This window comes from Ambystoma mexicanum, chromosome 7q (assembly GCF_040938575.1).
Source record: "Ambystoma mexicanum isolate Mex_15411 chromosome 7q, UKY_AmexF1_1, whole genome shotgun sequence".
NCBI lineage: Eukaryota > Metazoa > Chordata > Amphibia > Caudata > Ambystomatidae > Ambystoma > Ambystoma mexicanum.
This window is the reverse complement of record NC_090941.1, coordinates 1,154,199,163-1,154,343,341: the sequence shown is the minus strand read 5'-3', so window position 1 is coordinate 1,154,343,341 and position 144,179 is coordinate 1,154,199,163. Positions and strand designations below refer to the sequence as shown.

General features: G+C 46.0%; 1 protein-coding gene across 1 annotated transcript; it reads left to right on the top strand.

Moving 5' to 3' along the window:
- The first annotated feature begins 58,137 nt into the window (after positions 1 to 58,137).
- On the top strand, positions 58,138 to 121,722 carry LOC138528286 (nicotinamide N-methyltransferase-like). Its single transcript, XM_069639747.1, has 3 exons — positions 58,138 to 58,335; positions 103,615 to 103,822; positions 120,938 to 121,722. The coding sequence occupies exons 1-3, from the start codon at positions 58,188 to 58,190 to the stop codon at positions 121,374 to 121,376; spliced, it is 795 nt and encodes a 264-aa protein (XP_069495848.1). The 5' UTR covers positions 58,138 to 58,187; the 3' UTR covers positions 121,377 to 121,722.
- Positions 121,723 to 144,179: the final 22,457 nt, after the last annotated feature.

Here is a 144,179-nt window from a genome sequence, read left to right as displayed (position 1 = left end):
GCTGTCATTAGAGAGGAAGGCTTTGCCTGCTCTTATCAGTTTGCAGGTGTAGGCTGTGGTTGAGACCATGGCGTTTACCTGTTTGTTGAGGGATTGAGTGGCGTCCAAGTAGAACCCCAAAGGTTTTACTTCCTTGGCGACTGTGATCATGTTATTGTCGATATTGAAGGTTGAGTATTTGGAGCGCAGTTTTTTGAGGGACGATGGAGTGCCCAGGATAATGATCTCAGTCTTGTCATCATTCAGTGTGTGGCCATCCATGCCTGGATGATGAGATAAACCTTGTTCACCAAGGCCAAATCCTTTTCATAATCACTAGTAAGAGGTAGGAGGATCTGAGTATCATCAGCATAGTTAGTGTAGGGGATACCCAGATACCCAGATGATCCAGATCATCGAAAAGGGGCTTGGTGAAGATGTTATATAATGTGGGTGAGACACAAGATCCCTGGGGCACACGGCACATGATAGGAATGGGGTTGGCTGCAGCCATAGGGGAGAAAACTCTCATGGTACGATCACTGAGAAATGATTGTATCCATGCTATGGCTTCAGTGGAGAAGTATGCTGCCGTGTCCAGAGGGCTACATAAAACCTGGTGATCAACCAAATCAAAGGTGGCCGATAAATCCAAAACTAGAAGAAGAGCTGAATCTCCCTTATCTCTCAGTTCATCGATTTGGGCCTTTAGATCTTTTAATGCAGTTTCTGTCCTGTGCTGAGGTCTGAAGCCTGATTGCCTAGACCCTAGTAGGGAGTTTGATTCCAGGTGTTTTTGGATTTGTGAGTAAGCCATTTTATCATTTGTGCACTGGGCTTCATCTTTTTCATATTAATCAATCTGTGGAGAGTGAACAATTTTTTTGCACCCAACCAGAGTACACAATTCTGCTGGCTCTTTCAGTCATTTGTGTTAAAAAGCCTAAGCTAACAAGAATGCACCACCGCTCCTTCCACAAATAGTTCCTGAGAGGACTCCTTAGCAATTGCTGATAACAACTGTTCTTGCCAGATAATAACCAAGTCTGATGTCCGAGTTGCTAGGGCGTAGAATTTAGTTTCAGTATAGTCAGACAGATATGTTCCTTACATTTTTGCGATGTCTGCTTGGATAAAGTACAGTGTGATAAGACTATTTAAGACTATTCACTAAGACAATTCAAAGTGTGCCCAGCACAGCACCTATGGCAGTTACAATGTTCCACGCCTAACTAATGCACCTAGCAGAGGTACTTCCCGGCCTATACACCAAAACATGTAAAATAAATTCTCTGCCACTTTTCTGTTCTCGCAGTTATATCAGATTGTGGGCTCTTTGGCTAGACACTAGAAGACTTAGTGCTGCACTAGGGACACACCGAATGTAACACTATGTGTCATGAATAGAATAGGCCTCTCAATAACAGACCATCATGCAGGCTCACACATCCATACATTTAAATGAAGAAAATCTGCTAACAAGGTGATAACATTTCCATTTGCATTGGTTATAGGTAAGAAAACAAAATGTGTTCAAAATAGGAAATGCAACACATTCTAAAATCAATCAGCAATACATACATTCAACCTTGCATGCTGTTATTGCAAAGGAAAAGAACATGCAATTCTACACTACTGCCATTTTTCTTTGGGCACCTGAAACCCTAATTAGCATACATTGATATTGTGTGTAACATGACGACATCCTTAACTGCCACCCTGTTTAGTATTAATAGATTGGGGATGAAATTAGGATACACCCTGGTAAGCACTTTAGTTGGTTTATGAAAGCAAATGCATTTTAGATACAGCCTGTTCTCCCATTTAGCACTTTTCCTCCAGCTAAGGTCGGGTTAGTGTGATATTAGAGATAATGAACTCCCTTGCATAGCAAAACAATTCCCATAATCAATTTGATTTAGGCAACTTCCTTATTCCATGGGTCCCTTGCAGATAGAGAAAGTTACAACTTTTGGGTCAGTTTGATCTGGCCAAATTACCCCGGCAAGAGATTCCAGTTACTTTGGCCCTATAAATACTCACTTGATACAGTTGCGGCCTCAGGCCTTCTGGCCTGCTTGCAGTTTCAGCACTACTCAACAGTAGCTCCCACCATTCGGCTCAGGAATCTACAGGACAATACAGCTGGGAACCATGTTGCATTGCCAACTACCCAGATATTGCCTTCACTCACAGTTCCAATTCAAGGCACAGGCGCGTCTTGGCAAGATGCCTTCATGCTTGAACAGCACAGCCACAAACGTCAGCCCGGCTCTCTCTGTGAAAACCACAGTCTGGACCTTGCTCGAAATCAGGGATTGTTAAATCTCGGCCCAGTTTTCTTAAATCTCAGCCAGGCAATGCCCAGAGCAAGCTCTGTCATGCAGCAAAAAAAAAACTTCAAAAAGCCATGCCTGAGCTCACAGGCAAAAAGCCCAGATCAAAAAGCTCCTCACTAGAAATCCCTGCCTTCCAGCTGACAGCCCATTATAATCCTTTCTTCAGAACCCAGCCCAGCACACATAAATTCTGAGCATTCTTAGCCACCCATCTGCCAATGCCACCTCCATCACTCCAGCCCCTTTTGTCACTCCCAACTTTAACACATGACAGAGCCTTTGAGAACATTACAACTCTTCTGTGGTTCACCTATCTCGTGTAACTCTCCAGCTCATCTCTCTGGTTTATAGCAAGCTGCACCCCTCCCGACCCTTTCTTCCTGCGCTCAGAAGAAAATGAAACATCCAATGCTCTCTTTCTGTGCCTCTAACTGAACAATGCCCATGTTTTTATTTCCCAAGGCCTGTTATCATGTTACACCGTGCATTTCGCCTTGCAAAACAGGCAGTTCACCGTGTCTGCTGAACCGAACGCTCGCAAGCATGGATGTTCTGTCCATACACATGCTGTAATGTTATTACCCTAAATGCTACACATTAGTACTAGTATACTAAATCACATACCCAGCATGTGCTTCAATGTTAGCATCTGTGACACCAGGGGCACACCATCTCTGTTGAAATTAGTGGCACACCATCTCTGTTGAAATTAGTGGCACACCATCTCTGTTGAAATGAATGGCACACCATCTCTGCTGAAATTAGTGGCACTCCATCTCCCTACAGGCCCCATTCATCATAGGGATTGGATTTATATAATTAGAGCATCATTCTATTCTTGTGAACAGGTTTCCTTCTACTACATCACTACTTGCCTTCTTTTAGTTGTCTAAGTTATTGTATGCATTCCTAAAACATATGGTGACTGTATATATGTTTGATAACTGAGTATTGTGTGATGTTCCTACCTGATTCATTGGTTTTTCTAGTGTGTGTTTTTGATCCTATAATATTTTTGTACTTACCTGTCTAAATTGAATTATTGTGTGCTTCACTGTGTGGACGCCTTGTGGACCCCTGAACCCATTCACTTTCCCATGAGACTAAGCCTTGAACACTCTCTGTGCTTACCTTGATTGGGTTTTGCTAACCACTCAGAGTTCCCACGTTCATTATAAATAGAGTGGCCTCCTAAAATCTGTCAACCAGTCCAGATTCTAGAAATCCATTTTAGCACTCATCGTTTTATTCATTTTGTTTTCAGAGTGGCACAAAGCAGTTTTTTTTAAGCAAAGTATTTACCTCAGGAATGGCACTGGTACTTAGGATGTATTTACATAGAGCTTGAATGGTTGCTCCTAATGAACGATGTAGAACTGAGTATCAGAAGAACATCTAAAAAATACTTGGTGTATTGGCCCACGACGCTGTTGGTAAAAGGATGAAACTTACTTATTGAAATGTCTGGCTTTCATGAATATCTGCTCCCACTACAAAGGTCCTGTTTCGAATCCCAATTCTTAGACTATTCAGTCTCATCACATTTAACGACAGCACAGACATTTGAGATTGATTGAAAATAGCCAGCCTTTGAGCATCCAGGGACTGCTCTGTGATGCTACCAATGAACTCTTTCCCGGTCTTAGAGGTCCGGTGACAGTGAACGCCTGATTACAACAGTGACAGAATAGAGATGTGGGATGAAGTATGAAGCTGTCTTGCAGCATCCCAGGGTGGTGAAATGCGGGGAAGGTGCTGCAGATACCGGTCTTTATATTTTATTTATATTTTATTCATTTATATAGCGCTTTCACCAAATCGCTGCACACAATATTTAAACTTTACAATAGGCATGAGCAATGATTTTGAGCATTACACCTTAGTGGACAGAGGAAAGAGGAAAGCTTTTAAGATTCAAATTAAATTTAGAGAAGAAAAGGGAGGATCAGATTTCAATGGGGAGTGAATTGCGTCATGTATTGGTCAGGAGTTTGAAGGACTGGAAGCCTTAAGAGGCAGTGGGTAGTTTGGGTGTTGTGAGGTAGAATTAGCTGTGAGAGTGGAGTCAGCAGGAGGGGACATAAAGAGTGTTAAAAAAACAAGATAGGTGGAGCTAGTCTGAGTCTACTATAGGCAGACGTCAGAAAACTAGACACTGGAAAAACCTGTCCTCTGTGGAAAAAGACTCGGTGCACCTCTTTGCAAGGAATACAAAAGTATTTTGTATGCGAAAAAGAAGAAGGTGATGGAGGATGCCACAGAATCAACTGCCATGGAGCTCTCTGAGTTAGTTCAAAGGATGCAAGTCATTGTAAGGCGAATCATCATCATTTGTGACATACACAGTATACAGTGTTCATCCCCCCACTCATTGGATACCACCTGTATGCATACTACCAGTCCCCTATAGTCCCTGGACCGATTGGCCACATCTAATCTACTCCTTGCCCTCTAACATGTGGTCATCTACTCCATCATCTTGGGTTCCCGCTATATGATTGGCGAGCCTGTGAGAAGGTTGCACTCCCCATGGGCCGAGTCACATGATGTGCACCTGGCCATTAACATGTGCTCAGTGGATACCTTGGATATCAAATTGGCCCTCTGGAATAAAGGAGTGCTTCTCTTGATCCCAGACATAACAGGATGTTTCACTCCTTGCTCCCCACGTGTCAGCTGCCCCTCCCCCCTGAGCTTCTCCTGGGTCTCTCGAGGACCAAACTAATCAGCCAAATCCTGATAGATTTAGGTGTTCTGTTTGTGGGCATCTGGACATTCAAATGGGATGGCCATTATCCTGGGGGTCGCTAGTGCACCAAATCTAACTAGATCTTTGGCAGCTCAAGACCTCTGCCCCGGCTCCTATGGGTCTGTCCTTTTGGATGGACGCACCCTTATCCTTGCTCAGCCATTCACATTCCTTTCTGGTTTGCAATTGTATTTTATGTATCAGGCCTGAAGGCCTCTTTGTTTGGTTTCCCTGCTGGTGCTTGGGGTAGGAGAGTGCCATGCTGTACTACTGCTTCCACCATGGCCTACGGCAGGCTAGGCCTCACTCTAAATATGGCAGTGCTTCAGCAGTTCTCGCGGCAGGGACCAGGGCTGATGTTTACATTATTGTTCATTACATTTCAACTTGTATGCACTACTATCACCCATGCCCTATACCCGTGCCTATCTACCTTCCCACAATTGCTACGGACCGCTGCATATGCTACACCTATTTGCACATTGCACCCCACACTAGCCGTGCATCTTCATTTTCTCAACCTAAATCGTGTGGGTGGGTATGGGAGCTGAATGTGCATCCCAACAATCATTTAAATACAAAGCAAAGAAAAAGGAAAAGTAGACAAGATTCAAAGAATAGTCCAGACAAAGTGTGAAGAGAGGGAGATTTGCATGTATGGAAAGAGAGGCTGCATAGGGTGCAAATGGAAGAGGTAACTATGGAGCGGAGAGGGAGAGATGGTAAGCAGGATGCCCAATGAATGGGCATGAAAAGTAGTCAAGGTGGAAAAGAACCAGTGTACAAATAAGCAGCTTGGTGGCATTGAAAGACAGTAAGGGACGAGCATTGCATATATTGTAAAGTTGATATCATGGACTATATTGGAAATATATGGGTTGGTTAAAGAAAGACACAAGGATTACAGGCAGTGGCAGTAAGATGGAGATTAGATGGGCAGAATGAGATAGACGTGGGCAGGACAGGAATAAGTGTAGGAAGGAATAACAAGAATCTCAATTTTAGAGGGGTTAAAATGTAGGAAATTAACATTCAGCCAATCATGAATTACCGATGGACAAGACAGGAGGAAATGGCAGAATGAAATGAATCTGAGAAAGAAGAGAAGGAAACAAAGATTTGTGAAGCAAGAACGTATGAGGAAAGACCAAAAGAGGAAACAATTGAGGATAGAAGAGAGGTATAGAGTGAAAAGAGTAGACCACCATGAAGCAATATAAAGTGGAAGGCAGTTGGTGAGCAGCTGCAAGTGGATCTAGGTCCCCTGTCATAAGCACCAACCACCCATGAGTTTCGACAATCTCCTTCCCGATGGGGACAAGATCCTCTCCGAACCCAGAACCAACTGTCCTGGTGGGGGTGTAGCCTTGATTTTCCCAGAGTGGATGCCTGCTTCTATCATTCCAATGCAGCACTACTCCTCCTTTGAATGCCTGGTCTGCAGGCTCTCTATCTCTCCTGGCCTCTCTCTCACTGTGGCCACTATCTACGGGCTTCCTGGCCAGGTCGCCCTCTTCCTCTCTGAGTGGGCTGACCTCTCCCCCTCGCTCCTTGCCTCTACCTCTCAACTTCTCCTCCTCGGAGACTTGAACATCCACCTGGATGCTACCAGCCCTTCTTCAGTACTCTTTTGCAACCTCTGTCATTCCCCTCTCTTTCTCTCTCTCTCTCATTCTCTTACTCTCTCTCTCTCTATTCTTCCCTCTGGCCAGACTCACTCTGCAGGGGACACCCTGGATGTTCTGATCTCCTAAGTCCTCCTCTTCTCTAACCCTCTCGCCAATCCTCTCTCTTGGAGTGATCAGTTTCTCCTTTCTTCCCACTTCTCTCTCTTTTCCCCGCAGGTCAAACCGACTCCATCACTGCCACCTACCTTCTCGGTCTTCCAACCCATGAATTATGTGTCAGTTGAGGCTTTTGCTGCTACTTTCTCTCGTCCTCCTGCAACTTTGGCTGACTCACACCCTGACACAGCCCTCTCTAACCTTCATCTCTCTATCTCTGACACTCTGGATGTCCTTGCCCCTGTCATGAGGATCCGCTTGTCTCCAAATCCAAGTGCAACTCTTGGAACCAAGTGTAAGGTGGCAGAGAGGAAGTGGAGGGCATCAGGCGTATCCCCTGACAAACTGGCCTGCTGCCTGCTCCAAAGGCAGACTGACCACAAAAGTGATGGGTGGAAGGTTTCAAATGAATCTAAACCACTGCCAATTGCTCTGGGCCAACCTTCCACACCACCGTTTTTTAGCCCGTCTGCGCCATTGCAAAAGGGGACCAGCCATGTGCAAATCAGTCAGCAGCTGCCGCCACTGAAGGTAGCAGCCCAGCCCGAACTGCTAGGCCAGGTCCCCTCTGCACAGAAAACCAAGCAACCCCAGACATGTTTCGGCCTTGTTGGACCTCCTCAGTGAGGTGCAGCCTGGTTCCCTGTGGCGCAGCGAGCAAGGGACCCACGTTTGGGCATACCCTCTCTCACAAGGAGAAACAAACTGACCACAAAAGTGCTGGGTGGAAGGTTTCGAATGAATCTAAACCACTGGCAATTGCTCTGGGCCAACCTTCCACACCACCATTTTTTAGCCCGTCTGCGCCATTGCAAAAGGGGACCAGCCATGTGCAAATCAGTCAGCAGCTGCCGCCACTGAAGGTAGCAGCCCAGCCCGAACTGCTAGGCCAGGTCCCCTCTGCACAGAAAACCAAGCAACCCCAGACATGTTTCGGCCTTGTTGGACCTCCTCAGTGAGGTGCAGCCTGGTTCCCTGTGGCGCAGCGAGCAAGGGACCCACGTTTGGGCATACCCTCTCTCACAAGGAGAAACAAACTGACCACAAAAGTGATGGGTGGAAGGTTTCGAATGAATCTAAACCACTGGCAATTGCTCTGGGCCAACCTTCCACACCACCGTTTTTTAGCCCGTCTGCGCCATTGCAAAAGGGGACCAGCCATGTGCAAATCAGTCAGCAGCTGCCGCCACCAAAGGTAGCAGCCCAGCCCGAACTGCTAGGCCAGGTCCCCTCTGCACAGAAAACCAAGCAACCCCAGACATGTTTCGGCCTTGTTGGACCTCCTCAGTGAGGTGCAGCCTGGTTCCCTGTGGCGCAGCGAGCAAGGGACCCACGTCTGGGCATACCCTCTCTCACAAGGAGAAACAAACTGACCACAAAAGTGATGGGTGGAAGGTTTCGAATGAATCTAAACCACTGGCAATTGCTCTGGGCCAACCTTCCACACCACCGTTTTTTAGCCCGTCTGCGCCATTGCAAAAGGGGACCAGCCATGTGCAAATCAGTCAGCAGCTGCCGCCACTGAAGGTAGCAGCCCAGCCCGAACTGCTAGGCCAGGTCCCCTCTGCACAGAAAACCAAGCAACCCCAGACATGTTTCAGCCTTGTTGGACCTCCTCAGTGAGGTGCAGCCTGGTTCCCTGTGGCGCAGCGAGCAAGGGACCCACGTCTGGGCATACCCTCTCTCACAAGGAGAAACAAACTGACCACAAAAGTGATGGGTGGAAGGTTTCGAATGAATCTAAACCACTGGCAATTGCTCTGGGCCAACCTTCCACACCACCGTTTTTTAGCCCGTCTGCGCCATTGCAAAAGGGGACCAGCCATGTGCAAATCAGTCAGCAGCTGCCGCCACTGAAGGTAGCAGCCCAGCCCGAACTGCTAGGCCAGGTCCCCTCTGCACAGAAAACCAAGCAACCCCAGACATGTTTCGGCCTTGTTGGACCTCCTCAGTGAGGTGCAGCCTGGTTCCCTGTGGCGCAGCGAGCAAGGGACCCACGTCTGGGCATACCCTCTCTCACAAGGAGAAACAAACTGACCACAAAAGTGATGGGTGGAAGGTTTCGAATGAATCTAAACCACTGGCAATTGCTCTGGGCCAACCTTCCACACCACCGTTTTTTAGCCCGTCTGCGCCATTGCAAAAGGGGACCAGCCATGTGCAAATCAGTCAGCAGCTGCCGCCACTGAAGGTAGCAGCCCAGCCCGAACTGCTAGGCCAGGTCCCCTCTGCACAGAAAACCAAGCAACCCCAGACATGTTTCGGCCTTGTTGGACCTCCTCAGTGAGGTGCAGCCTGGTTCCCTGTGGCGCAGCGAGCAAGGGACCCACGTCTGGGCATACCCTCTCTCACAAGGAGAAACAAACTGACCACAAAAGTGATGGGTGGAAGGTTTCGAATGAATCTAAACCACTGGCAATTGCTCTGGGCCAACCTTCCACACCACCGTTTTTTAGCCCGTCTGCACCATTGCAAAAGGGGACCAGCCATATGCAAATCAGTCAGCAGCTGCTGCCACCGAAGGTAGCAGCCCAGCCCGAACTGCTAGGCCAGGTCCCCTCTGCACAGAAAACCAAGCAACCCCAGACATGTTTCGGCCTTGTTGGACCTCCTCAGTGAGGTGCAGCCTGGTTCCCTGTGGCGCAGCGAGCAAGGGACCCACGTCTGGGCATACCCTCTCTCACAAGGAGAAACAAACTGACCACAAAAGTGATGGGTGGAAGGTTTCGAATGAATCTAAACCACTGGCAATTGCTCTGGGCCAACCTTCCACACCACCATTTTTGTGGCAGTACAGACTCTCTGTCCTCTCTAAGAAAAGAGCCTACATCCAAGCCCGCATCTCTGTGGCATCTAACAACTCGGCCAAACTTTTAAAAATCTGCAAGGAGCTGGCTAATCCTGCTGCAGTGACTACCTTTCCCGTTCCCTCCCAGGCCCTCTGAAAGGCCTTGGCCTCTCATTTCACTACTAAAACTCAGGGCATCCTGTCCACCCTCTCTTCTTCTACCTCCTTTTCCTCCTCCTCTTCCACTCCTGGCCCATCTGAGGCCGTCTCTCCTCCTCCTTTCCCCTGTTCATCCCTGATAATGTTTCTAGACAAGGCCAACTATGAAAGTCTCGTCAAAGCAGGTTCTCCCCTGCTCATCCAGAGCCATCAAGGACCACATAAACACCCTTGCGTCAGCCTTGGCCAATTTCTGCAATCACGCCTTTGCCACTGGTACTTCACCTCCCCCTTAAGCACTCTCTTGTGCACCCCCTTCTAAAGAAGCACTCTGCCGATCCTTCCTCTACTGCTAACTATCGCCCAAACTCCATCAATCCTTTCCTGGGCAAACTCTTGGAAAGACTCTCCATCTCCCAGCTTAATATACGTACTGAATCTGTTGGTTGCCTTCATGGCCACCAGTCTGGCTTCATAGCTGCCAGAAGCACGGAAACTGCTCTCCTGAGCACCCATGAAGACTCATTCTCCAATCCTGACTCTAATCTCCCTTCTGTCCTCATTGTCCTCGATCTATCCTCTGCTTTTGACACGGTCAACCATGCCATCATGCTAGATTGTCTCTGTGACAACCTTGGTATTACTGATCAGGCCCTGGCCTGGTTGACCTCCTTTCTGATGGACCGACCCTCTCATGTCCAACTGGGGTCTTTCCTCTCTTCTATCTCTCTCTCTACTTGTGGTGTTCCCCAGGGGCCTAACCTCTCTCCCTGGCTCTTCAAGCACAACCTGCCCACTGCATCGCTACTTTCTGCTCCAATTTTTAATGTTTTGCAGATGACACACAGCTCTCTTTCAAGCTCCCCTCAGCCATCTCTACTTCTTCTCTCATACCAGACTGTCTGGCCACCATTCAGGAATGGTGTGCCGCCAACGATCTCTGCTTTAATGCCTGTAAGACTGAGATCCTCCTCATTGGGACACCTGCCCCCTCCTTTCCTCTCTCTCTGGCTGCCCACTCTGGGCCCTCTTCCTGCTCCTTCCTGTGAGGCTAAGAACCTTGGTAGTATCTTCGACTCCACCATCTCCTTCTCTTCTCTTCTCTCATCTCTGACATCTCTAAGAAGTCAAACTATCAGCTGCACCTCCTCAGAGGTATTCTTCCTTGCCTCTCCTTCCCCCAGAAGCTCACTGTCTCCAGAGCTCCTGTGATCTCTAGACTGGACTATTGCAACAGCCTCTTTCTAAATCTTCCTGCCTCTGCTCTTCGACCTTTACAACTTATCAAGAACAGGACTATGTGACTTGTCCTTGGCCTCAAGCCCAGAGATCGTATCTCTCCAGCTCTGAAATCTCTTCACAGGCTCCCTGTGGCTGCAAGGATCAAGGTCAAGACTTTCTGCATCGTCCATGAGGCTTTCTGTGGCCTGGGACCACTCTACCTCCAACTTTCTCGTCCAAAACATCTTCCTTCTAAAGTTGTCTGCTCCTCCACCGCCAAATCTCTGAGGTTCAGACGCTTCTCCAAGCAGGGAGTTGGGGGAAGATCTATCTCCTTGGCTGGGGCCTCCCTCTGGAACAGCCTCTCTGCCTCTCTCAAACCTGAGCAGAATCACCTCCGGTACTGGAAGCAACTTAAGACCTTCCTTTTTGCTTCCGCTTTCTCTCTTCCTCTCCCCTGCTGATGCACCTGACTGCTCCGTGCACTGGTCACCTGGTCACCCTCTGAACTCAGGCCCAGGTTCCTGCATGTCCAGTTGCCCTCACACTGCCTCTGGGCTCCCCAGCACTTAAGGGTCTGTATATGCAACCGTACAGTTCCTTCTCTATGCACTTATGAGCCACCTGCTGGCTGCACTTGTGAGTTAACTGCACTTCCCTCCTTCACCTCCCCTCTGGCACTTCTCCCTAGGAAAGGCCTAGTAAGATTGTTATTTTGTCCTCCCTTTGTTTCCCCTCCTTGTCTAGAAACACTTGTGTACAGGCGCATTATAAATGCCACATCATATCATATCATAAGAACATTTATCTGCCCGTGAAATAGAGAAAGAACAATTAGCATTATCGGAACGAAACCAATGAAGAACAGATCCTGAGATGAAAGAGAGTAGAGTGGGGCGATAAACTGTATCAAAAGTGTCAGAGAGGTCCAAAAGAATAAGAATGGAAGAGGTTTAGAGTATGGAGCAGATACAAGGGTACTAGAGATGGCCAGACAAGCCATTTGTGGGGAAAACCAAAATAGGTGAGCTGGAAGAAAGAGGTGATTGAGAAAAGAGGCAGTTACTGAGTAACAACGCTCTCTAAGATCTTAGAGAGAAAAGGAGGATGAGAAATCGGACATAAATTAGCAGAGATAGAAGGAAAAAGGGAGGGTTTCTTTAGCATTGGGAGTATGACCAGATATCTGAAGTCAGTAGGGAAGGGAACTGAGGAGAGATATTGATTTGGGACTGTAATCAGAAAGGGAAGAAGGTGGGGACAGACCTTCAGAAATACTAAGTCAAGGCAAGGGATCAAGAGGGATGGCAGGTGATTTGCACGTGATAGGAAGGAAGCTGTGTCAAAATAAGAGGGGGCGATAAAAGTACAAATAGAGGAGAAAGGCTTAGGTGATGAGGGAGTGGTAGTGAGAGACAGAGGATCTCAAATTCATGATTTTGCTAGTAAAGTAATTTGCAAAATCATAAGAGAAGAACATGGCGATGCATCATGGGTTGGAGGTGTAAGGATATGATTTAGAAGTTGGAATAGACACTGCTACGGAGAGGAAGAATGACTTCAGGAATATACAGTTGGTTTGCAGAAATGCCTGCAAATGACAGGAACAGTGTAGATCAGATAGCTGGATAAGATCGGTGTGTCGGTTCATTTTTTTCCAGTGCCTTTCAGCACACCACAACAGTGGCCAATGCTGGGTTTGACTTTTATGGACTTCATTCATTCATGATACGTCACCCTTTCTCAACTCTCATGCTGGATTTCCTTTGCATCTTGTACTCATGGTGGCCCTCAATCATGCTGTTCCCATCTTCATCTTGTATCTTGGCTTGCAACATTATGTGGTACTACTGACTTCTGCAATTGTATTCACTCTCCCTCTTGCTTCTCCACTCTTTTTGACTGCTAACTCTCTATTCTCCCCTCCTTTCCCTTCTCCTTTTTCTATCTCCTCCCCTTACTTTCTTCTATGCACTTACTCTATCAGAATTGTCCCTGGACCTAGTATGATAGCAACCTCGTCTGTCTCCTCCTCCCTCCCCTTACTGTTTTTTTCCTCCCCACCGCCCCTCCAGCACTATCTGAAATGTCGTCAGGCCGAGTACGATAGTTAATTTCACATCCTTACTGTTCATGGCCTGTAAGAATGTCATTGTTTTCTCCCTTGTTCCCTCCCTTGCCTTGAAGCGCTTTGAAACACATTGTGTATAGGCGCTATATAAATAAACGATCATATCATATCAGTAATGGAGAAGATGCAGTGTAAGTCATGGTTGGTGTGACTTGCAAGAGGGGCGAAAGGGACATGAAAGTAGTAAAGTGTCCATTTTGGAGGTAAGGGCCGAATTGAGAATAGAAACGTTGATTGGAAGAGGATCAGTGTACATCCTTGGCCAGCCAGTATCCCGGGCCAGCCAAGGTTAAAATTGGTCTTAAAGGATAGTTCCGGGACTTTTTTTTTATTGTCCCTACGGGTCGGCCATGTGTTTGTAAGCATAAATCGGTAGATCGTAGGAAACTTTCCTATGGACCTTACCCGACTTTTCGCCCATTATCGCACTCGAAATCAGCCTCCATTTTGTGATAATCCTATCATTTCGCCCCATCGACCTGGCTCACCTGCCTTTGCGGCACTAAATCAAATCCCCCGCCCCTGAAACAGACTTTATCAAAACATTCATATTCCCCGCCTCTATCCGTGACGTGACTGAGCTGCGTAGGCAAACGCGCCCAGGCGTCTTCTACGCGACTCCACACAGACCCCGGAAATCAACACAGATCAGCTCACAATACAGCGCGCCACAATTCGGAATATGAAACTGTACTTTGAAATCAAACCGCAAGATTGTAAATGTGGTAAAGTACATTTATTTGACATCAAATGTTTAGAGAATATTCAGCGATTTGCATTTTTATTTGCTCACGTTCCAAAAAGTTCGTATTGAGGAACGCGATCGTCCTTTGCTGTACACAGGGTCTTAGAGCATCTCACAATACAGCGCCACAATTCGGAATGTGAAACCGTGGTTTAAAAGCAAACGGCAAGATTGTACATTTGGCAAAGTACGTTTATTGGACATCAAATGTTTAGAGAATATTCAGCGATTTGCATTTTTCTTTGCTCTCGATCCAAATTAGTTCGTCTTGAGGGAAGCGATGTTCGTGTGCAGTACACAGGGTGTTGGTTTACGATAAAAATAAGCTCTTCGGTCGCACTGATAATCGCATGGCTGTTCCAACAACGAGGCACTAGGCCACCACAACGGTAGGTATGTTGCATCTAACCGTTAGTACCGCGTAAGGGCATACTTGTACTTGGCGATCGTCCCATAAAATGGTCAGGGTGGTAACGTTGTTCACGCGGAGAAGCAACTGGCGGCTGTAGAAGCCGTCCGCCGGTGTCTGGTACTCGTGACACAGACAGTAGTGAATGATGTACCTAAAAACATAAAAAATGAAATTAGTCTCACCATCAGATCCTTATTAAAATTATTCATTTCATAGCGAGGACAGCGCTACTGGGTGTACACAAGTGTTTAAAGGCGTGGCGAGGCATGGAGGGGGGGGGAGTGGAGTACAAGGTAAGTAGCATAAAATAATAAATAAATAGGGCCAGCTGGTGGCAAGTGCAAGGTAAGTGCAGAACAAGTGCTGGGAAGGGGGGGCTGTAGGATACTGAGACAGTCCCCCAGTGCAGGGGTTGACAGGGAGGCAGTGCAGGTGGAGAGTGGAAGGGCCCAGGACTGAGGTCGCAGACAGTGGACCAGTTGTAGCAGGGGAGAGGGAGAGAGAAAGCAGAAGCAAAGAGGAAGGTTTTGAGGTGCTTCAGTAAAAGCAGATGTTTCTCCTCAAGATAGTGCGCGGTAGAAAACAATATGCCACATAGAACGAACAAGTACAACTGAACCCGTCTTTAAAGCCACTGTATAGTAATGAAATTGCGGTATAAACTCATCAAAAGTTACTTACATTATATTTGCATTTTCCATTGTGTCTCTGTGTAGGGCAGACCCGAAACACCACTCCTTCTTTGCCGACGTTACTTCTTCTAATGAACGTGGCTCATCGTTTCGTTTCTGAAATTTTATTCATTATCTTTTCTTAGTCTTTCAGGATGGTCCCGGCCTGTCAAGGTCAAATCACAATAGAACCTTATATTGGGTCGTGGGCCGTTCCGCCACCCGAGCAAAACATCAAAGCAGCTGACCTTCACTTTGAGCGAGCACACATTTCTAGTTAGCTGCAGTTAGTTTTAGGGACATCTTGTCTGCGTGCCTTTTTTTTTATTGTCCCTATGGGTCGGCCATGTGTTTGTAATACGGAAACATTCTATAATTTTTGTAAAAATGATTTATATTACTGTTTGGTTTAATTGCAATGGGCCTGCAACATGAGGAGACTCGAGAGAACAGACAATCAAATTACAATCATTTAAACCGTGATGTGTATTTCTCAATGAGCTCTGCTTTAGGTGGACATGGAACAGAGGCAATGTTGGGTGGCAATGCAGTTGTCCCCTGCATAGGTTCGTTCACCACTCCATGTATGTGCCTATCGAGGACATCTACGATAAGTCTCTCAATAAACTCATATTGCATATCCTCAAACACTGGTTTGATCACCCATTGTTTACTTCTTTTAGTGAAGGCCTTATTGTAGCGAAGCGTCCCTAAAGTTCCGGTCGTCCTACTTTGTTGACGGCCAACATTATGGTTATGTGCCAAGACCGCTAAAAGAGTCCGATTTATCATGCCTTCCATGCCAAAATGCAATCTTTTGGGCCTGTACTTGAGGCACATATTGTGGAACACCTCCAAATCTCCTGTGTGGCAGAATTCCGTGAGTCCCCTCAAAGCTTTTGTTATAGTTTTATCAAATACAATCTTTTCAATGGCTTTGTGAGTGGGTGATGAAGGAATCAACCACTTCTTCTTCCGTGCCTCCTCTGTGGACAAATGGCCATGTTCACATTTGTGGAAATGTTCATTTGTCGACCATCGATGTACGTTGCTACAGTGCAACATTACTGACCGCCATTTTTCCAGTAGAATTTCCAACGACCCTTCACATGTTTTTGAGCTCCACCAAAGATGGTTGCTGATTGACTTGGACCACTGTGAAATACCTTGCAATTCTTTTTTTTTACCTGCAGCCGACAATTTTTTATTGATTGATTTTGCAAGATGCCAAACGTCAAATTGGTGATTTATATTTTTGTACTCTTCTCTCATTGTCTTGGCAATTGAAACGTGTCTGTCCGTGGCTATCAGGTCGATCACCATTCCCCGCGATTGTAGTTCTTGCAATGATGCTACAAAGCCAACTTTCTCCATGGCCACTGAGGATGTACTTTGTGACACCTGCACGACCACCGAACTCACAATTTTCTTACTTTCCATGTCCTGAAAGTGGTAGGTGCAGTACTTGGCTGAAAATCCTGGGCTGTCGCACTGTCCATCACCGGCTAGCCTGAAGCGTTTGCCCGCGAATGTACTTTCCATTGACATTTTTTCCATTCTCCAAGCTTCGCTGATGGCTGGAAATAGATAATCGGTTTGGTATTTGTAGAACTGACTTTTCGCAATGAAATGGATTCCCACAAACTGAAAGAAATACTGTAACTTTTTAAAACTTGAACCACTAAAAAGTGCGGCCGCTGCACAAAGTAGATTGCCTGCTGGCAGTTGCCCCAGCATGGGTTGTGCAGACCATGCGAACGGATGATATTGTGTACAGGTGGCATGTATTTTAAGGTTAGTGCCTCGAATTGCACGAGTCACATTAATCAATGGCTCCCCACATACTTCCCCACCAACCCAATGCCCACATTTCATCATCATAATAATATCCATCAAACAGCTATCGAATACAATGAATTTGGCCTCTTTCCTTATACTGTCACTCTGCATCCCAGCTGGTTCGGCCTGTAACGTTGAGGACATGTCACTCGCATGAAAGGTACAATCTCTGATATCGTCTTCCGCTATGCTGAGTGATATTGATGGTGTTTCATTGTCGTCCACTTCATTCTCTTCCATTGCAACATCTGTTCCTTGTCCGGAGATGGGAGAAAAAAACAATGTCTTCAACTTTCGCGCGCTCTTATTTTTTGCGGGTGTGGATTCTGTGAATTGATCTCCGACTGCATCCAAACTACCAGGAGGACATTCACTATCAATGGCTGGTGGTGGTATAGCTCCGTTGTCAATCACTTCATATTCTTCCCATTGGCACGATGCATCTCCAGTCTCGAGTCCCTGCCAAAAGGTTTGACAAGCAACATCTCTCGTTCGCTTCACTGTCTGTGTAGATCTAGTTCTTACACCCACTCGCAACTAGAGGACAGATTAGAAAAGGGATGTTCAGTTTAAACACAACTTACAGTATTGAACTATTGACAGTGAAAGACAACATAATATAGTGACCAGGACACTAACCTTCTTTTGCTTTCTTTTCTTTGAAACTTTCTTGCCTCGAACTTCAACATCTGGACGCTGTTGCTCCGACTCGTGTGTGCATGTCTCCACTTCCTCTCGCGCTGCAACGACTATATTTTCATGATAAGCACATCCATCACGCACTGAGGCTCCATCGACTCCCTGAAACATAGAACTTTCATTAGTATGTATAATAATATTGAAAACACAAAGGGCCTCATTAGGACCCAGGCGGAGTGGGTTTCCGCCAGCGCTAATCGCGGCGGACCCGTCCGCCGTACTACGAGTTCCCTTAGCGCCATGGAGGTTTTCTCCGCCTGGTTTTACCAGGCGGAGAAAACCATGGCGCTACGGGACCTCGTTGTTAATTACGCCACCGTATTTTACGGTGGCGTAATTAACTCCTTCCCCACTCCCATTATACCCTATGGGGCAAGAATGGGAATGGGGAAGGGCAGAATGGGGATTGGGGATTTACCGCTCCGCCGAGGTCGGAATGGGGCGGTAAATCCGCCAACCCCCATGGCGCTATCGACGGCTTTCCGCCGTGCTTCGCGGTGCATTTAGCACCGCGAAATCCGCCTGGGTCCTAATGAGGCCCAAAATGTACTTGGGGACCAATACCCATACGTACATCTCAATAGCAAAACACGAATGAACGCATTGTGTAGAACATTCAAACGACAATAGTTCACGCATTGTTGATCTAGTTAGATTGAACTGTCAAGATCCATACCTCGGGCTCCGCATAGACTTCCATTGATGATATTATTGAAGATGACGCTTCAGCAACTCCCTGAAACACAGTAATTGCATTAGTATGGTTTTCTATTTTGTTTAAAAGAACATAAACTTTCTGCAGGCGTCAACGGCTCATCTAAATAGACCTGCACAAATGATCAGTTGTCTAAAATAAATAATGGATATCTAAATATGATTCGATTTGCTCCATCGTTGGAAGTGTCACCACCCAGAGATCTGAATCAACTACTAGGGGTGATGTTCTTGTTGAAGAAGCTCCGTCAGCTCCCTGAAACATAGTACTTGCGTTAATAAAGAAGGAAGTATAGCGGATGTAATCACGTCATTTGATCTCGCATGATTGATCTGTCAGTATCCATACCTCGAAATGCATAAGAACATCAAGGGACGCTGTAACTGCGGTGCACACTTCTGCAAGCTGTTGCGCCGACCCGTAACTGCATGCTCCCCCTTCTTCTTGGACTAATGCTCCATCGACTCCCTGAAACATAGGACTTTCATTAGTAATGAACACAATATTGAAAAAAGAAGACACATAGGAGGGCGACGACAGAAGGACATACCAATGGCTAAAAACGAAAGAAACATTGTGTGTAACAATCACGCTACAAGAATGCAAGATCTGATGATCTCCATCGATGGAACTGTCCGGAAACGTACCTCGAGCATCTGAGTGACATCTACGGTTGTCGTCAATGCGTTGGACTCCTCAGCATCTCCCTGAAAGACAGTACTTGCATTATTTTGGATAACAATAATTATAACTGAAAACAAAGACTAGAGGACGAGTACTGTGGTGTACCATTAGGTAAAATAATTACACGATCAATTAAAACTATTGATTTACATGCCTAAAACAAGTCAGTGTCAGAGTAGCTAAGTAAGATTACCCGATAGGCGCTTGAAGTGGCTGATGACTGCAATAACGACACGGATGGAGAATCTTCCGCCTTCATATTGAGTGGATACATAAATGGGGAAATTATTGTTAGCTAATGCTACACACTACCGCAAGGCCGAGAGACAAATACGTAAACTTGACTCACCAGTGGAGGGATGTGGACGAATAGAGTGGGAATAGCGGTTGAGAGCAATTTTCGCCTCGCTCGCGGTGTTTTCTTCTTTATTAGCAATGATGTGGAGTACATGTCTGGGCTAAAGTGCCTGCTGCAGATGCGGTATCGATCACCCCTCTTGTCCGCAAAGACTTCTAGGACTCTACTTTCTAGCTCAGAGGCTGGATATCCGCAATATCGGACCCATTCTCTTATCTGATCTATTGTCTTAGGGAAAACATGCATTATAGTATCTTCAGATTTGTTATGGGTCTTCGAAGGGCAACCGCCAATGGAACAGGCAGGCATTATGGAAAGTTCTGAAAAGTAAAGATCAACAATTCTCTATGAATACCAATGTGTTAAAACATTAAATGACACATAAAAGGTTCAATGCAAGGTCCGTTTTGGTTCTTGGAACTATACACGTTATTCACATGCGGATAAGTATTTCAATAACTTTCAAAAAATAGAAAAAGTAATTTGACTAAACTCAGAACATGTGACTAGTTCCTTGCATGTACTGTCGTGAACGAAAAGAAAACATGGATGCAATTTGATGACTACTAGCAAATAGATATAAATTAAAAAATTGGACGCAAAATGATTATGGTACATGGACTTACCTTGACGAACAAACAGTTAGATGCAGGGATCAGAGTAGTTTCTTGTCGTAGAACAGGGAGCAGTTCACAGGTTGCAAACTGACGAGTTTGCTCAAAGTGGTCACGGAAGTTCACAGAGACGAAGAGCAGATAACCAGCACCTTCACGGGTTGACTAGCAAAGCGCAAAGAAGTTCTCATTAGAAATATGAAGTGGGTTATAAAGAATTCGAAACAGGGGTGTGTTTGTGAATGAATGACGTGTATATGTCGTGGCATTATGCGGATTGCAGGGGGGCGTCCAGCGTGAGGGGGGATGCTTGGCAGGAGACACGGGGTCTGGAGGTAGACATGGGAACAACAACCCATGCTCTATAGACCACTTTAAAGTGTACATGGTCTTTGGCACCTCTTGGCCTTTATCGCTCCCTGACAGCTCCACTTGCCAGCAGCGCAAGTACCCTGGTGCGAACTGCCTTTGATAGGGCGGGGGGTGGATCGGGGCGGTGGTCGTGCAGACAAGACACAGGAAGACTTGTGAATGGAGACACACTTATGTGGATTGCAGGGGGGCGTCCATCGTGAGGGGGATGCTTGGCAGGAGACACGGGGTCTGGAGGTAGACATGGGAACAACAACCCATGCTCTATAGACCACTTTGAAGTGTACATGGTCTTTGGCACCTCTTGGCCTTTATCGCTCCCTGACAGCTCCACTTGCCAGCAGCGCAAGTACCCTGGTGCGAACTGCCTTTGATAGGGCGGGGGGTGGATCGGGGCGGTGGTCGTGCAGACAAGACACAGGAAGACTTGTGAATGGAGACACACTTATGTGGATTGCAGGGGGGCGTCCATCGTGAGGGGGATGCTTGGCAGGAGACACGGGGTCTGGAGGTAGACATGGGAACAACAACCCATGCTCTATAGACCACTTTGAAGTGTACATGGTCTTTGGCACCTCTTGGCCTTTATCGCTCCCTGACAGCTCCACTTGCCAGCAGCGCAAGTACCCCGGTGCGAACTGCCTTTGATAGGGCGGGGGGTGGATTGGGGCGGTGGTCGTGCAGACAAGACCCGTTTGCCGCAGGGCCTCACCAAGGAGAGGCCATCTAACTGAATGTAAGAGGATGGCTGCAGGATCTACTACATGGAAGGCAGGGGGGTGAGTTTATAAATACCTCACCCTCCCAGGAGAATATATGGCGGTCATCTCTGTACCCGGTGCCCAAAAAGAGGATTTATTATGATCAACCATATTTATTATTTACCTATAACCATGTTTTGTATCAATAAAATCCAACAGCTTTTTATTGCCAACGCTTGATGCCAACCCACAAAATAATATATGTATGACTGCTGCATATATGGGTTCAACGGTTATGTGGATTGAAGGTGTGCGGCCAGCGTGAGGGAGGATGCTGGCCGGAGACATGTGGTGTGACAAGACAAGGCACTGGAAGGCTATTCAACGGAGACACACTAGATTCATTTAAAAAATCAAAACAACCATTGTTAAAATATATGTTGGGCTTTATTTTAGATTTTAATTAAACATAAATAATAAACATTACACATTGTAAAGTTGAGGTTGCAGCACATCGAGGGAAAATCCGCGGTATTGTCCACTGTCACTGGGGAAATGTTGTCTAATGGCAAGTACCGCACAGGCAGGTATTACTCTCCGAACGCGGTGTCCGAGCCTCCCGTGAAGCCACCAAGTGAAGCAACGATAGGCCACCAGCCTGTACCACCTGTGAAAAAAAAAGATGCAAACTGTATTAAACTGACCAAACTTTCTTATCAATGTCGATTCAGGTAACACATGTCATTTTTCTTAGAAAAAAATTATATCTAGAAAATGCACTATATGGAACCAATTTACATGCGTTCGAATGATATGTAAATGTAATTTTATATGTGGGAGACGACCATGAAATAGTGGTGGCATCACTGACATCACAAACAGAGTATACTTACTCGTTACTCGGATTACGCGGACGAACAGTGCCACGAAGTTCGTGCATAAGCACCATCATCATCCTCAACACTGTCCGTGAGAGGCAGGCTTCCCTGAACTCTGGCAGCTCGGTGATGCATTGCGGACTTTGCTCGCCTTCCTGCAGACTTTGCTCGCTTTCCGAAATGTAGGCCAAGCACCCGGAATTTTCACGGCAGCAGCAGTTCTCCTCCTCAGTTGGCATTAGCTCGCACCGATTGCACGTGCACCAGGTGGAGACGCCGTCCATGCGACATGGTCCAGGCTCTTCATCCGTTGACTGGTCCTCCCAACTGCCGTCCGAATCCCCATCGTTTTCGCGTGCTTGCCTTTCCAGTAGTTCCTCCTCGGTGTACTCGGGCTCGTACATATACGGCATTATTGTGGCCATTGTGCGGTAAAGATAGTAAAATAATTTACAGAGATGGTACAGGTGTTCACACGGGCTACAAGCGGCGAAGGTAGCTGACCAGAGCACTGAAACGAGTCACAGAATACTCAAAGTAACACAGAGAGAGGAATGGAATCGAAAATCTGCTGCTGTATGTTGTGAAACGGTCTGTTTATACTTATTGGGGAAAGAGGCGTCCTGCCATTTCCATGGCAACACGTCAATAGCTGAGGCGCAGCGATTGTTGACACGAGACGTGCTTGAAATGGGCAGTACGCGTCTGCTGATGTCAGGCTCAGGGGCGGGGGATTTGATTTAGTGCCGCAAAGGCAGGTGAGCCAGGTCGATGGGGCGAAATGATAGGATTATCACAAAATGGAGGCTGATTTCGAGTGCGATAATGGGCGAAAAGTCGGGTAAGGTCCATAGGAAAGTTTCCTACGATCTACCGATTTATGCTTACAAACACATGGCCGACCCGTAGGGACAATAAAAAAAAAGTCCCGGAACTATCCTTTAAATTGGAGCATTAAGCCAAGCAGCAAATAAATGCTATGTTCAATAACCCTTTTTAGCAGTATGCAGCTACAGAGCGATCCTTTGCACCCACTTTCTCATGTTTCAAGTTCATATGGTTGCCTTAATTGTCTACTTGCCCCACAACACACGCTGGGCTAGATTCTTCTGCAGGGCAGATCATTGCCAGAATAAGGGTGTAGAGATCTGGACTGGAATGCATTTTTTATTATTTGTTGGAGACACTAATATTTGCCCCATTCTAGCAGTTGTTCATGCTTTTATGTGTAATTTGTGCAATTGTCTGAACAAAAACAATTCTGATTGCTAACTATAACCAATCTCTGTGTCAGTTATTTTCTCAGCATGTATTTTATAAGTTGATGTCTATGTCATAATTTCTTGCTACGCTATAACAGTTAGGGGATGCATTTTATTAAATTAACAGGGTTTCCCGTAGTGCCTCGAATCCTCAAGCAGAGGCACCTGCATTCTTCCGGTAATTGATGAAGATAAATGTATTATTGAAATCTAATATGTGAATCTACTGTCAAGGGGATTCCGGGCAGGACTCAGGGAAAGGACCACTATCCCCTGTAGTCACACAGGCCAGCACTGTAAGCACCCACATCGCTGTATTGAATTGTCCAGATTTAGGCTAAACCTACATTTCATGATAAATAATCTGTGTGGTCATTGGCTCACACTCTTTGCTGTCCAACATTCCCCTAAACATAGAGTGACCGACTGGAGGAACGGCTGGACCAGCGAGCTATGCCCACAGATATTTTAACTCAACTCCAAACTAGTTCTTATTTCAAAATTACCCAGCAAAGCAAACAGCAATGGGAACAAAATGTCATCTTGTGTATCAGAATCTTTTTGAAAAACAACAAAAATAATCCCTTTATCAGCTGCTGCATAAGACCACTAAGTTGTCACACATCATTATCAGGCAGAGTGATTTGCTTAGGATGGGTGTGAGGTCAAGCCATAGCATTTGCAACGCTGTATTGTTATGAGTGAATGTGTAATAATTATGATTGGTTATTTATATATATATATATATATACCCAGAGGCCTCTAAGCAGATGTTGGTCCGCATCTTGAGCGTCGCCCCGGAGGTATCCTCTGAAACTCATTGGTCTGAATCAATCTCTATGATATATGTACTATCACATGTCGCCTGTCCTCTCATATATCTTTTAGGCATTTAACTGAAGATAATGTCTAGACTGCAAAGACGTCTCCTGAGAGAAGCAGATTAAAACTGCATGTTTAAATATGCAAATCAGTTGCCATAAAATAAGCACCAATCGGCATTGGCGGCACCTCAGGACAAAATGAGTCCTCGTGTTTATGGGTCTCCATGTTTGATCAAACAGAGCAAAGAAAAGCACCAAAGTGTAAACATTATGAACTGAAAGCCCAGCACATGATGGGGGGAGGAGATATGGCTGAAAGCCCAGCACATGATGGGGGGAGGAGATATGGCTGAAACCCCGGCACATGATGGGAGGAGGAGATACCTCTGAAACCCCAGCACATGATGGGGGGAGGAGATATGGCTGAAAGCCCGGCACATGATGGAGGGAGGAGATACGGCTGAAACCCCAGCATATGATGGGGAGGAGATATGGCTGAAAGCCCAGCACATGATGGGGAGGAGATATGGCTGAAAGCCCAGCACATGATGGAGGGAGGTGATATGGCTGAAACCCCAGCATATGATGGAGGGAGGAGATACGGCTGAAACCCCAGCATATGATGGGGGAGGAGATATGGCTGAAATCCCAGCACATGATGGAGGGAGGAGATACGCCTGAAACCCCAGCATATGATGGGGGGAGGACATATGGCTGAAAGCCCAGCACATGATGGGGGGAGGAGATATGGCTGAAACCCCAGCATATGATGGGGGAGGAGATATGGCTGAAAGCCCAGCACATGATGGGGGGAGGAGATATGGCTGAAATCCCAGCACAAGATGGAGGGAGGAGATACGTCTGAAAGCCCAGCACATGATGGGAGGAGGAGATATGGCTGAAAGCCAAGCACATGATGGGGGAGGAGATATGGCTGAAAGCCCAGCACATGATGGGGGGAGGAGATATGGCTGAAAGCCCAGCACATGATGGAGGGAGGAGATACCCCTGAAAGCCCAGCACATGATGGGGGGAGGAGATATGGCTGAAAGCCCAGCACATGATGGGGGAGGAGATACGGCTGAAAGCCCAGCACATGATGGGGGAGTAGATATGACTGAAAGCCCAGCACATGATGGGGGGAGGATATATGACTGAAAGCCCAGCACATGATGGGGGAGGAGATATGACTGAAAGCCCAGCACATGATGGGAGGAGGAGATATGACTGAAAGCCCAGCACATGATGGGGGGAGGAGATATGGCTGAAAGCCCCGCACATGAAGGGGGGAGGAGATATGGCTAAAAGCCCAGCACATGATGGGGGGAGGAGATATGACTGAAAGCCCATCACATGATGGGGGGAGGAGATATGGCTGAAAGCCCAGCACATGATGGGGGAGGAGATACGCCTGAAATCCCAGCACATGATGGGGGAGGAGAAATGACTGAAAGCCCAGCACATGATGGGGGGAGGAAGTATGGCTGAAAGCCCAGCACATGATGGGGGGAGGAGAAATGGTACATAGATTTCAAGCCACTTGATCAGTTCCTGATTCAGTTGCTTTGAGCATTTTTTTACTTACAGGGAGGAGAGGCAGACTAAAGAGAGAAGTCCAATAAGTGAGCATGGCATCATGTTCAGCCAAGTGCATGCTGTATGAGAACCATTATAAAACAGAGCACACTCTTCCAACATATTACCATGAAGACTATGACTTTCTGGAAGATACCCAGAGGCAGATATTGACTCAGCTGTTCAGGTTCTTCTCTTCAGGTAAGTGCAGCCCAGTTTTGTATTTTTCGCTGTTTGATTATTTATGCTTGCTGCAGAGACATTTACATTTCTGTGCCTAGACAGAGAGAGAAGCTAGTAAGATCTACCCAGGCTGCTGAGTTAACAAGTGGTTTGCAGGTTGTAAGTACTGAACACTCAAGCAGCAGTCTACGAGTTTCAATAGCTTGTTGATTTTCAGCGATCCTATTCATTAGTTCATTTTAGTTATCTTGACATCAAGTTTCCAAAATGACATGAGAACGTTTAGAGGGAGCCGTGCCCTCCACATCCTTAATAATTGTAAATGGCTCCCTAGAACTAGATTTTGCATTAAGGATTCTCTGATTGAAGGTGGTCTTTTTTCAGCGAGAATAGCTTGCTTTTAGTCCTTCACGGCTTGGGGATGGGGGGAGGAGATATGGCTGAAAGCCCAGCACATGATGGGGGGAGGAGATACGGCTGAAAGCCCAGCACATGATGGGGGAGTAGATATGACTGAAAGCCCAGCACATGATGGGGGGAGGATATATGACTGAAAGCCCAGCACATGATGGGGGAGGAGATATGACTGAAAGCCCAGCACATGATGGGAGGAGGAGATATGACTGAAAGCCCAGCACATGATGGGGGGAGGAGATATGGCTGAAAGCCCCGCACATGAAGGGGGGAGGAGATATGGCTAAAAGCCCAGCACATGATGGGGGGAGGAGATATGACTGAAAGCCCATCACATGATGGGGGGAGGAGATATGGCTGAAAGCCCAGCACATGATGGGGGAGGAGATACGCCTGAAATCCCAGCACATGATGGGGGAGGAGAAATGACTGAAAGCCCAGCACATGATGGGGGGAGGAAGTATGGCTGAAAGCCCAGCACATGATGGGGGGAGGAGAAATGGTACATAGATTTCAAGCCACTTGATCAGTTCCTGATTCAGTTGCTTTGAGCATTTTTTTACTTACAGGGAGGAGAGGCAGACTAAAGAGAGAAGTCCAATAAGTGAGCATGGCATCATGTTCAGCCAAGTGCATGCTGTATGAGAACCATTATAAAACAGAGCACACTCTTCCAACATATTACCATGAAGACTATGACTTTCTGGAAGATACCCAGAGGCAGATATTGACTCAGCTGTTCAGGTTCTTCTCTTCAGGTAAGTGCAGCCCAGTTTTGTATTTTTCGCTGTTTGATTATTTATGCTTGCTGCAGAGACATTTACATTTCTGTGCCTAGACAGAGAGAGAAGCTAGTAAGATCTACCCAGGCTGCTGAGTTAACAAGTGGTTTGCAGGTTGTAAGTACTGAACACTCAAGCAGCAGTCTACGAGTTTCAATAGCTTGTTGATTTTCAGCGATCCTATTCATTAGTTCATTTTAGTTATCTTGACATCAAGTTTCCAAAATGACATGAGAACGTTTAGAGGGAGCCGTGCCCTCCACATCCTTAATAATTGTAAATGGCTCCCTAGAACTAGATTTTGCATTAAGGATTCTCTGATTGAAGGTGGTCTTTTTTCAGCGAGAATAGCTTGCTTTTAGTCCTTCACGGCTTGTCTGTAAGCTAGCAGTAGCTCACACTAGGATTCATATTTATTTATTTATTTATTTGTTTGCATTTTTGAAGCGTTCACACTGCGTGGCGGCATCGAGGCGCTGTTACAGGATATGTCTTAGTACGTGCTTAATACCAGAGGTTTCGAAGCTCAGACCCGGGGATCGCACCTGTGTTGCTTCGTGTCGTCTTGTTTCCAAGGCAAGCACGTTGCCGCTGAGCTATCCTACCGGACAGGTTCTTTCCGCCTGTCTCTTTACTTTCCAGAGTCCAACGATGCCATCATTAAACCTGGTATTTTTGCTAGTCTCTGGTTTGATAGTTTTCACTGTGACCAGGGTGAGCTGGGCTTGTTGAATGTGTTCTGTGATATTTTCACATTGGAACTTGACCGCATTTCTGTGAGGACTCCTGTAACTAAGGGGGCAATGGAATGCGAGGTCAGCTTCTTCAAGTTCCTAACTTTCTTCTGCATTCTTGGGTTCAAGTTGATGTGAGTAAAAGCTCCTGGTATCATGAACTCAAAGTTAACAGAAAAATAGTCTGAACAGAGGCAATTGTCAACAGATCGTGTAGAGATGTTAGGATAGTTAAACAATACCCAGTCTAAAATATTTCTACTAACGTGAGTAGCAGCATTAAAATGCTGTTGAAGCCTGTGTTAGAGTCAGATTTGTTGTAAATACAAAGACTAAATTCACCTAATACTAACAAATAAGATTTCACATTGTCCATAAGAGCAGCAAAGGTGGCTCTTCAAAATAAGGCATTCATGTGGGGATCTATATATGACTGGAATGCTGATAGATGTGGTAGGATTCACATTGTCCATAAGAGCAGCAAAGGTTGCTCTTCATAATGAGGCATTCATGTGGGGGTCTATATATGGCTGGAATGCTGATAGATGGGGCAGGATTCACATTGTCCTTAGGAGCAGCAAAGGTTGCTCTTCATAATGAGGCATTCGTGTGGGGATCTATATATGACTGGAATGCTGATAGATGTGGTAGGATTCACATTGTCCATAAGAGCAGCAAAGGTTGCTCTTCATAATGAGGCATTCATGTGGGGGTCTATATATGGCTGGAATGCTGATAGATGGGGCAGGATTCACATTGTCCTTAGGAGCAGCAAAGGTTGCTCTTCATAATGAGGCATTCATGTGGGGGTCTATATTTGACTGGAATGCTGATAGATGAGGTAGGATTCACATTGTCCTTAGGAGCAGCAAAGGTTGCTCTTCATAATGAGGCATTCATGTGGGGGTCTATATATGGCTGGAATGCTGATAGATGTGGTAGGATTCACATTGTCCTTAGGAGCAGCAAAGGTTGCTCTTCATAATGAGGCATTCATGTGGGGGTCTATATATGACTGGAATGCTGATAGATGTGGTAGGATTCACATTGTCCTTAGGAGCAGCAAGGGTTGATCTTCATAATGAGGCATTCATGTGGGGGTCTATATATGACTGGAATGCTGATAGATGTGGTAGGATTCACATTGACCTTAGGAGCAGCAAAGGTTGCTCTTCATAATAAGGCATTCATATGGTGGTGTAAATATGACTGGAATGCTGATAGATGTGGTAGGATTCACATTGTCCTTAGGAGCAGCAAGGGTTGATCTTCATAATGAGGCATTCATGTGGGGGTCTATATATGACTGGAATGCTGATAGATGTGGTAGGATTCACATTGTCCTTAGGAGCAGCAAAGGTTGCTCTTCATAATAAGGCATTCATATGGTGGTGTAAATATGACTGGAATGCTGATAGATGTGGTAGCATTCACATTGAGTTTGACCAATAATGCCTCACAATTATCAATAAACAAGATTTTAGAGAGGTGTATTTTCAGTGAGTCTCTGAAAATGAAAGCCACACTGCTACTTCTGGAAAGAGCCTGATTGGCCCTGAGGATAGTGTAGCCAACTGGTGTGATAAGCGAGGCAGCATGGGATTTAGAGTTGGCAAGCCAAGTCTCAGTTAGCGACAGACAATCAAGATCTAGTTCAGAAATAAAATCTGCTATTTCTACTGCGTGTGATAGTAGTGATCAGAGGTTTAACAAGGACATTTTTAATATGTGGTTCTCTGTAGTTATAAGTGCAGGAGTTTTTTCAGTTACTGGTGCAGTGTTTAGAGTATTACTACCATGGGAAAAGCTGGAAGAGCGTGTAGTGGCAAATACAGACAAAAACAGTGGCAGCCATGCCGGCCTCGAGAGGAAGGACACCTTTCTCAGAAACCGGAGTATCATCCGCTGAGCGGCAAGAGGCGAATTATTCAATTAAAAAAACAACTTCTGTTCCTGTTTGTTTTGGTCCAGCAAATTATTGGCCGTAGTCTGAGAAGGAACATTGGTTATATTTAAATAAACTCTAAAAAGACGCAACTGATCCCATTCCACTGTAGCTTTTAGGAATTCGAATCAATGGACAAGCTTGGAGCCATGTTAAACCATGCAGCCTATGTGGGCCTATGCGAAATTGACAAGTAAGTCACACAAGACAATATAACAGGGCTGGCAAAAAATAGCAAGGTGTGAGAGTAACAGTGAAAAATTACCTGAGATCCCTGTCAGCTGTGACAGCCGCAACATGTCCCAGACACAACCAGCAACAACAAGTGCGTCTAACGAGCACGCTGGCGCTAACACGCCTGATAGGCACTTACATCTGCTTTCTGAAGCATAGCCTCCCAGGAGATCAAGTTCCTAATTTGTATATATTTAAAATAAAATCAGTGAAAACCAAGGTAAAGAGGCAATACGCATGCAGGTTGCCACAAACAAATTTGAACACTCTTAAATGACTACAAGAAATAAAAGCAAGTAAAACAATGTTTAAAATATTAAAATACAAACCAGCACAGTACTAATCCTAGTTGGCAAATAGGACACCTCCATCACCTCCAGCAACAGTCAGTCCACCTTAAGATACCTCCATCACCTCCAGAAACAGACAGTGGGCCTCATTACGACTCAGGCGGTAAGGGGTTTACGCCGGCGTAAACAGCGCCGACCCTTACCGCCTGAGTACGAGCTCCCTTAGCGCCATGGAGGTTTTAACACCTGCTTTTAGCAGGTGTTAAAATCCATGGCGCTAAGGGACCATGGAGTTAATTACGCCACCGTAATTTACGGTGGCGTAATTAACGCCTTCCCTACTCCCATTATGCCCTATGGGGCAAAAATGGGAATGGGGAAGGGTAAATGGGGATTGGGGACTTACCGCCCCGCCAACCTCGGAATGGGGCGGTAAGTCCACCAACCACCATGGCGTAAACGTAGTTTACGCCATGGTGGTAAAGTCACGGCCCAGGCGGTAACTTACCGCCTGGGTCGTAATGAGGCCCAGTGTGCCTAACGAACAGTGGGGGGGGAGTTATTTTCAGATATGTATGCAAGCAGGCAGAGCTTTTGCAGCAACATGTGTTTCCTACCAAAGTTGACACAATGGACATTGAAGGCACATACACCAAGTGGAAACGTCTTCCATTCTAATTGGATCAGGATCTTTTAAACTTCAGCACTGCTCTCAGTCATTACAACATTTTGTTGCTTTCTTTCCCTCACAAGGATTTCCTCATCCATGTAATCTGGTTCACAAATGATCCCCTGAATAGTGCCATGATGTTTGGGAATTGTAAATGGTGAAAACAAACTGTGGAAATAATTATCTAGGGCAGAATTGATACTTTATCCAGTATTTAAAATTGCAGTGTGAAACCTAAGCCTTTTTCCCCACTTCAGGAATCTCAATCTCAAGGTGTGTTTTCTCCTGTTTTTAAATTTGCATTGTGAAAGTATTTAAATTGCACTGTGAAAGTATTTAAAATTGTATTTTAAACCTAGGCCTTTTTCCCCACTTCAGAACTCTCATACTTAGGTGTGTTTTTTTACCTGTTTTTCACCTGTTTCACCGTTCTGCGAGTGCTCCTAGCAAAGCACTCATCTAGCAAACCTTTCTACCACTATCTAAGCACCTGTCGTCTTGTCCAATTGTCAACTTATCTCATCTCTCTCTCTAGTCTGCTTGCACCCTGTCCTGTGTCCTTCCCTAGTCCTCTCCCCCTACACTTGCCACTCCCTTCCTCTTCTCTCCTCTCCTCTCCCTACCTACTCTATGGTGCCCTCTGTCTCTCCTATCTTTTCTAACTGCTTCTCTATCCACTATTCTGCTCTCCTTACTAAATCTGGTAGGAAGAAGTTTAAAAAGACCATCCTGGTCTCCAACCCAAGCCTCCCTATCGCTGATACCTATACCAGTGCCTCCTCCAGGCAAACTTTCATCGACATCCTCTTTGTGGTTCCCTCACCGGACCTATGGACTCTACATATGGTCTCTGTGCTCTCTCCCTTCTCCTCCTCTCCCATTAATGTTGGCATCTGGTGGGAGGCCTTCTTTGCCTCCTTCCACTCTTCTAAGGTCATCATTAATGTTTACTTGAATGGTACTGTCTTGGTCCCAGGCCCTCAAGCCAACCTTCTCCTCTTTGATAGATGCTTCCCGTGGCTCATTCATTTCCTTTCTTCTCCTGCTGTCCACTTTCCACCTCCACGGCTTCCTTGTCTACACTGCTGTCTCCCCCTTGCCTACCTTGCCCTCTCCTCCTTCCTCTTCTGCCCCCCTCGGCTGCTTCTACACCTCTGCAGGGCGTACCTCTGATTTGAACCTCTCCCCAGAAGTTTTTCAAGGACGACAACCTTCGCCATATTGCCACTCTAAACTTGCGCTCAGTTGTCAAACACTCCTCTGACATCTGGTGCATCCTAGAGGAACTTGACCTTGATGTCCTCGGTCTCACCGACACATGGTTCACGGCCAGCTCTGTCACAAGCTTTCACACTCTCCTCCCTGATGGCTACTCTGCGCCCAGATCCAACCGTTCTGGGGGGGTGTAGCCCTGATCTTCCCTGAGTGGATTCCTGCCTCTGTCATTCCTATACAGGCCTACTCCTCTTTCAAATGTCTCTTTTGCAGGCTCTCTCTCTCTTTCTCTCCTGGCCATTCCCTCACTGTGGCTACCATCTATCAGCCACCTGGTCAGATCTTTTCCTTCCTCTCCTCTTCGGACCTCTCCTCTTCCCTCTTCCCTCAACCACTCAACTCCTCCTTCTTGGAGACTTTAACAACCACCTGGATGCTTCCTGTCCTTCTGGACTCCTTTGTGACCTCTGCGACTCTCTCTCACTCCCTATTCTCCCCTCTGGCCCGACCCACTCCGCAGGGCACACTCTGGATGTTCTGATCTCTTCAGACCTTCCCCTTTCGATCCCTCTCACCACTCCTCTCTCCTGGAGTGATTACTTTCTCCTTTCCTCCCAGCTAACCCTCTCTACCCCTCAGGCCAAGCCAACTCCATCACTGACACCCACCTTCTCGGTCATCCGACCCATGAAGCGTGTGTCAGTTGAGGCTTTCGCTGCCACTTTATCACTCCCTCCTTCCCCCTTGGCTGACTTACAACTTGACACAGCCCTTTCCATGCTCCACTCTGCTATATCTGATACTCTCGATGTTCTTGCCCCTGTCATGGGGATCTGCTTGAAGCCCAAAGCCAAGTGAAACTCTTGGTATGACTCAGACCTTGTCACCCTTAAACTCAAGTGCAGGGTGGCTGAAAGGAAATGACATGCTTCCGGTACATCCGCTGACAAACTGGCCTGCCGCCTGCTCCAAAGGCAATAACGGCTCTCTGTACGCACCAAGAAGAGAGCCCACATCCAAGCCTGCGTCTACGCAGCATCTAACAACTCAGCCAAACTCTTTAAAATCTGCAGTCTCTACCTCTCGTGTCCCCTCCCAGGCTCTCTGCGCAGCCCTGGCTTCTCATTTCATCTCTAAAACTCTGGACATCCTGTCCTCTCTCTCTTCCTCTCCCCCTCCTCCCTCTACTCCCTACTCTTCCTCTGGCCCTACTTTGGCCACCTCTCCTCCATCCTTCTCTGCCTTTCCTCTGTTCTCCTCAGACAAGGTTTCTAGAAAAGTCTGATCTATGAAAGTCTCGTCAAAACAGGTTCACTCCTGTTCCTCCAAAACCATCAAGGACCACATTGACACTCTGGCTCCTGCTCCGGCTGATTTCTGCAACCACTCCTTCGCCACTGGAGTCTTCCCCTGCCCCCTGAAGCACTCCCTTGTGCACCCTCTTTGTAAGAAACCCTCTGCCGACCCTTACTGCCCGGCAAACATCACCCAATCTCCATCACTCCTTTCCTAGGCAAACTCCTGGAAAAGCTGGCCATCTTCCAGCTTAATCTCCACTCTGAATCTGTTGGTTGTCTCCATGATAATGAGTCTGGCTTCAGAGCTGCAAGAAGCAAGGAAACAGCTATCCTGAACATCTGTGAAGACCTACTCTCCAACCTTGATTCCAACACCCCCAGTGTCCTCAACTTACTTGATCTCTCTTCTGCTTTTGACAGGGTCACCCATGCCATCCTGCTGAACTGTCTCTGTGATAACCTGGATATCACCGATCAGGACCTGGCTTGGCTGACCTCCTTCCTCTCCGATCGACCCTCCCAGTTCCTTTATCTCTATCTTTACCTGTAGTGCTCCCCAGGGGTCTAACCTCTCTCCCTGGTTGTTCAACCAATAGCTGGCACTTCTTGCCCACCGCATTGCCGCTCTCTGGTTCAACGTTCAGTGCTATGCAGATGACACTCAACTCATTTGCAGGCTCCCTTCTGCCAACTCTTCTCCTTCTTTCATCTCTGACTGTCTGTCCACCATCCAGGAGTGGTATGCCGCTAATGATCTCTGCCTTAATGCCAGTAAGACTGAGATTCTCCTCATCGGCACACCTGCTCCATCTTTTCCTGTCATTCTCTGGTCGGCCTCTCTTGGCCCCCTTACTGCTCCCACCTATGAGGCTAAAAACCTCAGGGTCATCTTCGACTCCACCCTTTCCTACTCTCCTCATATCTCTGACGCCCTTTAAGAAGTCACACTACCAGCTGTACCTTTCAGTGGTATTCTTCCTTTCCTTTCCTTCCCCCAGAAGCTCATTGTCTCCAGAGCTATGGTTCTCTCTAGGCTGGACTACTGCAACAGCCTCTTTCTAAATCTTCCTGCCTCTACTCTCCGCCCTCTGCAACTCATCCAAAACAAGACTGCAAGACTTGTCCTTGGCCTCAAGCCCACGGATCATATCTCTCCAGGACGGAAATCTCTGGACTGGCTCCCAGTGGCGGCAAGGATTACGTTCAAAACCATGGGGCCTCAATACCTTCAACTCTCTCTTCCTAAATATCTTACTTCTCGAGCTCTTTGCCCATCCGCCTCCAACTCCCTCAGGGTTAGTCGCTTCTCCAAGCAGCGAGTTGGTGGTAGATCTCTTTCTTCTGCTGGGGCCTCCTCTGGAACAGCCTCCCTGCCTCACTGAAACTGCTTTCTCTCCTCTTCTCCCCTGCTGATCTCCTGGCTGACTCTGAAAATGCACTGGTTACCTGGCTACCCTCTGATCTTGGGCCCAGGTCCCTTCCCCGCCAGTTGCCCCCCTGGCAACCCTTGCACTCAGGGACTGTTTCTGTATCCCTACAGCCCCTACTAGCACTTGACATCTGATGACTGCACTTACCCCCTGCATTTGCCACCAGCTGGCTGCACTTTTATTTATTATTTATTGTCTTTATTTATTTTACTGTTATCCTATGTACTGCACTGCCCCTCCCCTTTCTCCCCGCACTTCTCCACCCCCCCCACACTTGTGCCATCTCAATGTAACCTGGCCTATTAGGATCACTGTCTCTGTCTTCCCTCTGTTTCCCCTCCCTTGCCTCGTTGCACCTTGAAACACTTGTGTATAGCCGTGTTATAAATGCCATATCATATCACATCATATATCAAAGGGACTTTATGGTTACAAGTAAAATAAAACATAAAAAGAAATTGACCAGTTATGGTAAGCTTTACAACCATAACTCATGCCACCACTTTGCACTGCTAACACTAACAGGACATCAAGAATAACATCACAAATGGCATCATTGATAACATCACTGATGACATCACCTATCCGGATCGGTTGTTTTTGTTCAGTGACAGTGAGAATTTTACAATTCTAAAGGTAATGATATGATCTGATATGTCATTTATAACGTGCCTGTACACAAGTGTTTCTAGGTGCAGTATATCTAGACGTTAATCATGTCATATGTTCTTAAGGTGTTTTGCTTAGGGTTTGGTCTGAGCTCATTGTGCACATACATGGGACAATAAGCATGCCCAAGCAGACAATTCATTTTTATACATGATGATGAACTCGATTGTCGTTTTGTGGTCATGGTGTTTCTTTACTCCTTACTAGCGTTTCCCTGTATGTGCCTCAAATTTGTATGCTTTGATGCTCTTCATATGCATTTTTGTACTAATACATATGTATAGTACTTCTTGTATTGTTAGCTGTTAAGTTCCAGTTTAACATTAACCAAGATTTTAATCGGCTTGAATGTATGAATCAACATGCAAATATTACCAGATAAAAAATACTGTACTGAACTGGTCCATGCTGCAGCCATTGCCTTTGTGTGTCTATTATTACATTGATTGATTGATTGATTTATTTATTTATAGAGCGCTTTATGCCAAAGCGCTGTACATTGTAACAACAAATACAGAGAAATAACAACAATTAACATTGTGAGCAAGAATTACAGCATGAATCATTCCACAAAACAAAGTAAAGAGCAATTAACTGAGGGTGGGGGAGTGAAGTGAGAATTGGTGAGTTGAGGGGAACCAGGAGAAGGATTGGATACATGTAGAAGGAAGGAGTAGAGCATGAAGGGAGAGGGGAGAGAGGAATTAAAGGGAGGGGAAAATCAGGGGGGAAGTTGAGAAGGCAGGGAGGGCTTCACGGAGGGGAAGGAAGGAGAAGGGGTTTAAGGGAAGTGCGAAATGAGGTGAGGGTAGTGGAGGAGCGGATTGGGAGGGGGAGAGAGTTCCAGTGTAGAGGAGCAAGAAGATGAAAAGAGCGGAAGCGGGAGGAAGCACAGGGCGAAGGGGGTATAGTGAGAAGGAAGTGGTCAGTGGAGCGAAGAGAGCGAGAGGGGGAGTAGAAGGAGAGGAGGGAGGAGAGATAAGGAGGAGCAAGACCATGGAGAGATTTGAAAACGAGGCAGAGAAAGTGGAATTTTAGTTGTAGGTGGAAAGGTAGCCAGCCGAGATGAGAGAGCGAAGAGGAGATAGAACCACGGGGGTTAAGGAGACAAAGGGTACGAATAGCAGAGTGGTATATGGATTTGAGAGGGGTAAGCTGAGAAGAGGGAAGTCCGAAGAGTAGAGAGGAGCAGTAGAAAAGACGGAAAAAGATGAGTGAGGAGATTAGGAGTTTAGTAGCGTGGAATGTGAGTTAGGGACGGATTTTGCGAATGTTGTAGAGGTGCAATCGGCAGGAGCGGGAGGTGAGTGAAATGTGTTGCGAGAAGTTGAGAGAGGAGTCAAATAGAGCGCCTAGGTTGTGAGCATGGGTGGAGATAGAAAGATCAGTGGGAGGAAAATGGATAAAAGGGGGGAGAGGAAGGGGGAAGAATATTAGAGGGGAAGAAAAGGACTTCGGTTTTATCAGTGTTGAGAGAGAGAAAGCAGGAAGACATCCAGTTCTTAATGGCTGTGAGGCAGGAGGAGAGTTTAAGATGGATGTCAGGTGTGAAGGAGGAGAAAGAGAGAAAGAGTTGAGTATCATTTGCATAGACATGATGGGAGATACCAAAGGAGGAGATAACAGGGACAATGAGGGAGGTGTAGAGAGAGAAGAGGAAAGGGCCAAGACAGAGCCTTGAGGAACACCGTAAATTAACGGGAAGGAAGGAGAGGTCTGGCCACCCCATGAAACAGCAAAGGAACGGTTGGAAAGATAAGAGGATAGCCATTTTAAAACAGGGCCTCTGAACCCAAAGGAGGAGAAGGTATGGAGCAAGAGTGGGTGATCAACAGTGTCGAAAGCAGCAGAGAGATCACAGAGTATAAGAATAGAGGATTGTTTAGCATGATGAGCAGAGAGGAGTGAATTGAGAATAGAGATGAGAGCAGTTTCAGTGGAGTGTTTGGGACGTAAGCCAGATTGAAAAGTCGGAAGGAGAGAGGAAATAGAGACAAAGGAAGAGAGTTGGGAGTAGGCAAGGCGTTCAAGGGGTTTGGAAAGGAAAGGTAGGAGAGAGATAGGTCTGTAGTTAGCAGTGAGCAGTGGATCAGCAGAGGGTTTCTTGAGAATAGGAATTATCGTTGCATGTTTGAAGGCAGAGGGAAAGGTAGATGAGGAGAGGCAGGAGTTGAAGAAAGAGGAGAGGTAAGGGATCATAAGATGATAGACCTTAGGGATGAGAACAGAGGGGTGAAGGTCAGAGGGGGCAGGCGTGGGGTGGGCGTAGGATAGAAGGGAGGAGATATCAGAAGGGGAAACTGATGAGAAGACAGACATGGTGGAAGATGGAGGAGGGAGTCAGAGAGGGAGTTAAGTTTTTGCCTAAGTGTGAAGATTTTGGATCAGAGGGAGAAAGTGTGGAATTGGATGTGGGATCGGGAGTGGGAGGAGAGAGAAGACGGGAAAGAGTTTGAAAAATGTGACGGGGATGGGAGGCTTGAGACTGAAGAAGGTTAGAGTATAGGCGGATATGGCCGCAGTAAGACAAGAATTGTAGAGTGTGTGGTAAGAGAAGTAAGAGGCTTGATTAGGAAGTGAGGGAGTTTTGAGCCAGAGTCTCTCAAGACGTCTGAGAAAGCGCCGCATAGAGCGGAGATGGGAAGTAAGCCAGCGTTGAGAAGGTTTTTGAGTAGGGCAGAAGAGAGAAAGGGGGTAGAGTTGATCTAGGGCAGTGGTGATTGCAGATGAGAGGGAGGAGAGAGCATCATCGGGAGAGAGTAGTGCAAATTCTTGGAGAGTAGGAAGAGAAGAAGAGCAAGTGTGGTAGAAGAGGGTAGTATCAAAATCACGTAGACAACGTCGTGAGTAGATTGGTAGGGAGGGATTATTGTTAGAGGAGGGTGGGAGAGGAGAAAGTGAGAACAAGAGTAAGGCATGGTCAGAGAGATAAACAGGAAGAGAAGAGACAGTGAGGAGGGATAGGAGGAGTTAAAGATGAGGTCAAGAGTGGAACCAGAGGAGTCCGTAGGGGATGAAGGAAGGGGGGAGAGGAGGTAGGAATCAAGGATGGAGAGGAGGGGAGAATATTGGGGGGAGAAGGAAGATGAATATTAAAGTCACCAAGTACAGTTAGAGGAGAGGGGGAGGGAGAAATAAGTGAGAAGAGTTGATCTAGGTCTTCAAAGAAGGAGGAGATAGGGCCAGGAGGCCGATAGATGATCAGGAAGGAAATAGGAAGGAGGGAGGAGAAGGACTTGTAGAGGAATTCAAAGGAAGAGAAAGAGGGGAGAGTTGGGGAAGAAGAGGAGGAGATGTATTTGGAGTGGTACAGGAGACCGATGCCACCACCACGACCGGAGGGGCGGGGGGTATGAAGAAAAGAGGAAGAGGAGGTTGTGAAGGAGGCGGGGACAGAGGTGTTATGAGGAGGAATCCAGGTTTCAGTAAGGCAGAGGAAATGGAGGTTAAGATGGAAGAATAGATCAAGGGTAACAGCGGCTTTGTTACAGACAGATCTGGCATTCCAGAGAGCAATGTTCATAAGGGCAGCGTGTTTGGCAGTGGGGGGGTAGAGAAGGTGAGGACGGTGAGAGGGGAAAAGGGGGTGATTGGGAGGGTGGGGGAGAGGATGGTAAAGGGGTCTAGTCATAAGGAGGAAAGAGGAGAGTAGAAGGGGGAGGAGGAAGGGGAAGGGATGGGATATGGCGGATCGCATATGGTCGGTGGGAGCAGGTAGTGGAATTCAATTTGGGGGTAATAAGGGATGGAGTTAAGGTGTAGATGATGAAGGTCCAGATAGAATGTGAAGAAGAAGGGTTCAAGGGCTGTGCAGAATACGTTGTTCAAGAGAGCTTGCAAAGCTGGACAGTCATTGGTTACGAGGATGGCTGCGAAACTCAAACCCAGGTCCAAAGGGAGGGGCAGCTGGAGGTAAATCAGATGTATGAAGGTTCCAGGGGTTGCTGCCGATCCGGAGTGTGGAGTTGTAGGAGGGGTTGACTGCTGCCCAAGATGAGTATAAGGTGGGAGGCTCCCGCAGTGCCAACCCAATTTCCGAAGTCAGTCAGTGCTAAACAAATTGAAACTGGCCCTCCGGACTTATCAGGACCCTATGCGTAGAAGAGGAGGACCAGATCTGGTTCAATGAGGGCAAGTAACCACGAGCCTCACAGGGTCAGGTAGCAGGAGACTCAGAGGCTGGTCCAACAAAGGCTCAGTGGACTGACGTAGATGTGCCCAGGCCCGGAACCAGGAGAGGGAGTCCCGGGATGTACTGTGCGGGTGGAGGAACCAGGGGCCGCTGCAGGCGCCATGAGTGAAGTGCCAGCAGGGAGGACCGGCGCCTCAGATGGCCATGAGGCAGGCAGGATCCCGCAGGGTTGGACCGCAGGCAGAGCAGGAGGAGGCCGACTCTGAGTCCCGAACCGATGTTGAGTGTGACAGACCCAGCTCACAGCACTCACCGGGACCCCGCAGTCAGCAGAGGAGATCAGGATCCAGAGCAATGAGGGGATTCGGCGGGCCTCACAGGGTCCGATAGCAGAAGAGACACAGAGACTGGACCAATGCTGTTTCCGCGGACGGCTGTCAAGGCATCCAGACCCCGAACCAGGAGAGGTGGTCTGGGCTGGAATGAGGTGGGTCGAAGGCGGGCCACTCAGGGTCAGGCAGCTGGAGAGAAACTGAGGCCGGTCCGATGCTGGCTCTCTGGACGACTGCCGCGGGCCCCCGACCCTGAGTAGGAGAGGGGGTCCTGGACACAACGAGGTGTGTTGAGGTGGGCCGCGCAGGGTCAGACAGAAGGAGAGACCCTCGAGGCCAGTCCGGCACTGGCTCCCTGGATGACCGCTGTGGCATCAAGACCCCGAGCAGGAGAGGGGGTCAGGCCGCGATGAAGGCGGGTTGAAGGCGGGTCGCGCAAGGCCGGGCAACAGGAGAGACCGTGAGGCACGTCCGACACTGGCTCCGTGGATAGACGAGCTGTTCAGGGCAGGAGGAGGGTCCGGGGGTTGCCGCCGACTTCAGTACTGCCGCCGACTTCAGTACTGGCTCCCCAGATGACTGCTGTGACACCCAGACCCCGAGCAGGAGAGGGGGTCCGGGCCGCAATGAAGGCGGGTTGAAGGCGGGCCACGCAGGGCCAGGGAACAGGAGAGACAATGAGTCACGTCCGACACTGGCTCCGTGGATGGACGAGCTGCTAGGACAGGAAGAGGGTCTGGGGGTTGCCGCTGGCTTCGGACGAACAGCGGCTGGAGGGGATAACTGTCGCCTAAGATGTCCGCAAAGCAGGAAGGATTTGACTGGATCGGCCCGATGAAGTAAAGAGCGGGAGGAGGCCGTCCCGAGTCCCCAGCCGAAGTCGGTCAAGGCAGATCCAATTTTCAGTGAAAATGCAGCCGGAGGAGCCTCAGAATATGAGTATCAGGAACGGAAGAAAGAGAATTGCAGAATTGCAGTTTAAACTGCTTTCTTTTTTAGAATGAGTCAGCCTGAGTGAGGAGACGCAGGCTCAGGCAGCCATGCTCATGCGCCCCCAGGTGGTAAAAAAAAAATTGCTGCAAGAACAACTTTATTTTACTTAACTTTATGTTTTGTAAAGTGACAAACTCCCAAAGGCAAAAGAGCGCACAACAACTATTCAATATAACGTTTTGGATGAAATAAGTGCATTTCTTCATACGTGCATTAGTTCATAAGATGTCTCCCGATTACCCTTCATATGTACCTAGAAACATTGTAAACAGAACCCATTATAATGACTTTAATTTAGAAATCGCATAATATGTGATTTTATCAGTCATGTCATCTTTGATGTCCTCAGTGTTAGTGCTAGCAGTGGTGGCACGGGTTATGCTTTCATAGTTTACCATAAATGGCACATTTCTTGAGTTTTGGGATTTTAAATGTAACAATAACATCATTTTAACAACATTTTTCTCTGAATGTTATAGCCTTTAATTAGTGCAACTGAAGGCTGGCACCTTAGCATGCATGTGTCTAATGGACAGAATAAAGTACACACCCCGCTAGGGATTGATATTGATATTGATATTTTACTTCTATCGCGCTCGTACACAAGTGTTTCAGAGCGCGACAAGACCAGGAAGGGGAACATGGGAGAACAAAACAGCGATCTTACTAGGCCCAGTGACATTGAGAACGCTCAAGTGCATGGGAGAGGGGGAGGGGAAAGTGCATGGAAGGGAGGAGAAGTGGAAAGTGCGAAGCAGAGGCGAAACATATAAATAACTATAAATAAATAATAAAGGCAACAAACAGTGGTAGTGCAGCCAGCAATTTGCAAGTGCTAGGTTTAAGGCAGCAGACAGCGTAGGTCTGATAAGTGCAGGAAGAAAAAGGTAGGCTGTATGGGTTTAGATACAGACCCCAGTGCAAGGGGTGGCCCGGAGGCAGGGCGGGAGGGTGGCAGGGTGAGCAGGTACCTGGGCCCGGAGGACAGAGGGTGGCCAGGTGCACAGTGCCAAGAGAGAACAGATCAGCAGGGGAGAGGGGGAGCGAAGGCAGAAGAAAAGAGGAAGGTCTTGAGGTTCTTCTGGAGATGGTTCTCCTCAAGTTTTAGAGTGGCAGGGAGGCTGTTGACAGAGATCTACCCCCAGCTTGTTTCTTCGAAAAACGACTGACCCTGAGGGAGATGGAGGTAGAGGAGCGAAGAGCTCGAGAGGGGAGGTATTTGTGGAGGGATTGCTGAAGGTATTTTGGACCCAGGCCCCAGAAAGCCTTGTGGACATTTCAGAGGGTTTTGAATGTAATCCTTGCATCCATTGGGAGCCAATGGAGAGATTTCAGAGCTGGAGAGATACGATCCCAGGGCTTGAGGCCAAGGACAAGGCTTGCAGTCCTGTTCTGGATTAGTTGCAGAGGGCGGAGAGTAGAGGCAGGTAGATTTAGAAAGAGGCTGTTACAATAGTCCAAGCTAGAGAAAACCAGAGCTTGGGATACCATGAGCTTCTGGGGGAAGGAGAGGAAAGGCAGAGTACCTCTGAGGAGCTGCAGTAGGAAATTTGACTTTTTAGAGACCTCAGAGATGTGGGTGGAGAAGGAAAGGGTGGAGTCAAAGATGACCCCAAGGTTCTTAGCCTCGCAGGTGGGTGTAGAAGGAGGGCCAAGGGAGGCCGGCCAGAGAGTGAGGGGAAAGGATGTTGAAGGTGTGCCAATGAGGAGGATCTCCGTCTTGCTGGCATTCAGACAAAGATCATTGGCGGCACACCAATCTTGAATGGCAGTTAGGCAATCAGAGATGAGAGAGGGAGAGGAGGTGGCAGAGGGCAGCCTGAAAATGAGTCGAGTGTCGTCAGCGTAGCACTGGAAATTTGGGCAGAATGTGGCAATGCAGTGGGCAAAAATGAGACTCAGAGAGTAATTGCAAGGAAACCAAAATGTATATAAGCACATAAATGGAGCAAAGAACTCTGCTGCCAGAGAGCGCTCTGCTGACAGATACATGGGCAGCATATTATAAGGGCACCACCCATCATAAGTGAGGTCACACATAAGAGACTTTTTAGAAAACATGATTGGCTAGGCACATATACTAACCCCAGCTCCATAGGGCATGCCTGGGTCATATTGGTCGGTGTCCCTCCGTCATACACAGTACACATGGTCAGCTGGGCTCATCCTTGCAGGGTGAAGGTCAGGCGAGTTTTGCAGAGATGATGTAGCATTTGTCTAACTAAGCTAAACAACAAGGCTTGGCATGCACAAAATAATCATTGGCATACATTGTCACTACAAAAAGGAGCTGTTAGTGTGAAATAGGTACATTACGACCTATGTTATTATGGGAGCACGGGTTAGGGGTCGTTCCTTCAGGTGCCTTATCAGATGGGGCGATCTGTGATTTGTGGTCTCGGGGGCCTCACGATTTCAAACACATTGGAGATCATTGTTAGGGTTACCAGAATATATGACTCCTCTAGAATAGGTATATGTTGGGTGATGTGAAGGTCGTCTGGGGGAAGGGACTGGTGGCCAGATGCATTCCAAGGGAATAGGGGGCATGGGTTCAACAGACCGAAGCCTGGCAGGGAGTGGGTGGAGAGGGCGTGAGTTGGTCAGCAGAGATGGATGGCGCACTGGGGCTGGGGCAGGCCTTGGTCTCACATTCTAGTATGAGCGCTCTGTGTCAGGGCTTGATACTTGCTAGTTGCAACAATGAAAGAATGTGTTTCTGAGAGAACAGGAATTGCGCTGGGCTGAGAGGGGGTGGAGGTGGCGGGGGCTATCTGTGCGCGATGCTGGGCGAGGGAGAGCTGGCATTTCGGCAGAAGCACCTCATCAACTTTCTTTCCTCTCCTGCTATCCCTTCTTACCCCTCTTTGGCTCCTCTGCTGCCTCTTTCCTCTGTCACCTCTTTGGCACCCCATGCTGCTTCTCTGGCCACCCTGTTGTCTCCCTCCTATGCCACCCCTCTGGTGCTCTCTTCTCCCTCTCTGACTACACTGGTTTCTCTTCATCATTTGCCCATCCTCGGGCCCCTCAACACTCCTCTGACATCTGTTGTCTCCTGGAAGAGCTTCATTTGGATGTACTCGGTCTCATCGAGACTTGGTTAGCGGCAAGCTCTGTCACGCGTTTCGACACTCTTCTTCCCGATGGTTACAAGATCATCTCCGAACCCAGAACCAACTGTCCCGGTAGGGGAGTAGCCTTGATTTTCCCAGAGTGGATGCCTGCTTCTATCATTCCAATGCAGCACTACTCCTCCTTTGCATGCCTGGTCTGCAGGCTCTCTATCTCTCCACCTGGATGCTACCAGCTCTTCTTCAGGACTCTTTTGCAACCTCTGTGATTCTCTCTCTCTCTCTCTCTCTCCCTCTCTCTCTCTCTCTCTCTCTATTCTTCCCTCTGGCCCAACCCACTCTACAGTGCACACCCTGGATGTGTTGATCTCCTCAGACCTCCCCTTCTCTCACCACTCCTCTCTCTTAGAGTGATCACTTTCTTCTTTCTTCCCACCTCTCTCTCTCTTCCCCGCAAGGGAAGCCAACTCCAGCAATGCCACCTACCTTCTCGGTCATCTGACCCATGAAGCTTGTGTAAGTTGAGGCTCTCACCGGTACTTTCTCTCTTCCTCCTGCATCTTTGGCTGACTCACACCCTGACACAGCCCTCTCTAACCTTTGTAGAGGAGGTCCCAGACATGGCCTGTACCCCCGCCCCCCAATTCGAGGTACCAGGAATGCACTCGCCAAGGTATGTGACGTATGAGGAGCAAATGAACCAACGGAGAGCAGCACTCGGGCTCTGCCCAGTGTACATCAGAAGAGCAATACCTGTTGAAGCACCCGTAAACAGACAACCATGGGCTGCACGGTACCCTCTTAGACAACCATACCAACAACTGACACGAAATGAAGAGTACCTACAGACGGTCCACGAAGAGACCCAGAGAGCATTGATGGATGGCCAGTGGAAATGACACAAGATCCTGGACAGACTCGCGGATGAATGGAAATGACTATTAAGGATAGCACGCCAGTGCAAGCAGCTATGAAAACTAGATGTAATGGACACAGGAGAAGAGACGATGTTGAAATGTAAGGAAACGTTGCAGTGAAACAAGAGGGAAGCATCCAACCAGCCAACCCGTGTAAATAGGCTTGGAACGCAAGAAGCGGAGAAAATGAGACTGCTTGCAATGCTTGGTAGAAGAATAGAGCGGCAAGCGCCAACCATATATCTACCTCAATAAAGCACAGTGTACACGTGCAACTCCATTTTGTATAAGCAGAAGTATGCCCAGGCGGCCAGAGGCCTACCAGGCCAGGATTCATATCCCAGCTAAAACCAGAAGGAAGAGCGGAATCGAAACTCAGCAAGAAGCAGCTCACCCCTGGGAATTCGAGGTCAACCTAAGGAAGGGAGGAGAGCGGCAACTCTGAAGGAGCGAAACTTCAGAGCATACCAGCCTGCCCCGTGAAGGTCAAGATAAAGGGGCCCAGGGAGGTGGCGAGGCTAAGGAAGAATCAAATACATGAAAAACTGGAAACTGAGGCAGATTCACGGTGAACAGACACGTGACCAGCCAGACGTGAAGAGTTACCAACGTCTGATGTCACCCAAAACCGAGGATGCCATAACTTTTACAGATAAGCGGCTACAGTTCCAAGGCCATCCTCAGCCAACTAATTGACACATAAGCCTAAAAGTACTGATTGATGGAAAGGAGGCAGGGTCAATCCTGGGGCACTGGGCACCTGGGTGTCCATTCTGCATGCTGCTGATTAAAGTGGAGATTTATGACTAGGGGTATAACCTACCCAATCACAATGGACCATGTAATCTAGGGTCCTATAGATAGTAGAACCAATAGGACGTTGTACGTGTAGTGACGTCTATCACGTGTGATGTAGTGGGATGGGCGTAGGTGCCCACCCGATAAGAGTTATCCAATCCGAATGCTCTGTTACCATATACAGATATAGCACCTATACTTAATTTACCTTTTCCAATCAATTGTATTGCATGACAAACTTTTAGATTTAAACATCAATGATGACGAGTTTTGAGCATAAAAGTTAATGTTTGTACGAAGTTCGAGGAGGTCGAAGCGAGACAGGCTATCACATCACTGCTGATCCCCATTTGTTTCCCCGTTTTCTGTACTTGTCATTAAATGGACTTCCCTCATTATTGATGTGTGTTGGAGTAAGTGAATCCTGCACCCCCATTCCTCACATGGTGCAGCTATCTTGTTTTACAGGTACTTGAGGGTGAGCTCTGACCTATGGGCCCGTCAGAGGACAATCCGCCCCTCCAGTACACCTTGATCTCTCTATCTCTAACATTCTGGATGTCCTTACCCCTGTCATGAGGATCCGCTTGAAGCCCAAATCCACGTGCAACTCTTGTAACCTTAAACGCAAGTGTAGGGTGGCGGAGAGGAAGTGGAGGGCATCAGGCGCACCCCCTGACAAACTGGCCTGCTGCCTGCTCCAAAGGCAGTACAGACTCTCTGTCCTCTCTAAGAAGAGAGCCTACACCCAATCCTGCATCTCTGCGGCATCTAACAACTCAGCCAAACCTTTCAGATTCTGCATGGAGCTGGCCAATCCCGCTACAGTCTCTACCTTTCCTGTTCCCTCCCATGCCCTCTGCACAGCCTTGGCCTCTCATGTCACTCCTAAAACTCAGGTCATCCTGTCCACTCTCTCTTCTTCTACCTCCTTTTCCTCCTCCTCTACCACTCCTGGCCTGTCTGAGGCCATCTCGCCTCCTCCTTTCCCCTGTTCATCCCAGACAATGTTTCTAGACAACTCCGATCTATGAAAGTCTCATCAAAGCAGGTTCTCCCCTGCTCATCCAGAGCCTTCAAGGAAACATAGACACCCTTGCTTCAGCCTTGGCCGATTTCTGCAATCACTCCTTTGCCACTGGAACTTTCCCTCGCCCTTAAGCACTCTCTTGTGCACCCCCTTCTAAAGAAGCCCTCTGCCAATCCTTACTCTTTTGCTAACTTTCGCACAAACTCCATGAATCCTTTCCTGGGCAAACTCTTGGAAAATCTGGCCATCTCCCAGCTTAATCTACATACTGAATCTGTTGGTTGCCTTCATGACCACCAGTCTGGCTTCAGCGCTGCCAGAAGCATGGAAACTGCTCTCCTGAACACCTGTGAAGACTTGTTCTCCAATCTTCACTCTAATCTCCCTTCTGTCCTCATTGTCCTTGATCTATCCTCTGCTTTTGACACGGTCAACCATGCCATCATGCTAAATTGCCTCTGCGACAACATTGTCATTACTGATCAGTCCCTAGCCTGGTTGACCTCCTGTCTGACTGACCGAACCTCTCAGCTCCAACTGGGGTCTTTCCTCTCTTCTATCTCACTCTCTACTTGTGGTGCTCCCTAGGGGTTTAACTTTTCTTCCTGGCTCTTCAACCACTACCTGACACCTCTTGCACACTGCATCGCTACTTTCTGCTCCAATTTTCAATGTTATGCAGATGACACTCAGATCTCTTTCAAGCTCCCTTCATCCACCTCTGCTTCTTCTCTCATACCAGACTGTCTGGCCGCAATTAAGGAATGGTGTGCCACCAATTATCTTTGCCTTAATACCAGTAAGACTGAGATCCTCCTCATTGGGGCACCTGCTCCCTCCTTTCCTCACAATATCTGGCCACCCACTCTGGGCCCTCTTCCTGCTTCTTCTTGTGAGGCTTAGAACCTTGGTGTCATCTTCGACTCCACCCTCCCCTTCTCTCCTCACATCTCTGACATCTCTAAGAAGTCAACCTATGAGCTGCACCTCCTCAGAGGTATTCTTCCTTTTCTCACTTTCCCCCAGAAGCTCACTGTCTCCAGAGCTCTTGTCCTCTCTAGGCTTGACTACTGCAACAGCCTCTTTCTAAATCTTCCTGCCTCTACTCTTCCATCTTTACAACTTATCCAGAACAGGACTGCGAGACTTGTCCTTGGCCTCAAGCCCAGGGATCATATCTCTCCAGCTCTGAAATCTCTTCACTGGCTCCCCGTGGCTGCATGGATCAAGTTCAAGACCCTCTGCATCGTCCACAACGCTTTCTGAAGCCTGGGACACTCTACCTCCAACTTTCTCTTCCAAAACAGATTCCTTCTCAAGTTGTTTGCCCATCCACTGCCAACTCTCTGAGGTTCAGACGCTTCTCCAAGCAGAGAGTTGGGGGCAGATCTAGCTCCTCGGCTGGGGCCTCCCACTGGAACAGCCTCCCTGCCTCTCTCAAACCTGAGCAGAATCACCTCCGGTAGTGGAAGCAACTCAAGACCTTCATTTTCGCTTCCACTTTCTCTCCCCTGCAGAGGCACCTGGCTACTCTGTGCGGTCACCTGGTCACCCTCTGAACTCGGGCCCAGGCTCCTGCATGTCCAGTTGCCCTCACACTGCCTCCGGGCTCCCCAGCACTTAAGGGTCTGTATCTGCAACCCTACAGTCCCTTTTCTCTGCACTTATGAGCCACCTGCTGGCTGCACTTGTGAGATAACTGCACTTCCCTGCTTCACCTCCCCCTGGCACTTCTCCCCTTCCCTCTTCATCACACTTGTGCAATCTGAATGACACAAGGCCTAGTAAGATTGTTATTTTGTCCTCACTTTGTTTCCCTCTCCTTGTCTAGAAACACGTGTGTACAGGCGCATTATAAATGCCACATCATACCATAAGAACATTTACCTGCCCATGAAATAGAGAAAGAACAATTAGCTTGATCGGAACAAAATCAATGAGGACCAGATCCTGGGATGACATAGAGTAAACTGTATCAAACGTGTCAGAGAGGTCCAAAAGATTAAGAATGGAAGAGGTTTAGAGTATCGAGCAGATACGAGGGTACTAGAGACAGACAGATGAGCCATTTATGTGGAAAACCAAAATAGGTGAGCAGGAAGAAAGAGGTGATTGAGAAAAGAGGCAGTTTGTGAGTAACAACACACTCTAAGATCTAAGAGAGAAAAGGAGGAGGAGAAATCGGACATAAATTAGCAGAGATAGAAAGAAAAAGGGAGGGTTTCTTTAGCATTGGGAGTATGACCAGATATCTGAAGTCAGTAGGGAAGTGAACGGAGGAGAGATATTGATTTGGGACTGTAATCAGGAAGGGAAGAAGGTGGGGACAGACCTTCAGAAATACTAAGTCAAGGCAAGGGATCAAGAGGGATGGCAGGTGATTTGCACATGATAGGAAGGAAGCTGTGTCAAGATAAGAGGGGTGATAGAAGTAGAAATAGAGAAGTAAGGCGTAGGTGATGAGGGAGTGGTAGTGAGAGAGAGAGGATCTCAAATTCATGATTTTGCTAGTAAAGTAATTAGCAAAATCATAAGAGAAGAACATGGTGATGTATCATGGGTTGGAGTTGAAAGGCTGTGATTCAGAATTTGGAATAGACACTGCAGAGAGGAAGAATAATGTCAGCAATATACAGTTGTTTTGCAGAAATGCCTGCAAATCACAGGAACAGTGTAGATCAGATAGCTGGATAAGATCGGTGGGTCTGCTTGTTTTTTTACCAGTGCCTTCCAGCACACCACAACAGTGACCAGTAATGGTGAAGATGCAGTGTAAGTCATGGCTGGTGTGACTTGCAAGAGGGGCATAAGGGACATGAAAGTGGTAAAGTGTGCATGTTGGAGGTAAGGGTTGAATTGAGAACAGAAACATCGGTTGGAAGAGGATGACTGTACATCCTTGGCCAGCCACTATCCTGGGCCAGCCAAGGTTCAAATAGGTCCTTAAGAGAAATTGGAGCATTAACCCAAGCAGCAAAAAAATGCTAGTTCAACAACCTTTTTAGCAGTATGCAGCTACAGAGCGATCCTTTGCACCCACTTTCTCATGTGTCAAGGTCATATGGCCTCCCTAATTGCCCCACAACACACGCTGGGCTAGATTCTTCTGCAGGGCAGATCATTGCCAGAATAAGGGTGTAGAGGCCTGGACTGGAATGCATTTTTTTATTATTTGTTGGAGACACTAATATTTGCCCCATTCTAGCTGTTGTTCATGCCTTTATGTGTAATTTGTGCAATTGTCTGATCAAAAACAATTCTGATTGCTAAGTATAACCAATCTCTGTGTTAGTTATTTTACCAGCATGTATTTTATAAGTTGATGTCTGTGTCATAATTTCTTGCTACGCTATAATACTTAGGGGATATATTTGAATACAATTAACAGGGTTTACCGTAGTACCCCAAATCCTCAATCAGAGGCACCTGCATTCTTCACGTAATTGATGAAGGTAAATGGATTATTGAAATCTAATATGTGAATCTACTCTCAAAGGAATTCCGGGCAGGACTTGGGGAAGGGTCCACTATCCCCTGTAGTCACACAGGCCAGCACTGTAAGCACCCACAAAGTTGTATATGATTGTCCAGTTTTAGGCTAAACAAACACACACCAAAAAAATAAAGTCCTGGGCACCATTTCATGATGAATAATCTCTGTGCTCATTGGCTCACACTCTTTGCTGTCCAACTTTCCCCATAAGCATAGAGTGACCGACTGGAGGAAATGCTGGAACAGCGAGCTATGTCCACAGATATTTCAACTCAACTCCAAACTTGTTCTTATTTCATAATTAGCCAGCAAAGGAAACAGCAATGGTAACACAATGTCATCATGTATGTCAGGTTATTATTGAAAAATAACAAAAATAATCCCTTATCGCCTGCTGCATAACACCACTAAGTTATTGCCACACATCATTATCAGACAGAGTGATTTCCTTAGGATGGGTGTGAGGTCAAGCCAAAGCATTTGCTATATTGTATTGTTATGAGTGAATTTGTAATAATTATAATTGGTTATTTATAATGAGCTTAATACCCAGAGGTCTTTAAGCATGGCAAGAACCTATGTTGCTCTGCATCGTGTTGCTTTCAAGGCGAGCGCATTGCCTCGGAGCTATCCTCCGAAACCCATTGGTCTGAATCAATCTCTATGATATATTTACTATCACATGTCACCTATCTTCTCATATATTTAAAAATATAATTTGATTTAGTTGTCATCCAACTTTCCAAATTATTTTTATGCAATGAAATTTCACAACAATGTGAGACAGTCATTAAAAGCAATTCAATACAATTAAAATACAATTATCTTAACAAAAGTTCTAATCTAAATAAAATACACTCAAATCTGACTGATGTGTTTAGAATTCATGTAAGACATGACATAGCATAAATTTCAGATGTATTGAAATTGCATTTAACTTCTAAAACATTAATATGTCCTTCATTTCTAAAGTATGAAGCTGTATTCCAATATTTATTTTTCATCTCTAATATACCCACATTGCTCAAGTAACGAATTATTGCAATGTTCAAAGATACACTTCCAGCTTGACACATCATTGACCACACTATGTCTAGCTTTATTATCTTATATTCTTTAAAAAATGTGTCAAAGTATTCAAACCTGACAGTACTGAGATTCTGACACCCAACATGATATGTCCTAATGTTTCAACTTCTTGAGTTTCACAATGTCTACAGGTATTATTTTCGCTCAGTTTCCCTTTGTACTGCGCTTTCCTTACCGGGACCAGGTTAAATCTGAATCTCCTGATGTCTGTTCTAAATTGAATACTGGGATGCTTTTCAACATATTTCGATATCTGATTTCGTTTTTTGTGAGGGAAATTTTCTGATGGGACCCATTTATACGACTGGCACTTATTCCTGGTAATAATCCAATCAGCTGACCATAATTTTGATTTGGCTGTTGTGGGTTTCTCGTTGAGCATTGTTGAGCTAATGTCAGCATTGTGCATATGTTCTTTACATGTTTCTGCCCACCATTGTACCATATTCGTCCCTCCAGGTCCTAGTGACTTGCTTATTATACCAATGACTGTGTTTTTATACAGTTCAACCTGATGTCATTTGGCATACAGCATCAATGAGTTCAGTTAACATAAACCTCACGAGATGTAAGACCTAATTCAAGCCGTATTACAGCCATTGGGAAGCCCTGCAGAAGGTTTAATAGCGTTTTCCAGTATATGCCTTCCAATAAAGTCCAATCAAGGTCTTTGCTAACTATTTTGCAGTTTGCACCGTATGTAATGGTAGGAATTATTTTTTATTTATAATAAATTATTATAGCTCTATCTGGAAATTTACCAAATGTATGTTGAATTAGTTTGGCCTGAGAGCATAGCATTCTCATTTTTGTCTTCAATTCTTCTCTGTATGAAGTTTCTGCCTTATATTCATATATACTCACTCCTAGATATTTATATTCTTTCACAACTGAAACAACTTCCTTACGTATTTTCCAGAACGTATTCAATTTACCTTTTTGTATTCGATTCTGTGTAATGATCAGTGTATTTGTTTTGTTAGAGTTGATAGTGAGATTATTATCTTTCGCATGCAGTAAGGTCGCTTGCAGTGACCTAAGTAGTCCTAGAGGTGTTTAATCTAAGAGTAACAGATCATCAGCATATAATAAATATTGAACTGCTATGTGATTAAGTTGAGGAGGAAATGATCTAATTTTGTTTAGGTACTTAGGTATGTCTCGGATGTAAAAGTTAAAAAGAGTGGATGCTAACAGGCAGCCTTGCTTTAACCCGATGTTAGTTCTTATCGATTGAGTTAGAAGACCCTCTCTATTAAGTTTGATTCGAACCAATGTGCCTGTATAGAGTTGTTGAATTCTGTTTAATAGAGAGGTAGGGCATCCTGCAGCTCTTAGTTTGACCCAAAGTAAGGGTTTATCTACAGTATCGAAGGCTTGTTTATAGTCAACAAAGGCCATGTATAAAGAAGACTTATTTTCTATGGCTTGAGTTTTTAGGCCTTGTTTTATATGAAGATTCAGTAGTGTTCCAACGCCTGATATGAACCCCGCTTGTTTTTCATCTAGAAGATTTCTAGTTTTAAGCCACTTGTTTAGTTCTAATAGAAGAAATCTCGCATAAATCTTCCCAGCAGAGTCCATCAAGGCAAAAGGTCTATAATTTAAGGGGTTTAAACGGTCACCCTTCTTAAAGACGGCAAGATTATTGACTTTTACATGAGTTCGGTATCTTACCAGTTATTGCTATCTTGCAATAGATCTCATGTAAAACTTTAGTCGAAAGACAAGAGTTAGAATTAATGGTGGCATTTGCAACACCATCAGGGCCGGGCGCTCTGGAATTACTCAATTGTTTTATAACATCTTCAATATCTTCAATCTCTATTTTTTTAGGTTCTATTACATTTTTAAGGAAAGCTCCCGAGCATTTAGATGGATTATAAAATAAGGCAGTAAAGTGTGTGACCCAAGTATGTTCATCGATGGCATTCATGACATGTGACATGGTCTGGGTAGCTGCTCCTTCTTTAAGCAATGTCCAGATTCGAGCACTAGATTTGGAGGTCAGGGCCTGTAGTATAGATTAATTTTCAATTTGTTTTTTTGGTGCTTTGTGTTGCTTGATAACATTTCTATACTTATTCTTAATTGTTGCTTAATTGTTTATCATAATCATAACTGCTAGTCGTTTGAATATCCTTCATTTCCCTTCTTTTATTTCTTTTTTTCTGCGAGATTACTTTGTCTGATGGTAAGTTTAGCACTTCTATATGCTGGCCATTCCCCATATATTTCGGGTTTGAAATAGTGCAGTACATCTGTATATTGCTTATCCGGAGAAAACCTGATTGCTTCCAACAGTCTGTCAAGTTTATCCACATTCCATTTGATGCGATTTAACCCTTGGTTAGCATTTATGCTATGCTTATAAGGAAAGGAGTAGTTTTGGTGTCTCCAGGGTGATACCTATGATGTTATGATTGCTTAAATCAGTCTTGGTTATCGTGAAATTTGTTATCATATTTGAACTATTTACCGACATAAAGGCATAATCAATGACACTAGACATCTTGTCCTTTTCCCATGTATCTTGCGGTGGGATATCACTCTTAATACAACCATTGAGCATTATCATGTTACAATTTTCCATATATTTTAAGCATCATTTTGCTCTAAGAGGGGGATCTTTCCCTTTATATTTGATACACTTTGTGTTCAGGTCCCCTGCAAGCAACACATGTGTAATAGTCAAATCTAAATCTATTTCTTCAAATAGTAGTCCAATATGGTTCATAAAATCAAAGTCTGAAATATCCAAGGAGTTCCAATAAACATTAATAGTACAAGAGATGGGTGCCCACACTCGTAACTCAGCAATTGTAACCCAGGATAAGGAGACAGCCAGTTAGTTAGTTTCCCAGGTGCATTCATTTTCAAAGCTCTTCTTAGGCCCATGGTAGGTCAGGCTCTGAGTTTTTTAATGGCTGGGATACAACAAACATGTCTATTTGGCCATATTGGTTGTTTAGTGAGCCAAGTCTCTTGAAGCAGGATTAAATCATATTTCTCTAATTCCTGCAAATTATTGTGGGACATCAAATGTGAATGGCCTCTAGTGTTCCATATTGCTATCTTGAAAGGAGAACTTTGGCTCGTAATGAAATGTTGATTTTGTGTTTGCAGCTTCGTTTGATCTCTCACTTTGTTTATCCATGACCATGTAATAGGTTCTTTATGGGTGAGCTTGGTTTTTCATTTTTGTAAAACACTTCTCTTGGGAATTTACCTATGCCCCTCTTGCAGTCTATCGATAGTTTAACATCTTGCAGGTCTTCTTGTCTTGATCTCTCATTATTTGCAGCTGTACATGGTTTACTAGTTGTTCTCTTATTATAAGATTGGGATTTATTTATTGACTGATAGTTGTATACCTTCTTGTTTCAGCGTGTGTCTCTGGTTCCATATTAAATGTCTAACTATTAAGGAAGATGCATGTATAATACGGGGTGTCTAGGCAATTGTCTCTCACAATTTTGATGCTGTTAATATCACATGATCTTATCGATTTTAGTTCTGTATTCCTTTGGAAGATATCCAATAACGTTGTTCTATTGGGGTATAGATCCCTCTTTCTCCTTCCATCCAATCTCATTGTTAGATGTTCACAAAGCTGATAATCATTGTCATCATCTTCATCGGACTCTGGTGATGTTTTACCCCTTTTATTTGCATCTATGTTGTCCGTCTGATTTTTGATTTCCTTATTCATATGCATTCTGACATAATATACTTGTTGTGTCCTTCTCTGGTCTAATGTTTCGTGCTCATGTAGAGAAGAAAGTTGGTTAGGGTTTACCATTTCTAGGCTTGGGCCTAACTCAAGACCCTTTACGTCTTCAAGCTCATCTTCAGTTGTTATTGAGTAAGTCGTTAAATTCATTAGCTTACTCAAGTTGGAATCATGCTCTTCATTCGTAGAAATAGTAGGATTTGTTATTTCTACATCTACATTGTTTGAGTCCACATTTTCATTAGAATCACCAGCTTGTTTTAGTTTGGAAAGTTTCTCTTTATCATTGGAATTTCGGGAGCATTGGGGAGTTGTGAGTGTTTTTATGAATTTTCGTTTATTCACAGATTTACTTGATTTTTTGGGGATTTGGGGATTTTTTCGTTCTTTACAGCATTTAGCAGGGCCCTTTTTAGACCCTTTTTTGCGTTGATAAAATATGTTGTATACTGGCTCTGTGTCTATTGTAATGTTCTGATTTTTTGGTTCAGTTTCCACTATACTTTGTTGTGTTGTGTTGCTTGTTCAGTGAGCTGATAACACAATCGGTTCCACTTCGAAGCATGTAGTCCGATTGTGTACATCAGCAGGCTCGACTTAATTTCTTTTATTTTGACTAATCATAGCACTTCTTGACTCAACTTCCTCATGAGTAGAGTGATCATACACCGTCTCCAAACCGTCCATCATTTCCGATAAGGGCAGTTCAGGGCTAGAGTCAAAGATGTTTTGCAGGTTCTTAATCTTTTTGATTAGGTCTTTTTCGGTATTAAGCATGGTAATATTAATATACTTCAGCTCTGCAAATATTTGGTCAAAGTGATTCTGAAACATGCTCATGTTGTATGAATTTTGGGTACTTTTTTTCCATATGTTTGTACATTTTTGTGAGACCATATATTCCTGTATTCATACTATAAAGAGTTTTTACATATTATGAGTGATACTTGGTTTAAACCCAAATGACGGTCTAGGTGTGGGTCTAACATATGATTCCTCTGAAGTAGCAGAGGCATTCATAGAAAAAACTACTGATCTTACCCCAGTTATTGGAGATTCTGACAATGATGAACAATTCCTCATTTGGGGGAGACTTTCTTCATATTTCCATCAGGCATTTGTGTTTCAGGAAGTTGTGTTTCAGGGACAACTGTCATATTTCCATCTTCTTTATACAGTGGGTAAAGGGGTCCCATTACTTTTTTTTCAAGCTGATTCGAGCCGTTTAAAGGTGCACATTCGCTCTGCAGTTTTGTTGGTTCCCTATGGTAATTTGCATTTGTGATTTCATTATTTGTTTGTTTAACATTGAGTCTTGTAGGCGCAAGTCTAAATTATTCGAGTTTCCCACAACTGGTGCATTTGACACTTCCTTTGTGCCGGAAATGCCATCCGAAGAATTTTTGACCACTCTTTGCATATCGTTATGAATATCTACTTTAAGTACAGCCTCATTCACATTCACAGAAATGTTTTCTCCATCTATTCTATGGCTTTGTACATTTGTCATATTTGAAGAAAGGTGGTGTTCAGATGTAAACTTGTCACCTTTAACTAATCGCGAATAGAGATTTAGGCTTATTTGTGCTTTGCGTGTCATTGGATTCGTTTATCACAGTAATTTCGTCACTCAGCAACTTACAGAATATGTTATTCTTCATAGATATATCAAGCGATTTTAGATTTGTCATTAGGGAATCTCGTACACAAAGGGAATCACTGTTTGATTGACTTGAACACGTTAACATTTCCTCATTAGTTACGTATGTTGTTCGTTTAAAAGTTGCATTTACAAGCTTCTCACCTGGCAATTGAGTTGCACAAGTTTGTTCAATGTCCATTTTGTTTGGCCACCTCCAATTGGTAAGCCACCTAGGAGACCACAACTTTCTGAGATCAGCTCCTACCGATTTAGAGCGGAAGGAACTTTTCATTTTAGCAGATTTCTTCGACTTCCGCAACAAGGAGTTGACATCTTTATCTTGGGTGTCGTGGCCTGCGGCCTCCATTTCAACTCTCGCAAATATATCAAGAGTGGGAGGCATATCAGTACGTAATGTATACATAGAATTTGTATTTAAACACTGCTTTGTAGCTTATAACAGTAGCTTCGCAAAAAATACAAGGTCGGAATAATATCAGGTGGGTGCGAGTGAGGGGCGCGAGGGGCTGGTCAGCTGTCAGTTTCTCCGCTGATCAGATGAACAGCCGAACAGTCACCACTCGCAAGAACCACTCACTTGGAAGCGTGGTGCAGGAAGGCCACGGCTTCTGGGTAATGTAGGTTTCCGAGTTGAGTGTGCAGGGCTTAGCCCTAAAATTAAAGAAAACATCAAATATAAGAGTCTATATGCACCTTAGAGTGACATACTTCAAAAGGAGTGATTAATAGTACATTTATCTGGGCCTCATTACGAGAATGGAGATAACCATGCCGCTTTTTGCAGCATGGCAGGCCCCATTCCGGGTACCGGGTCCGGGTACCCTGAATGGGGAAATATCAGGCCATTTCGACCTTGGAGGGCCCGGTATTTCCCCATTCAGGGAATCCGGACCTGGTATATCCCCATTCCCATTTGAGCCCCCATAGGGCTCAATGGGAATGGTTTTACCAGGCGTCCTTAGCGGGTCCCGCGAGGAGACCTCGTAATGAGGCGATAGGGGTTTAACGGGGCCGGCAGCTCTACCGGCCCTCTTTACCCCCTACCGCCTTCCTTGTAATGAGGCTCTCTGTGATGGCCCGTACCAAGCTGTTGATGTAGTGATGTTTTGAAGATGAAATCAGCATGTAGCCAAAAGCACAGGGGGGTCCTCCAGCCGAACAGTCACCACTCGCAGGAACCACTCACTTGGAAGCACGCACCTCTCATATATCTTTTAGGCATTTAACTGAAGATAATATCTAGACTGCAAAGACGTCTCCTGAGAGAAACAGATTAAAACTGTTTAAATATGCAAATCAGTTGTCTAAAAATAAGCACCAATCGGCATTGTGTTTGAGTCTCCATGTTTGATCAAACAGAGCAAAGAAAAGCACCAAAGTGTAAACATTATAAACTAAAAGCCCAGCACATGATGGGGGGAGGAGATATGGCTGAAAGCTCAGCACATGATGGGAAGGAGATATGGTAATTAGATTTCAAGGCACTTTATCCGTTCGTGATTGAGTGGCTTTGGGAGATGTTTTACTTACAGGCAGGAGAGGCAGACGAAAGAGACAATCCGAAAAAGTGAACATGGCATCATGTTCAGCCAGGTGCATGCTGTATGAGAAATATTATAAAACAGAACATATTCTGGTAACATATTTCCATAAAGACTGTGACTTTCTGGAAGATTCCCAGAGGCAGATATTGACTCAGCTGTTCAGGTTCTTCTCTTCAGGTAATTGCATCTCAGTTTTGTATTTTTCGCTGTTTGATTATTTATGCTTGACGCTGAGACATTATTTTAATGTAATGTGCCTAGATAGAAATACAAGCTAGGAATATCTTCCTGGGCAGCTGAGTTATCAAGTGGCTTGCAGGTTGTAATTACTGAACCCTCAAGCAGCAGTTTATGAGTTTCAATAGCTTGTTGATTTTTAGCGACCCTATTAATTAGTTCATTTTAGATATCTTGACACCAAGTTTCCGAAATGGCATGAGAATGTTTAGAGGGAGCCTTGCTCTCCATATCCTTAAGAACTGTAAATAGCTCCCTAGAGCTGGATTTTGCATTAAGGATTCTCTGATTGTAGGTGGTCTTTTTCAGCAAGAATAGCATGCTTTTAGTCCTTCACAGCTTGTCTGTAAACTAGCAGTAGCTCACCACTAGGAATCCTATGCCAGGCTCTTTCCACCTGTATCTTTACTTTCCAGAGTCCAATAATGCCATCATTAATCCTGGCATTTGTGCTAGTTTGTGGTTTGATCGTTTTCACTGTGACCGGGGTGAGTACATTAACTGCGCCACACTGGGCTTGTTGAATGTGTTCTGTGATATCTTTCATATTGGAACTTGACCGTATTTCTGAGGGGCCTCCTGTAACTAAGCAGGGAATTGAAAGCGAGGTCAATGTTTTCAAGTTCCTAACTTTCTGGGTTTGAGATGATGTAAGAAAAAGCTCCTGGTATCATAAACCCAACGTTAACAGAGAAATGGTCTGACTAGAGGCAATGGTCAACAGATATTGTAGAGATGTTTAGATTGTGAGACAATAGCCAGTCTAAAATATTTCCACAGATGTGAGTAGCAGAATTAAAATGCTGTTGAAGCCTGAAAGGCTTCTAAAGCATTCATTAAAGAGACTGACTTAGAGTCAGCATTGGTGTAAATCCAGAGATTAAAATCACTTAATACTAGCAAATAAGATTTCACATTGACCGTAAGAGCAGCAAAGGTTGCTCTTCAAAATAAGGCATTGATGTGGGGGGTCTATATATGACTGGAATGCTGATAGATGTGGTAGGATTCACTTTGAGTTTTACCAATATTGCCTCACAATTATCAATGAACAAGATATTAGAGAGGTGTATTTTTAGTGAGTCTCTAAAAATGAAAGCTACACTGTTACCTCTGGCAGGAGCTTGATTGGCCCTAAGGATAGTGTAGCCAACTGTTGTGGTAACCAAGGTGGCATGGGTTGTAGAGTTGGTAAGCCAAGTCTCAGTTAGCGGCAAAAAATCAATATCTAGTTCGGAAATAAAATCTGCTATTTCTACCGAGTGTGATACCAGTAATCGGGTATTTAAGAAGGACATTTTTAACATGTGATTCTGTGTAGTTATAAGTGCAGGTGTTTTGTCAGTAACTGGTGCTGTGGCTACAGTATTGTTACCATGAGAAAAGCTGGAAGAGCTTGTAGTGGCAAATACAGACAAATTAGTGGCAGCCATGCCAGCCTCGAGAGGAAGGACACGTTTCATAGAAACCAGAGTATCATCAGCATCAAGAGGTGATACCAGAATTATTTTTCAATTAAAGAAACACGTTCTGTTCCTGTTTATAGACTCAACCTTGAATGTTTGTGTAAAGTCTGAATGGATTTCGTCAAGTTGGGGGCTAAGTTATATGACTATTGTATGTACATACATTGTTGACACTTTTGAAAAAATAAAACATGGGAGGGTTTCAAGCAAACTCATGTAAGAAGCATTGGCCAGGACCTGAAAGCATGGTTTAGCAAATGTGCCCGTGTTTTATTTTTTGACAAGTGTCATAATGTAGGTACTAAAAATAGTGATATACCTTTGGTGACTGAGGTATAGCCTGTGGCCATGGGCAGTGGCCAGATTGTCCGAGTCATGGTATAAGGTCATGACCAGGACAATCTAGCTACTAGCTACTGGCCATGACCGTGAGGGACGAAAAATGGGGTTAAAGTGGCCATGTCCATCTTGGACCCGCAATGTGGTAGAGTTATTCGAAAGTGGGATAGGTTTAAAAGCAAAAAAAATGTGCTTGTGATAATATGGTCATAGGGTTCTGTTTTCGCCTTCTGCAGGCTGCCATGGAAAGGGAAGAGGGGCTCTGTACAGAGCCCCGCCTTCCCTTTCCATGGTGGCCATTTTAGAAAAGGATTTTCCTTCCTACAGCGGGACGCCAGAGGCGTTCCGCTATAGGAAGAAAATTCTATTATTTAGCACCCCGGTTTTCCACTTTGGGAACATGGGGTGCTAATGGCCTTTATCCCCCATTGCAGGGCCTGCAATGGAGGATAATGGTCCAAAGCCCTCATTATTTATTTATTTATTTATTTATAATGCGCCGAAGCCCGCAGGCATCAGGGCGCAAACAAAAACACTTCGATTGGGCCGTTAACTTGGGCTGCCGTCCCTGGCACAGGGGGTGAACGCCACATTATTCCCATTAGCATAACACAAAATGCTAATGGAAATGTTGGAAAAACATATTGAGTCTATGTACTTTACTGAGAAATGTAAAGTAGATGGAGTCTATAAGATTTATTTTTAGTTCTATGTTTTAACTGTGAAAGGTGGTTCCTAAAGGAACCTTTCTTTTGTTGTTTTTAAAAAAAGGGAAGAGGCACCAAGCACTAATATGGAGGGGCAGGTGGACGGGGAAGATGTTGCACATGTGTTACTTCTGAGGTAGGGGGCAGTGTTTCTCATGCTCCTTGATTACAGCTTCAAAAGCACTTCGAAAGTGCTTCCCCCTGCAGAGTGGTGTGTTGTGGTATATACAGAGGACTGTTGTCTTCGAAACATATGGATCAACAGCCTCTTTTATTGCTTGCAAGGTAGCTGGCTGGATTTTTTGTCCCACAGAAGTAGGCTGAATGGTTACAGTATTGGTTGAGGAGGATACTGTGAGGGAAGACAGCCTACTACTCGCTAAGGAAGGAACAATCTTTATGAGAGCATTGCAGTGGTTGGATTTGGTGTGGCGGCGCATGTAGGTGGTCCTGTATGAGTAATGTCCAGGTAGCCTGCGACTGAGTACAACGTTGCACTCAGTGCATTTAACTTTTGTAGCTTTAGCCTTTGGTACATTCCCAACAGTGGTAAAGAACGGCCTCACCCATGATTCTCTCTGTGTGCTAGAGGTAGGCACTTCCTCTACCTCATCTTCTTGGTTCTCTTCATTGTCTTTCGAAATAATGCGCTTTTTGTTGTTGTGTGGATCCTCCAGCTGGTGGTGGTGGTGGCTCTTGGGGAGGAGGGATCACAATAGCTCATGCCATTTGTAAGATATATATCAGTTTTGCAACTATTATTCCAAGTATGTGCTTTGTACTAGATGGTTAATGGATAGTGAGTAAGAATAGGTGGAGGAGCTGTGCAAGGGTGCATTTTGAGCTAGATCAGTACAAAATGCAGTTCCGAACTGTTCTCGAAGCAATGACCCGAACGCGAAGTACAAACGCGTTCATGGACACGTCATCATGCTGCACATGAGTGCATGGTCACGTGGCACTGTACAGAAGATCCACAATGAAGTCAGACGTACGCGGATGTCGACGGAAGCAAAAACTGTGGAAAAAGTATGCAGGTGTTAAGAATGATGCTAGAAGTTGAGAAATGGCAGAGTTTTAAGGTGAAACTTTGTAAATTGGACAAAAATGTTGCTATATTGTGGAAAGTATGATATAAGTAAGTTGTAGGAAAAAAGCATGCACTGGTAAAACCCCATGAAATTCACTGGAAAAACGTTGTTAAAGGGACATTATGGTTACAAGTAAAACCGAAAAACCTCAGAATTCGCCCAGTTATATTAAGGTAAGCAACCATAACTCGTGCCACCACTGTGCACCTCTAAGACTAACACCCAGGACATCAAAGAGAACATCACAAATGTCATTGATGACATCAATGATGACATCACATGTGAAGTTAATTATGATGAAAAGTCCCTACAAGGGGTTGTGTTTATAATGCTGGTAACAAGATGTCATGGGTGATTGTGTAATGTTAAACATGTAATAACTAGCTAACAATTCAAGACTTACTACACACTTGTGCTAGTACAAACAATACATATGAAGAGCCACAATGCATACACAGCAGAGGCACATACAGGGAAACTAAAGTAAGGAAGAAAGAAACAGCATCATCAGAAAATGTTAATAGCATTAAAATGTATCTTCATGTATACAAATGAATTGTGTGTTTGAGCCCTGGCTATTGCCCCATGATCGTGCACCACGAGCTGAGACCAAACCCTAAGGAAAGTACTTTAAGAACATATGACAAGGTCACCGTTTAAATATACAGCATCTTTTGAATTTTAATATTCTGACTGTCAGTGAACAAAACCACCTGTCCTAGATATGTCAGTGAACAAAAAGAAGTGGGCCAGATATGTGATGTCATCAGTGATGTCATCAATGACATGTCTCGGGAGGATAGCTCAGGGGCAACGTGCTTGCCTTGGAAGCAAGACGACACAGTGCACCACAGGTTTGATCCTCGGGTCCGCGCTTAGAAACCTATGGGTATTAAGTGCATTGTAAATAACCTATCATATCATATCTTATCATCTTTGATGTCCTGGGTGTTAGTCATAGCAGTGCACGGTGGTGGCACGAGTTATGGTTGCTTAGCTTACCATAACTGACGAATTTCTGAGGTTTTTTGGTTTTACTTGTAACCATAACGTCCCTTTAACAAAGTTTTTTCATTGAATATATATGCACCATCAGTACAAACAATACAACATACATTTACACATGCTTGTATGTGTCCAAATGCATACATTTTATGTATACATTCCACAATATTATGGATTATACCAAATAGTAAACATAACTGTACACCTTATGTAAGCAATTCAGCTCAAGGACTGAGCACAACACAGAAGAAGAAAACAAACTCTCTGAACCTAGTAAGTAATATTCCCTTCGTTTTTATTTATAATTTTTTTCCATTGGAAATAATTAGATTTTTAATCGTTTTTTAATAACAAATATTACTCATTCCATATTTCTACAAAAATGACAAACACACTTGAATGGCTCGAGGAGTACTTTGCTACAAATGACATGACCTATGAAGAATGTAATAATGGGAACAAGAAGATAAAAATGAAGACAGTTATCATGAGGAAGCAATTTTGAATAGCAACGATGGACACATAGAAACTGTTGAAACTAAAATTAATAAATTATGCACTCAGATGTCTCAATTTCAAAATCAAGTTACTGAACTGTCTAATTATTTAAGGAATCATGTGATACATAATATTGATTTTCATTGTCCCACATGTACCTGTAACCCTTTTCCTGAACAATCACCCCATTAATTGCAGGAACATTATCATAATAAATGTTTTGATTATATTTCTATCCCAAATCCTCCCAATCAGGAAAACATTCAAACTCAAAATTCCCCTATTCATGTTTCCTACTCTGCTTCCCCCATCCCAATCTGGCACACCAGCAGAGCAGACTCGTTCAAGTATTCAAGAATGCCATCTGCAATAGCCATCCCTCCTCCTCCTCCCCATGGGCCACCAGCACCACATGGAGGATCTGGACAGAGGACCAGGAGAACTGCAGCAGATGACATGCAGGAGGAAGTGGATGAAGAAGATCTAGTGGAGGAATGCCTACTACGTCGGGTGGGCAGAAGGAGTCATCGGTGTGGAGGTTTTTCACCACTGTTGGAGTACCAAAGGCTCTGGCTGCTTGGTTGCGCTGCACTGTCTGCAAAACTGTACTCTTCTATGCCCATGGGCGTTGTCCCAGCGTGTTACAAATAAATTAAAATAAAATAAAATAAGACCAATGTAACCATGAATCTCTCAGCATCCACACACGCTGCCTTTTCATAGGCATAGCCATTCCTCCACCACTTCACACAAGAAAGAAAACACTTGCTTCCCTGTGCTCCTGTACATATAAACTCCTCCTCCACAACCTAACTGGCTAATTCCTGATGTCTGTCGATTTTCGCAGCTGTTTGTGGTGTCCGCAGACCTCTTTCCATGCAGGACATTCTTAAAAGCCCTGCATAGAATGTACAGGTCTGTGGACTATTGCAGACTTCTGCGGAAACCATCGCACAGGGCAGTCCTTCTAACATTTTATCTTTTTTGTTTGAAACACTCCCTCATTGGCTACTTTCAATCAGTCGCACATACATCCACCAATCACATAATTTCATATCATATATCATATCAGCAACTGTATATGTAACCCTGTCACCTCCGTTCAACACTTCAGGTGTGCATTTCAACTCTCAGAGTATGTGCCCTGTCATTCACAGCCTCCTGCATCAAAAGCTACTGTGAAACTCTTCAACATTTCTATTTGCAGATTCAACAATATCCACATCTAGCAAGACATTGTACAGGTATGCTTATATTTCTTAAAGTACTGTTTTTCAGAACCTTCAAAATATATATTCAGGGTTGCTGCCATTTACCCTGTAATAAGCATCTCTAAAAGCATAAACTTTGTTTAAGCACTGCTATCAAATGCCATGTATTGTAACATTCTGCACCTGCTCACATTAACTGGAAGTCACTTATATGTGCTAGCCACATATTGTACTTCCTCACACCAACAGCCACGTAACAGTGTTCTACAAATGTTTTGCAACTTCATTTCTCTTATGTGTAAAAACAAATCTAAGTGATTTGGCCACGGCAGAAACTACCGTGGCCGAAAAGTTCACATGAGAAAGGTGCAAAGTACTGAAGGTTCGCACCTTTCTCATGTGAACACACATACATAATCACACCCACACACACAACACACCCATAACACACCCCCACCCACACCCTAAGCACAGCCCCACCCACACCCCCAACATAAAAAAAACCCACTTACCTTCATCTTCACGCTGGATTCCTGCAGCAGCAGTTCCCTTTCACTTCCGTGATCGAGAACCGGTGCCAGAGGGTCCTTTTCTTTTCTTTTTTTTTAAACGGAAGGTTGCATGGGTGTCCCCCACAGCCCCCGCTCACTATACCATAAAGTATAGTGAGCAGGGCGATGCGGGGGACACCCCCGCAGCCCCTGTTTTTTTGGTTTTTTAAATGGAAGGCTGTGGGGGTGTACCCCACAACCCCTGCTCACTATACCATAAAGGGGGTCATTCATAGAATTCGGCACACAAGTGGTACACGCGGCTGGCGTGCACCAAAACCCATTTCAGCGCACAGCGTATTCATGGATTTCAACATCCATGAGCAGCCATGGCGCAGAGCGGCGCAGCAACCCTGCAGCAGCGCCAGTTACGCCCCCAACCCCGCCCCATGCGCCAAAAACATCGCACAAATCCAGTACATGGCGCAAAGGCCAGTGGGCCAGCATACAGCCCCCAACCACAAAATTGCGTGTAAAAGTCCCTGCGCATCCCTCAGAATACACGTACCCCGCTCACGCTAGGCCGGAATACACGTACCCCGCTCGCGCCAGGCCAATCGCGTGTGATACTACAAGCGCACCCCTCGGAATACATGTACCCTGCTCGCGCCAGGCCAATCGCGTGTGAAACTACACGCGCACCCCTCGAATACATGTACCCCACTCGCGCTTGGCCTATCGCGTGTGAAACTACACGCGCGCCCCTCGGAATCCACGTACCCCGCTCGTGCCAGGCCTATCGCGTGTGGAACTACACACGCACCCCCGGAATACATGTACCCTGCTCACGCCAGTGAAAACACATGCAAAAAGTCCCCCCTGTGGAGTGGGCTGCCTACGGGGCATGCCCAGGGTGGATGGGCTGCCTGCGGGGTATGGGCAGGGGTGATGGGCTACCTGCGGGGCATGCCCAGGGTGGATGGGCCGTCTGCGGGGCACGCCCAAGTGGGTGGGCTGCCAGAGCATATTCCAGGGAAGCGTGTAGTTTTACATGCGATAGACCTGGCGCAAGTGGGGTATGTGTATTCTGAGGGATGCGCGTGTAGTTTCACATGCGATTGGTCTGGCGCGAACGGGGTATGTGTATTCCGAGGGGTGCACAGGGAGTTTTACACGCAATTTGGCAGTGTGGGCCCTCCCTGGTGTGGCCCTCCCGCCCTCCCCATGCCCTGCAGACAGCCCACACCACAGAGGACCACCCTACACCCCTGGGCATGCCCCGCAGGCAGCCCACGACCCCAGATCATGACCCGCGGGCAGCCCAAATGGCACCATGCACTTGGGAGCTCCGACACATGTCCCCCACCCCCAGTGATGGGCACCTGCCAGCAGGTCCCGACTCATGGCCCCCAACCCAACCCCAGTGACGGGCACCTGCCAGCTGGCCCTGACTCATGGTACAAAAAAAAGGAATACAATACAAAGGAAACTTAACAAAAAACCTACCTAATAAATAACTATTTACAAAAAGGTGGGGCATAGTCCATGCGCCCCAAAGGAAAAAACAAAGGAAAAAAAAAGAAAGGAAACCTACACCTACACAACTATTTACAAAGGAGGCAGGCTAGTCCGACGGGTCACTCTTCGATGTTCCGGGCCAGGGCATCATTGAACTCCTCTTCAATGTCGGAGAGGCGGGCCTCTCCCCTGGCCTTGAGGTCTCGCAGGCATAGAGCCATGGCCTCCTCCAACTCCCTGCGAGTTGCCTCAAGGCACTCAGCCCACCTCAATGCCCTGCGCATGGAGTTCTCCACCCTGACCATAGTGAGCTGTGCCTCTTCCGCCCGCCGCCGCTCTGCATCTATTTCCTGGCCCAACCGCTGCCACACGGAAGACACTCCCAATACAGGGTCCTCCTGCCCTCCGGCCGATGCCTGCCCCTGTGATGTTGATGGCCCAGAGCCATCATCCCTCCCACCTTGACCCTGCTGCTGCAATGCATGTGCCCTGCCTGTCGATGCCTGCACGTCCTCCTCCTGCTGGGGTCCAGTTGTTGCGGTGGCCACCCCTGCTGGACCTCCGACTCCCGACTGTGGCAGGGATGTATCCTCCACCAGCCTGGCCACTGGCTTAGGGGCAGCTACACAGGGTGGCCAGGTGATACTTGGCCAGGAAGATGGCACGGAGAATGACTGGCGCATAGGGGGTTCAGTTGAGGAGGGGGTCGCTAGAAGATCCAGCACACGGAGTAACCCAGCGCTGGTGACCTGTCTTAGTAGGCCGACGCGGTCAATGAGGTATTCAAAATGATGTGCATTGTCCTCACGAGAACCCTGCACGTCATCCCAAATACCATGTTGACGCAATGCCACCCCAGCTAGGACATGCTCAACACGGTCCTGGATTGGCACGTCCGCAGGGAGAGGAAGGCCAGTTGGTGTGAGCGCATCCCCTCCCTGAAAACGGGTCTGGACAGAGGCATCCCTGCTGGTGCCGGATGATGCAGTCACAGGATCGGGGACAGGATTACACACAGGCACGTCCGCGGTGGCCTGCGCTGCCTCCTGTCTCTGCCCCTGGACTGCACCACTAGCACCGGTGCAATCCCCCCTCCAGGCCCCGTGCGTGGGCCTTCCACGGCCTCCTCCTCAACCAAACCCACCACCAACCTGGATGACTCTGTGCCATCTTCCTCCGTAGGCCCCTGTGCGGGCTCAGCTGCCCCTTCTGCTGCCGAGGAGTCCACCTCCAACCTCAGCCTCTTGGACCTTCCCTCGGCAGCTGCGGCCGCGGCACCAGACTCCTCACTCCCCAAATAGATGTCAACCTGCGAGGGGAGCTAGGCCTTGCTGGCGGTGGGATCCCTGCCACTGTGCTCCACAGCACCGTCTCCGCCCTCTGCATCAGTTGACGCAGCAGACAGGGAGAGACAGAACACAGGCATCAGGGCACTGTACAATGGTCTGATACACACATGACAGTTGCACATGAGTGGCAGTCTCAAACTTCACTGTTGGCATCAGACTCCGCAACACACATATCATATAAACCCACACACATGTGCATATTCACAGGAAAGTTGCAGCAGGCAGGAGCATCCATACACATACAACAGCATGAACATTCAAAGGTTAGCCTGACGTCACATGCAACACGGGGCGTGCCGAACACATGCACACACACCACCAGACATACATGCATCTGTACATCTCCACCACCTGTCACAGTGCTATCATCGGCAACTATGTAACATCTGCCAATTGGGTTCCCACATGTCTGTGTCCGATGCATCCATGCGTATCACATTCGCACACATGTCAAACACACACACGCACATGTATGCTGTGCACGTACATGAAGGTGGAAGCAGCATCCATGTGTCACACCACAACCATGCCACAGTACATACACAGAAATGCTAACATGTGTGTATCCCCACATGCATTCATGCATCCTGCATTTGAACACATACACCATTGATGTGTCTCACACATGACTGGACTCACATGTGGCAGGTTCATGTCCCTGCACATACACAACCATGCAAGGGCCATTCCAGACATATGTCCAAGCTGCACACTCCTGGCAAACCTCAACATGCACTGCGTCCAATCAGTACACATTGACACTTATCGCTCGACTTCAGGCGGCTCTGCCTCTGAAGGACCTGGAGGTGGAGCACTGGGTGTATACGTTCCAGGACCCTCATCTGGTTGTTGCTAAGGCGGACCCGGCACCCCTCTGCATCCTCTGCCTCCAAGAGGCACCGGGCCTTACTGAGGGTCCTGGACCTGAAGTCCTCCCAGCGCTTCCGGACGTGTCGTATGTGGCGGGCTGCCACCCCTCCACGTTGATGGCAGCATGATGTCCTTCCAGATCCTCTTGCGTCCTTCTTTATGGGCGCGTTCTCTTCCGAAGAGGGCATCATAATGGCCCAGGACTTGCTCCACCAGCATAGCAACTTCTGCGGCACTGAAGCTGGTAGCCTTCTGCCTCTCTGGCTGGGGGTTGCCAGTGGTGTCTGATGGTGTTCCCCCCGACATGGCAACCCCTGAGGCAGGAGTGGGTGGGCAACTGTGTCCTGGGGCTGGGCTTTGGAGTGATTTTACAGCAGTCGGGAGTCTACTGTTCCAGCAGGGGTGGTCACAGCAACTGGACCACTGCAGATGGCTGATGTCCAGGCACCAAATGGCAGGGCACGTGGCCAGCAGGTAGGCAGGCAGCAGCAGATGGCAGGTGGGAGTCTGCTTGGGGATCTGGGGGGCAGGAGTATCGCCTTCTGGGCAGGAGCGTGGTCTTCTGTGTGTTGTCACGTGGCCAGCTTGATACGGAGTGATTTGGCACGTGAAAAAAGAGCACGTCAGCATGTAATTAGAGGAAAGGCCCTTAGCGCATAAGCACGTATGTGACGTAACGTGCACACGGGCGTTTCCCTGGAACGGGTTGAGGGTCCCACATGGGTTTCCGTCGCTCTGTACCTGCTTTTCATGGAAAGCGGTGCGTGTGTTTTCCAGGTGTTGGGGTTCACACGTGATTACTTCACAGCGGCTACAGTGCGTACTTCTTCTTTTGGCGTGGGTGTTGGCTACGCGTTCTTCTTCTACACGCAAGCCAGACGGTGAGTCGCACACACTATTTTTAATAATGCGGGTGTCCCTGTTAGTCGCGTACCCTTTTTTTTCCGGGCATACTACCCTGCGTGTTGATCACGTATGTGTTTGTGTTCCTGGCTGCCACAGCATACTGTGTGTGTTTTTTTACACCCACGTGGGCTACAGGGGTTGCTTATCTTTTTTTCTTGCTTTCTTGGGATGCCTGAGCATTGCGTGACATGTCATTTTTCTCCTAGGGGGCCAGAGAATGGGACATTCATCATAGCTGTATATACGTGTTTATTGTTTGCGCACACTTTTGTAATGTGCAGGGACACTACTGCCTGCCTTCGTGTGGCTGACGTGTTTAGGCCTGTGTGTGTCTTTGGCCGTGCGCGGGTTTCCCCTATTCGATTCCATGAATACGTGTGGGTCACGTGTGTGTGGGCGTTCCGTGAACATTCCAGCAGTACATCCCCAGTTACACCCTTATTTTCACGCGTTGTTCCCCATTCCGCATGTTCTGCCCTGTGTTCCGCCCCCTTTTTGGTGTGTGCGCTAACATTGTGTGCTTTCGCTGTGCGCATCGCGCATGGCGTTCTGGATGTTGCAATGACATGTGCGCCCGTGTGCGCCACGCACAAATTTTTGGCGCACATCCCGGGGAATACACGCGCAGGGCCTTCCATGAATCGCATGCTGCCATGATGGTACCGCTTGGGCTACCTCCGTGTGTGAATGTTTGAAAAACTTAGATGGTTGGGTAAAGGGTTACAGAGTTAACACTTTTGAAGGAATGACAAATCTATTTTTGTTAGAATCTATTTGTGAAGCCTGCTCTCCTAAGCTGAGACAGCACTTGGTTGACTCTAAGACATTGATCCAAAAAAGTTAGCAAAGGCTGCTAACTTGTAGGGTTGCCAACAGGGCCACTCACAAGGATTCTGGGGCAACTCAGAAGAAGGATGATGGGAAACAGCACAAGAAGGATGGCAAATAGAATTCTAATACCTCCAATCCAAAAGACGGCTCCAAACATAAGAAGGGTAAGCCACCAGGGAAACCGAATCAGGCTAGTGAAACATCTGGTGCCAAACCAGAGGGAGGTCAGCAGAGACCCCCATTTGTCAAAACATTTGGAAAATGTTATGCTTGTGGGTCTACTGACCATGAGAAAGGAGATCCCAGATGCAAGGGTAAACCTTCAGGGATCCACACTGTCTCCTTAGCTTTCTCCCCAGAGGAAGAAGTACATGTGAAAAGTGGTAATTTTCAGGTACTGGCTGAGGACCCCATTGGAGTCTCTGCCAGTGTTTCTTTAGTATACCTGGGTCTGTGGGAACAGCAGAATTTAGATGTGTATAATTCGATTCCAACACCAAAGAATATTACAAGGACAGTGTACTAGTAAATGGTCAGGAGACCCCTGCCATTAGAGACACTGGGGCCAGCATTACTGTAGTGGATGAATCTTTTTTCAAGGCTCAGGATGTTGCTAAGGTACCCAAAAGCCTCACTAAGCTTGATGGAGGCACTGTCAAAATACTTCCTAGACTATCAGCTCTCATCCAGTGGCTTATTGACTTGATTTGAACTCCACTGGTGAACTGAAACTATTTGCACTGTTTAATAAGTATATGTGAGCTATTCTACTTTCTTTTGGCCCTTTTGCCCACTTCTAAGTAACTGAACTACAGTTTTTGTTCCTATTTCAGGGGAGCTCAAACTGTCTCAAAATCTTAGAGCTTTGTATTGAAGTGTATGGGTATATAATTTTAACTTGTCTTCTACAAGTGTAATAAATTAATAAGTGTTTTTACCAAGAAACCTTGAGTATAAGTGTTTACTTGAACCATTGTGATTGAAGTCCTCTGTGTAACTACTTGTACTGCTCACATTCACTCTTGAGATAAGCCTGGCTGCTCAGCTTGCTACCAAAAACTGTGTGGTACTGTCATGATCTCTGCTTCCAAAAGATCAGGACTTGCCCGACTCCCTTGGAAGCAGACCCATAACCCCGGTTCCGAGTGCCAGCCAGTCCCAATTGGGACCTTTTGGACCTTGTCCTGGCGCCAGTGGCACCAGGCTCATAAAGATGCCCAGTCCCAGCGCTGGAAGCGCCGGGCTCATAATGCTTGGGTGGACTTACCTGCAGCAGACCATGCTGCTTACTTACCTGCCAGTTGAACCCCTGATCCTCTTCTGTTTGGGACTACTTTTCCTGTTGGGTGGGGCAGGAGCCACTCCCTAGGTTCAGAACACTGGAACTCTTCTGGAAAGCAGGAACTCTTTTCTTACCTAGGCGTGGCTGTGGAAGGAGACACCTAAGCACTACAGGAGGCTATTTAAACCACACCCGATGGATGAATCTTGCTTTGTGTTATTCTGCATTCTCTGCAGCAGAACGCTCATCGTGTCTTCTGCTTCTGATCCTGGGCCTAAGGGAACAAAGGCTTACCATCCTGGAATCCAGTCTTCAGCAGCACCTGTAAAGACAAAGAAAGAACAGGTTAGCACTACGGTCTTCAGTGGCAGCGCATCTCTTACCTGGTCCATCGGCTGTCACCAACGCCTCGCGCTGCATTCCGGCATCTGAAAGACAAAGGCTTACCTACTCTTCGCATGCTCCGGAGGTCTTCGCACTGCATTCCGGCATCTGAAAGACAAAAGCTTACCAGCTCTTCGCACGCTCCAGAGGCCTTCGGCGCTGCACCCCGCATCTGAAAGACAAAAGAAGGTGCGTTTAAAGACATTGGGCAACTTTATTACTCACGTGCCATTACTCCTTCCCACGCCGAATCCAGTGGGTATTCCAGCACCCTTCAGCTTCTCTAAAGCTCCGAACTTGTACCTGCAAGATAAAAGGGACAGTTAGTGCGCATCGTGAAGCAGGCTACAAGCGCTTACTTACGTGCTTCTAGGCGCTTCTATTCCTCACGCGGGTTCGATCCTCAACTCTCATCAGCCCGCCATCCGCCATCGCCGGAACCCTGCAAAACAAGAGATATCATTACAAAAGACTTTTAAGACATTTGAAGTGCCCAGAACTTACCGTTCGTGCAGTTAACGACGGACAGCAGTCCTCTGAGGTCAAGAGGCCTGCACCCTTATCCAGTGAAGAAACTGGTTACGGCACCCTGCCCCGAGGCAGATGGACAGCTCGGCGTTCACTTACCTAAGACATCTTACTCTTCGAGTCAGACATACAGTGCACAGAGGTCCAGCCCAAAGAGCCAACCGTGTGTTACACATCACCTTTGAAGATACGGCATTCACCCAGTCAAGACCGGCGCCTCTGCGGGAATCAGGTGAGCGTTACAGAACACAAAGCCTACCGCAAAACTCCCACCCAGGCGCTATGGAAACCTCGGATATTGACCAGCTAGTCCAGTTACTTGGGGAACTAAGAGCAGAAGTGCATGCAGCCTGTCAGGAAACGAATGCTCTAAGAAGGGAACTGATTATTTCCAAGGAACGAACAGACAATCTCGCTAGACAATTGCTACAGTCACAAGCCGGACAAACTCCTTTACCCGCATCAGGGGCAAATCTTCCTTCAACATCCTCTACGAACCCAGTGCAGATCAACCTACCTGGGAATGTACCTCTGGCTCCGCCCGAAAGATTTTCTGGTGACCCAAAGAGGTTTGCAGTATTTATTAATCAGTGCCGGTTGCACTTCTTATGCCGGCCAGCAGCCTTTCCAACTGATCAAGCTAAGGTAGCTTTCGTGCTTTCGTACCTTAGTGGCAATGCGGCAGACTGGTCGATCCCTCTAGTTAATCAAGATGATCCGGTTCTCCATGATTTTCAAGCTTTTCAGCTCAGTATGGAAAAACTGTTTGCAAGACATTCACAGGAGCAGGCCTTGGACAATGAGCTCCTTTCATTGCGACAGGTTAATCAAGACCTTTTGGCTTATATTGCGTCTTTCAACAGACTGATAGTGGAAACTCGATGGCCTGAGGACAAAAGGATTACGCTGTTTTATAGAGGTCTACGTGGAGAGCTCAAAGATGTGTTAGCCCAAGTAGTGAATCCCCCGCAAGACTGTTCGGACTATATTGACTTAGTTGTTCAAATTGACCACAGACTGCAGAACAGGAAGGCCGATCGTTCCAAGTTTGATGCTCGAGTATTTTCCAAACCACCAACTCCTACCAAAGGAGTAGACTCCGGGGAACCCATGCAAATAGGGGGCCTGAAAGGACCACTAACACAAAAGGAGCGGGAAAGGAGAAAACAGCTGCAATTATGCCTCTATTGCGGAAACTCGGGGCACTTTCTTCGAGACTGTCCGGTGAAACCAGCCAAGAAGGCAGTAGGAGCTGCAGTTACCAGGGTCACAAACTCTGAGCAGGGAAACAACCTCGCCCGACAAGAATAGAGGTCCTCTTGCCGAGCGTTAAAACCAGTTCAGTGACCTCGCATTTCGTGATACCTATGGTCCTCATTAGCCCTGAACATCCGGATCGATTACATGCGATTGAAGCTTACGTCGACAGCGGTGCCATCGGCAATTATGTGGATCATGAAATGGTTTTGAGGATGAATCTGACTCTTTGTCCAAAGGCTGTAAAGGACGTCATTACTACGGTGGATGGTACGGAGATAGCCTCCGGACCAGTAACGCATACCACCCAAGAAGTGACGCTAGTAAGTCAAGATGGACACCATGAGAAGATCGTGTTCGATGTGATCAAGGCCCCTCAGTTCCAGATCATTCTAGGAATTCCTTGGTTAGAGAAGCACAATCCTCAGATCGATTGGCGAGCAAGAACGGTTCAGTTTCCAGAATGTGTCTCTACTTGTCACCCTCGACCTGGTGTTGCACTGGCAGCAATTTCCTCGGAGGCTCCCCAGTTACCTCCTGAATACCTAGAATTCCAAGATGTTTTCCGGAAGGATCAGGCTAACTCTCTACCTCCTCATAGGTCTTATGACTGCCAGATAGACCTGATACCTGGATCTACTCCTCCTTGTAGTAGAATTTATGCCCTCACCGAGCCTGAGAATCTTCACCTCCGACAATACCTGGATCAATACCTAGCAAATGGGTTTATTCGTCCTTCCAAGTCCCCTGCTTCCTCAGCTTTGTTCTTCGTTCCAAAAAAAGAAGGGGACCTTAGAACTTGTATAGATTATCGCGTCCTGAACCAGATCACCGTTAAGAATAGATATCCGTTACCTTTGATCCCTGAACTCCTGGACCAAGTCAGAAAAGCATGCATATATACAAAGCTGGATCTTAGAGGAGCCTACCACTTGGTACGAGTAAAAGAGGGTGATGAATGGAAGACGGCCTTCCGCACCAAGTATGGGCTATTTGAATATCAGGTCATGCCCTTCGGACTTTGCAATGCCCCGGCCGCCTTTCAGTATTTTATGAACGATGTCCTCAGAGAGCTCATAGATGTGTGTGTTGTTGTTTACATTGACGACATCCTCGTTTATTCTTCATCGGAAACTGAACATCGGAAACACGTGAAAATGGTCCTCGAGAGATTGCGTCAACACAAACTTTTCGCTAAGTTGGAAAAATGTGTTTTCAACGTGACTGAAGTTGAATTCTTGGGATTCATATTATCACCTAGCGGAGTGCGTATGGATTCAAAGAAGGTTGATGCAATTCTCAAATGGCCATCGCCATCCTCCGTAAAAGGTGTTCAAAGCATGTTAGGCTTCGCTAACTTTTACCTCAGGTTTATCCCCGAATTCTCTCGAATAGTCCAGCCCATCACCGCCTTGTTAAAGAAAAACAAACGTTTTGAATGGTCTACCGAGGCGGAACAAGCTTTCCAGAATTTGAAGACTAGATTTATCTCTGCACCGATCTTAAAACATCCTCGCCCAGAACTCCCCTACATCGTTGATACTGATGCTTCGAGCCTTGCCATGGGGGCAGTTCTATCACAAAAGGACCCAGTAACCAATCAGTTGCATCCCGTGGCATTTTGGTCCCGCAGATTCTCGCCTCCTGAAATCAATTACACTATTACTGATAAGGAACTTCTAGCTATCAAGTCCGCCTTTAAGGCTTGGCGGCATTATCTTCTGGGGGCCCGACACACCGTTACTGTGATTACAGATCACCGAAACCTGCAATATTTGAAAACCTCAAAAGCTCAATCCTCTAGGCAACTCCGTTGGGCACTATTCTTTGCCGAGTTTGACTTCATAATTACCTATCGACCTGGTACAAAAAACGGTAAAGCTGATGCCCTTTCTCGGATGGGAGTGGAAGAACATTTGATCAATCCTAAACCTGTACCTATCATTCCCGAACAAAGAATTCTAGGTGTAATCGCCACACAATCCATAGAGGAAGTTAAGGATAAAGCCAGGCTACTGGTAACTCAGCAGACATACAGAATTGGCATCTGCAGGGAAAGGACTTTACGGTGAAGGACAACCTATTATATTTCCAAGAACGGTTATACCTGCCCAGCACAGATTTACAGAAAAAGGTAATCTCTTGTTATCACGATTCTTTAATGGAAGGACATCCCGGTATGACCAAGACCTCGGAAAAGATCAAGCGCTACTTCTGGTGGCAGTCTTGGAAAAAAGATATCAGAGACTTTATAATGTCCTGTGGAGTATGCGCCCAAAACAAGAGTCAAAAGGAAAAACCAGCCGGCCTCTTACGCCCTATTGACATCCCGCCTCGCCCTTGGCATACGCTTTCTATGGACTTCATCACCGATCTACCTCCATGCTCCGGATACAATACGATCCTAGTAATCGTGGACCTATTCTCCAAGATGGCGCATTTCATTCCACTCAAAGGCTTACCAACAGCAGCAACTCTGGCCCGAGAATTTCTCGAAAACATCGTCCGACTGCACGGTTTTCCTTCAGTTCTAATTTCGGATCGAGGTAGTCAATTTATTTCTCATTTTTGGCGAAGTTGCTGTCGGTCGGCTCAAATTGATGTGAGACTTTCGACCAGCCACCACCCTCAAACCGACGGACAAACCGAGAGGACCAATCAAACTCTGGAACAGTATTTGCGCTGCATGCTACAACAAACTGAAAAAACTTGGAAAGATATCCTTTGGATAGCCGAATATGCCTACAATAACTCTGTCCACTCGGGAGCTGGGAAGACCCCGTTTTTTCTTTTATACGGTAGTCACCCTCGAACCTCGGAGTTGGATCCACTCCAAGATCTTGGAACACCAGCAGTAGACCACTTGCATTCTACAATCACCCAAGCCTTTAAGGAAGCCGTTTCTCACCTTCAAAGGGCTAAAGAACAATACAAGAAAGTAGCAGACCAACATCGGAAGGAAGCCCCCCAATATCAAGTAGGAGATCAAGTCTGGTTATCCACCAAATATCTACCTCTAAAAGGACCACGCACATTCAACCCAAGATACCTTGGTCCCTATTCCATCACTACCATAGTAAATCCAGTAGCGGTCAAGTTGGACTTGCCCCTCACATGAAGATACATCCGGTCTTCCACGTCTCTCTATTAAAACCCGTGCAACGTCAAACCCGACTAACTACATCTCCAAAACCTATTCTAGTTGATGGAGAACTCGAGTTTGAAGTCAAAAGCATCCTGGATTCCAAGATCTCCAAATCTAAACTATTTTACCTGATTGACTGGAAAGGCTACGGTCCCCAAGAAAGATCCTGGGAACCTGCAGAATATGTCCACGCGCCTCGTCTAATCAAAAGATTTCATCGAACATTTCCTAACAAGCCCAAACCCCCGGAGAATCCCGGTTTGGGAGGGGCCTTGAGGGGGGGTGCTGTCATGATCTCTGCTTCCAAAAGATCAGGACTTGCCCGACTCCCTTGGAAGAAGACCCATATCCCCGGTTCCGAGTGCCAGCCAGTCCCAATTGGGACCTTTTGGACCCTGTCCTGGCGCCAGTGGCACCAGGCTCATAAAGATGCCCAGTCCCAGCGCTGGAAGCGCCGGGCTCATAATGCTTGGGTGGACTTACCTGCAGCAGACCATGCTGCTTACTTACCTGCCAGTTGAACCCCTGATCCTCTTCTGTTTGGGACTACTTTTCCTGTTGGGTGGGGCAGGAGCCACTCCCTAGGTTCAGAACACTGGAACTCTTCTGGAAAGCAGGAACTCTTTTCTTACCTAGGCGTGGCTGTGGAAGGAGACACCTAAGCACTACAGGAGGCTATTTAAACCACACCCGATGGATGAATCTTGCTTTGTGTTATTCTGCATTCTCTGCAGCAGAACGCTCATCGTGTCTTCTGCTTCTGATCCTGGGCCTAAGGGATCAAAGGCTTACCATCCTGGAATCCAGTCTTCAGCAGCACCTGTAAAGACAAAGAAAGAACAGGTTAGCACTACGGTCTTCAGTGGCAGAGCATCTCTTACCTGGTCCATCGGCTGTCACCAACGCCTCGCGCTGCATTCCGGCATCTGAAAGACAAAGGCTTACCTACTCTTCGCATGCTCCGGAGGTCTTCGCACTGCATTCCGGCATCTGAAAGACAAAAGCTTACCAGCTCTTCGCACGCTCCGGAGGCCTTCGGCGCTGCACCCCGCATCTGAAAGACAAAAGAAGGTGCGTTTAAAGACATTGGGCAACTTTATTACTCACGTGCCATTACTCCTTCCCACGCCGAATCCAGTGGGTATTCCAGCACCCTTAAGCTTCTCTAAAGCCCCGAACTTGTACCTGCAAGATAAAAGGGACAGTTAGTGCGCATCGTGAAGCAGGCTACAAGTGCTTACTTACGTGCTTCCAGGCGCTTCTATTCCTCACGCGGGTTCGATCCTCAACTCTCATCAGCCCGCCATCCGCCATCGCCGGAACCCTGCAAAACAAGAGATATCATTACAAAAGACTTTTAAGACATTTGAAGTGCCCAGAACTTACCGTTCGTGCAGTTAACGACGGACAGCAGTCCTCTGAGGTCAAGAGGCCTGCTCCCCTTATCCAGTGAAGAAACTGGTTACGGCACCCTGCCCCGAGGCAGATGGAGAGCTGGGCGTTCACTTACCTAAGACATCTTACTTTTCGAGTCAGACATACAGTGCACAGAGGTCCAGCCCAAAGAGCCAACCGTGTGTTACACATCACCTTTGAAGATACGGCATTCACCCAGTCAAGACCGGCGCCTCTGCGGGAATCAGGTGAGCGTTACAGGTACAGACTTATACCAATGGTTGGTTTGGCTATCACCTGTAGTCCTAATTGTGTGTAATGGTCCCAGAGGGTACTGCATGCAATTCTGCCTAACAGAAGGAGAGAAGGAGAGAAGGATAGAGCAGAAATGAGAGGTTAGCAGGGTAGAGGGAGAGAGAAGGAGGAGGAGAAGAGGAATGTCTTAAGTAGTTTCTGGAACTTAAGGAGATCAGGCTCAAAATGGAGGGCAGCAGGGAGGCTATTCCATAGGGAGGCCCCTGCTGAGGATAAAGATCTCCCTCCAAATCTCTGCTTAGAGAACCGGCTCACTCGCAGCAGGTTGTAGGTAGATGAGCGGAGGGCTCGGGAGGGACAGTATTTTGGCAGACATCGGTGAAGATAGGTGGGTTCCAGGCCCCAGAATGCCTTGTGGACAATGCAGATGGTCTTGAACTTGATCCTTGCAGCCACGGAGAGACAGAGGGTTGTCAGCGCTGGAGAGATGTGGTCCCTGGGCTAGAGGCCAAGGATAAGTCTTGCAGTTCTGTTCTGGATGAGTTGCAGAGGGTGCACAGCAGAAGCAGGGAGGTTGAGAAAGAGTCTGTTGGAGTAGGCAAGCCTTGTGAGAACTAGGGCTCTGGATACAGTGAGCCTCTGGGGGAAGGTGAGAAAAGGAAGCGTATGTCAGAGGAGATGCAGCTGGAAGTTGGACTTTTTAGAGATGTCTGAAATTTGAGTGGAGAAGGAGAGAGAGAAGTCGAAAATGACTCCAATGTTTTTTGCCTCGCATGTGGGTGCGGGTGCAGGGCCAAGGGAGGCCAGCCAGAGTGAGAGTGGGAAATCGGGAGTAGGTGTCCCAATGCAACGATCTCAGTCTTACTGGCGCTGAGGCAGAAGTTGTTTGCAGCACACCATGACTGAATTGTGGACAGACAGTCTGATATGAGCAAGGTAGAGTAGCTTGAAGGAGAGTTGTGTGTCATCTGCATAACACTGGAAATTAGAGGTGAAACTGGCAATCTCACATGCCAAGGCAGCCATTTAGACATGGAAGAACCAGTGGTAAAGATTTGAGCCTTGGGGGATGCTGCAGGTTGAAAGAGTGATAGTGGAGAGGAAGGGCCCAAGTTCTATCTGGGATGGGCGGTCTGACAGGAAGGAGGTTAACCACGTCAGAGCCTGACCAGTGATTCCCAGGGTGTCAGAGAGACATGCGATCAGGATGTTGTGGTTTACCATGTCAAAGGCAGAGGATAGGTCAAAAAGAATGAGGACAGAGGGAGTGTTAGTGTCAAGGTTTGAGAGTAGGTCTTTATGGGTGTTCAGGAGAGCAGTTTCTGGGCCTCTGGATGCTCTAGAGCCAGACTGATAGTCGTGGAGGCAACCAGCAGATTCAGTGTGGAGTGTGAGCGGAGAGATAGCCAGATTCTCAAGGAGTTTGCCCAGGAAAGGGGTGATAGAGATGGGGCAGTAGTTTGCCAGAATGGAGGAGTCAGCAGAGGGTGCACAATGGTTTTGAAGAGGCAGAGGTCCACCTGTTTGGACAAAGCCTTCATAGATCGGCCTTGTCTGGTGATCTCATCGAGTGTGATGGGAGTGAGAGAGGAAAGCAGAAGTGGCATGGGGCCGACGGGGGCTCCAGGGATGTTGGTGTAAGATGTGGTATGGAAGTAGGAGAGGAAAGGATGTCATGGGTTTTTGCGGTGAAGTGAGTAGCCAGGGTCAAGCAAAGGTCCTGGGTGGGTGTGACAGAAGAGGAGGTTGCTGCAAGATTGGCCAGTTCCTTACAGACTTTGAGAAGTGTGGTTGTGTTGTTTGATGCTGCAGACATGCAGGCTTGAATGAAGACTCTTGGTACAGATGCAGAGTCGGTATTGCCTCTGAAGGAGGCGGCAGGCCAGTTTGTCAGAGGGTCAGCCTAACGCATTCCATTTCCGTTCAGCTGCCCCACACTTGCGTTTAAGGGCAGCCAGATCAGTCGTATCAAGAGATGCACTTTTTGGAAGGCTTCAGTCAGACCCTCATGACAGGGGCAAGATTGTCAAGGGTGTTAGAGCTAGAGAGATTGAGGTTAGCAAGGGCTGTGTAAGGGTGGTCGTCAGCCGCAGGAGTAGGAGATGGCGAAATGGTGGAGGAAAAGGCAGCCACTTTCACTCTTTTCATGGGTCTGGTGTGCCGATGCAAGGGGGAGGAGAGCTTTTAGTATGAAGAGAGAAGAGAGAGGTCCATCCAAGAGAGAGTTATAGTGAGAGGGGTAGAGAGAGGGATGTTGGTGGAGATGAAAGCATCCAAAGTGTGTAACAAACAGGAGGTCCACCAGGATCGGAGGACAACAACAGGGCATACTTTAGGCTGACAACGCCTGTGTAGTTTCAATAAGGTCAATAGAATGTGTCACAAAGTAAATATATTTAATAAAACATAGTTATGTAAAAATGTAGATTAAACATAGAGAAATAAAGAAATAATTAATTGAGTAAACACTACAGTGATTGAAAAAACATAAGAGTTTACATGTATTTATAATCATTCATGTGCCAGTAACAAATGAAAAAGGTCATTTTTACATAAGGATTATACATAAATAAACAGCACTGATATCTGCTTCAAGGACCATTTGGTACTGAAATTGATCTGTGATGTTCAGTATTGCTCCTCGTGTGCATACTACGTGCTTCAGGCATTCCTGCCCTTCATCAGGTATGAGATGTAGAGGAATCTCTGTAAAAACTATATAGACAATACTATGTCAGGGATATGTTCAATATGTATAATGTAACTGACCTGTAACATAAGTAACTACTAATGACTGACCTGTGTGTTCACAGTCTGTTCCTAACCAGAAAGTGCTAATGTTCAATAGGCGTTTCCATCAAATAGCAAAATACTTCTTTGCCAGTACAATGGATACTAGAAAGGGAAAAGAAAGTAAATGAATTTGGCAGTGAAAGGCCATGCATGGGACCAGTCGCTACAGATAAGCGCTGGGTCCCACATCACGGCCATCAAAGTTAGCATATTAACAGAAGCGTGAGCTGGTATAACAGTAATGCACTCACCAATGAGCGTGGATAAGGTTAATAGATCTAGTAGGTACAATCTGCTTTCTACGGTGTGCTTGTCCCGTGGGATGAAGGTGACAATCAGTTTGATGCCGGAGGGGCAGGGTTATGGGCTTAACGAGCCCAAGCCCCAGGAGGCTTATCTTATGGTGTTGCAGGTGGGGGAGGGAGAGTCCCAGACTCGATGTAGCAGGGAAGGCTCTTGCTGGTATGCTCCAATCTGGACATACAGTGCAGGTGAAAGCACCTTGCTCAATGTTGATATAGTGGGCCCCAGAAGGTGGGCCGGCATTCGCCTGACGGATTAGATGATTTGGCCTTTCAGGTGCACAGGCCCAATCACATTTCAACAACAAAGGAGGTCAGAACCTCCATCTGAAGCAAAATGGGGCTGCCATGATGGAAAGGGGGGCACTATAATCCTATCTCAGCATTGCTCTTTATTCAATACATTACCTAACAACACAACTGTCTCTCATGAACTTCTATACCACAATTTCATTTCTTTATTCTTCCATAAACCCTATCCACCTCAACACATCGATTCCAACCCAAAAAGATTCACTCTCAATCTATTCCAAATTAGTAACACACATCAGCCCTCATACACACTCTTCCTCACCCCTTTACAATTACACACACAACTCTCATCTGTACACCTGATCACACCATTACACCAAACATTGTTTTCCTCAACACAGCATAATACTCCTACTTATTGAATCACAACAGCACTCATGTACTCACTGACACATGTCTCTTATATCTGCGTTGAAGGGCTGTTTTGGTCCGATGCCATGGATCTCTTTATCGGGTACCATTTTGAGTTCATCCCCCTTGGAGCCTCAAAAATGTATTTCATGCATAGCATGCTAGCCAATATACTTATCACTTGGGATCTTTTGAAGAAGATTTGACAGGCAAGGCAGCTTTTTGAAACAGAATGACTTTTCGGCAAAGCGCCATATATTGTACTTTTGCCAAAAAGTAACTCACTTTCATGTCAAGGCAAAATACAGTTTTTATGTTTCTGACGGCATTAGTACAACTCAGAACGCACCACTGGTGTTGATGGAGTGTCCGCATATGTATCTAACCTATTTATACAACTTTTTTTTTAATGAAAACTTGAAATTTCCAGTCTGAGGCCTTGTTGCTCGGTTCACTGTTAGAGACTGATTCTGACACCGACATCTGTTGACACCAGTACACCTTAATTTTGCATATCTGCAGCTTAACCGAACATGCTAGCCAATATATTTATCACTTGGGATCTTGTGAAGAAGATTTAACATGCAAAGCAGCTTTCTGAAACAAAATGACTTCTTGGCAAAAAAGCCATATATGACGCTTTTGCCAAGAATTAAGTCACTTCATGTCAAGGCAAATTACAGTTTCTGTGTTTTTGACGGCGTTAGTACAAATCAAAACCCACCACTGGTGTTGATGGAGTCTCCCGCATATGTATCTAACCTATTTATCCAACTTTTTTATTTTAAACTTGAAATTTCCAGTATGAGGCCTTATTGCTCGGTTCACTTTTGGAGACTGATTCTGACACCGACATCTGTTGACACAAGTAATCCTTAATTTTGCATATATGCAGCATAACTGAGCATGCTAGCCGATATATTTATCACTTGGGATCTTGTGAAGAAGATTTGACAGACAAGGCAGCTTTTTGAAACAAAATGACTTCTTGGCAAAAGCGCCATATATGGCGCTTTTGCCAAGAAGCAACTCACTTTCATGTCAAGGCAAAATACAGTTTTTGTGTTTCTGACGGCGTTAGTACAAATCGGAACCAACCACTGGTGTTGATGGAGTGTCCCGCATATGTATCTAACCGATTTATACAACAGGGCTTTTTCAGTTCAATGCCATGCAACTCTGTGTCGGGTAAAATTTTGAGTTCGGCCCCCCGGAGCCTCAAGATTATATTTCATGGTAAGTGAATTTAAATTAGACGGTTACAATGGCATGGTAATAGTGAGCTCACAGATGAATTTTCAGCACTCGTAGTGTTTCCTTCGCCAAGAAAAAGACATTTTTATATCTGTCAGCAGTGACAAAAAGTGTGACAATTTTCAAAATTGTTATGAGAAACACAAAAAAGACGGTATTCATGGGAATTAGAACAAGCTACATTGAATGTATATCTACAAATGCTAAAAATGTGCAGAGGAAAAAAATATCAACTTTTTGTGTGAAAGGGCTTTTTCGGTCCGATGCCATGGAACTCTGTGTCGTGTAAAACTTTGGGTTTGTCCCCCTTGGAGCCTCAAAATTTTATTTCATGGTGAGTGAATTTAAATTAGACGATTGCAATGGAATGGTAATAGTGAGCTCACAGGTGAATTTTCAGCACTCTTAGTGTTTCCTTTGCCAAGACAAACACATTTTTACATCTGTGTCGGCACTGACAAAGTGTGAAATGTTCAAAATTGTTATGAGAAACACAAAAAAGACTACTCAGCGGAATTAGAACAAGCTGCATTGAATGTATATCTACAAATGTTAAAAATATGCAGAGGAAAAAAAATATCAACTTTTATTGTCGAAGGGCTATTTCGGTCCCATGCCATGGAAATCTGTGTTGGGTAAAAATGTTGTGTTTGACTCCTTGGAACCTCAACATTTTATTTCATGGTAAGTGAGTTTAAATTAGACGGTTGCAATGGCATGGTAATAGTGAGCTCACAGTTGAATTTTTAGCACTCCATGTGTTTCCCTCACAGAGAAAGAAAAGATTATCTCATGTGTCACCAGTGATGCAAAGTAGCAAAAATGTTCAGAATCTTCATGAGAAATGAACTAAATGCAAAGAAAAGACTGTATGCAGTGGCTTTAGAACAAGCAGCATTGAATGTATGTCTCCAAATGTTAAAAAATACCCAGAAATATATATTTATTTGTTGCATATATGCATCAGCTCATTTCGGGAAAGCATCACATGTGTAACAGAAATGTCATATATGCAACCCAACTACACATATGAATCAAAGGTCAACCTTGACCTTCAACTCAAGCTCAGAAAAATAAGGAATGTTTTTTAATGTTTTAGGACACCCCCATTAATTTGAACCCCACTTTGCTTGTAAAAAATAGGGTGTATTTTTTCAGAGAGCATCATGTGTGATGCTTGCACCCTCCAAAGGATTTTGTTGATGATAGATGGAAAATCATAAATACATACCGGCCCAAAGCCTAACATGATTCTGAGCAACAAATCCTTAATCTGGTGAAAAAAAACCATGTAAAATAACCTTTTACACAAAACTCACATTTCTTTCCCTTTTTTCAGTGAAAATAAGTTTTCAGTAAATTCAAACGTTTGACAATTTTTACATTAAAGTTCTCATTTAAAAGCACTAGAACTGAGGCTAGAGAACCAATGATGCTAGTGAGCTCACAGATTAATTTTCAACACTCTAAGTGTTTCCTTGGCCAAGAAAAACACATTTCTATCTCTTTGTGCTGAAGGGCTTTTTCAGTCCGATGCCATGGAACTCTGTGTCGGGTAACATTTTGAGTTTGTCCCCCTTGGAGCCTCAAAAATGTATTAAATGTTTGCTGAATTTAAATTAGATGGCTGCAATGGCATGGTACTAGTGAGCTCACAGATCCATTTTCAGCACTATAAGTGTTTCCTACACCAAGAAAAACACATTTTTATCTCTGTGTTGAAGGGCTCTTTCGGTCCGATGCCATGGAACTCTGTATCGGGTAACATTTTGAGTTTATCCACCCTTGGAGCCTCAAAAATGTTTTTCATGTTTGCTGAATTTAAATTAGATGGCTGCAGTGGCATGGTACTAGTGAGCTCACAGATGAATTTTCAGCCGTATAACTGTTTCCTTCACCAAGAAAAACATATTGTTATCTCTGTGTCAAAGGGCTTTTACGGTACGATGCCATGGAACTCTGTGTCGGGTAACATTTTGAGTTCGTCCCCCTTGGAGCCCCAAAAATGTATTTTATGTATAGCATGCTAGCTAATATATTTATCACTTGGGATCTTGTGAAGATTTGATAGGCAAGGCAGCTTTTTGAAACAAAATCACTTCTTGGCAAAAGCATCATATATGGCACTTTTGCCAAGAAGTAATTGACTTTCATTGCAAGGCAAAATACTGTTTTTGTGTTTCTGATTGCGTTAGTACAACTCAGAACCCAACACTGGTGTTGATGGAGTGTACCGCATATGTTTCTAACCTATTTATACAACTTTTGTTTTTTGGAAATCTTGAAATTTCCAGTCTGAGGCCTTATTGCTCAGTTCACTGTTAGAGACTGATTCTGACACCGACATCTGTTGACGCCAGTACACCTTAATTTTGCATATCTGCAGCTTAACCAAGCATGCTAGCCAATATATTTATCACTTGGGATCTTGTGAAGAAGATTTAACAGGCAAGGCAGATTTTTGAAACAAAATGTATTTTTGGCAAAAGCACCATATATGGTGCTTTTGCCAAGAAGTAACTCACTTTCATGTCAAGGCAAAATACAATGTTTGTGTTTCTGACGGCGTTAGTACAATTCAGAACCCACCACTGGTGTTGATGGAGTGTCCAGCATATGTATCTAACCTATTTATAAAATGTCTTTTTCGTTGAAAACTTGAAATTTCCAGTCTGTGGACTTATTGCTAGGTTCACTGTTGGAGACTGATCCTGACACTGACATCTGTTGACACCAGTACACCTTAATTTGACATATTATCAGCTTAAACGAGCATGCTACCCAATATATTTATCACTTGGGATATTGTGAAGAAGACTTGAGAGGCAAGTCATCTTTTTGAAACAGAATGACTTTTTGGCAAAGCACCATATATGGCGCTTTTGCCAAGAAGTAACTCACTTTCATGTCAAGGCAAAATACAATGTTTGTGTTTCTGACGGCGTTAGTACAACTCAGAACCCACCACTGGTGTTGATGGAGTGTCCCGCATATGTATCTAACCTATTCATACAACAGGGATTTTTCGGAGTCCTTGCCTCGTATCTCCCGCAGGGAAGCAAATTCATGGCTGTAAGTTTCTATGGAGCCACTGCGTGTGTTCCCCAGATGCTGCTGCAGTTTTATAGCATTTCGTCCACTTAAATAGGATGAATAAGTCAGGAAGTCGTCGGCAGCCAGAGGACCTCGCAGGGTTCAGGTCCTGCGCGTTTGCATGTTAGCCGTGCCTCGGAAAGGGTAGCTTTTGAGGGCTACATGAGTTTTCTAGGCATTGGGAATACTAGGTATTCCCTCCAGCACTCTGCTGTAAAACAGTGTGTGCTAGGTCTAGCAATTTAAAAAGACTAGCAAAGTCAATTTAACTTTACATTCACTGGGAGACAGTAGTCAGTCCCAGAAAAGGTATTTATACCTTGGGACGTCTGAAAGACATCACTGTGCCACTGCACTGAGGGTGCTATGTGACACACAAGAAAAAGATGATGCCTATGGAGCTGTCTAAAACTCCATATCCAAAGAACACAAAAGTAAAACAGTCATCAAAATACATGAAAGAGTGGGAAAAAGGCTCTCACTCTTTCCAGGTAAAAATTAAAGTCCTAGAAATCCAGCAAAGTTGCTGGGGGTCACAAAAGGTAAGGGAAATTAGCACATTTATGAGAATTCCCCCTAACACTTTGAAACATGGCTGGTGCTGCAGAAGTTCCCTGTGGCATTGGAGTAAACTGATAAAATCCTAAGGGGCAGTCTTCTCATTGTCTTTGGGTAACATTGGGATCTGATAGTATCTACTCTGTAGGTCTAAGACTGCGAACCACTTGCTTCCAACCATGCAGTCAAGAGCATTCTGGGTGCAGTGCATTGGTCTGACACCGTTCTGCTGTTTAGCCACCAGTAGTCAATGCACAGCTTCACATCACTGTTCTTCTTTCGTGCCACCACAATGGGTAAAGCATAAGGGCTCCTCGACTCCTGGATGATACCTGCATGCAGCAATTCTTCGAGATGTCATGAACGTCCTCCACATCAGCAGGAACCAACTTCTGTGATCTTTCTCGAAAGTGGGTGGCATTGTTCAGATGGATGTGATTCTTTACTCTCTTTGCTTCACCCAAGTCCCATTCTCTGGTGGAAAACACATCTGCCTGCAGGGATAACTGGTCTCGTAGATGATCTTTTTTGTGGTCCGACAACGGTGATTCCCCAAAGTTTATCTTTCCCACATCCAAAGGTACTGGAGTCAGCAATGTGAAACTGTGCAATTGTCAGCCATCCTGCTAGGTGCACAGTTTTGTCTTTGATATTGGCGATTGGTACTCTAATGTGAATCACTCCTTTACCAGCATCACTGATCATTGTGCGTTGGACCATCAGTGTAACGCTCACCTGACTCCCACGGAGACCCTGACCAGGTCTGGGCTGCTGCGGCCTCTTCTAAGGTGATGCGCAGAACTCAGAACACCGACTGGGCCGGACCCCAAACCCCACCTGTCTGATGCGTAGGAAGATCTTTCTGTAGATGGGGAAAAGGATTTTAATCACCTGCGGAGTGACGAGTCGAACCCCTCCTTTCCCCTTTTACTCTCTCTTCAAACCACCTCTGAACCTTCCCATTAATTCTCACCTTAAGATTTGAAATGATGAGCTCACCATCCTGCTTCTGGTGCAGGGGTGCGGTAGAATCCAGTTACTTCACTGGTTATTGGACGGGCATTCAGGTCCAGTTGCTTCACTGGTTTTTTGGATGAATAAGGCGCTTTTGTAAGTATATGACTTATTAAGTTCAAGGGTGGACTGCTTTTAGTCTTTTAGCGCAGGTGCAGAGCGAAGATTCCACGTAGAGAAGACAATTCACTGTGGATAATTCAGGTGAGCTTATGTTGGGGTTGTTTTTCTAATGTCTGTATGTTCACCCACTAATGCGCATGTTCTTTTTTCCCCGTAGGGGCCGGGGCGCGGTACTGCCAAAAGGCGTGCCGACCCGAGATGAGGAAGGATTCTCCCCCACCAATCGCCAGGTAAGCCTTCTGGCAAATCAGTTTTTTCCCAATGTTTTCTCTGACTCACCTTTTGTTCTTCTCTTTTCCTTCCTAGGTGCTGGAAAGCAGCGGAACGTGCGGATGGTCGTAGGAGTACGGAATTCCTTGTGGACAGGAGAGTTGAGAGCAGCACTGCAACGAGTAACGCGAGGAATCCAAAAATAATGTCTTTTCCTTTAGGATCGTCCGCGTGTTGGCTCCGGATCCGATGCAATATCAGGTAATGTCCTTTATTCACCTTCTCTTCTTGTCTTTTTCCTTTTAGGTGTTCCAGGACTGAAGCAGGCGTGGCTGGAGTCAGGATGCAGGAGCAGACACGGTGAGCGTCCAGCTGCTAGAAGCAGAGCAACGCGAAGCATGAGCTGCTGTCTGGGTGTGGTTTAAATAGCCTCCAAAGAAGTCCCAGTATGTATCCTTCCCCAATCAGGTATGTATCCTTCCCTGACCACGCCCGAGTGGCAAAATAGTCCCACAGGTAAAGTAGTTCCTTTCAGGCCTCAAAGAGGTCTGGATCTGGCAGCATGGTCTGCATCAGGTAAGTCCACCAAAAGCACTCCCGATATGAGCCTGGTGCCTACGGCGCCAGGACTGATGTCCAAAATGAGCCTGGCGCCTATGGCGCCAGGACTGTGTCCAAAGGGCCCCTATTTGGGGTTGCTGGACCTTCCCTTTGGTACCTGATGTGTGCTTCCGGGGCTGCCGGTCTTGGACTGGCTCTACGGGAGTATGCATCATGACAGCCAGACATCCAGGCAGTTCTTCACCTTCAGGAGCCTATTTATCACTTGGGATCTTGTGAAGAAGATTTGAGAGGCAAGGCAACTTTTTGAAAAAAGTGACATTGTCGGGCTTGGAACATTAACATTTTATTTCATGGTAAGTGAATGTAAACTAGATGGCTATTCTGGGGAATTAGAACAAGCTGCATTGAATGTATATCCACAAATGTTAAAAATGTGCAGAGGAAAAAAAAAATCAAGTTTTTGTGTCGAAGGGCTTTTTCAGTCCGATGCTATGGAACTCTGGGTCATGTAAAATTTGTGGTCCCCCTTGGCGCCTCAACATTTTATTTCATGGTAAGTGAATTTAAATAAGACAGTTGCAATGGCATGGTGATAGTGAGCTCACAGGTGAATTTTCAGCACTATTAGTGTTTCATTCGCCGAGAACTCACATTTTTATATCTGTTTCAGCAGTAACAAAAAGTGTGAAAATGTTCAGAATTGTGAGAAATACAAAAAAAAAGACTGTATTCGGGGGAGTTAGAACAAGCTGCATTGAATGTATATCTACAAATGTTAAAAATGTGCAGAGGAAAAAAGATCAACTTTTTGTGTCGAAGGGCTTTTTCGGTCCGATGCCATGGAACTCTGTGTCATGTAAAATGTTGGGTTCGTCCCCCTTGCAGCCTCAAAATTGTATTTCATGGTAACTGAATTTAAATTAGACAGTTGCAATGGCATGGTAATAGTGAGCTCACAGTTGAACTTACAGCACTCCAAGTGTTTCCGTCACAGAGAAAACAACTTTTTTCTTTCATGTGTCACCAGTGACGTAAAGTGCGAAAATGTTCAAAATCTTTGCGAGAAATTAACTAAATGCAAAGAAAAGACTGTATTCAGTGGCTTTAGAACAAGCTGCATTGAATGTATATCTCCAAATGTTTACAAAAATGCACACAAAAATACACATTTTTTGTTGCATATATGCATCAGCTCATTTTGGGAAAGCGTCACATGTGAAACAGGTAGGTCATATATGCAACCCAAACTACACATTTGAGCAGTGGGGTCAGCAAGTGAAGTCACCTATGATCACCTGGAAAGGTGAGAATCTTGTGAGCTTGCTGATGCATATTAGGACATGCAGGACATCCAGGTCACTCCCGCAGCCCTGCAAGTGGTCCTGGCTTCAGAGCCCAGCTGACACTATTGCAGACATCCCAACGTAACAATGAGCAGCTGATAAAAATACAGGGTAAGACCCAAAGAAATCTATGTTAAAAGTTATCCAGATGAGTCAATAAAGTCAAAAAGGTATTACATCCAACCACGACCGTGAATCAATCAAAATAAATCATTCAATAAGCATTACAAAATGGTGGAGTTTTATAGTGAAGTGCAGCGTTAACAATGATCCAGAATAATTAGGCAATATCATTCTCTAATTGGTTGCTCACGGTTGCTCTCTGGTTGAATCTATACCATTTCTAACCCTATTGGCTTGTCCTAACCCTCATGACCGCATTGTTACTTAATTCATAAAACGACTTCATGTTCATCTCAACTACCTTCCCAGATTTGCTATTGGACAGGTGAAGTTTCATTTTGTTTCATTTGGTCCTTTGTGTTTGATTGGTGGAGCTCCTGTGGCCATCCTGGGGTGGGACACTTTGATCATCGCTAACCAATGACATTATGAGTTGCAGACAGTGTGGGAACAGTTGAATGTTTTACATCCTGGTCTTATGGGAATTAAACCGCTGGCACCATAACCATTATTCCCCTTCCTGCTGCGTCAACCAGCAGCATAATATTGCAACTTTTGATTGGAAATATGTAACACTGTTCCATCCTTCTCATGGCTGGTGTGCATGATCTCATGTGCTGTGCTCTCAGGCCCATTGCTCTGGGCTGAGCACTTGTTATGTTATATGCAAGGTTCTAATACCGTGCACCGCTGCCACCTCTGTGGTTTCTTTGTGCTCTAGTGGATCTGTAAAGCAAGGGGGGGTCGAGGGTAAGTTAGTATGACTTAGCAGGAGAAAAGAGCAAGAGAGCTGGGATATGCTGTTGGCAGCTTCAGTTTGGTTGACTTCATTCACTTAGCGTAGGTGTGTTTTTCAGTTGGTAGTTGCTATGTGCTGTTGGGTAAGGCTATGTGTGGTTTGTTTCATTGTTGTGGTTTAGTGAAGTATGCATGGTTTGTTGTGCTGTATGATATGGTTGTGTTTGAGAGGTGTATGCAGAAGGGTGAGTTTTTAGTAGGGTTGGTTAGTGGCAGTACCCTTTCCTACCCCCACTGTTCTGACTTACTGTGGCCCATATCCCTTGCCCTGCCGTAGATTCTGGTGTGCTGTAATTACCACCCCTACACCTACAGTGTATGCATAGGTGTGGGTCTCCTGTAGGGTTATTTATTGGCAGCACCCCTTCCATTGTCGGTGCTCCATCCAAGTGCCACCCATATAGCCTCCCCCTTAGTATATTATGGTGTGCAGAAATTACCACCGCCATTGGCTCCTCCACGGGGGATGTGCTCCCTGTGCCCTAGTGTTCATCCGTTCTGAGATCGGGACACCTTTCTCTCCTTGTTTCCATCTTAGGCCCTCTATCAGTGGTCCAATTAAGTCAGACACATCTCCCTCCCTTGTTTCCACGTTGGCCCTTTATAGGGAAGGGCAGACTGTAGGTCTCAAAAAGACCAGACCTCCCTTTCAGACGTCTTTCTTCTTGCCTGCACTCTACTCTGGTCTGGCCTGCTCCCCACTCCTTCTCAGCTGTGTGTTCATTTCATGGTGCGTGGGTGTTTTTCAATTGTTTTCATCCTGTTCGGTGCTGAGCAGCCAGGTTTTTAGAAGTTTTCCGAATTTGAGATGGTCCTTCATAGTTCGGATATCTCGGGGGAGGGAGTTCCAAAGTTTTACGGCTAAGCAAGAGAATGCTGATCCGTAAGCTTTTTTTCGTTGTGTATGGTCTAGGTTCTAAGCGGATGTCGTTGCTGGATATGATTACTCTAGTTAGCTGGTAGATGCTCATTTTCTTTTGTATGAATTCTGCTCCTAGGCCATGGATTGCTCTGTGTTATACACATGGTTTTGAAGATGATTTGTTTTGTAACTGGGTACCAATGTAGCTCTTTTAGCGCTGGAGTCATGTGGTCCCATCGTGAGAGTTTGAGGAAAAGGCTGGCAGTTGCGTTCTGTATTCATTGGAGTTTCCTCAGTTAACATTCCGGCATTCCGAGGAATAAGCTGTTGACATAGTCTATCCTGGACATGATGAGGGAGAAGATGGTCAGCGTTTTGTTTATGAAGGAGAGGAATGATATAATATTTTTGATCATGTGTAGATGGAAGAAGCATTTCTTAATCATCGCATTTACTTGCTGTTCTAGGGTTAGTTCATTGTCCATTAGGGTTGCAAGGTTTTTGCCAACCTTGGATGCTGTGGGTGGTGTTCCCTATTCTTTGGGCCGTGGGATGTACTGGATGCTTCCTTGGTTCTTGGCTGTAATTACGATTTCCATCTTGTCCGGGTTGATTTTGAGGTTGTAAGTTTTCATCCATTGATAGAGTTCTTTGAGACAGTCTATTAGCGCTGTGTTCTCCTCTTGTTTATTGTCAATTTTGTAGCTGAGTGGGTATCATTTGTGTACTTGTAGCAAGTGAAGCTGTGTCTTTTGATGAAGTTGATTAGTGGCGTCATATATATCTTGAAGTGGAGCGGGGATAAGAAGGATCCTTGTGGTACTCTACAGGTGATGTCCCGCGGTGTGGATTTGACTGGTTTTATCCATACTCTTTCTGTTCTTTCAGACAAGAAAGATTTTATCCAGATCAGCGCTGTGTCAACATTATGGTCCTGATTAATAAGTTTGCCGGTCCGTTAAAAATTGTACCGGTAAGCTTGCTGGTACCGTTGTTACCAGACCGGTAAACTACGAGTTCTGCTCGCGGGTGCCTTTCCGCCCACTAGTTCTGACCTGGTGGGCATACCGGCACCCGTGAGCAGAGCATGTTGCATGCACCGGCATCATTCACGAATTTTACCGGCAAGGCTACTGCCAAACTTGTAATGAGGCCCAATATGTGTGCTTAATTTACTTCTTTATGAGTGACTGACATGGCAACTTAAATCATTCCATTAATTTATTAAGCGATCCTACTCGAAGGATAATCGTTATAGTATTGTTGGTGTTTATCTTGGTTTTTGGACCTTTGTACATTGACTTTTACCTAGATGGGAAGCTGACCGCTCACATTGTGTGTGCTTTCAATCTCGTGTGCATATTTTCTGACATGGGGCGATGTGTTCCTTCTGTCTGAATCACGTGTCCCTGTACCTGTCACTTCACGGGGTCTGATTCTCACCAGGGCTGTGGCCTTGTCTTGGTTAGTTTTGGGAACATGGGCAGAACTTCTATTTCTTATATGTTTCAGTTGCTGAATGTGTGGGACCAGATTGCACTTTCTCTTTCGCAGCCAATCACTATGCAGCATTCTACCGCTTCCCTTGTCGACTCTGCTCTTCTTAGCAACCTTGGATTAGGTCATGCTTGCTTGTACTATTGGCTGGGAAAAAGGCTTTACTTCATAATTCTGGCCAACCGCTGCATGACTTTACACTGTGCTCAAAGCTGCCAGCCTTGCAACTGCATTCCTTTGTGATGTCCTACACTGATTGCCTTTATTTTGTAAAACTATTTCTAATGCTTCTTTCCAATGTTTTAGGCCCTATCTTGAATCTCGAGGCCTACTAAAGTTTGGGCACCAGTGGGGTGCGGATGAGTGCATTTATATATACGTTTACATGTATTGTGTGTCATATTTTCTATTGTTTAGTGTTACTATCGCACGCTCCCATCTACTTTGTATCATCTATGTTTATCGTGTATATATGTGCTTTGGTTAGGCTCTAACATCTATCCCTATGTCATTCTGTCCTTGCCATTACTTGCATGGCTTCTTATAACTATGTATGTTTCTCTCCATGTATACTACTTTGCTGATTAATTTCCTTTCTTGTGTGACAGCGAGAACTATCCCTGCAACTTTCAAGTTATGTTCATCGCCTACATCTATTGCAGCAAGCTGGTCTAATAAATGGCTGCTCCAGCTTCTATTGCGCTTGTTGTCTCGTGGGCCTACTTGCCGCACACATCCCTACATGCATGTAATAATGACCTCTGTTATGTATCTGTATTCATGTGTGTGTGTGTGTGTGGGTGTGTGTGCTGCTTCACATTTTATCTCTCAGTGAAAGGGTAAAGTGGGAATGTGTTACGCTCACCTGATTCCCGTAGAGGCGCCGGTCTTGACTGGACGTATACCGTATCTTCAAAGGTGATGTGTAACACACGGCTGGCTCTTTGGGCTGGACCTCTGTGCACTGTATGTCTGACTCGAAGGGTAAGATGTCTGCAGATAGAAAATATGGGATTAAGGAACTGGGTTATTGAATGTCACTCTCTTCTTCCCTTTCTCTTCTCCTGTAGAACCCCAAAGGTTAACGCTCTCACCTTAGGTAAGTGAACGCCGTGCTCTCCATCTGCCTCGGGGCAGGGTGCTGTAACCAGTTTCTTCACTGGATAAGGGGAGCAGGCCTCTTGACTTCAGAGGACTGCTGTCCGTCGTTTACTGCACGAACGGTAAGTTTCGGGTAATTCTAATGTCTTTAAAGTCTTTAGTAATGATGTTTCTTGTTTTGCAGGGTTCCGGCGATGGCGGATGCGGGCTGAAGTGAGTTGAAGATGGAGCCCGTGTGATGAATAGAAGCGCCTGGAAGCATGTAAGTAAGCGCTTGTTGCCTGCTTCACGATGCGCTCTAACTGTCTTTTTATTTTGCAGGTACAAGTTCGGAGCGGCTGCAGGGTGCCGGAATACCCACTGGGTTAGATGTGGAAAGGAGTAATGGCACGTGAGTATTAAAGTTCCCCAATGTCTTTAAACGCACCTTGTTTTGTCTTTCAGATGCCGGAATGCAGTGTGAAGACATCCGGAGCGCACGAAGAGTAGGTAAGCCTTTGTCTTTCAGATGCCGGAATGCAGCGCGAGGCGTTGGTGACAGTCGATGGACCAGGTAAGTGAAGAGCTGTCACTGAAGACCGTAATGCTAACCTATTCTTTCTTGTCTTTATAGGTGTTGCTGAAGACTGGATTCAGGATGGTAAGCCTTTTTCCTTAGGCCCAGGATCAGATGCAGAAGACACGATGAGCGTTCTGCTGCAGAGGATGCAGAATAACGCAAAGCAAGATTCATCCATCGGGTGTGGTTTAAATAGCCTCCTGTAGTGCTTAGGTGTCTCCTTCCACAGCCATGCCTAGGTAAGAAAAGAGTTCCTGCTTTCCAGAAGAGTTCCAGTGTTCTGAATCTAGGGAGTGGCTCCTGCCCCACCCAACAGGAAAAGTAGTTCCAAACAGAAGAGGATCAGAGGCTCAACTGGCAGGCAAGTAAGCAGCATGGTCTGCTGCAGGTAAATCCACCCAAGCATTATGAGCCCGGCGCTTCCAGCGCTGGGACTGGGCATATTTATGGGCCTGGTGCCACTGGCACCAGGACTGGGTCCAAAAGGTCCCAATTGGGACTGGTTGGCACTCGGAACCTGGGTTATGGATCTGCTTCCAAGGGAGTTGGGAAAACCCTGACCTTTTGGAAGCAGAGATCATGACAGTACCCCCCCTCAAGGCCCCTCCCAAACCGGGCTTCTCCGGGGGTTTTGGCTTGTCAGGAAATGTTCGGTGAAATCTTTTGATTAGGCGAGGAGGGTGGACATATTCAGCAGGTTCCCAGGATCTCTCTTGGGGGCCGTAGCCTTTCCAGTCAATTAGGTAAAATAGTTTAGATTTGGAGATCTTGGAGTCCAGAATGCTTTTGACTTCAAACTCGAGTTCTCCATCAACTAGGATAGGTTTTGGAGATTTAGTTAGTCGGGTTTGAGGTTGCACGGGTTTTAATAGAGAGACGTGGAAGACCGGATGTATCTTCATGTGCGGGGGCAAGTCCAACTTGACCGCTACTGGGTTTACTATGGTAGTGATGGAATAGGGACCAAGGTATCTTGGGTTGAATGTGCGTGGCCCTTTTAGAGGTAGATATTTGGTGGATAACCAGACTTGATATGCTACTTGATATTGAGGGGCTTCCTTCCGATGTTGATCTGCTCCTTTCTTGTATTGTTCTTTAGCCCTTTGAAGGTGAGAAACAGCTTCGTTAAAGGCTTGGGTGATTGTAGAATGCAGGTAGTCTACTGCTCGTGTTTCAAGATCTTGGAGGGGATCCAACTCCGATGTTCGAGGGTGACTGCCGTACAAAAGAAAAAACGGGGTTTTCCCAGTTCCCGAATGGACAGTTATTGTAGGCATATTCGGCTATCCAAAGGATGTCTTTCCAAGTTTTTTCAGTTTGTTGCAGCATGCAGCGTAAATACTGTTCCAGAGTTTGATTGGTCCTCTCGGTTTGTCCGTCGGTCTGAGGGTGGTGACTGGTCGATAGTCTCACATCAATTTGAGCCGACCGACAGCAACTTCGCCAAAAATGAGAAATAAATTGACTACCTCGATCCGAAATTAGAACCGAAGGAAAACCGTGCAGTCGGACGATGTTTTCGAGAAATTCTCGAGCCAGAGTTGCTGCTGTTGGCAAGCCTTTGAGCGGAATGAAATGCGCCATCTTGGAGAATAAGTCCACGATTACTAGAATCGTATTGTATTCGGATCATGGAGGTAGATCGGTGATGAAGTCCATAGAAAGCGTATGCCAAGGGCGAGGTGGGATGTCAATAGGGCGTAAGAGGCCTGCTGGTCTTTCCTTTTGACTCTTGTTTTGGGCGCATACTCCACAGGACATTATAAAGTCTCTGATATCTTTTTTCCAAGACGGCCACCAGAAGTAGCGCTTGATCTTTTCTGAGGTCTTGGCCATACCGGGATGTCCTTCCATTAAAGAATCGTGATAACAAGAGATTACTTTTTTCTGTAAATCTGTGCTGGGTAGGTATAATCGTTCTTGGAAATACAATAAGTTGTCCTTTACTGCAAAGTCCTTTCCCTGCAGATGCCAATTCTGTATGTCTGCTGGAGTTACAAGTTGCCTGGCTTTATCCTTAACTTCCTCTATGGATTCTGTGGCGATTACACCCAGAATTCTTTGTTCGGGAATGATTGGTACAGGTTTAGGGTTGATCAAGTGTTCTTCCACTCCCATCCGAGAAAGGGCATCAGCTTTACCGTTCTTTGTACCAGGTCGAGAGGTAATTATGAAGTCAAACTCGGCAAAGAATAATGCCCAACGGAGTTGTCTAGAGGATTGGGCTTTTGCGGTTTTCAAATATTGCAGGTTTCGGTGATCCGTAATCACAGTAACGGTGTGTCGGGCCCCCAGCAGATAATGCCGCCAAGCCTTAAAGGCAGACTTGATAGCCAGAAGTTCCTTGTCAGTAATCGTGTAATTGATTTCAGGAGGCGAGAATTTGCGGGACCAAAATGCCACGGGATGCAACTGATTGGTTACCGGGTCCTTTTGTGATAGAACTGCCCCCATGGCAAGGCTTGAAGCATCAGTTTCCACGATGTAGGGGAGTTCGGGGCGAGGGTGTTTTAAGATTGGTGCAGAGATAAATTTAGTCTTCAAATCCTGGAAAGCTTCTTCCGCCTCGGTAGACCATTCAAAACGTTTGTTTTTCTTTAACAAGGCAGTGATGGGCTGGACTATTCGAGAGAATTCGGGGATAAACCTGAGGTAAAAGTTAGCGAAGCCTAACATGCTTTGCACACCTTTTACGGAGGATGGTGATGGCCATTTGAGAACTTCATCGACCTTCTTTGAATCCATACGCACTCCGCCAGGTGATAATATGAATCCCAAGAATTCAACTTCAGTCACGTTGAAAACACATTTTTCCAACTTAGCGAAAAGTTTGTGTTGACGCAATCTTTCGAGGACCATTTTCACGTGTTTCCGATGTTCAGATTCCGATGAAGAATAAACAAGGATGTCGTCAATGTAAACAACAACACACACATCTATGAGTTCTCTGAGGACATCGTTCATAAAATATTGAAAGGCGGCCGGGGCATTGCAAAGTCCGAAGGGCATGACCTGATATTCAAATAGCCCATACTTGGTGCGGAAGGCCGTCTTCCATTCATCGCCCTCTTTTACTCGTACCAAGTGGTAAGCTCCTCTAAGATCCAGCTTTGTATATATGCATGCTTTTCTGACTTGGTCCAGGAGTTCAGGGATCAAAGGTAACGGATATCTATTCTTAACGGTGATCTGGTTCAGGGAGCGATAATCTATACAAGTTCTAAGGTCTCCTTCCTTTTTTGGAACGAAGAACAAAGCTGAAGAAGCAGTGGACTTGGAAGGACGAATAAACCCATTTGCCAGGTATTGATCCAGGTATTGTCGAAGGTGAAGGTTCTCAGGCTCGGTGAGGGCATAAATTCTACTACAAGGAGGAGTAGATCCAGGTATCAGGTCTATCTGGCAGTCATAAGACCTATGAGGAGGTAGAGAGTTAGCCTGATCCTTCTGGAAAACATCTTGGTATTCTAGGTATTCGGGAGGTAACTGGGGAGTCTCTGAAGAAATTGCTGCCAGTGCAACACCAGGTGGAGGGTGACAAGTAGAGACACATTCTGGAAACTGGACCGTTCTTGCTCGCCAATCGATCAGAGGATTGTGTTTCTCTAACCAAGGTATTCCTAGAATAATCTGAAACTGAGGGGCCTTGATCACATCGAACACGATCTTCTCATGGTGTCCATCTTGACTTACTAGCGTCACCTCTTGAGTGGTATGCGTTACTGGCCCGGAGGCTATCTCCGTACCATCCACCGTAGTAATGACGTCCTTTACAGCCTTGGGACAAAGAGTTAGATTCATCCTCAAAACCATTTCATGATCCACATAATTGCCGATGGCACCGCTGTCGACGTAAGCTTCAATTGCATGTAATCGATCCGGATTATCAGGGCTAATGAGGACCATAGGTATCACGAAATGCGAGGTCACGGAACTGGTTTTCACGCTTGGCAAGAGGACCTCTATTCTTGTCGGGCGAGGTCGTTTCCCTGCTCAGAGTTTGTAACTTTGGTAACTGCAGCTCCTACTGCCTTCTTGGCAGGTTTCACCGGACAGTCTCGAAGAAAGTGCCCTGAGTTTCCGCAATAGAGGCATAATTGCAACTGTTTTCTCCTTTCCCGCTCCTTTTGTGTTAGAGGACCTTTCAGACCCCCTATTTGCATGGGTTCCCCGGAGTCTACTCCTTTGGAAGGAGTTGGCGGTTTGGAAAATACTCGAGCTTCAAACTTGGAACGATCGGCCTTCCTGTTCTGCAGTCTGTGATCTATTTGAACGACTAAGTCTATATAGTCCGAACAATCTTGTGGGGGATTCACTACTTGGGCTAACACATCTTTGAGCTCTCCACGTAGACCTCTAGAAAACAGCGTAATCCTTTTGTCCTGAGGCCATTGAGTTTCCACTATCAGTCTGTTGAAAGACGCAATATAAGCCAAAAGGTCTTGATTACCTTGTCGCAACGAAAGAAGCTCATTGTCCAAGGCCTGCCCCTGTGAATGTCTTGCAAACACTTTTTCCATACTGAGCTGAAAAGCTTGAAAATCATGGAGGACCGGATCATCTTGATTTACTAGAGGGATCGACCAGTCTGCCGCATTGCCACTAAGGTACGAAAGCACGAAAGCTACTTTAGCTTGATCAGTTGGAAAGGCTGCTGGCCGGCATAAGAAATGCAACCGGCACTGATTGATAAATACTGCAAACCTCTTTGGGTCACCAGAAAATCTTTCGGGCGGAGCCAGAGGTACATTCCCAGGTAGGTTGACCTGCACTGGATTCATAGAGGATGTAGAAGGAAGATTTCCCCCAGATGCGGGTAACGGGGTCTGTCCGGCTTGTGACTGTAGCAATTGTCTAGCGAGATCATCTGTTCGCTCCTTGGAAATAATCAGTTCCCTTCTTAGAGCGTTCGTTTCCTGACGGGCTGCATGCACTTCTGCCCTTAGTTCCCCAAGTAACTGGGCTAGCTGGTCGGTATCCGAGGTTTCCATAGCGCCTGGACGGGAGTTTTGTGGTAGGCTTTGCGTTCTGTTACGCTCACCTGATTCCCGTAGAGGCGCCGGTCTTGACTGGGCGTATACCGTATCTTCAAAGGTGATGTGTAACACACGGCTGGCTCTTTGGGCTGGACCTCTGTGCACTGTATGTCTGACTCGAAGGGTAAGATGTCTGCAGATAGAAAATATGGGATTAAGGAACTGGGTTATTGAATGTCTCTCTCTTCTTCCCTTTCTCTTCTCCTGTAGAACCCCAAAGGTTAACGCTCTCACCTTAGGTAAGTGAACGCCGTGCTCTCCATCTGCCTCGGGGCAGGGTGCTGTAACCAGTTTCTTCACTGGATAAGGGGAGCAGGCCTCTTGACTTCAGAGGACTGCTGTCCGTCGTTTACTGCACGAACGGTAAGTTTCGAGTAATTCTAATGTCTTTAAAGTCTTTAGTAATGATGTTTCTTGTTTTGCAGAGTTCCGGCGATGGCGGATGACGGGCTGAAGTGAGTTGAAGATGGAGCCCGTGTGATGAATAGAAGCGCCTGGAAGCACGTAAGTAAGCGCTTGTTGCCTGTTTCACGATGCGCTCTAACTGTCTTTTTATTTTGCAGGTACAAGTTCGGAGCGGCTGCAGGGTGCCGGAATACCCACTGGGTTAGATGTGGAAAGGAGTAATGGCACGTGAGTATTAAAGTTCCCCAATGTCTTTAAACGCACCTTGTTTTGTCTTTCAGATGCGGGATGCAGCGCCGAAGGCCTCCGGAGCGTGCGAAGAGTTGGTAAGCTTTTGTCTTTCAGATGCCGCAATGCAGTGTGAAGACCTCCGGAGCGCACGAAGAGTAGGTAAGCCTTTGTCTTTCAGATGCCGGAATGCAGCACGAGGCGTTGGTGACAGCCGATGGACCAGGTAAGTGACGAGCTGTCACTGAGGACCGTAATGCTAACCTGTTCTTTCTTGTCTTATAGGTGTTGCTGAAGACTGGATTCAGGATGGTAAGCCTTTTTCCTTAGGCCCAAGATCAGATGCAGAAGACACGATGAGCGTTCTGCTGCAGAGGATGCAGAATAACGCAAAGCAAGATTCATCCATCGGGTGTGGTTTAAATAGCCTCCTGTAGTGCTTAGGTGTCTCCTTCCACAGCCACGCCTAGGTAAGAAAAGAGTTCCTGCTTTCCAGAAGAGTTCCAGTGTTCTGAATCTAGGGAGTGTTTCCTGCCCCACCTAACAGGAAAAGTAGTTCCAAACAGAAGAGGATCAGAGGCTCAACTGGCAGGCAAGTAAGCAGCATGGTCTGCTGCAGGTAAGTCCACCCAAACATTATGAGCCCGGCGCTTCCAGCGCTGGGACTGGGCATATTTATGAGCCTGGTGCCACTGGCGCCAGGACTGGGTCCAAAAGGTCCCAATTGGGACTGGTTGGCACTCGGAACCTGGGTTATGGATCTGCTTCCAAGGGAGTTGGGAAAACCCTGACCTTTTGGAAGCAGAGATCATGACAGAATGACATGCTGATCTGCTTGTGGCCTGTACCTTTGGCCTTTAAGTGGGGTCCTGAATCGTGTTTCATGGGTTTTCTTAGTTTATATTTCTTCTCACGTGTGGGCTGTATGACATTCATTCCAACATAAGAAACTGGGGGACGTAGAGTTGAGTGGGGTTGAGTCCCACATAACAAAATACCATACTACCATGACTACTACACCTTAGTGCAGGCATCCTTGTTCTTGACAGGGTTCTGCATAGTGTTCAGCTAAAGGGCCCTATTGATTATTAGTTGCAATGCATTTCTGGCCTCACTAGTATATCATCGCAACATGCAGGAAGCTGAGTACATTGCAGAACGCTTCTGAGCATGGCATCGTGCCTTCCATTGCTACATTGTAGAACACTATTGTGGATCCAGTCCAAAAAGCCAATGCAGGCCATAGCAGGCTTGATCGCCTTGGCTGATGCCTTACGCATTTACTTCGGGTCTGGTGCGCGCTACAAATGAACAAACAAAACAAACAAACAAACACACAAACACACAAACAAACTGTGACTATAAACAGCTCCCTCGCCCCCTCCCGCCACCTGCAATGACATCCTTCTCCGTCATCATGAGGACCCTCGCCCAACTGCTAGCAGCCTGGTTTGCTGACTCATAAAACCCTCCCTGTCCTACAAGTAGAGGGACTCTGGACATACTTTAGAGGCTACAAGCTATATACCTTAAAGAATATTCATATCAAATGTAATATGCAAGAAACATGGATTTGGTTATATTTTGCTAATGCGCGCATGTGTAGATGAATGGCAGGCACTCAAGTGGCTGTTGCTCATTACATGCTAACCTTTCTATTGCCACCCACTCCAGTGAATATGTTTATTCATGTTCTTTAATGGGGGTCACAGAATGTACTGTCTGCCAATCAAAACCACATTATTAGGCACATAAAGGGTTAACACATGTAGTGATTATCATAGCTACCTTCACAAATGTTGAGTTATGGTATAGGTGAAATTATTAGTTCCACTTTTTCTTCTGTTCTCTACGGCCTTCAGCAGAAGTGAGCATACCATTATATTCATAGAAATTCAGGAGATAGAGCACACTGTTCACCTCTACCCATGAACATAGAATCTAATGTGTTTTTCAAATTGGTTCACACATGTCTTCAATACAGAAAATCAACCAGTAATGTAAATAATGTCCCACTTTTGTTGGCTATACACACACGTTTTAATTTCTTTTTTAAAATGTTGACCTTGTATGTGACCCACATTGTATATTGGCCTATTCCTGAAGATGAAATACATACACAACCAACATGATAAGCACATTCTCTTCTGTTCCCTTTAAACCAGGTGAAGTGAAGGGAGACACCTTAATTCATTACGGAGGATGCCACATTCTAAGTTTCCTTTTCCCGGCATGTGGATTCTTCAAAGAAATCATTTTGGCAGAATTCCTTGAGACCAGGCTACAGGCGGCTAGAACATGGATTAATAGGGAAGCTGGAGCATTTGACTGGAGTCCGGCTGCAAAGTATGTCTGTGAACTGGAAGGAAACAGGTAGGAATGGCATTAGTGGGAGGTGGGCAAAGCAGCAAACATGTCCTTTCCATTTCAAGCTAATGTGACTTTTCATTTATTTATTTTTATTTATTTTTTGGATTTGTAGAGCACACTGCAGCCCACAGGCATCGAGGCGCTATCAAGGATACTTAAGAAGGCTTGGTTGAGGGTTACATTAAGCGACCCAGGAATAAAGCTTAAAGCCAGTTGCTTACAGAGTTAAATTACAAAGTACAGTATTCTACATCGCAAAGTGTGACAAATTCAGTGAGGAAGCATATGCAAAAAATCGCACATGGGGATAGCCATCTAGACAAACAGACAAACAGTCTAGTTTTTAAGGCCTTGCGGAAGGCAGCATGAGACTCGATTGATCTGATCTGGTCTGGGAGGTTGCTCCAGCGGGAAGCTCGAGCCCCCAGCCCCCAGCACGCACGCTCCGCGTGTGAGGAACCATGATGCGGTTGGCGTAGGTGGACCTGGAAGGTCTGGACGCTGTTTGATCCTTTGTGCTAGATACCTGGGTGCGAGTCCGTGAAGACATTTGTGTGTTAAGGCTAGTGTTTTGAACACAACCCTTTCCTTGATAGGTAGCCAGTGTACCTGCCTCCTGAGCGCTGAGATGTGTTCCCTCCCTGATATGCCTGTTGCAGCTCTTAAGGCATTATTCTGGGCTATCTGGAGTTTAGCCAGGTTTCTTTGGGAGGTACCAATACAGAGGACATTGCAGTAGTCTAGTCTGGAGCCAATGATGGCTCTGGCTATGGTAATGCAGTTCTGTTGGGTCAAGAATGGCCTGACAGCAATGATCAGTTTAGAGTGATACGCTGCAGTCGAAGCGATAGCATTGACCATGGTCAGGCTTGGCTTGAGGTACACTTTTTTTAGCAATGGTTGGACACAGGCTTCTTTAAGGGAACTGGGTACAATAGACGATTGGAAGGACAAGTTTATGAACGCAGTAACAAAGGGAGCGAGGGGTGGAGCACAGTCTTTGATGATGTGAGCTGGGCAGGCGTCCCCCTTGCAGTTAGAGGGCTTAATGGACTTTATGAGGGCAGTGACTTCTGATTCGCTCATGGGAGAGAATTCAAATAGGGAAGAGAAAGCTTCTTGATGGGCTAGAATTTTGGTGTGCAGGGAATCGAGTTTGTCAAGCATAGCTCCTTGAATTTGGTTACACCAAGCCTCATCTTTGACAATGCTGGATGGTGGGGCTGTGGGGAATACAAGTTCCCTGAAAATAGCGAAGATTTCCTTAGTCCCCGAGTCTGCATTATTAATCCTTTTGTTGTAGGATTCAGCTTTTGCATGTGTGATAGCTATTTTGTATTCTATCGCAATGGTCTTGAAGGCAGTTTTGTTGGGTTCAGTAGGGTTTCTTTTCCATGTGGCAAGTGATAGCCTTTTTTTGGAGCGAAGATCCATGAGTGCTTGGGAGAACCAGGCATTACAATGCTTAGTTTTCTTAGCTTCTTTGGCCGTCAAGGGGGCGATGGTATCTACTGCAGTGGTTATGACCTGGTTGAATGTGTTAGCTAGTAGTACAGGATCATTGGGGAATGGTGGTTGCAGAGCTGGAACATGAAGGCGCGAAAGGAGGGTATCGTTCGTTAGCTTCTAGGCGCTCCTTGAAAGTGCAGCAGGGAGAAGGATGGTGGGTTTAGATGGTTCTGTGGAGATGTCAATGTGAAAGTTAATACAGAAATGGTCTGACCAGGGGATGGGGGATATGGTAGAACGGAGAATGGGGCAATTATGTTGCGCAACCCAGTCAAGGGTATGCCCTTTGATGTGGGTATGCTTGGTGATGGTTTGGACAAACCCTAGAGTGGCTAGTCCTTTTTGTAGGGCGGCAGCATTAGCATCTTGGTGGTCGTCTAGCCCTAGATTGAAGTCATCCTGTACTACTACTTTGGTTGCTTTTTTCAGGTTGTGGGATAGATAGTGGATAAGGGTTTCTTGGAAGTTGGTAGGTGGGCCTGAATCTAAATGAATCTATATTGAATCTAAATAAAGGTTTGAGCCATTAGTCATGATGGAATGAACATCTACAGTATGACTAAATGAGCAAGGAATGACAAAAGCCGTTGCAAAACCAGAAGGAATTGCATAAAGGACTTTAGCTTTCCGGGGCTGAACTAACAACGCTTTGGGGTGCACTTGTCTGGAAAGCACAGACACACAGTACAAGATGCAGCACAGGGATGTGTACCCTCTTTTTTACAGATGATGGCAAACACCATTTATAAAGCGATTTCAATTTTGCTCATGTGCAGACCTAGATGAAATTTCCCATACGAACATTGAATCACCTGCATTTCAAGTGATTGAACTAACGTTTTGAAAATTTCATCAGAAGTTCAACCACATGGCTTAAAAGGAGGAAACAAGGTTGGAGCTTGAGACACGTGCAGCACTGATTCCTGGAGGCGGGTGACACAACAATCATTGCCCATTGCTTGTTGTGACTGGACGAGTGAGTGGATGAGACACGTGCCATTGGGTGACACTTTTTTACAGGTGGAACAGCCGGCAAGCTTGCAGACAGATTGTTGTTGAGGAGTCAGATGTTGTTTAAAGTGAGTAGCAGAAATTCAGAGTTGGGGTGACACACCAGTCAGAGTCCTTCTCTTCAAGTGAGTGGAAGAAATATGTGCCATCAGGTGACCCTTGTATGGGGGAATCGTTGCCAATTCTGGTCAGAAGAATGTGGGAGAGCCGTGCTTGACTGATTTGCTAGGAGGGAGCAGCAATGATTTGGGGATGCTGGTGGCACACCAGTCACTCCTGTTTCTCATCGAATGTGGACTAGACACCTGCCATGCAGTGATACCTGGGAGGGGAAGTTAATGGGCCAGGAATCTCCAAGGTCAGCCTGTGGGAGAATCTCACTGATATACATTTGCTGGGACTGACCAGAAGTGATTGTGGGATGTGGAGGACTCTGAGAGAGAGGACTGATGTTTATTCAAGAATAATTCCATAAAACATACAGTTAAAAATGTATGACCTGGAAGGTGGCAATGCCCCTTTGCATGCGCCAACATGACTCAAAATGAAAGACCACAAAATGAGGCTTACTACAAAGAAATGGAATTAGCCAGTCACAATGTCAAATAACAGTGTTTATTGCAGTCAGACTGGGGTCTCAGCACCCCACGATGCATGCGTACAAACACTGTGGCGGGAGAGAGAGCCCCGAATAGCCAGAGCGTCAAACATATATACATTTGGGAATCACATACGATACACTTGTACAGACCTCTCATGTGATAGGGTCCATAGGGTTAATGACCTTTCCACGTAGATTACTAAAGCAACGTGCTAGCATTTTCTTCCGCCCTCCTACTGACAATTTACTGTCTGGAAGCAGGGCAAAACAGTGAGAGGGGGCATATTGTGTTCCCTGGTACAAGGTAACATTTTCTGTACAGCTTATCTGTGTTGCTGCTGGTGCCTAAGGTCAGTCTGCTCTAAAGCTTGGGAATCGGGTTTTCTCTAGAGTAGACCGTTGCAGCTGCACTTTATTACAATTAATGGTTCAGTGGGGAAAACATGGTCGAGACAGGCGGGCACCTAACTTATAGATTAGCTAGGATTCTGCAAAAACTCAAGGTTCTACGGTATAAGACAAACAACACGCTCAGCAGAATGTGCATTCCTGTCTCTTTAATTAACAGAGAGTTTATGCCGTGGCCTTCTACCGCGTTCAGAGTGAGAAAGGCAAAATGAGCAAGGAACTGAACATTGCATTCAAGATGGCGAATAAAACGAAATGGCAACGCGGCCACCATATTGTGGCAATAGGTTTGTAGCACGATGCAAATGTGCTTAGGCCAATATGCATACCTTATAGGAGACTAAACTAAATATATTTTCACAAAAGGACTCCATAATCTTGTTGCATCATCTATATGGCTGTCACCCTGAAGTCCTCACGTTACCCCACAGAGAAACCCAGAATCTCTGGAGACTTGTCATCAACTAGAAGAAAGCACATGTGCAGACTTGAAGTCTGCCAGGGCCGAAAGGAAAGAACCAGGATACAGGCCTTCTCTGTGTATACCCCAAGAGTCTAGAACCTCTATCCCGTCAACATCAGATTCGCCCCAACCCTTTCTGCAGTTCAGGAAAGAGCTCAAGTCCTTCATCTTCAAGGAATACTCTTCCCTAACACCTAGGTCCACAAACTCTCCAATCTCCCCCCCTAGCTGAGACCTGGTGATCTGCTCCTCACTGTTACCTCCAATGGGTGCTTGTAGATCCCTTGCTGCCAGTTGCCTTCTTCCCTGTTGTTAGATCTCTGTTCCCCTTTTCTCTGCTTCCCTCACTGTGTTCTTAAGAGCTCTGTTGGTTCCTGTAGCTAGGTCCACAATACAAATGATTATAATAATAATAATGATAATGAAAATAATAAAGATAATGATACAATATTTTTAAAATACACAGTGACAAAATTAATCCATATTAGATACCATACATTAATCCAACATAATATACAATATTACAATGGGCTGTTGAGCAGCGCAAGGATGAGGACCTAAATCTTATCACTCCAGTGAGGCCGTTAAATATCCTGATATAAATATCCTGCATTTGGCTGCCATTCACCGAGATTTTCATCACATATGCTTTCCGAAAGATTCCTCCGTGTAATGCTATGACATGATAGTTTATTTATATAGCGCTTATACACAATGGGCCTCCAAACTCGGGTCCGGGTCCGTGGTCCCTGAATGGGGAAATACAGGGCCATTCCGACTTTGGAGGGCCCGGTATTTCCCCATTCAGGGAACCCAGACCCAGACCATCCCCATTCCCATTTGAGCCCCCATAGAGCTCAATGGGAATGGGGAGTATGTTAACAACGGGCCCGTTAATGACAGGCCCATTGTTAACATGCTAGTCTCCTCGCGGGACCCGCAAAGGATGTCTGGTCTATCCAGACGTCCAGAGCAGGTCCCGCAAGGGAACCTCGTAATAGGGCGGAATGGGTTTAACAGCACCGGCACCTTTACCAGCGCCGCTAAACCCATTCCGCCAGGGTCGTAATGAGGCCCAATGTGTTTCAAAGCGCTTCAAGGAATAGGGCACTCTGACAAGGTGACAGAGGACTCATATTGTCTGTGATATTGGCCCGGTGTGAAAAACATCTAGTTCCGGGCACCATCTTGCTGGAATTTCCGAACTGAGACAGACCACATACTGGGACACACGTGAAACCCTGCAGGAAAGTCAGAGAGATAACGCTGCAGGCTGCAAGCACAACAGTATGGGCGGGCTACCCATTTTGGATGTCAAAGCCCATCAACGTTCCCCACGGATCAAGCCGCATCCCCCTGAGTGAGAGACATCAGAGACACTTTGAGGGACGACCCCCCTCCACCTTGGCCGCGTTGGGAAATGGGCTGTGTGGGACCAGGGGACACGGTCCACACAGGTGAGGAGCAGCGCAGACCGGCAGCAAGTCAGCAAAGAAACGACCCCTCACCCATACATTAACTATAACAGCAAACTTATATGAGAGCCGGACCAGAGGGGGACCAAACACGTGAGAAGCCAGAAAAACTGCTGCGCAGATTGAGGGATGAAACAACAGCCGCACAGGGCATAGCGTTAACCACAACAGATCCCAACACACAAGAGTGAAGGAACCGATCGCCATCGACGGACCACCACATACAGCAAGCGAAGTAACAGTAAGGAAAGTGCATACCTAATCAAACGGGACCCCAGGCCAGGATCAAACAGGCACCTGCACTCAGCGAGACACACGGGAGGCAGGTGCACAAATAGTGAAAGCCACTTGAAACATTCCAAACGGGATCTCCTGGACAACACAGATCACACATATTCTGCCACCAGAGATACACATGGAGGCCAGGAGACCCCCAGAATCATGAGTACAGGTTGGGGGCACTCCCAAGAGCACCAAGTGGGGAGTGATACAACGCTGTAAAACAAGGAGCGACCCACAGCCATTAATGGGGGTCCACTGATAAATGGACAAAAATAACATCCAAGGTGCATATTGATGAACAAACTGATGCACACACATAGGAGGAAACAGTAAGACCAGAGAGGCACAAAAGAAGAATTGGGCACGACATCGGCCGAGTAGATCAGGGAATATTCACTGGAGCCAACCAGTCAATCGCTCACAAAATGGTGAAAGGCCAACAGAAGATGGAAACATACATTGGCGCCAAGCCCAAAACAACCAAGTAGGCCCAAGACCAACAAGAGGGGGACCCAAGCACACCAGCAGAGACAGGTGGTGTGACCCTGGAGAATCTCATGACAGCTATTGAAGAGACACGGAAGGCACTGGAAACCAAGATCCAAGAAGTAGGGGTAGACGTGTCGTTGGTGCGAGCGGACCTGGGAAAAGTAAATAAAAGAGTGGTGTCAGCAGAACAGCAAACAAGTGACTTGGAGGATGTGGTGGAAACCATGTGCAAAAAAATCCAGGGCCTTGTGGGGGCAACAAGAACCCTCGAAGATAGAGTGGAGGACGCCAAAGGACACTCTAGAAGATGTAACATACGGCTGGTGGGAGTGCCGGAATGAATGGAGGGGGACAGCACAGAACACTTTGTGGAGAAAATAGTACTGGAAACACTGCATCCCCACATCCTCTCCAAAATGTTCACGGTGGAGAGAGTGCATTGGGACCCCGGACGACCCCACCCCCCGGAGCACTACCCAAGCCATAATGGCTAAACTGCTTAACTTTAGAGACTGAGAGGCGATCCTGCCAGCGGCTTGGAAAACTGGGAAACATACAGTTGGAGAATGCATGGATCCTGATATTCCCGGACTTTACGCAGGAGGTACAAAGACAGCGGCAATCCTTTGACTCAGTAAAAAGGAAGCTCCAGGAACACGGCCTGTGATACATGATGTTTTTTCCGGCCAAACTGAAGGTGCTGGAAGACAACCAGTCACATTTCTTCCTCACACCCAACAAAGCCTGGACCTGGATAGAAACCAAGTATGGACGGACCGCCAAACCAGAAATGCGGAACGGAAGAGAGGACCAAACACAATAAGGAACCAATGACCAGAAAAGCCACATAGACATAAATTTAATGGAAGCAACAACGGAAAAGAAGAGACAAGAGGGAGAAGAAAGGATAAAGACTAACAGCAGACATTGGGAAACTTTCTTGAAATGGAGGACAAGACACTAAACCACAGAGGGAGAAGAGTAGGAGCATCAGAGTTACAGCCAAGTTCAAGGCCGAGCCACTGACTGCGACCCCTCGAGACCAACGGGCTAAGCAGTCCAACCAGTATCTTTTTTCTTGATGTTTGGTGACGGAGCTCCGTCGCACTTTAAGGCAGGAACTAGCTACTACGAGAGAGATGGGGGAGTAGGGGCAATCAAAGAGGGAGGGAACCGGAAGGGGGGGAGTGGGAAGAAGAGGGTAGAGGGAAAATGAGTAGAGGGGATAGCAAGAAACTATGGAGGACAGCAGGCCATCAACAGATTAGTGACACACAACACGATAGGTATAACCAAGGAGTGGTCCATAGCCAATCTAATTAGTAAGGGGGCACATTTATGAAAACAGAGGGAAACTATGGCAACCCCAAAAGAGGGGAAGTCTTGGGGGAATGACACACAAAAACAGCCTGAATGTCAATTAAGATAGGAACCTTTGGTCTGGGCAAGAGATCTAAGTGCTCCCAAGTCCTACATTTGCTACGGAGACACAGTATCAAAATTGCGTTACTGCAGGAGACGCACTTGATTGAAGCTGATCTTAAAGTTCTGCAGAGGAGTTGGGGAAGCACACTAGTGGGAACTTCATACTCATCATATTCAAGGGGGGTGTCAATTTGGGTCAACATCAATGTACCATTACGGCTGGAAACTTCCAAGGGGGGGTGAAGGGCGCCCATTTATTATACGGGGCACATTAGAGGGACACAATTTATGCATGGTAAATTCGTAAGCACCCAACACGGATAATGAAGACTACTTCCAAAAAGTAGCCGAGATAATCGGCAAAGACAGGCCAGATAATTTCATTTGGGGGGGATTTTAATTGTTATTTGTACCCAAATATAGACTGAACAGGAGTAGGTGCTTACCAATGGCCCCGCTAAATGCGCTCCATTAATAGAAAGGTGCAGGAATTGGACTTGCGGGAACTATGGAGGGGTTCACATGGAGATGATAGGGAATATTCATTTTACTCATCGGTGCACGGGAGACATCCTCATCTCATCTGGACTGGGCACTGACGGCGCACATAGATTTTCCCGGACAGAATACTTAGGGAAGGTGATCTCCGACCACGCCCCACTGGACACGGTACTGTAGATAGGATGTCACCGCCTGGCGATACCAACATGGAAATTGGGAGTAGATCAGCTGAAAGACAGAGATTTTAATACAACCTTAAGATAAGAGATTGTCCCCTTTCTGAAGGATAACGAGGGATCGGTAGACAAGGTGGGGGTCCTGTGGGAAGCCCTTAAGGTAACAGTGCCTGCATATCAAAAGCGGTGGGAATTAGCAAGACTCTGTCCCGGAAGCTGAAGGAATCGGAGGATACAATTAGGGGTCTGGATATTGACTTGGGTAAGGGGAAAAAGGTGGAGCAGGACATGGCAGACACTATCAAGACCCAAGCTTCATGTCAAGAAACCCTAACCAATTTTGACAGGGATTGCTACACCAAAAAGGTACATGGGGAGGGGGGTAAAGCGGGTCGGCTCCTAGCATGGTTGATCCGTAAACAACACCCGAGAGGAGCAATCACACAAATCAATGACAATAGGGGATCCAGAGTAACCACACAGCAACAGATCAACAGGGTTTTTCAGGAATACTACATGTCACTGTATTAAAGCGAGGGAACATATTCGACAAGACAAGGTTTAGGACCTGCAAGAAATAGCACACATGCCCAAATTGACGACACCCCAGAGGGAAATGCTGGAAGAGTCCATGGAGGTCGAGGAAATGGAATGGGCATAAAAAACAATGCCGAAAGGGAAGTCCCAAGGGACAGACGGCCTACTGGTAGAATACTATCTAGAGTACACTGATATATTGCTTCCAATGTTACAAAGAGTCTATAAGGAAGCTTTCACTCAGGGGGTTCTCCCTGAATCAATGAGAGAAGCACTAATTACAGTTATCCTGAAGCCCCGAAAAGACCCAACACTCTGCGAATCATACAGACCCATATCACTCTTGAATGTTGATACGAAAATATTGGGGAAGATAATAGCACTGCGACTAGAAAAAGAACATCATTAACATCAGACACCCGGACCAATGCAGCTTCGTAGGGAGGTGAAATACTTCCATGAACTTCAGGAGATTTCATTTCATAATGGCACATGTCCGTCACTCAGAAGAGGAATTAGCCTTGATGGCCTCAGACGCAAAGGCCTTCGATTCCATGGAGTGGAAATGGTTATTTAAGACCCTGGAAGACATAGGAATGGGCCCCCAAATGCAGGAGTGGATCCAATTACTGTATGCCAACCCCAGCCCAGAGTTAAAACGGGCGATTGGATATCGGTCAAATGCATGCTGGAGAGGGGCACTCGCCAATATTATTCGCCCTCACATTAGAACCTTTGGCAGGATACTTTAGGCACTATATACAGGAGACGGGGATCAGGGTTCGTGACATAATGCATAATATATAATTATACGCAGATGACGCGCTGATATACGTGAGCAACTCCAGGGCTAATATCCCGATAATACTGGAGGTTGTGGCCAATTTCAGAAAGCTGTCGGGGTATAGTGTGAATGAGGTCCTTTGTCTTCCCTCTGGGGACAATGTGCACACAACTAGTGGGCTCGTTCCCACACTGGGGAATTTGCTGGGAGCCGGAATCCTACCGCTACTTAGGAATCACAATTGTCCACGAACGGGAAGAAACATTTGAGTTTAACACGGGCAGAGCACTGTCCAGTATAGGGGAGTCTATAAAGTTTTGGAAAACCCTACCGATCTCTCTGATGGGAATAATACCATTATGTAAGAAGGTGATACTACCCAGGTTATTGTATTATTTTATCAATATCCTGTATAGGTGTTAGGGAGAATTCTCATTCCATGGCTTATTTCCCTTACCTATAGAGTCCCCCAGAAGCTTTGCTGGATTTGAACAGTTTTTTTTTTCTCCTGCTAAGAGTGAGACTCTTTTTCTCCACTCTTAGGCATATTTGCTATGTGTGTTCTAGGCTATTTTTTGTGTTTAATGTCTATGGGGTTTATCTCACCCTCATAGGAACCTTCTTTATCCACATGTGTTACACAGCACCCTCCGTGCAGTAACACAGGGGTGTCATAGTGACCCCCCAACATAGACTCCATACCCTGGGACTGACTACTGTCTCCCAAGGCATGTAAAGTCCCCATTGACTTTACTAGTCACTGTTTATGAACCAAACCAGTACAACCCATCTTACTATGGAAGTACTGGGAAGGGTTAATATTTTTTCCCTGGTGTTCATTTTCAAGAGGGTACCGTACAGTCCCTCTCTCCAAAGTTTCTGGCTGGTGGCAGTGGTTACTACCAAAAATATTCGACCACAAATATTTCCCTATGGGATTTTCCCATTGTTCGAGGCTACCACATTTACTGACAGCCTCTAACATACCGCCGGTTTATTTTTATATTAACTTTACTCCGGTAGGTTTTATTTGGGAGAACTTTTATATAAATTGTTTCTCGTGTCTTTCTCTAAGATCCTAACCCAGGTCGGGGATTCATTGTTCGTCCTTTTGGCGGGCTTCTGCCAAGAAGCCCTCCTTTCGGCGCCACTGAGTCTGGGGTGGACCCATTGTGTGGGAAATGGAGTAGATCCCCTGGACAGGGTTGCCTCAAGGTTGTCACACTCTGCCCTGATAGGCTGAAGGGTCTCCCACCAAGGATGACCACTCCACTGTGTGAGTGACAGCTAGGCTGTATGAATGGGGGTCTTTTTGCATAAAAGCAGGGTCCTGAGGACTGGAAGAGCAAGACATCGCCACTGGAACTAAGAAGCCGAAGAAGAGAGAAGCCAAAGACATCTGCAACGACTGAACCACCGGTGAAGCCCTGCTGCAGCGTCTCACCACTTTTCTCCACACGACGAGAGAAGATCTTCATCTTCCCTTGAGCTGGTGGGGCCAACTAGTTTGCCAATCACCTTCCAGGACCTGCCTTGGTCGACTTGCCAGTGCACTGCACACGGAGACCGGATAGCCAGGCACCCATCCACCACGGCCGCGATTTAAAGGAGCGTACCTTTTGATCCGATTTGGGCTCACCGCGGCAGGCTTCTTCCCGGGGCAGTGCAGTAACTCGAACCTTCCTCCACGATGAGAGCCTTTCTTCCTCTGCTGGACAACACGAACTGCAGGCACTGCCAGGAACCTCCGCCACCGCAGGAGCCGCTTCCACTTTTTCAGGTACATTGTTCCGCCAGGCTGCCCTTTTTGCTTGGTACCGTTGAAGGTGTTTTAAATCCTTTACCTATCTGCCGGGTTGGCCACCCCTATCCTCTAACATTGTCTTTCACCTTCTGCAACCATCTTTTAGAATCGTTTAACAAAGACTTGACTGCAGCTACAAGAACATTTTGCTCCTTGGCTCTTTGCCCTGTTCCAATGACTCTGGCACAGGCCCATTGACTCTGGCTAAATTTGTTAGAACTGCCTTCTCTAGATTGCTTCTCAACTAGAACTGTGTTGGTGCACTAGACTCTTATAACCACCTTTCACTTCCCACTTTTTAAACTTGTGAAGTGCCATTTTGCTCGGTTTTCACCTAAGTATTATAGATGCTAAAGTACTGCCTTGACTAAACTTGTTCACAATCCTATTGGGAAGTGTTGCTAGGGTGCCTAAGAGTATATTCCTGTGTAACTTGTTCCTTCCCTCCCTTGTGAGAAATTGCTAGAGTACCATTTGTGTTTGGTTTTCACTGTGCCGTTTTGCTCAGTTTTCACTCTTGCTCAAACTTGCCTACAATTTAACCAGGTAGTTGTGTATACTGTTCTTAACTGATTTTAACTTGCTTTAATAACTGTGATTAATGTGTTGAATTAGAAGTGTGTAAAATAAATATATAAATTCTTTTTAATACAAAGCTTTGGTCAGTGTTTCCTTGTTCCATAGTATTGTAGTCCTATTGTGTAAACCCTGAATACTGCTCATCTCCCTCTTGAGATAAGTCTGACTGCTCAGCCACAGCTACCAACTAAATCTTTGTGGTACAGACTGATACCAAAGGGGATTTATTGCATATGCCTGTAGTCTTAATCATACACGGAAGGGGGACTTACATTGCCAGATTATGAGGTATATTACGCAGCGGCTCAACTGCAAACAGTTTCCAACTGAGTGGATACACCAGAAGGAGACCTGAAACGCCTACTAGGGGATTTTCCTATGCATAGGAAGGAGACCAAACTACTATGGGACCCGATGGCAACCAGGGGAAAGAGCGCAATCTATGATGTACCAAGGGAAATCTGGAAACAGATAGTAGGGGAGCTGCAGAATCCCATCCATATAGACCGGGCCTACCGCTAAAATTTGCCCGAATTGTGAAGAAAATAGCTGACCTATGGGAGGAAACCCTGGTAGAACCAGAGAATAGTTCCCTGATGCATTAGATGCTACACACTACCCATAGCAGAGGCCTGATATCACGCATACATCTGTAGATGAAAGAAAGGAAGAAACATCCGGAGCTAGCTGTAAAATCGAAATGGGTACGGGATGTTGGGAGAGAGAGACCTGAAGAGCAGTGGATCAAAATATGGAAACAGACCCGTAAGGTAACAAGAAATGCTAGGTTTAGACTTATACAATACAATGTTACTCATAGAGTATATAAGACACCATCCAGGCTCCACACGATCAATCCGCAACACCCACATACCTGCCCTAGGTGTAAAGAGGCCACAGCAGGCTTCTGGCACATGACCTGGGACTGTCAGGTGATTAGAGCATTCTGGGGAGAGGTAGTAAGACTAATTATTGGGCCAATAAATGCCCACACCTGAATCCTGTCTATGGGAATACTACCAGGGGGAAAGCGAACAAAGTCGAAAAGGAAAATAGTGGCCTTCTTACTTATGCTAGCCAAACGCAGAATTGCAATCTCTTGGACAAACCTGAAGGGCCTATCGATTCAGTTATGGTTGAAAGATGTATATTGATGGGGGATGGTAGCGATGGAGTTACTTAGGGACCAAGCCCCAGCAGATACAGAAAGAGGCGGATAGTAGCATGTTCGAGACAAATGCTAAATGAACTGAAGAATACCCTTGACTTACGCCCTCCGTGAAGGGAGATGCAAGGGAACTGATTTGCCACACACCAGTTGCTGATCTTGTTGGGAAATGAACCTGATGCAGAGGCATTGATCTGTATCACTGTTGATAAATTGACTGCCTGCACCTGTGAGGTAAACAGGGGTAAAGAAACCATACCTTGGTCTGGAACATTTTAATGCGCCTGCCTGCTCCTGTGGAGTGAACAGGTGCAAGGACCTCTTATCTCACACTTTGAACAGGGATATTCAAAATGTATGTTGAATGCTTTGAATTCATGGAATATGTAGTAGAATATTTAGCACTTAAGTAAAATGTATATACTGTGATACTAAATATATCTGTAAAAATGTAATGATGCTGGATGCTGTCACTACTAATCAGTAAACAAATTTAAACAAGATACAATATCACATCACTAGTACAGCTTAATAGCAATTATACACTCTGTTCTTCCTATGCATAAAGACCCAAAGGCACTTACTAAAAAAGTAGTTTTAAATCTATTAACACATTTTATCAATAGGACTAGTTTCTAGTTGCTCTAGCAGACGACTCCTTACAATCCATATTAAATGTCAGAATATTAAGGAATATTGATCGCATTAGTTGTCATCAATTGTCGCGGGTCACTGGATTTGGACGGATATTAAGCCCATACCGTCCACAAATTAAGAAGAAAAACAGAAAACTCCAGGACTCAGCGCCAGTTATGAGGCTGGATTTTTTAATTGCACAATCTGTTACAAAGCCCTCTACTTGGTTACGCGTTTCGGCTCCCACAAGCCTTTTTCAAATCAGGGCTAATTTGTTATAACCGGAGCCATAAGTAAATTACAAAAATGACATTAACATCATAGTTCAAAATCAAATATCAAATATGAAAATTAAACATTTAAAAAGTCCACATATTTAGATTAGACAGAGAAACAAGGGTTGGTGAAGGGGAGGATTAAGCGGGTTCAAAAAACACACAATAATGTCATAATATGGACATATGTAACCATATCAAATAATATGAATATGTCAAAATAGCAATAAATAGAATAACAAAATAACAAATGAGGGTACACAAAAAAAAAGAAAATTGAAAAAACAAGAGACAAAAGTAAAAAATGCCCATTAGTTGCTAAGTGTGTTTAAATACATAATGTAATATAACTTGAGCTTACCCAATAATAGAACTAGTTAATCCGTACGACTGTTGTCCGAAATATAATAATAGGGACAAATCCCAATGGTAGAAAATCTGAAAACACAAAAATGACTGTAACCCTAAATTAGTCTAACTCACTATTGTTCACCTCGTAGGTCACCTCTCGTACAAAGTGAAACAAACTAAATTGCATACGGGTATGAGAACACGTCACAGGCAGGATGCCATACCACATTGCGGGGTGGAAGTTAGCGTTTTGTGGCACCGTCACATTAAACAAGAAAACCTGATTAAAGGTAAGGTACGTTTTTGAAATCTACAATAGGCCTTATCAATGCGATCTCACTAGCAAATACAAAGCTTGCATAAGCGAGTGATCGAGATAAAGCGACTTACTCTGTTGCTCAGAAATCCCTTGTGTTGGCTGCTCGAATGGTGAAAGCAGTCGGCGCCATTTTGGAAGTGCTTATAGAGTGTTTGGGTTCCCACGGCAACGCAGCTATGCGTTACCATGGCAATCTCTTTCCTACGAGGCGAAGCAGTCTCGATTCGCCACAAACAACTCTCTCCAATGTCACATTACTGCCTGTTGCCAACCCTTTAAAGGGAAAGCTATGCATACAAGCGTTCCAAAGGACACATACTCTGAAAAGCATGTTGACATAAATTACAATTACAATTATATATTGATGGACTAGTCCATTATAGCCCACATGTCATCTAAAACAATAAGTTAGCGTATACTGTTTCATACCGTGATATTGTAAACTACAAAATACAAAGTCCTTATTTCCGCTATAAACTAGTTGTTTGAAAGTGCATATAAAAGTGAATGCTTCATTATTTGTACTATTCCAAACCCATTAATTTAGAAAGTGCAGTATACATAACTACATGTAAATAGTATAGTGAAAAGAGTCCTGTGAAATCACTAAGTGTGGCTAGTGTTGCTATGCCTCCCACCACCCCACAAACACAGAATAATGATAAATTCAGTGAACAAGTTACTTAGTACTATCATGCTGTTACACATGATTCAAATCATCAACTCTTTAGTAGAGACAAAAATCCTATAGGAATGAAGCCATCTCATTATCATTATTGAGACCTGTATTAGTAGAATTAAAATAGCAAATGATGCGTGCTTCAGACTGGCTCAGAGCTTTTACTCTGTCTCCTCCTCGTTTGCTCAGTATCACTTGTTTCAGACCTCTAAATCTAATGTCAGATCTGTTGTGCAGCTGATGACAGTTTTGCCAATGGTTTGCTAAGGGCAACGAAATGTCTTGACTGCCAATCTTGGCCAGGTGCTCGCGGATACGTACTCTCAGTTCTCTTTTGGTGCTACCAATGTAAATCTTTTTGCATACACAAATGATAGCATACACTACAAATTTGGTTTCGCAATTAATCCGTTGCTGTATTAGCCATTGTTTGCCATGAGAATCCATAAATGTAATGGTCTGATGGTGCACATACCTACATTGTGTACACATACCACATTTCCTGAAACCACTCAAATTGTTAGACAGCCAAGTTGTGCGGTTCATTTGTTCAATATCCGGCAACAAAGATGGACTGAGTATTGTCTTAAGAGTCCCAGCTCTCTTAAAAGATTTACATTGGTAGCACCAATACAATACACCTGCACCTTAGAGTTTCCAAGGCACTAAGGGCTTGAAGTTTTGGGAATCGCAAGTGGAGGTTGGGTACCTGGTGATTTATGTCATAGTGATCGCTGGAGGGAGTCTGGTGGAGGTACACAGGACTCCCTAAAAGACAAGTGAAACAACCCAAGACAGAGCCGGTATATAGGACCATTCCCCCTCTAAATATCCAGTCCCCCTTTGGTCACTACCTATCCTGCGTATTGTCCAATATAAGGTCTATGGGCCTCATTACGAGGTTGGAGGTAGCCATGGAGCTATTAGCTCCATGGCTGCCTCCAAACCGGGCTCCTTTACCGGGTCCCTGCAATGGGGACTTACCGGGTCATTCCGACATAGGAGGACCCGGTAAGTCCTCCTTGCAGGAACCATTCCCCATTCCCATTTGAGCCCCTATAGGGCTCAGTGGGAATGGGGATGAAGGTAACAACAAGCACATTACAAGTGTCCCGTTGTTATCTCCCTCTTCCCCTCACGGGACGTCTGGTTTGACCAGACGTCTGATCCGGGTCCCGCGATGGGAAGCTTGTAATCAGCCCTGACGGAATGAAGGGGGCCGGCCCCGTACCGGCCCGCTTCATTCCGTCAGTGCAAGCCTCGTAATGAGGCCCTATGTTTCTTTTGTGACCCATCAAATAATCTACTGCAGAATTTCTCCAAAGACTTTGGTTAATTCTACTGGTGTTCCCTGAACAAAACATCTGTTCTATCAATAAAAACTGTCTAAAAATACAAACACAAGATAGCATATCATATACACAAGAAGTTGGGCAAGCACAGGATATTGTAGTTCACATTGACTGGAAAGTGATATGTAAAGTCATTACTAATGCATGTTCACCACAGAGAGCTCGAGTTGTATGATGAGAAGAAGGGAAACCCCATTGCATGTTGCTTTATTAAAGGCTGATTTTACTGCATGTTAAGTAAACCTTGACTCGTCTACATATCTGCCAAATTATATATTGCATTTGTTTCCACAGAGAAATGTGGATTGAGAAAGAAGAAAACCTGAGAAGAAAGATTGTAAAGCTTATAAAATGTAAAGCCAATGAAGATCATCCAGTTGCGCCGAAGCTTCCGACTCAAGTTGACTGCCTCCTCTCAACAATGCTCCTGGAACTTGTCTGCACAGACGTGGATGGCTTCCGAAAGGCTGTGAAAGATATGTCATCGCTCGTGAAAATAGATGGACACTTTGTGCTGCAGGTGGTCCTGGGATGCACGTACATGATGTCCGGTACATTCAAGTTGCCCTTCTTATGCCTAGACAAGGAATGTGTGATAGCAGCTGTGACTGACGCAGGCTGTGTAATTAAAGAATCACAAATTAATGAGAGAGTTAATCAAACCAAATATTCTGTTATGGATTATTCTGGTGTGTTCTGCCTTCTTGCATGTAAAGAAAAAAATGTGCACTAACCGCATACTTAGGCCATGTGAAAGACACGGTGTAACACGTGCATGTTGATTCCTCTGTGTTCTCCGGTCATGTCGCCATGTCCATATCGCTTCAGGATTGCTCTTGTCACTGCTACATCTGATTGATTGCTTGCAGATATTTGCACATTGATTTTTAGAAGGCGATTTAAAGCACTGCAAAGGGTTGCTGTGGAGGTAGAACCCATGTTGCTCTTAAATCACAAACTATAATAGAACTCTTCCCAATATTTCCAATGAGGAGATCACTTAATGACTGCATGTCATGATGTTTTCATTTATTTTTGTGTACATTTAGGGTGTCATTTGCACCAAATGGAGTGCTAAATAAAATCATAAAAGCAAGGCATATTTCTTTTACGTTCCTATTTTGTGCTCCTTGCCTTATTTTTTTATTTTATTTTACTGTGCATTTGTAAGGCGATTATACAGAAAGATATTGGGCTTCATTGATATGGGCACGACCCTGGCGCTAATGGGTTAACGGCGCCGTAAAAGGCTGCAGCGCCATTAACCCATTAGCGACTGATTATGAGGTCCCTTTGCGGGACCCGACCTTAACGGCTGGTCTACACCAGCCGTTAAAGTAGGGACCCGCAAAGGGACCTTGGTGCTAAGTACGGTACCGCAATTTGCGGTACCGTACTTAGCACCTTCCCCATTCCCATTGAGCCCTATGGGGCAAAAATGGGAATGGGGAAGGGCCATGGAGGAAGGGCGAATTACCGCCCTGCCAACCTTGGAATGGGGCAGTAATTCCCCCTTTCTCCATGGTGGAGTCGGTATGTTACCGGCATGGACCATGGTGCTATTAGCACCATGGTTTTCCACCTGGGTCGTAATGATGGCCATTGTGTTTCAAAGCGCCCACAGGGTTTTCTTCCATCCCATGGCATTAAAGGGGTTTATTTGTAATAACCACATTCACCTGGGCACTGGTGAACTAATAATGTAGTTGTTAGAATAAGCTTGAGTATATCAAGCAAAAGATTAGAGGTCATGTAACTTGAGCTAAGAGTTTAGCGCTGGTTTATTAACACACAAAAGCCGACGGGTGTTTCAACCCAACAAGGGTCTTTCTCAGGGTGTTTGTATGAGAGCAAGAAGCTAGAACTTGTGAGATGATGAGCTCCGCACTGTTGGCTCTGCTGAATAGCTATCTCTCAGGCCAGCGAGGCCTCTGCAACAAGATGGGCCATCATGGCAACCTTTTGATGAAGCTTATTCTAACAACTAAATTATTCGATCTCCAACGCCCAGGTGAATGTGGTTCTTACAAATAAACCCATTTAACTCACCGGCACGGAAGAGCACCATCTCCTAAGAGCCCCTCACTGGCACCAGGACTCACTGAGAACTACCACGATCATCGCAGGGATCTATTCATTCTAGTGCTATACCCCCAACTTGTAAGGACACATGTTGAGTGTATGTGAGGATGTGGAAGTCTTTTTCATTCTGAGCAATTTTTACTGTTACCGCGGGAATCGGCAAACCGCCACTCTACCGCAGGATCTTATGTTATTGGAAATGATTACTGTGAAATTATTGTGGGAATAAGGAGTTAGAAAAAATAGGTTTAACATCTGCAGTGTCTACATTGCCTGGGTACAGGGGGCAGTGGGTGTTTGCATCTGCAGTGCCAACATCACCTGGGCACAGGAGCAATGGGTGTTTGCATCTGCAGTACCTACATCGACTGGGCACAGGGGGCAATGGGTGTTTCCATCTGCAGTGCCTACATCGACTGGGCACAGGGGGCAATGGGTGTTTGCATCTGCAGTGCCTACATCGACTGGGCACAGGGGGCAATGGGTGTTTGCATCTGCAGTGCCCACATCGACTGGGCACAGGGGGCAATGGGTGTTTGCATCTGCAGTGCCTACATCGCCTGAGCACAGGGGGTAATGGGTGTTTGCATCTGCAGTGCCTACATCGACTGGGCACAGGAGGCAATGGGTGTTTGCATCTGCAGTGCCTACATCGACTGGGCACAGGGGCAATGGGTGTTTGCATCTGCAGTGCCTACATCGCCTGGGCACAGGGGCAATGGGTGTTTGCATCTGCAGTGCCTACATCGACTGGGCATAGAGGGCAATGGGTGTTTGCATCTGCAGTGCCTACATCGACTGGGCACAGGGGGCAATGGGTGTTTGCATCTGCAGTGTCCACATCGACTGGGTACAGGGGGCAATGGGTGTTCGCATCTGCAGGTCCTACATCGACTGGGCACAGGGGGCAATGGGTGTTTCTTAACAAATTTATGGTGTGACATGGCCATGGCTGAAGGCCGTGGCTAGTGGGCACAACAGAAAACTATTGGTACCAGATGTCAAGTGGCCACGGCAGAAGGCCTTGACATACCAATGGTTTACCCTTTTCATTTTCCACCCAGGTGAGACATTTGTATTTGTATTTGTATTTATTTTATTTGTAAAGCGCAGCCAGGCCCATGGGCAACCAGGAGCATCATCTTACATACAGGTTACAGGACGTTACAGTAACATACAGTTAATCAAGGAAGATAAAGTTGATCAACGCATGAGACTCTAGCTCTCCCCATTTACAAGGAGATAATGGAACAGCTAACAAGTCAGTAATGGTAAGGAAAATAAATAAGTAGGGAATACAATAAATACAGTAAGGCAGAAGACGAACCTAATGATCTAAGGAAGTTAGACTGTCATTGTATCCATGTCCTGAAGCCAGCGTATAGTGTTGCGCTTGAATAAATGGAAGGAGGGTTCTGATCTGAGAGAAGCAGGGAGTGTGTTCCATAACTTTGATGCCAGTACAGGGAAGCTAGCACCTCCCGACTTATGGAGTTTGAATTGTGCACTTGGGCCACTCTAAGTGGTCTTGAGGACGTATGCGAGGTGAGGTGGTTAGTAAGGTAGGCTGGAGCGAGGTTGGCCCTAAGTAGCTTTTTAAAATGTTTTAGGACACCCCTGTTCATTTGAACCCCACTTTGCTTGTAAAATAAATAGGGTGTATTTTTTCAGAGAGCATCATATGTGATGCTTGCTCCCTCCAAAGGATTTTGTTGATGATAGATGGCAAATCATAAACACATACTGGCTAAAAGCCTAACATGATTCTGAGCAGAAAAACCTTAGTCTGGTCAAAAAAACATGTAAAATCACTTTTCTACACAAAACTCTCATTATTTTCAGTAAATTCATACATTTGACAATGTTTACAAAAAAGGTCTAATTTAAAAGCACTAGACCTGAGGCTAGAGAACCAATGATGCTAGTGAGCTCACAGATGAATTGTCGACACTCGCCAAGAAAAACACATTTTTATCTCTTTGTTTTGAAGGGGTTTTTCGGTCCGATACCATGGAACTCTGTGTCTAGTGAGAATTTGAGTTTGTCCCCCTTGGAGACTCAAAAATATATTACATGTTTGCTGAATTTAAATTGGATGGCTGCAATGGCATGGTACTAGTGAGCTCACAGATGGATTTTCGGCACTCTAAGTGTTTCCTTTGCCAGGAAAACACATTTTTATATCTTTGTTTTGAAGGGCTTTTTCGGTCCAATACCATGGAACTCTGTATCAGGTGAGAATTTGAGTTTGTCCCCCTTGGAGCTTCAAAAATATATTACATGTTTGCTGAATTTAAAGTGGATGGCTGCAAGGGCTTGGTACTTGTGAGTTCACAGATGGATTTTCAGCACTCTCAGTGTTTCCTTCGCCAAGAAAAACACATTTTTTTCCTTGTGTCGAAGGACTTTTTCAGTCTGATGCCATGGAACTCTGTGTCGGGTAATATTTTGAGTTCGTCCCCCTTGGAGCCTCAAAAATATATTACATGTTTCCTGAATTTAAATTGGATGGCTGCAATGGCATGGTACTAGTCAGCTCACAGATGGATTTTCAGCACTCCAAGGGGGTAATTCATAGAAATCAGTGCACAAGTGGCGCACGTGTCTGGCGCACAGTGTGCGCGTGTGGCAGTCTGCGCCAGCTGCGTGCGCCATAACCCATTTCAGCGCACAGCATAGTCATGGATTTCAACATCCGTAACCAGCCGTGGCGCAGAGTGGTGCAGCGACCCTGCAGCAGCGCCAGTTACGCCCCCAACAGTCAGCTATTCAGCTATTAATGAGTGCATCTTTCTTTCTAAAGTTGTGTTGATAGAGGGGTAATTGCCGCCTTAACCTTTCTCTTATGCATTATCATCCCTTTGGAAGGCAATCCCCCGATAACAAAACATAGGGGTACAACCATATAAAAATACCAACATCTGGTCTAGGCATTGTGACTGTGTGGGCTGTAAAATGCCCCCGACTATGGCAGTTGTCTGCTGAAATGACCCAGTGGCCAAAAAATGCAGAACATTGAACACCTTTTCCAAGGGGCTCAGTGCTTGGGAGCACAGGCTGGGTGATCTAAGGTCATCCTCCCACTCCGTGACCTGGTCTAATATGATATGAGGTGGAAATCTATACCTGCCATAGACCTGGTCATCAGGCATCCCAAAAAGGCTGGTCCTCGGTAGAAAAATCCGGGCCATGGCCATCCTCCTCCTCTTCTTCTTGCGGTGTCCCACCCTCACTGCTGCACAAAATGGTACATTCATTGTAGCTGTATACGCACGTTTGTTGTTTGCACGCCCTTTTTATGCATTTGTTTTAGTGCGCAGTGACGCTTACGCCAGCTTTCACGTGGCGTACGTGTTTGCGGATTAGCGCGTCTATTTCCGCACGACAGTGAGCCCATATCAATTCCATGAATAGGGTTTTTTTTGCATACGTGTGGGCGTTGCAAGGATTTTACTTTGGTACATCCCTCGCTGCGCCCATATTTTCGCTTGTTGTTCCCCATTCGACATGTTCTGTGCCCCCTTTTTAGGTGAGTAGATTTAGCCCCATTCATGAAAATCTGAGCTTTTGCCCCACTACACAGTTCATGAAAGAACCGCATAAAGACAGGGCCAAAGAGAAGTTGTTCCAATATAAACCTTAAATAAGCCCAAGCATACATGATGAAACGCCTTCTCTGCGTCCACAGTCACTGTCATTAAAGGTTCATGCTTATCCTTATTAAAATGATTGTCATCCATAACCTCCCACATGTTATCATAGCTATAACGGCGCAGCATTAAAAAAGTCTGTTTTCCATGAATAATTTGCAGTAATATTAAACTCAGTCTACTCGCATACATTTTTGCAAAAAGCTTAATATCCTCATTAAGCAGAGAGATGGGCCTATAATTTGCGCACTTACTACCATCCATTTTTGGCTTAGGGATTAAAGTGATTAAAGCCAATTGCATGGACTCTGGTAGGAGACTCTGCTCCACAATTGCCAAATAGACATCTTGACAAAATAGTTCATAGTAGGTCACGTTATTCACTGTAAAACTCAACCGGTAACCCGTCAGCTCCAGGACTTTTATTCTAAGAAATATTCTTAATTGCCATTAACAGTTCTTCTTCGGTAGGCTTTGCATCTAAGGATTCAATTTCATTGGCCTGCAATACTAGCAAGTTAATTCCTTGTATAAACTCTAATTTGTCAGCTTCTGTGCCCGATTCCTCAGCCCTATACAATTCCTGATAAAAGGTTCTGAATGCTTCCATAATATCCTCATTTTCTGTCAACACTGCATCATCATCCGTGACAATGGACATAATAGTCTTACTCTCCTCTAATTTTTTAAGACTGTCAGCCAATAATAATCCCATTTTCTCCCCATGCTCCCAGTCAAACTGCCGTACATAAAGCAATTCTCTCTCTGCCTTGCTCAACATACACTCTCCCTTTGATCATCGAATGGGTTATCACAGCAATCTGTTTCTGCTTCCCTGAGAGCACTTACTAAATCCTCTTCTTCATGGACTCTCATCTTTTTAATATGAGAAGAAAGGCTAAGGCCCTCATTCCGAGATCGGAGGTAAGTACCAGTATTTTCCGGCATGGCGTAAAGTACAACACTGCCCTGGCGTCAGACCGCTAATTGCGGCCAATTCCGACCTCGCGGACGCACGCTTTTCGCCATGCCGGAAAAGTACCGAGAGGCCTGCTGCTAAACGACCCGCAAACCCCCTACCGGCATGCTGCGACACGTAAATAGCAACACCGCCTTGGAAGACTAGCGCCAGTACATAACGGTGACCATAAATTAAGGATTCCGTAAATTACGGTCACCGAAAAAAAGGAACCGGAAATTACGTCATCGCACAGGAACGAGAAGGAGAGCGGCGGCCATCTTTAAAAACACGATCCATTGCCATCCTCATCCGCCAGCACCCTTTGGAGCAAATCAGACATTGGAAAAGGACCAGACGACTACCAACATGCCGAAAGCACCAAAGAAGGCAGAAGACCGCATCCGCAAGAGGAGATTCAGCCTAGAGGAACTCCAGGCCATGGTAGACTACCTGGCTGAGCATGCGGATGTCGTTTTCAGCAGCAACATGCGGAGGGAGTCTATCCTCTGCAAAAAGAAGATCTGGGCTGAACTCGCCCAGAGGGTGAGCTCCATAGGAAACAACCCCCGCATCCCCAGGGACTGCCGCAAGCGGTAGGATGACCTGTGGGTGCGGGTGCGGGGCCTCCTCTCCAGCATCCGGAGCCAGGCCATGCAGACGGGAGGCGGGCCAAGTATCCCTGTGGAACTAGAGCCGTGGGAGGAGATGTGTGCGGCTCTGATTGGCACAGAATCGATCGAGGGCATGGGGAACATGGAGTGCGGGGCAACGACTTCTGCCGAAGAAGGTGAGTGTTCACAGTGTACACTGCCAATGTCCATTGCATGGTTCAAACTGCCCCAAGGGCCATTGAAGGCACCTTCTCGTATTGCCCTCCCCCCATCCAACCCATCCCCCCATCCAACTAATGCAGAGGCAAGTGCCACGCAATCAAGGGCCAAGTGCGAGTACATAACGCACATCAACCATAGTGCATTAACTTGCACATCCCATCATGCACACTGTGCAGCCGACTCGGCATTGTGCCAGCCAAACTGCACATAACCAGGCCACGATGAGTCACTCCCAAACATGCGTACATGACATACTCATGCACATGTACCACTGCCGTACCTACACCCAAAAGTCCACAAACTGCGATCAACTGAAATGTGAATGCAGCCATGTATGCAAATAGGACATCTTACAATCACTCATGTTGTCCCTCTCTTCTAACCCCACAGGCACTGACCATGACAGCGCCGACCCACAACCAAGCCAGCCAAACACCTCCAGGGGCAGTGGCAGGGGCAGGCGAATCCCTGCACCAAAAATAACAGCCCCCCCGGCTCCAGAAAGGCCACTGGATGCTGCCCCACCACAACCCATTCAAGCATTGGCGCCTGCCACAATGCCAACCCCAACATCGGCGCAGTCGAGCATCTCTGGGGAGGCTGCTGCCACTGGCCCTGACGAGTATGCAGACAGCCCGTCACCCATCTGTGGGGCGTCCGAGGAGGACCAACACACAGTCCACACCCCGGAGCCCTGCATCGTACCCCTGGCCTCATGTAGTGAATGTGGAGATGTAGCAACATCTGTCTATAGTCCTCCAATCGACCCGCAGGTGTATGATGATGATGTCCCAAGTCCACCGGTGCAGCCCTCAGCCGAGCATGCAGGGGCAAGTGGTTTCACCAATGGTTTCCCATCATTTGGCACACGTCGGGTGAATCAGCTCTCAGACCTCATAACGGAGTTTATGGAGAACAACCGGCAGGCCCACGTTGAATGGCATGATGGACTGAGGGAAATGCGGCAGACACTCACCGACTGCACCGACCAGTTGTGTGACACTCTAACTGACAGCACAACCCGTCTGTGCCACATCCTTGGCCGCATAGCCAATGCCCTTGAGGCAGGCCATTCGAATACCCAGCCAGAGCAGGCGGACACAGCCGCATCCAGTGAGGCCACACAAGGCAGCCCAGCAAGGCACACTCAGCGTTCAATGCGGCGCAGGGACATGCCCCCCCCCGGGCCAGGGGAGCAAGGAACAATAGTCATTGCTGCCACATGTGGCCTTTAAGTCCTACATGGGACCAGTGCTGTGGAGTTGGGGGGGAGGGGGATGGGGGTTGAGGGTTTGTTGTGCAGTTAGGGGGGAGGGGGTTAAGGGTTCGTTGTGCAGTTGGGGGGAGGGGGTTGAGGGTTCGTTGTGCAGTTGGGGGGAGGGGGTTGAGGGTTTGTTGTGCAGTTGGGGGGGAGGGGGTCTGATGGTTTGTTGTGATGTTGGGGGGAGGGGGGTGATGGTTTGTTGTGCAGTTGGGGGGGTGGGGGTTGAGGGTTTGTTGTGCAGTTGGGGGGGAGGGGGTGATAGTTTGTTGTGCAGTTGGGGGGAGGGGGGCTGCAGTTAATGTTCACAATATTTCCTTCTTCACAATACACTATTGGTGTTGCAAAGTTGAACAGTTGTGGACATTCATCATTGAGCATGTGTATGATGATGACTGACAGTGCATGGTGTACAAGTATACACACATCCAGTGCCCTGTGTGCCCATGTCATGCCACCCTCTGCTGACTTGTGTCCTGGACATCTTGTCCACTCTTTGTATGGCCCATTACACCAGTCCAGCTTCGCCAACTCATATGTGCCTTACGCAAGCCAGGTGGCCGCCTCATCTACACGCATGCACGGGTATGGCCAGTGATTTGGTGTACCCTGGGCCTGTTCTGTGGGTTACTGACAGGGGCCATATACCATGGTGTCAAGGGACAGCCACCAACACCAGCATATCTAGCCAATTGAGGTGAGTGTTTGAACTGTCATGGTGGAGAACTGAACTTGGCTGACATGGCAGGGTTTCACTGATGGCCACACGCACATGTCCATGGATGCATTTCACCCATTCATGGCCCCAATATGTGTCCAATTCAATGGGATGCTGTGGGGGGGTGCGTTTACAAGATGGTCCACGTACAATGAATGGCATGGTCATCTCGCCGTACAGGCTTTGTTGATGCATGCAGCAGTCCTGATGTTCGAACCATGTGGTGCTGTGTACTGTGTGGATTTGTATTTGGGTGTGATGGATGTAGTCAGTGGCTCATGGTCATCATCCTGCTCTGATCCATACTATGGTGAATTCCAACACTCCTATGGGTGTGCCATGCCGGTGACGAGGTGGGGTATCCCTGCTGCCCTCAGTTCAATCCACTCCCAGGGATGTGTCTCCCATGTGGTGCCATGCTGGGGGCAGCCACATTGTGCATATGCAGTGTGTCGACCTATATGCGCGTACGGTTTTAGTGGCTGCCAGTGGTTGGTGCATGTGTAGTGGGATTTGGCCTTGTCAGATGGTGGAAATGTAGTGTATTGTGAGTGCCTTACTACATCGATATGGGACTCTGTACTCATGTGCCGGTGCACTGGTTCTGTGGCGGGTTGGTTGGTGGGGTGAATATCGTACAATGGCTTCATCATTTCCGCCCAGTTGGTTCATGCAGTCACCCACCTCATGCCACCAATGCACTGGCATGACACAGTCAGACAACTCATCAGGCAGCCGGGCACGTCATCCTGCATGTCGCCCCATGTGGCCCGGTGTCACGCCCACCCATGTGTGGTGTTCTTGGTTGCGTTGCATTCCGTCTGCATGTAGGGGGAGTGGTATTGTTTGCAGTTGCTATCGGCCACCTGCATGCCATGCTGGTCCACCTACGACACCTGGGTGCTGTCAGGGGCACCAATGTCATTTGGCATGCCTGCAGATGCATGGGGGCCAACTTTACTGTTGTGTGTCTCCTGGGTGGTCCATGTTGGGGATTGGTGGGCCCTTGTGTGCTTGGGGAGGTGATACAGCATTTGGTGTCCGTGTAATGGACGGTTGTGACTTGACATGCATGGGCACCACTGTGTCCTGGTAGGTGCCTGTGGCATGGGCGTGGGGCACAGGCTACACCGTCTCTTGTGCCAGGATAGCAGTGTGCATTTGTATGCTGCTCGCTTATCTCAGTATGTCTCGGGCAAATTATGGTGGTGACGGTGTCACATCAAGGTGGTCAGGGGTGTCCATCGGCTCAGGGGTTTCCTTGAGTGACCACACATGCTGTGTGGGAATGGGGGCCGCTGGGGGGTGATGGAGTCTGCACTAGTGCTGCATGCAGGGCCTGTCTCCCCTCCTTCTCCCACTGTGTCTCCTCAATGGGTGGGCCTGGTATTGTTGGTGGGGTTTTTGTGGTTGTGCCCTTGCTGGTTCTATTGGTGTCATCTTGGTGTGGGAGGGGGTGTGGTGTGTGGCTGAGTTCCTTTTCTGCTGTGGCAGACTCCATTGCCTCCACCTGTGCTGATTGTGTGCACCTGTGGCTCTGGAACCCACTGCTCAGGGTTCTTTACTCCTTCTCTGAGATGCCTGCATGTACTCCATGCCGGTAAGGTACTTTATGGGCTTGAGGAGGCCGTAATTTACGTGTGCTCCTTACTTGTGATCAGTTCCGGTTTACACCATGCCGCTGATTTTGGCATGGTGGGGCGCGCGTGCGAACCAAGACCGATAATTACGGCATTGTACTTTACGGTGCCGTAAATAGCGGTCTGGTTGGTCGGAATAGCCCGTAGCGGTCAGCGATGCCGGTAATCCTTTACCGGCATCTCTTTTCCCTTACCTCCAACCTCTGAATGACCCCCTAAGTATCTTCCCTCTGATGGTGGCCTTTATCCTCCACTGGGTTTTTATTTTCATTTATTTAATTAATAAGTTCCTCTCTAATGGATTCTCTAATTACTATCTCAGAATCAACCTAGTATTGAATCTCCAACCAATATATTTCTTCTTATACACTAAGGAACAAGGCATAGACATTCTAACATCTGCATGATCAGAAATGGCTCTCCTACCAATCGAAGAATCCAGTATATTAGGGAAAAAGTCTCTTAGAAACCAAAATACAGTTAATATGAGAGGATGTGTCGTGGGATTGGAATAAAAACTAAACTGCCTTGTGCTAGGATTCAACAGCCGCCATGGATCAACCAAGTCCCATGTCTGCAGCAAATCTTTAAGTTCCTGAAGCGACCGCCCTCCTCTTTGCATAGGACTGTTGGACGACCTATCCAACACTACATCAAGTACTTGATTAAAGTCTCCACCTAATATAATACTCTCTCCCTAGAGTGACCCTAATACATTATCTACTTCTAAATAAAAACTTAACTGATCCACATTTGGAGCATACATATTCATTAGGATGAGATGGTCCCCTCTAAGTTGAGGGTATCCAGCAAGAGGACTCCACACGGACGGCAGTGTTAGCCGATTACGAGTGGCAATAATGCTACGCAGACAAGCCATACTGATGAAGTGAGGATGGCATTGAGCACGATTCTTCGTTCGCTTCACACGAGACAGCCCGTCCCAACGCGACCCATAAAGACACACAGGGACTCCAAACCATCTTAGAATAAGAGCGACTACAGCATCCCGGTTACAACCGTACCGGGGCAGCACTGAAAAATAAACACTGGAGGAATCGTTCCGCAAGAACTGAGATTGTGCCCTGCGCAACCACCGTACCTTTGAGAAACCGACACCCACCAACTGATAGAGGAGCCTGCACCTAGAATTATACAGCTGTGCAAACCACACATACCCTCATAGTCACAAGGCCGAGATAGAGTAAAGGAAGAACGCCATGATCGTCTCTCTTCTTGTCACAACGTACAAGGTCGCCCTCTAAGTACTCCGATACAGGGGAAGGACTCCACTCTATAGAAACCCCTCTGTTAAAACACTAGCACAGGCGAGACGCTTGTACAAACATCAGGGTCTTACTCCTGATAAATGTTCTGGATTCAAACCATTAAGAACTGAATCATGTTGAGATTTTCTACTGTTTAATGTCAATACAGTTGCCATATCTAGACACCCAATGACAAAGTACTGTTCAGAACCTCTGATCTGAGAGAAGAAATAACTAATCAGGTGGTTACCATGTTTCATAATTAATGTTTGCGACTACACCCTAGCCACAATAGTGGGAATTTGTATTTGCAAGTGTATATGACCATTGATTGTTTCAACTGACTCAATGGTCTTTCTTTTATTCTAAATTGTTTTAGGATGTTTTGTAAATGTTTATACGTGTGAATTTATTTAAGATTACATTGGTTTTTAAGCGTTGAAAGCAAGCCTACTTTCCTAATTTTTATCCTACAGACAAATGTGCCTCTACCTTCTTTGTTATGTATAGTATCCCCTCTACGTTGACCTCTAATGCAACATTTTTGCCTAGAAGAGACACAATTCTTCTACCCAAGGCTATTTGTGCGGGATGCCTAAAAAGCACAGAAACCACTCTGTATCTTTGATGGTAACAGCTAGACACTTCCAACGAATACTTTTTATTTAATATGTACTCCTTATTAATTTCTTTCAGCTTAATCAGGTGTGTCAGAATTCTTCTTCTTTTAACAGGGCTAATCATTGCCTCGAGCCAAACAAAAGGAAGGCACGTTGTTCATTACTGGAGGCAGTCCCATGTATGCAGTTAAGGTGGCTTGCATGGGGAGTTCCGTGTAGGGATGAAAGTCCTTGTTCCTTACTTGTCCAGACCCCTAGGGATGGTCTTGCGGATCCCGCTCACCTCCTTAGCATCAAAGGGGGTGGCTTCCCTGGGAAGAAGGGGCGAATACTCTTGAATTGTCACAGGCCAGAAGACAAGGCTTCAAGGTCTTCCATTGTGTATGTTATTTATTATTTTCTTATTATTAGTGTTTGAGCATTCTGGAACAAAGGTATAGTTTCAGCAAAACTACACACATACAAACAAGTCAGTGGCCAGCACACACAATTAAACGTTACCTTGGTCCTCACAGACAAAACAGATTATCAGTTTTAATCTGTGTGTGACTCTTTCAAAGAGAGAAGGCCATTTTGAGAGACACAATTATGTGTATGTGTGACAAAGGATCTATTGAGAAAGAGAACATTGTTTAATGTCATTAACTTCATAACCTGTCTTTTTTAAAATGTTAGAATGTCAGTATCTAATTATCATTTCCAGTGTATAGTGTCCTCCTAGCAAGAAGATTACACTTGCCGTAACCCTAAAAAGTGCATTATGAACACCTTCTCTGAGCATATAAATGATGTACTTATTGAACGGTACGATTACAAGATTGACAGACTGGCACACGCCCACTGTACTATTTTGTCATGCACCCATGACAAAGGAGAAGGGACACATATTAACAATGAGGATTCCCAACTGCTTTGCACAACATCAAAGTGCATGTTTAGGAACATTGGAATGACCACAGATCTTTATACTTGACAAGTATGTCTGTGCTGAAAGGGGCATGTGCTTGAATTACAAAGTGCATTATACACTCAAGGACTGGTGCTCATTTGATTTTCCACGGATTAAATATTTTGTTAACATGAAAAATAGATATTCATTCTGCCAGCGTCTGGATGTGGATGTGAACATAAAATGCCAGTGACAGCTGTCACTCCATTAGAATCCAAAGGCTGTATCTGTATGTCATGGGTATACCCGGGCCCCATTGCACAACCATCTTTATAATAATGTATATGCAGGATGGTTCAGGTCACATCACAAAGCATAAGCACTACTGTATGGCAAGCAGCAAGGATGGTGTATTTACTTCCACATACACCTTTGGGACTGCATTGTTCGCCCCCCCCTCCTGGGGATATTGGTTATCGCCTTGCGCATTCCTCATGCTCTTGATGAAACTAAGCTGTGGATCACAAGAAGGTCACTTGAGCAGGTCAGGTTGCTTATAGCATAAGCTTCTCCGCATCAAGACATGTCCATAAAAATGCAAAATGATGCATCTTGTTAGACAAAAGCAAAGAAGAAAATCACAAGGTGCAGGATCATAAACTAAATCCCCAGAGCACAAAGAGACACATGACAAGTTTAATAGCACAAAGAAATTGTTTTCAAATACGTTCATTTTGCATTTTAATTTCCCTGTCGGCTTGCTCCTTGTTGGGGGGGCGTGAGAGGGCTGTTTGTATATACCAATAAAAAACGGGTTAAATAAAAAGAAAATCCCCCCAAAATTGCAGAAAAGATAGATACAGGCTAAATGAAACCCCCAGTTAAGTAAAAACGCCTTCAATTTCACATGGGAGCAGTTTGAGAACGATGATTTTGTAAAGGCCCATGTTACATATCACATGAATGTCTCTGGCAGGTTCAGGATTCCCTGATGTAGATATTGAACGATCTATTGAGATGTGTGCCTTTAGGACTAAGTAGCTCATGTGTTTGTATTTCAGTGTCAGGGTTACATACCTCCTTGCAACACAATCCTTTGCCATGCCTTCTATGAACAAAGTACTGTCAGAATATTTATTTTCAATCATGCATTTACTCACAGGACAACCAGCCATTTTAGTTTGAAAAAAGGGACGTTTACAGCGCCGTTTAGCATTAATCTTTTCACAGATGAGGATTTGCAATTCATAGATCCAAGAGGCCATCATCACAATATGGGTAAAGCTATAGAAGACCCAGTCACATTATTATGTATTGTCTTTTACTTTGATACAGGGTGGTAGCCTTTGATACTCATTCATTTGCTTTGGTTACATGTTTTAGTACAGCCTTTGGACATGTGTGTTTTAGTGACATTCCCTCAGTGAAGTGACTATTATACTCCTCTTTCCTAGTCCCCATTCCTCCACATCTATGAGCAGAATAATAAATAGTGCTCCTTTCATACTGCTCCCCGGCAGCCTCACCCCACCACTCCATCTCCATGTGCCCAGGCTGTAACTGACTGACGCCCAGTGTTAGCACGCAGAGTGCGAGGGAGTATGTAGGAAAGCAGACAATGAACTAGGAGTACAGTAGTCGCTATGGCAAGTCATTGTCAGTTACTCCTATGTCCCCTTCCCTTCCTCAACACCAGTGGGAGATTATCACACTATAAAATCCGGATGAGTGTAGGTCCCATGCGAGTTGAGCTGAAGAAATTCTGCATTACTCACTTGCCAAAGGCAGTCCAGGTAATAATGCTTAAAGAAAGTAGAAGGAGTGGCCTATTTAGCTGGCCTGGCAATGGCCGCCCTGGGGAATATTTATTTTTTTAAATTTTTTTTTAATTTGTAGAGCGCACTGCCACCCAAAGGCATTGAGGCGCTATTACATGAAAGTGTGAGCAGGCAAGATTTTGAATACATAGAAGACATGAGGTACTTAGTTACAGAAAAGGAAAAGGAGCGTGGTTACATGTGACGTACGTCTGCACGCAGAAATCAGGTCAGGTGGGTCAGACAAACAGCCTAGTTTTAATGGCTTTGCGGAAGGCTAGGTGAGAGTCAATCCCTCTGAGGTGCATGGGTAGGGCATTCCAGTGTGAAGCTGCTAAAGCTGGGAAGCTAGTGCCGTCGGCACATACTCTGCAGGTCTTAGGGGTGAAATCAAGTTGGTGTAGGCAGTTCTAGAGGGCCTAGCAGAAGTTGGCCGGGATATTCATTGGGCAAGGTCTGGAGGAGCAAGGTCATGGAGGCATTTATGGGTGAGGGAGAGGATTTTAAAGAGGATTCCCAGCCAGTGGACCTGCCTTCTAAGGTAAGAAATGTGGTCCTTACTGGAGAATCCTGTGGCGGCTCTAAGGGCGTTGATCTGGGTGAGTTGGAGCTTAGCGATGTTTTTGCCGGATGTCCCACCAAGGAGAGCATTGCAATAATCCAACCTAGATCCTATCATGGCCTTGACCATAGTGAGGCCATTTTGAGAGGATAGGAAGGGTCTTGCTGCATTCATCAGTTTGGAATAGTATGCCGATGACGAGGCTATGGCATTGACTTTCCTGTCCATGGTGAGATTAGATTCGAGACTGTTTGGGACACCGCAATTGGTATGTTGCCGATGGTAAAGGAGGAGTATTGTTTGTCGAGGTTACCCAGAATAGTCGGTGACCCAATAAGTAGGAGCTTGGTCTTCTCACTATTAAGGCATAGCCAATTGTCTGCCAGGCTTGGATGGTGGCGTAAATGGAGTTGAAGGTGTTCTTGTTCAGATCATATTCACCTGTGAGCAGGATGAGCACTTGGGTGTCATCCATATAATTAGTGTATGAGATGCCCAAGGCATCAAGGAGATTGAAGAGAGGCCGAGTGAACAGGTTGTAGAGGGTGAGCACAATGCAGGAGCCCTGGGGCACCCCACATTTGATGTGACTGGGAGCGCTGCATGCTGAGTCGGAGAAGACTTTCATGGCCCTTTCCTGTAGGAAGGAGGTGATCCATGCGCATGCTTTTGGGGAGAAGTTGGCTGCTATAGAGAGATGGTGGCAGAGTGTATTGTGATCGACAAGGTCGAATGCCGCTGATAGATTGAGGAGCAGCAGGAGCGCTGGTTTGCCAGCGTCTCGAATGTCGTCCATTTGATTTTTCAAGTTAGGTAGAGCTGTTTCAGTCCGTGTTGAGGTCTGAAACCAGACTGCCGAAGGCCCAGAAGGCGGTGGTCCTCGAGGAATTTTCGGACTTGCTGGTAGGCCGCTTTGTCCAGTATTTTCAGAAGAAATGGGACAGTGGTGATGGGCCTGTAGTTCCCTGGTACCGATGGGTCAAGGGAGGGTTTTTTGAGGAGCAGACGAACCCAGGCTTCCTTAAGATCTGTCGGAACATGGGCAGACTGTAAGGATGCATTTATGAAGGCTGTGAGAAAGGGGCCAAAGGTAGGGCCACAGTCTCTGACTAGCTGAGCAGGGAAAATGTCACCTTTACAGTTAGAGGGTTTGATGGTTTTTAGGAGCGTGATGACCTCCGATTCAGTGATGTCCTTGAAGTCGAATAGCGGGGAGGAGTTGATTTTAGTCTCTTTGTTTGTGTTATTATTTTGGTTGGCAATTAGGAGGGTTAGAGCTTTTTGGTGTACCTGGATTGCACCATTTTTCATCTTTCAAGATGGTGGAAGGTGGGGTGGATGGAGTTTCAAGTTCCCTGAAAATGGTGAAGATTTCTTTAGTTCTAGATTTAGCGTTGGCAATCCTGTTGTTGAAGGAGTTGGCTTTGGCGAGGATAATGGCTGATTTGTAGTCTTTAGAGATGGTCTTAAAGGCAGATTTAGTAGCGTCATTGGGTTTATTTTTCCAGGCTGAAAGGGCATCTCGCTTCTTGGCACGAAGCTCGTGAAGCTCTTGGGAGAACCATGCGTTAGTGTGCTTGGCTTTCTTCTCTTTTCTCAGAGTTAGAGGGGCGATGGCATCAACTGCGTGAGTGATGGCCAGTTTGAAAGCATTGGCAAGATTGTCAGGGTCCGTTGAGAAGGGGGCCTGGCTATCCGGCACCTCAAGGAGGGGTGTGATCCTTTCTACTGTTAGTTGGCGGTAGCTTCTGGCGAGAGCTGTGGGAAGAGGGATGGTGGTTTGGGGGGCCCTTTAGATGCATTCAGGTCAAATTGGATGTGGTGGTGGTCTGTCCAAGGGACGGGTGAATTTTCGGTAATTAGCACTGGGCAGTTGTGGTGGGTAATCCAGTCTGGAAAGTGTCCTTTGATGTGGGTAGGACTCGAGATGGTTTGCGAGAATCCAAGTGTGGAGAGGGCTTTATTCAGAGTGGCAGCATGGGCGTCATTAGGATCGTTAAAGCCTAAGTTAAGGTCACCTGTGAGAAGGACTTTGGATTTTTTCTTTAAATTCGCTGAGAGTGCTTGGATGAGGGATTCCTGGAATTCAGAGATCGGACCCAGGGGTTGATAAACAATGTGAAGAGTCAAAGTAAGGTTGGGGGAGAGGTTGATTTTGAGCGGAAGGTAGTCACAGCTGTGGCCAAGTTCACCTTCAATCCTCCTAATAGCGAGGTTATCTTTGGTGATGAGGGTTACTCCCCTGCCCCTAAGAAGGGGTCGGTCTTGCCTGTAGATGGTGTATCCATCTGGGATGGCCAAGGAGAGGGCAGGGCCTGATGTATCATTCAGCCACGATTCAGTGATGACAAAGAGGTCAGTGTTGTTTTTGAGAATTAAGTCATTAATGTCTAGGGCATGTGCAGGAACTGAGCGGGCATTGATTAGGGCACACTTTATGGTGGTGGTAAGTTGGGCAGTGGCAGCGGGAGCCATAAGTGCAACATGAGGGTCATGCGTAGGAATGATAGTCTTGTTAGGGGCAGAAGGCATTGGCATATTGAGTACTGAAGAGGGAAAATGGGAGAATCCCTTCCCCCGATTCTCATCCAAACCATGGCCCAGGACGTCACGACCCCAACACCCCCCGCGAGAGGAATTCGACCCGCTCACTGCCACACCAGATGTCAAGATCCATTGTGGCCACGCCCCAAACAGCCAGGGAGCCGGCCCGTTAATGAAACCACGTGCGGGAACCTCAGGTGGAACTGACATCGACCATATGGATCAACTCGATTAGACAGTAACCACGAAATACCGCCATCGTTAAAGATGCCATGACGACATAGCCAACAAGGCAAGAACACATGTGCCATCATGCACATTGGTCACCCACACACCAACCTACACGAAGAACGTCCTCAGTGCTATGATATAGAGAACCACTTACACCCACACATGCATCGTTGTTATGTTTCACATAGACCACCTACAGCACTGAAGAAACGATGCCAGAAGAGCTTGTATACATGCTTGCAGACGCTTTCTTGCCACTAAAAACATGAAGATGTAACCTTACATAGTTACTAATGCATATGACATCCTGTCGCTCCTCGCGACCCCCATATTATGGACCATGTACCGCCACCCATGAGCCAGGCCAAGATAGGCCGTAAAGCAAGAGTCCCCGGGCAGAAGCCTCTCAGACAAAACTGCAAGGCATTGATCACGAAGAAACGAGCCCCAATGAGAGCCCACAGCCAAGACCGCGATGTTGCCGCGCTCCCCGCGCCAAGGTTACACCCGCCACTGCTAAACGCTCCTCAGAGCCAAAATACAAATCAAATGCTCATAGTTCTGCTCCAGCCATGGTCTCACAACACGTGACCGAGCCAACCTGATACAATGCCAAGCCCTACGGGACAGAGAAGCGCTGGGGTCTCACGTCTGGGACACGGTCTGCAACAATGAAGGCAGCAGGCATAGGCATATTCAGTACAGTGGAGGCAGCAGGCACATGCATATTCAGTACAGTGCGGGGCAGCAGGCACAGACATATTCAGTACAGTGGGGGCAACAGACAAAGACATATTCAGTGCAGTGAGGGCAGCAGGCACTGGCATATTCAGTACAGTGGGGGCAGCAGGCACAGGCATATTCAGTACAGTGGGGGCAGGGGGCAGCAGGCACAGGCAGGTGTGCAGCATTAGGTGCTTGTGTGGTTGGCAGTACAGGGCTGGGATCATTGTGTGCAGCGCCAGGGGAGCAGAAGGTAGTATTGTCCTAGGAGATATTACCCCAACACCTACTACTGAGGTGCTTGTTGCAAGAGTTTGTGCTCAGTGTGTAGGTAAATTGGGCTGATTTAGTGCATGTACAAAGTCGTGCGTTGCGAGCAGAGCAATATGGAGAGCTCGGGGATGTGGTTGGGAGGCAGCTGGAGGGCTTACCTTGATGACGGCGCAAGGGAGCTCTGTCCAGCACCGTCGAGCAGCGGAGAGCTGCAGAGAGTGGCAAAGGCCTTATCCATAGGCCTTTGCAATATGCCTTTAGAGGGCAAATACAGACATTTTGGACCTGACTTCATGCATGTGCAGCTCCTTTGGGGAAGCCATATACTGACACCAATCGCTTTCTGAGATGCAGGAGGCAATCCCTCTGGCTGGGGCTGCATTAGATGCCGGATGGCATTGAGACGATCCTCCACATGGAAGGAGAAGCCGCTCCGATGTGTTCAGATGTGACTGCAGGGGGCATGCTAAACTTTTTTTTTTCAGCCCTCTGTTGATGGGTGGGAAGCCATTGGAGCTGTTAAGGGCCAGACAATGACATAAGGGTGTCGTTGGGAATTTCGGAAGCTGGTTACCCCCAAAAGTGATTATTCACAGGTCTCTCAGCCATTGGCTCTGTGACCGCAAGTGTTTGTGATTCGCTTTTGGGACAGTCTTGGGGAAGTTCAAACAACCTTGCTTTTTAATTTGTTTCATTGAATATTTTTTGTTGTTATGTTTGAAATGTTTTCCTTTTGAAGAGAACATAAACAGGTATATAAAATGTTTGTATTCATATCAATATACTTTGTGCACATTATTTCAAATATGTAATTGTTTTCATATTCCATTTTTCAACTTTTCACTTTCAGAACATTAGATATAAAATCAGTGAAAAAAAATCATCATTTAACCCTCTGAAATCATTAATACAGAATAGAAAAGCCTACATATGTAGATTACATTCAAATAATGTGAGACTTAAACACACAATTCCTGCTGAGAATGGCCTTTAGAGATGATTCCAGCACTGTTTAAAGAGATTCCAGCAATGTTTAAAGTGTTTAAAATAAAAACAGTGCAGATTGTTGTTGTTTTTTGTTTTTTTTAAGTTTATTTTGTTTACATTTTAAATGAAGCCACAACAGCAGAAATCTTGCAGCAAGGATTCCTGTAATAGCTAATTCCACATATTTGTCTGCTAACTTTCAAGGCCACATGGATCGATCCCTCATGGAGTAGTAGTACTTGGAAGGGGCTGTTCACAGGTCACTCACATTGTTGGCACAAATAGGATCACGCAAGCTTCTCTCACACAATGCAACAAGTACAGCATGTGCAATGCCAGTGCAGGGTTCCTTCCTAAACTAGTACTGGTGCTGCATGGTTAGAGCCAGGACAAGCTCCCTCAACAGACAACTGGCACAGCATAGACAGTGACAGTGCATGTTTCACTTGCACAGAACTGGTACAGAATGAGCTCTAGATGCATGCAGACTGTTAGTTGCATGCATGTGGAGAGCTCTTCTTTCATATGCCCCTCCAATCAAATCAGCAGTTCTTACCAGTTACCACATGCTGGCTGGGGAGTGGAGAAGGTACAAGGGATGCACTGTGCAAAGGTGCCTGCTTTGCATCAATAGCTCATTACTAGATGTACATTTGTGTGGGTGGAAGGGCCAGGAGAAGAAGATGGGCTGTTTAGCGCAGCTGTTGTTTACCTGCAAAAGACAGAGGCACTCATGCACACACACATGCATACACACATGCACATACACACACACTCACTTGCATAATGTCTGTACTCCCAAGTCTGTCCACTATGCCCAATAGCCAATCTCAGGTTGTCAGGGATGTGGGAGGGGGAGCCAGAGATGAAGCCCTAAAACTGCAGGGCAGTGCAGCTTGGCTGCAGCATATGTGGCCCTTTGGAGTGGAAGTACACTGCAGGAAAAGTGCAATAAGCATCCTCTAGGTTAATTATCACCCCCAGTAGATAATATGTTACTCCAGCCATGCTTTTAAGTGACATTGGGCCTCATTACATGTTTGCCGGTCCGGAAACAACGGTACCGATAAGCTTGCATTGTACCATTGTTTCAGGACCGGCAAACTACGAGTTCTGCAAGCGGGTGCCTTTCCAATGGAACTCAAAAGGGAATGGGGAATAATATTTTCCGCCACCCGGCCATGGGGAATTACTGTAATGCCCTGCTAAGTACCCAATGCCGGGTGCCTGAAAATTCATGACTCCGGCAACCAGCACAGTCATAATGAGGCCCGTTAATTTGGAGGGTATGACTTTTTTCCCTATCATCAAACTGCTAGCATGGCCTTCCAAAATGTTGAATTTGTTTAATACAATTCACTGTAAGTTTAATGTATCCCCAGCATTTTAACATCACAAGAACCACATAAAACATTTATCCTCAACATGCAAATATTCTCACCCAGCATGATTATCTTGGATGTATAATCTGTGCTGGATATAAATATACTGTCAAAGACAGGAAGGTTGGACCAGTGTTGCTCAGTATTGCTTTAATAGTTAACACAGAAAATGACCCATTGATTGGGCACCTTTGTTAACTTTCCAACAAAGGCTCGATAATGCTGGCAGCTTTGAATTCACCCAGAGACAATGAATGCCCAAAATAAAGACTCTTTATTCCTGAAGTAGTTTTAAAAATGCAGGAATAAATATGCATTACTTCCACTTGAGAGCAACCACTGCAATACATCAATTGCGGGGTAAGTACTTGGAATCAGCCCTACCAGCATTTCTTAAGAAGTTATATCCATCAGGTTGCTCATGCTAATGAAAATGTTTCACTATAAATATGCTGCAAGCACAGCACAAGTTGACCTATTCTGAGATCATGTTTATACGACCCTTGAACTTCGTGATGCTGAACTTGCATGAGGCCCCTACACCTACCCCATCTCCCCCTCTCCTCAACCGTCTGTTAGGAGTCCTTCGCTTGGCCCATGCTCTGTTGCTAGATGTTCTAGGATGGTTTTGCCATGACTCTTGACTTACATGTGGGTGTGCCTTGTTCTTATCAGGTTGTTTCATTAACATTTCTTTCTGAAAGGCCTCTGTGCTTTTAGTTGAGCTAGACCATGTATTGTTCTCCTCATGCACGTGTCAATAAGTGATAGCCCTGCTTCCACCGCCATGTCAGAGACGCTCTGAAATATCACTGCTGTGATTTGCAGCAGAGTACCATGATTTGCAGCTTGGCAACCCCTAATTAGAAGAGGACATGTTGCAGGTACAAAGGGAGCGGACAACAGAGGGAACAGAAAGGCATGCATAGACAATGACAATTAGCAAGAGAAGAATGAGAGTGGCGTGAACACCCAGTAAGAGATAATGGTTCAAACAATCAAAGAAAAACTGAGACTTGGCATGAGAAGAGGAAAATACAATGATGGAGAGACAACAAAGGCAATCAGTATGATGGAGGGGGAGAAAGAACATAT

Coding starts and splice junctions, on each gene's coding strand:
- LOC138528286 (XM_069639747.1), top strand. CDS start 58,188: ATGGCATCATGTTCAGCCAGGTGCATGCTGTATGAGAAATATTATAAA. Junction 58,336..103,614: donor GTTCAGGTTCTTCTCTTCAG/GTAATTGCATCT, acceptor CCTTTAAACCAG/GTGAAGTGAAGGGAGACACC. Junction 103,823..120,937: donor TGTGAACTGGAAGGAAACAG/GTAGGAATGGCA, acceptor TTGTTTCCACAG/AGAAATGTGGATTGAGAAAG.